The 144,179-nt window shown below is 43.3% G+C and overlaps 3 protein-coding genes across 4 annotated transcripts in view; all 3 read right to left on the bottom strand.

Annotated features, from left to right (window-relative positions):
- Nucleotides 1–10,107: 10,107 nt before the first annotated feature.
- LOC121579769 (coxsackievirus and adenovirus receptor homolog) lies at nucleotides 10,108–84,923 on the bottom strand. Its single transcript, XM_041894649.2, has 7 exons — nucleotides 84,770–84,923; nucleotides 30,287–30,456; nucleotides 20,913–21,117; nucleotides 15,251–15,406; nucleotides 14,969–15,091; nucleotides 14,661–14,799; nucleotides 10,108–12,983 (listed from the first exon to the last, which is right to left on the bottom strand). Exons 1-7 carry the CDS (start codon nucleotides 84,819–84,821, stop codon nucleotides 12,698–12,700), a joined length of 1,131 nt encoding a protein of 376 aa, XP_041750583.2. The 5' UTR covers nucleotides 84,822–84,923; the 3' UTR covers nucleotides 10,108–12,697.
- A 5,349-nt stretch (nucleotides 84,924–90,272) lies between these two features.
- Nucleotides 90,273–92,445, bottom strand: LOC121580293 (protein BTG3). 2 transcript variants are annotated; one of them, XM_041895351.1, is made up of 5 exons: nucleotides 92,368–92,445; nucleotides 91,491–91,680; nucleotides 91,181–91,318; nucleotides 90,778–90,967; nucleotides 90,273–90,668 (listed from the first exon to the last, which is right to left on the bottom strand). In XM_041895351.1, the coding sequence occupies exons 2-5, from the start codon at nucleotides 91,664–91,666 to the stop codon at nucleotides 90,450–90,452; spliced, it is 723 nt and encodes a 240-aa protein (XP_041751285.1). In that variant the 5' UTR covers nucleotides 91,667–91,680; nucleotides 92,368–92,445; the 3' UTR covers nucleotides 90,273–90,449. The 2 variants fall into 2 exon arrangements, with proteins under 2 accessions (XP_041751285.1, XP_041751286.1); XM_041895352.2 differs by lacking the exon at nucleotides 92,368–92,445 and having other exon boundaries at nucleotides 91,491–92,333.
- An 11,593-nt stretch (nucleotides 92,446–104,038) lies between these two features.
- LOC121579770 (protein EURL homolog) overlaps nucleotides 104,039–144,179 on the bottom strand; it is a 59,075-nt gene continuing 18,934 nt past the window's right edge. Inside the window, exons 3-5 of the mRNA XM_041894651.2 lie at nucleotides 116,677–117,204; nucleotides 111,796–111,858; nucleotides 104,039–105,481 (exon numbers count right to left, since the gene is read on the bottom strand). Of these exons, the coding sequence (XP_041750585.1) occupies nucleotides 105,306–105,481; nucleotides 111,796–111,858; nucleotides 116,677–117,204 (767 nt within the window). The 3' untranslated portion in view covers nucleotides 104,039–105,305. The remainder of the gene's footprint in view (nucleotides 105,482–111,795; nucleotides 111,859–116,676; nucleotides 117,205–144,179) is intronic.

The raw sequence follows: 144,179 nt of genomic DNA on the forward strand, positions 1-144,179 counted from the left end.
CGAGTCGTCATCGTCGAAACCTGACAGACTACCAGAGAGAGAACCCTATCTTAATGTCCAAATCCCGATTCAACCCTAACCATAGCCAAAACCCCCATCCTAACCCTAACCCTAGCTTCATGTCCACACCCCAATTCTAATCCTAGCCAAAATAATAACCCTAAACCTAGACTGATAGTATGTACAACAGTAGAGCTAGCCAGTCATTTGTGGGCAGGCCATGTGATACGCTTCCCTATAGTTGGAGGGAATAAAGAACTCCTAGGGAAGCTTATCACAGGGATATTATGTGGCAAGGGAGGATCCCAGAAAAAACAATAGCAACCTCAGAAGAGCCTAAAAACTTAAACATGTTTAAAATGTACTACCCCTCCTCTACCCATCAGATGCATAATCTAGTGCAGATTTATTTTGTCCCTTTCCTAGGCTTGTGTTGCCTCCTCCACCACAATCCTATACAATGCACTGGCTGCCCATAACAGCAAAAATACATCTATAGAAAAGGCGATTAAGTGGGAATACACAGAATCCTTCCAGCTCTTCTAAAAATACTTCCCTTCTTATAAATGGGAAAATATCCCTGGCAGTCTCCATGGTAATGTTTGTTCACCCCTCAGAGAAGCGAGCTATAAACAGAACGCTGTCATTCATCTGAGCTCTGTTACTGCTGGAGTTCCAGCTATTAAAATGAGTGATGCTAGGAATCACAGCAGAAAAAATATTTAATTTCGTACAGAGTTCTTAAATCATTAGCGAGAGGAGAGGGATGGGGTAATGTGTGCAAGGAAAATTGTACGCATTTCTACTTTAATATGCAGAGATTGTAAGACAATATTTAATCAAACATGCATTGCAGTGTTCACACAATAGCATATAGCATACTTTTTTCCTATAGGAACTGTAGTCAACCTACCTCATTGCTATAGGTAATATAGTCAAATATAATCACAGAATTGTTACTTTTATAACAAACTCACCTCACACTAGAACTAAATGCCTCCAGTTTTCAGAACTTAGACATGGACACATGGGCATCTGTCTGTGAACAGTAGTTGAGCAAACAAACACTGCATAAACATTGCTGAGGGAGGTTCAATTGGAATCTGGCCCAAAGTTTAAAACAATAGAAATTCCTTTATATTATTGCCTGGGAAAAGATTAAAGAGAAGGTACCAGGGGGAGATGCTGCTCCTGTAATGTTATGGCCACTTTGTCCACACATACCCAAAAAGGTATGAACACATAGTAGTGGAAGTGATTTGTTGTTTCAACCTAAATTATCCTGAGATACCTAACACATCCAGCTGATGGTCAAATGTGCACAGATCTGTTCAGCCAGTAATTCCATGCAGCCTCCCGGCTGCGTTTACGCAGTCTCTTTTGACCAGTCACATCAGATCTTTTGACATTAGATCTTTTCAGAAATTGAATTGGTCTGCCTGTCTAAACGCAGGTCCTTTGGGCAAGATCATTCCTGATTCTATGCAGGCCTACAAGGTCATCAGAAAGACTGCTACATTGTTATGTTCTACTAAAAGTCATTTTGGAAATAACACACCACACAGGAGAGGAATGGCTCAACACGAATCTTCCAGCAGCAGCATTGTTTCACTGTAAAGCAAAGGCTTTTTTATGGTTTGAGTAATTTCAATGCCAGTAGACCTACAACAAGAACATAAACTACTGTGGCAGACTTGCCAACACAAGTTTTTTTTCAGGTCTTGAAATTACATTCCTGCTTGATGAATTAACTTAGCAGCAGTAGTTGGTCCTTATACAACTAGCCAATACTAAGCAGATACACATTCCATCCTTGAAGAGATGAGGGGCTTTAATTATATCAATTATTGATCGTTGCCAGGCACATTTATTTGCACGACACCTCTCATCAGCCGTGCCGAGCAAACAATTATTTATTTATGAGGTTGGAGAAAGCGGTCGTGTAAAAACAGGTAGAGGAGAGGGAAAATGTGTGTAGCTTTCACAATAAGTTATATTTTCTTACCTGTTATGAGTTCCTCAAGAGGTTCATGAATAGCAGCTAGAAGAGTGGGATCGCTTTCTCTACAAAGTGGAACACACATTTTTGCATATTGTGACAGCTTGCATGTCAACTGTGTGTGTGACTGTAATTCCGAAGTAGGAATTAGCATTTTGGTCTCCGAGACAATTATTTTTCATCCGTGAAAACAATTAGGAAGATACTTATTTTTCTATCTACGGTTTCTAGCATGTACAGGGGTGATTCCAGACCAGAAAATAACATTTTCACACAAAACACAGAGGCAGGTACATCATTAGGGTACTGGTTATTTGGTGCAGATGCTAGATTCCGCTCCTCAAAACAATTAGATGAAATCGGAACTAGAGGAGCTGATTTCTCTCATTTTCAAGAGTGTCTGGGTAGCCTAATTGGTAGCCTATATGATCTTAATTTGATCACTCTGTTGTTGCTGAGAATGTTTCTGCGCCGCAGGAAATGCAGATGAGCTTTGTGATTTACATAAATTCACTGAAAACCCACACTAACACACAGTTATATTACTAACAGTATTGCACTTTTCATGTAGCCTAATTTTGGCCATCTTATAGCCTAACCACCGATCAAGCAACATTATGGACTACACGTTCAAATCCTGTTGCTGCAGGATTATTTTGCGGCGACAATACTCAAATTAAAATCCTACATCTGTATTTCTTATTTTTGTCACAACTGTCAGCTTTCCTAAACCTTTATCCTTGGAATAGGGTTGTGACGTGGGTATGTGTACATGGGTTGGTGTCTAACACCACTTGGGCTCAATTACCTATGTGTGCCTGGCAAATAAATAAGCCACAGATTCCTAACAGGTTTCCATCCATGGTCCTGTCTAGGATTATTTGTATACAGTGCAGATTCCTTTAGCATGACTCTTCCTTTGACCCCTCCACCCCATCCAATTCTCTGTCTGTCAGATCTAATGGTCTAGTGCCACAGTCTCTTCTCTCTGATCACATCTGCTCTCTGACCCCTCTCTGTCCCCTGGAGCCACTGGTTCATCCATTAAAACTATTTATACAATCTTTCTCCTGAGGGCAGCAAAATCACCCTGCGATCCTCCAACCCCCATCACCCTTCACATTGCAGCCCGATTGAACCAACTTAGAGCAGACATGATGGGTAGGCCTGTGGGTACCAGGGAGGTCTCAATCTGTGGTGCTGGACAGCAGTACGTGTGCGGCATGGAGAGGGAAGGAAAGACAGGGTACTCTAATTGCCTGGTTTGAAATAGCCTGGGGTGGGCTGCTGTCATCTCCTGGGGGCGGTGGAGGGAGAGGGATGGCCCTATACCAATCAATCACCACCCTGACCTACGACCCATACTGTGGCGACTCAGGGTGATGATACTGCACAGTGTATGGACACACATGGACAAGCCCGCATGCACACACACGCACAGATTTATCACTGACATCACCATGGTAATAACGGATATTAACCCAATCTCGATGAGGAAAAAGGAAACGCATCACATTCCGTCGCCAAGGCTGGTTTTTTAGTCCCATCGCCGTCATACCCTCCTGATTACATGTCATTGGAGGTTGATCACTTGTAATGGTGTCCAGCAGAGGTGCAGATGAATAGCACAAATCACTGTGTAAAAGACTGCAATAGTAAGTGCAATAGTAAGTGCAAACCTGGTTTCAAAGAGGATTTGATTTCTTTCAAATACTTTATCTGAGCTTGATTGACCTTGCCTGGGCACAATGGAACCTATGAAATAGACCCAAAAAGAACAAACCCACCCAGCCTGGCCAGACAGGTTCAGTCAATTAAAATCTCAAAGAAATGGAAAAATACAAATACTATTTGAACCCAGCAGGTCTGGTCTGGTGTCTGGGTCTGTGATCTGCAGGGTGAGTAGCCAGCCAGGGCTAATTTGAGTTTCCAGTTTGTGAGAGGCTGAGCTGCTGTGGAATGTAGATGTACAGATAGCAGCCTTGTCTCACTGACAGGAGATCAGAGAGTGTGTGATCTCTCCCTGCCTTCCTGCTGTGATCCACGCAGAGAGGATATTAAACCAGCTCCCCCCCCTCACTTCTCAGCCTGTCAGCCGCTGACCTCTCCTCGCTGCATTCTTAAGCACTCTTTTCTTCACCACCATATGGAACAGAACTGAAGAGCAGCTCTCTGAATATAATTCACCTCACGCAGTGCATTATGCATTCCTGTGGTATGTAACAAAGTGCTGCTGGCTGGCTGGCTCACGTGATGATGACCTTGGGGGTGACTCTTACTCATCCATTGACATAGTCCTCCATACACTAACTACAGGAAACAACTGTAAAAGCAGCCTGGGTGCCATTTTTAAAAGTCACATATTTGTCACTAAAATGTCTTATCACTACGGGTGATGTCAGAGGTGACAGCATATGAGCTTCAGGGTCAGCTAATAACACATGACCCTTGACCTAGCTAAGCTAGATAATAATAGTAGACAAATGGTAGTAGGGCGGGGGTGCTCCCGCTCTGGGAATACGAGATGAAATAGGAATGACTGGGAAGAAGGATGATATGCCTAATGAGTGTTCAGCAGCTGGGAAAATCACCTCCACCTCAGAATCCTTTGTCAGTCTGGCATTCTAAATGCAATATGTTGGGAGTGGGTGGTGTTGTACAATCCCCCATTCTACCACAGTGACTGTCTGGGCAAAATAAATGAGGTTTTCTACAGACATGACAAAATGTAGAATAGTTTCTCCCACTCCAACACTACTGTTGCTAAAAACAGCCCTGCTTTGCTGTGACAGCAGCAGCAGGCGAGGCAGCGACACGTTGGAAGAGAGTAAGTTTGATTAGACCAATGCTTTTAGACGGTCCTTTTGTTAGAAGGGAGCAAATTACGCTTACAAGATAAATCATCCAGCTACGCAGCCGGCTTAGACTGTGTACAACCAGATAACGTTGCCAAGGAAACCCTCCTGGAGAACCAATAAGCACTCTCCCTCTCTTCCCCCTCTCAGCCCACCCCCGATCTGTGCAAACAATTAATACCTTGAGCAGGCAAATGGAAGGGAGCTGGAGAGGTAGGCTGCACGATTCCCCAGGTGCTTAACAAATGCCAGTCTTTTCCCTCTGTGTGAGGTAGAATTAGTCACATATTAAGAATGGAACCAGAAAATACATTTCAATAAAATATATTAAAGACAGAATAGGACTAGGGAATTTATAATGAATTGTACATTAATTCAATGAGAATAGAATGGCACAGTCTACATAACCTAATAAATCCAATCCATATATGCAATATAGGAGAAAGCCACTAAAAGTGTCATTATCATGCCAGTAGACACATCCATAGGGGCTATTATGATGATGATGACTGTGATAATTGAAGGGCAGCTAAACCCAGTGCATAGCCCCATTGTGTGTGTGTGTGTGTGTGTGTGTATGTGTGTGTGTGTGTGTGTGTGTGTGTGTGTGTGCGTGCGTGCCTGTGATTAGCAAGCCAACGGCTCCAGTCATTAGGGTCCATGATTGATTTCAACACTGACCGCAGATCAGATCAATGCTCTGGGGTCCTATCCATTATCAGACACCCAATTATAGCTATGGACATCCTGCTTCACAGCTAAGTTCTCTACTGTAGTTGGTTTATTGGCCACCAGTCAAACACTCTGCCTGCCTGCCCAGACAGACACAACAGGCACTCAGAGGTATTGGCAAATCATCAGCTATTGATCTAGACATCCTTAGATCAAGATCATGAGCAAGAGGGCAAAAAAAAGTATGTACACACCAACACAGTGGCCTTGTGGTTAGTGTCAGCCCTGAGATTGGAAGGTTTGTAGTTCGATCCCTGGTCGAATCATACCAAAGAAAAAAAATTGGAAGCGTTACAGATTCTGCGGTAGAAATGTCAAGGTAATTTCCGATTGAGCCGACATATGCAGCATTTCCCGTGAATGCAGTCTCCTCTAAAGCGGGATCATTGCCTTTAAATTCCCCCAAAACTTTCCCTGGCTGCCACTACACTTGCTCAACTAAAAATGTTATGTGTCATTGATTACTTGTTTATTTTTTTAGTAAAATTTAAAGTGAGTGGGTTGGGAGCAACTGTCCTACATAAAGGCAGGGTAAAGTGACTAGGCATCAGGATAGATAATAATAAGAGTAAAAATAAAGAACAGAGTAGCAGCAGCAAATGATGAGTGTGAAAGTGTATGTAGTGTATGTGAATGTGTGTGGGTTTTGTGTGAGAGTGTCAGTGGTCAGTGTAGTGTGTGTGAGTGAGTGTGTTATAGTGTGTATATATATTATTGTGAGTGTGCAATGAGTCAGTGTAATATAGGGTCAATGCAGATAGTCCGGGTAACCATTTAATTAACTATTTAGCAGTCTTATGGTTTGGGGGTACAAGTTGTTTCAGAGCCTGTTGATCCAAGCGCTGATACTCCGGTACCGTTTGCTGGACGGTAGCAGAGTGAACAGTCTATGGCTAGGGTGGCTGAAGTGTTTGGTCATTTTTGGGGCCTTCCTCTGATATAGAGGTCTTGGATGGCAGGGAGCTCAGCCCCAGTGATGTACTAGGCTGTCCGCACCACCCTCTGTAGTGCTTTGCGGTCGAGGGCAGTGCATTTACCATACCAAGTGGTGAGGTAGCCAGTTAAGATGGTCTCAAAGGTGCGCCTGTAGAACATTTTGAAGATCAGAGGGCCCATGCCAAATCTTTTCAGCCTCCTGAGGGGGAAGAGGTGCTGCTGTGCCCTCTTCACGACTGTGTGGGTGTGTGTGGACCATGTTAAGTCCTTAGTGATGTGGACGTCAAGGAACTTGACCCGCTCCACTACAGTCCCGTCGATGTGAATGGGGGCGTGCTCTCCCCTTTCTCCTGTAGGCCACTCCAGGACCTTGAAATGCTTCTTACGAAGCCACTCCTTCGTTGCCCGGGCGGTGTGTTTGGGATCATTATCATGCTGAAAGACCCAGCCACGTTTCATCTTCAATGCCCTTGCTGATGGAAGGAGGTTTTCACTCAAAATCTCACGATACATGGCCCCATTCATTCTTTCCTTTACACGGATCAGTCGTCCTGGTCCCTTTGCAGAAAAAACAGCCCCAAAGCATGATGTTTCCACCCCCCATGCTTCACAGTAGGTATGGTGTTCTTTGGATGCAACTCAGCATTCTTTGTCCTCCAAACACGACGAGTTGAGTTTTTACCAAAAAGTTCTATTTTGGTTTCATCTGACCATATGACATTCTCCCAATCCTCTTCTGGATCATCCAAATGCACTCTAGCAAACTTCAGACGGGCCTGGACATGTACTGGCTTAAGCAGGGGGACACGTCTGGCACTGCAGGATTTGAGTCCCTGGCGGCGTAGTGTGTTACTGATGGTAGGCTTTGTTACTTTGGTCCCAGCTCTCTGCAGGTCATTCACTAGGTCCCCCGTGTGGTTCTGGGATTTTTGCTCACCGTTCTTGTGATCATTTTGACCCCACAGGGTGAGATCTTGCGTGGAGCCCCAGATCGAGGGAGATTATCAGTGGTCTTGTATGTCTTCCATTTCCTAATAATTGCTCCCACAGTTGATTTCTTCAAACCAAGCTGCTTACCTATTGCAGATTCAGTCTTCCCAGCCTGGTGTAGGTCTACAATTTTGTTTCTGGTGTCCTTTGACAGCTCTTTGGTCTTGGCCATAGTGGAGTTTGGAGTGTGACTGTTTGAGGTTGTGGACAGGTGTCTTTTATACTGATAACAAGTTCAAACAGGTGCCATTAATACAGGTAACGAGTGGAGGACAGAGGAGCCTCTTAAAGAAGAAGTTACAGGTCTGTGAGAGCCAGAAATCTTGCTTGTTTGTAGGTGACCAAATACTTATTTCCACCATAACTTGCAAATAAATTCATAAAAAATCCTACAATGTGATTTTCTGGAAAAAAAATTCCAGAAAATAGTTGACATGTACCTATGATGAAAATTACAGGCCTCTCTCATCTTTTTAAGTGGGAGAACTTGCACAATTGGTGGCTGACTAAATACTTTTTTTCCCCACTGTAGCATCACATGATGAAAAATGCATCATACAGGGATGATTTATGTATTTTGAAAGTTACGCAAACTTGTTGCTGGTGTTGGACTTCAATGGGGCAACTTGCCCCCCGGCAATCCAATGGTACCTAAATTAGCATTTTCCAAATCATGTCCAAACCATCTACAAGTAACTTGTTGAGTTACACAATCATTTTGTAGATCCTTTAGGATGATCTGGACATGATTTGGTGCAAAAGGAAAAGAGGGACCTTATATCCAAACCTCATCATAGTGAGGATAATATTAGTGAGAGGTGCAATGCCATTTCATTAACCCATAAGAGTCTAAGCCCTGTCTAAGCGGGGGGGTTCTACTAAGCTAGATGGAATTGTTTTAAGAAGGTCATACCAAGGATCATTTTGCTATTTGATTTTGAATTTTAAGACCCCTTGAAGTATCAAAACAACAAGATTTATGCGGGGGCACGGATGTTGACTCAAGGGGATTAAATATTAAAAAATTATGTATGCACTCACTAACTGTAAATCGCTCTGGATAAGAGCGTCTGCTAAATGACTAAAATGTAAATGTAAATGTAGCCTCTTATTTTCCTTCATAGTTTGCCTAAGCTTGACCATGATCCACATACCACATTTTTACCAAACGTAGCTTTTTTTGTGTCAGCAATTGGACATGGTTCTTAGTAACCTTAGTTACTCCACTGTATCCAGCTCACTTGAGCTGTTTTAGGAGCTCATTTGTACCCCACTGCTTATTAGCTGTGACTCGTCATGCAGTTAATTAGCAACCACATTAACTAAGGCAGGAAATTGTCTACAATTGAAACCGGCTAAGGGTAAAGGCTGCATATGTTGGCTCAATCGAAAATTACCTCTAAATTTCAAGCGCGCTATAGTGCTGAACTTCAAAGATACGGATTGATTCCAGCCCTAGGTACATGCTGACTTCTAGTTCTCCCCCAGTCATTTCACAGAGGCAGTGATGACGTGTTGTGAGAGGGGAAAGTGCTACGCTACAGCAGAGGGTAGGGATAAAGGACAAGTGTCAGTGGGTGAAACACACGAGCAAAGACATTACTCCCCCGTTCCTTCAAGTCAAACCAGGGCAGTGGCCTGGAGTACAGTTTTCTGATTCACACTACAGGGCTGACCCCAACCATACTGTGCTGGCTCGGTTATTTTCTTTTCACATTGTCCTTTCCAGCATCTCTGGTGGATGTGTAATCATGCCAGCCCAGTACAGCTCGGCTTGGCCCTATAGCTTGAATCATGCTAGTATACGTAATGCTCTAGTGCTGCCTGTTTCAACGGAGCTGTGGATTTTCGCTGGGCGGGTTCGGATTATCGTGCCTTTGTGCTTCATTGATTAATTATAATCATTAAGTGGTTAGAAAGTCACCTCACCTGGCGTTAGGGGTGAAAATCACTGCCTGATTAAAATGAATCACAGTGGAAGCCTGCAGGAGGGTCAGCCAGCCCCCAGAGGATAGACAGGCTGGCTGCTAATACTTCCAGAGAGAAAAACACTGATTTAAGAAAAAGTCAACAGCCTCTGCTATGGGAAAGAAAGGCAAAATAATGTTACTATTTCTTTCATTTTGTGTCCTTTTATTATAAAAAAATACAGCACAAAAAATACACACACAAAAAGAATTTGTTTTAACTGGTTTGATCACACAATGTGCAAACAAACCCCCAAAGAAAATTCTTCATACAATATTAGTACACTTGTTTTAAAAGCTACAGTTAATACCATGTTAGTAGTACTTATTAGGTTTCTGAGTTGAGGGACTGTACAACATGACTAACTCCCTAACAGCTCTGTACAGTTTGTCAGCAGTTGGGGGTCTACTAAAATACTATATTGGGGACCCATCCAGACAGTAAAGACACACACACAAGCACACACTCAGTTCCCTGGGCTTAGAGAGAGATGACAGGTTTTCCACATTACATTTTTACATTTGACATTTTAGTCATTTAGCAGACGCTCTTATCCAGAGCGACTTACAGGAGCAATTAGGGTTAAGTGCCTTGCTCAAGGGCACATCGACAGATTTTTCACCTAGTCGGCTCGGGGATTAAAACCAGCGACCTTTCGGTTACTGGCACAACGCTCTTTACCACTAAGCTACCTGCCGCCTTGGGGTAGTGTACGGGGTGGGTTTCACGTCCTGTCTCGGTGTAGCAGGAGGATGTGGCTGCTGTCCCCATGTGTGAGGTTACACCTGCCACAACAAGGAGGGGCGTGGGGCTACAACTCCAAGAGCTCTTCACCTGTCACCCCCACTTCATCCACCTCAAATCTACTACATTCTATTCATACACACAGAGTCGGGGTGTGTTTCATTAACCATACTAGTATACTATTTACAATGCATGCTATTGCTTCATCATAATTTATAAGCTAATGTGGATATTGAAACATAGCTACAGTAGAATGCCAGTGGTGCCGACCTGATTAACATCAGTGGGCTTTCACCCTCTACTGTTATAAGACCCAGCGATCATGTTTTAGATACACATTAACCAAGCAAAGCACTGCAGAGCATCATCATACATACAGAGAGCATTAGAGTAAGTGTGGTGGGATTAGTTCTAGAGATAGTGTCACTTTTACAGTATATTTACACATACAACCAAAGACTTCATAAAAATAAAGAAAAAAACTCAAATAATGCATTAAAACTGAAAAAATAAGCAACAACTGTATGAATCAATGTTTGGGATATATATATATTTTTCATTGCTAATGTTTAAACACAGAGCTAATGTAATTGAAAAAAAATTTAATTTGGATGGGGGAGTAAAGCAACCAACCTCCACTCAGTTGATGTGGATTTACACAGGAACCAGAACCATGAAAAGTGGACTGGTTGTCATGCCCGATGTGGGCCTAGTACTACAGACATACTACATCTGTACTGTAGACAACTATTGTGCCATGTATCATACAACGACAGCTGGCTACAAAATGTATGGCACATAGCAACGATAGAAGACTAGAGCACAGCCTGGGAGTCTGGGTACCCACACACACACACACACACACACACACACACACACACACACACACACACACACACACACACACACACACACCCACCCACCCACCCACCCACACACCTAGTGGCCTGTAGCTGTAACAGTATGTGTGTGATACAAGTCAGGAGGGACAAGGCACAAGAACAGTGATGTCAATCCCAGAAACACCCCATCTGGGCTGAGCAGAAGCACTGACTGGGGGGCTGTGAGTATGTGTGAGAGTGAGAGAGCATGGGTGCGTCAGACACCCTGGAAAACAGAGTTACTGTACTGTTGGTGCAGCCTAAACCTAACACCTGTGACTCAGTATTCTAATATCTTCTTCTTCCCCTTAACACTCACTTCCTTCCATATATCATGTAAACTACTAAACTGTACATACTTCATTTATCCTTCATGAATGGTGGTGCATGAATGAACCACTAAACATATTTTACTTCATAATGACCATTGAGAGTTGTTTCATCGAGATATCGAATCCTGAGTGTGCAGTTACAAATATAACATTTTCAGGGGTTAACTGTGGGGAAACCTTTGGATTTGATAGTTAAACACCAGAGATGGTTAATAATAGCATACAGTGTTGGGGGGAGGGAAGGGGTGTACTGGCGGGGTCAGAGGGTTTGGGGGGCTGGTGGCAGTCAAACACAATCAAATATGATTGCTCAGTGAACCTCACCCTTTACCCCCTTATTATCCAAAACACTGCCTGTTCTAGGAACTGGAGGGGTGGACTGGAAACCAGACAAAGAAACAATCATCCACTAATCACAAGATGTGGTGGTTTGAACTCCCCCTTCCGTGTCGTTAGCCAACCCTGTCCATCCGTCCCCTCCAGCCCAAGCTGGACATTTCAAACGGTCAACTGTCGAAATAACAACCAGCTGACCTAATTTCTCTTAGGGCTGGCAAACATGACCATTACATCAGCCACAGTCCAACCAGTGGAATGAACATAATTAAAAAGGTAACTACTTGACAACAAATTATTTTGAAAAGCAGAACTCTAAAATCCCTTCGGCAACCCCTATTCTTGAGACAGCTTTAAAAAGTGGTGTGTGTTACAGAAGTGAATTGATCAAACATGTGTCTGATCATTATGTGGGTATTTCATCCAAAGACAGTAGAGTAGAAGTGTACATTTCCCACCCCCAGAAACATACACAGAACGCTGTAATACTGTACATGGTACACACACACCATAGGCCAATCAGAGACCTTGGTCTGCTCTGAACACACCTCTCTATGGACAGGGCCGGCTAGATAAAAAGCATAATGCATTCAACTATGTACAAAGCAACCTGTGTGAATTGACCATTCAAATGTACCAAACCTAGAATTCATATTTTTCATATGTCTGTCAGAAAGTTCAGGAAGTAAAACTCTGTTTTTTGTCTTCAGTAAATAGTTCATAGCGGGTCTGATATGACATGGTACAATACGGCTTCTCTTTTCTCCTCAGTACAACACCACACCCAGACCTCCATAGAGCAGAGAAGAGTGGGGGTCCCAGTTGGTGGTGAGTGGTGGAGGGTAGAATCAGGCAGCACAGCCACCCCACCTCTCTGGCTAGTGTCCCCCAGTCTTTCCCTCCATCTTTCTCTGTTTCTTTCCACTACACGATGGAGCCGTCCCTGTTCTGGGCGGGGATCATGACGGCGATGGCGCCCATGCGGCTGAGGTTGGGGCCGGCCATCTTGCTGGCGACGGGCGGGGGCAGGGGTGCGTGGCTGGGGGGCCTCTCGTACTCCTCCACGGAGGGGATCTTGTCGTACTGGGGCTTGAGGGCATACTCGTGCAGGTTGGAGGGGGACATGGAGCCCAGGGAGGAGCGCTGGCTGCCCACGCTGGTGAAGGAGCGGGCTGTCGACACGCGGCTCTTCGGAGGGGGGACGTCCTCTCTGAAGGGGGGGGGAGAGAAAGTGAGATAGACATGTAAACATACAAGCTATTCCACTCCCTTTCACATTCACTTGGGATTGGATTTTCACTCAGGGGTCCAGACAGAGAGAAAGAAAGTGAAAGATAAACAATAAAGATAACAGAGAGACACACAGAAACAGACAGAGGGGAGTGGGACAGATAGAGAGGGTGAATAAGACAGAAACAGACAGAGGGGAGTGGGACAGATAGAGAGGGTGAATAAGACAGAAACAGACAGAGGGGAGTGGGACAGATAGAGAGGGTGAATAAGACAGAAACAGACAGAGGGGAGTGGGACAGATAGAGAGGGTGGATAAGACAGAAACAGACAGATGGGTGTGGGACAGATAGAGAGGGTGAATAAGACAAACAGACAGAGGGGAGTGGGACAGATAGAGAGGGTGGATAAGACAGAAACAGACAGATGGGAGTGGGACAGATAGAGAGGGTGAATAAGACAAACAGACAGAGGGGAGTGGGACAGATAGAGAGGGTGAATAAGACAAACAGACAGAGGGGAGTGGGACAGATAGAGAGGGTGAATAAGACAGAAACAGACAGATGGGAGTGGGACAGATAGAGAGGGTGAATAAGACAGAAACAGACAGAGGGGAGTGGGACAGATAGAGAGGGTGGATAAGACAGAAACAGACAGAGGGGAGTGGGACAGAGACAGAAAGAGAGAGTGAATAAGACAAACAGACAGAGTTGATGAAGGGAGTGAAAGAGACAGCGATGATAGCTAGTGGGGATGGAATGTAGTTCTAACTGTGCCAGCTCTGGTCAGCTACAGTAAGAATGAGGATTCTCAGCGGTAGTAACGGAGCAACCTTCATTCCCACCAACCCCCTTCAGCTCCCAGACCAACACAATTAAAAACTAATAACAGGCAATAATCCATTAAAGAGCTCATTCAAACTGAGCCTGAGGGGCCTGTAGCTTTGAATATGTTAGTAAATATGTGTGCATGCATGGTATGTGTGTGTGCGCACAAGTGTTTGTCTGTGTGTGCAAGCTTGCATTCCTGTCTGTATGCGTGCCTCTGTGTGTGTGTGTGTGTGTGTGTGTGTGTGTGTGTGTGTGTGTGTGTGTCAGGGCTGGGCACCCAGACACAGTGCTCATTGGGCTAATATTTGTTGTGCTCTACTGTGCTGCCAGGCAGACAGCCAGACAGTGTCCAGGCTGAGGCTAGCAGACCCAGAGACAGAGAGAAAGAGGGCGGGAGGGAGGCCCTGTGCTGTGTGGATGGAATGCCGTATCCAGGGGGGCTGGGGCTGGGCAGACACTGGATCCACAGAACAAACAAAGCTCCCAAACTGATTACCAAAGCTAGAAAAAAATTATGAAAACGCTGATGGGGCGACAACCTTTTTTCCTTGTCCTTTGCTGCGTGTGTGTGAGAGAGATAGAGACTGGGCTGGGAGTAGCTGGGGCCAGAGAACGTTGGATGGTCACTATGACACATACCTACTAGCAGTTAGTTTTCGTTGCTTTATCTCAGGCTGTAGCAGCCAAATAACCCACATACAGATAGTTAGATAATGCATACTACACTGCTATATCAGTTTGATGCAGTATGTACCAGTGCCTGTACAATGAAAGTGTGTTTGGGGGACCCTACACAGTATTGATAGTGTAATAATGCAGTGCCCTACCTGATCTCGTAGGAGATCTCCTTCTCGTACTTCTTCCTGTTGCGGGCGCGGCAGCAGCAGAAGAGGATGATGGCGATGATGATGAGGGCCAGCAGAACAGCGATGATGGCTCCAGCTATGATACCAGCAGTGTTGGGGGCTAGACCACAGACAGAGAAAATCATGAAAACACTCATACTACACAATCCCACCATCTTGATTCTATACAGCCAATACAGGCCTCAGCACAAATGCCCACCTCATTAAAATAATCATCATCTTCAATTAAGACCACATAAAGGTGAATCAGGGTGTGGTGAAGGACTCACGGGGAGTGATGCCAAGCTGTAGAATACACTCCTCCATGCCCACTCGGTTCTTAGCTGTGCAGCGGTAGGTTCCCGAGGAGCTGGTGGACGCGTTCCTTACGTTCATGGTGCCTCCCACAGGGTCTACAGACAGAGATTACAGCGGCACATTCAGGAGACCCTTCTGTCCATTTGGCAGTGAATAACCATTCTGTTTGAAAGCATCTGCTCCATCTGGGGATGGTGAAACCTGGCTTGTGTAACCACATTGCGTTTTGTGAAAATCTTCGGTGTGTGTATTACCTAGCACGGCGGAGGCAGGCAGCAGTTTGTTGTCGCTGGTCTTCTCCCAGGTGTACTGCAGGGGGTTGGTACCTTCACTGGACATACACCTCAGGACCACGTCCTTACCCTCCTGGGTGGGGCCCTCGGCATAGCATCTGGGCTTGGACGGCCTCACTAACAGGAGAGGGAGAATAAGCTATTAGAGATGGCAGACATGGCGGAAAAGAGAAATTAGCTTGAAGCTACACAAACCCTTCCTGATTTTCTACTGCACACCCCCCTGGGCAGGTTGCCACGCTTTGTGTGTGTGTGTGTGTGTCTCATAGCAGCAGTAATCAGCGTAATGAGAGCAGTAATCACGGTCATTGATACAGCTGCTGTCATTACAGGTGCTGTCACTCAAGATAATTAAGATCAGAGCGTGACACACACGGTGGGGTTAGGGCCTCTGTGAAAGCCAAGCGTACAGTCTCCTCCGTCTGTTGACAGGAGACGAGATGAGAATTCAAAAGCAAAGAAAGCTCCAAATTAAAAGCAGGCCAGATCCAGTGCAAGGCAAAGATGAACAGACCAACTGAACTTGCTGTCTGTCTGCTGGAGCGGTGGGAGTGGAGGAGGGGTGAGGTAGGGGGTACTATGCTAGGGGTGTGAGGTGGAGGGGCATTTAGAAAGCTTGATTGGCTGTGTGTGTGTGTATTCATGTGTGTATGTGCGACTGTCTCTTTCTCTCTCTCTGTGTGTCTCTCAGATAGAGCGTTGTGCTGGAGCACTGACATCATGGTTTGGTAACAACAAAGCCCAGGGAGAGGGAGGACAGAACCATGTGGATTAACACCAGACAGCCCTGTCCTGTAGGATCCTACAGCACAGAGCAGCACCCTGCCCATCTAATCTAATAGGCAGGGGTCAGGGCAGACAGAACGAGAGTGGGGAGGAGTGAGAGAACAGAGCTGATGGACGGTTGGAGGGATGACAGGGGCCAAGGCTGCTCGCTCTCCTGACTCGGCGGTCGGCTGTCCACATGCACTGTGTGTGTGCGTCTTACAATGTAATACAGCAATGACATTTTGAATTCACATTAAAGCTCAAAGTCAGCTTGACATATCATGGCCTCAACATGTAGATTTTCCTGTTGAAAATGGGTAGAAGCTTCATCAGAGCCGATTTATATGTGTGATATGAGCGAGAGATGAGGTCAAAGGAAGAAGAAAGGTCTTAGAGATACTGTAGAGACTAGAGGGAGACAGTGATTGGTTGAGGTGGACTATATGGATGTGGTGTAATATGAAGGGCTAAAGATAAGGTGATTTATTGCTGTACTGGGCTACATTGAGGTACAGATAGGGTACAGTAGAGTATATATGGATAAAGTGAGCGTGATACATTGTGGTAGACCACAGAGACGTGGTTACAAAAACCATGAGGGATCAGTTTGGACTGAGGCCAGGGAGACTGAGAAAGATTGGCTGTTAAAGGCTGTAGTGAGGTCTAGGCAGTGCTAATTGGTTGTTTGGGATTCAGATCAGGGAACTTGAGAGAAAGTGATTGGCTGTTAAAGAATGTAGTGACCTATGGGTAGAGAGACAGTGATAGGTTGGTTGGGACTGAGGCCAAGGTGACAGAGTGAAAGTGATTGGCTGTTGAAGGTTGATGTGAGGTCTAGGCAGAGATGGTGAATGGTTTTGAGGGTTGCCGATGTGCCTGTCCAGTGTGCTGTACTGACTGCAGGTGTGCTCTCTCCTCCTGTTAACTTCACTGTCCATCTTTATACTGGGAGAGACAACACACACACAGCTCACAACGTTACCTGCACTCAGGGAAGATGCCTCTGTGTGTGTGTTAGTGCTGAGCGATTAACCTACATTTCTGTTACGTTGGTTTTATTATTTGAATTCCATTTAGTTCGTTTTTTTTCTGTGAGCTCAATGCGCAGTTTCTCTAGAGAGAAATCAGATCAAGCCTGTGCGATGTAGTAGGGAGTTAGTTTCCAACAGGCCAATATTCTACATAGTTTAGCGCAGAAAACGTGGTAATTAACTAATGACCATAATCCATTGCGCGCCTATTTGTCTGGTCGGGGTGGGGAAGACACTGAGAGGGAGAAATTAGAGAAGAACGCGTGAGGTCTCTCTATATGAAAATACATGATCTAAATTGATAGCTGGTATTCAGCAGTCATAAAAGTATGCCTTATTTACTTTGAAGAACTACTAAAATAGTGATTTTGTCAAGACAGCATAGGCAGCAGATCTATAGAGATGAGATGAAGACTTGGAATGAAATAATAAAGTTTAAGGTCTGCATCAGTGGTCTAAGGCACTGCATCTCAGTGCTTGAGGCGTCACTACAGACCCCCTGGTTCGATTCCAGGCTGTATCACAACCGGCCGTGATTGGGAGTCCCATAGGGCAGTGCACAATTGGCCCAGCGCCGTCCGGGTTTGGCCGGTGTAGGCCGTCATTGTAAATAAGAATTAGTTCTTAACTGACTTGCCTAGTTAAATAAAGGTAAAAATAAATAAAATAATAAAACAAATGTAATATTTGATTAAAGTAATGTGAATAAATGATGGTTGATAATTGATAAGCAGTGATGGGCCATCATGGGACTTTTATTGATTTATTCTGTGTTACAGCATTCAACCCACATAATGCATAGGCATTTCATGTAAAATAAATAAATAATACAAACCGAAAACCATAATGTTTTTATAATTGAACCGAAACGTCCTCAAAAAGTACTAATCGCTCAGCACTAGTGTGACTGTGTGCATCTGAGAGTGCGTGACTGTGTGCATCTGAGAGTGCGTGACTGTGTGCATCTGAGAGTGCGTGACTGTGTGCATCTGAGAGTGCGTGACTGTGTGCATCTGAGAGTGCGTGACTGTGTGCATCTGAGAGTGCGTGACTGTGTGCCATCTGAGAGTGTGTGACTGTGTGCATCTGAGAGTGCGTGACTGTGTGCCATCTGAGAGTGCGTGACTGTGTGCATCTGAGAGTGCGTGACTGTGTGCATCTGAGAGTGCGTGACTGTGTGCATCTGAGAGTGCGTGACTGTGTGCATCTGAGAGTGCGTGACTGTGTGCATCTGAGAGTGCGTGACTGTGTGCATCTGAGTGACCATGTCTGTATGTGTATGTCTGCCAATGTTCTCGGGAGTATTTACATTGTGACCGGAAGGGAATTCATTTGGACAAATTTCATATTCACAAATGTATATTTACAAACAAACTCTACCAACAAAAAAGCTGATACAATTATCAAATGTGTGTATATCCCTTAAGATCCTAGTGTAATGTGTTATTGTACCCCCTTGCTCAACTGTCCTTTGTACATTTACATTTTAGTCATTTAGCAGACGCTCTTATCCAGAGCGACTTACAGTTAGTGAGTGCATACATTTTTCATACTGCCCCCCCGTGGGAATCGAACCCACAACCCTGGTGTTGCAAGCGCCATGCTCTACCAACTGAGCCCTATATACTCTTTATGAATACTTGTGTTCCCCATTTAACTTTGTATTGATTTATTATTGTTAATAAAAAAAGAGCGACCTGAAGGTATAATGGGGAGCAGGCAAGAGGTCTTCATGTCTCCTTGTCACACTGCTGCCCTCTAGAACAGGAATAGCTCTGCCCCAGGGGTCAATGGCTTTAGGCCTGTCAGACCCTCTACCGGGCAGCAGCACTAAGCAAGTATAGACAGACACTACATCACCAGCTCTGTAGCCAACTCAGGAGAAATGCCTCTGCATGGTATTTGCTCTAGTCAGCTCAAGCCAATCTCTCCTCGGTTGGCTCAGGTAATCATTGGACATTACTGAATCAATTTAGCTTCCTTCCTGTAGACCTGAGAGAGCGGCTTCGAGCCAGGCTTACTGGTGTAAACGAATGACTAGAAACCAGTTTGTTTTGGAGCCAACTTGTTTTGAAGCCAGTTAAATATAACACCAACAAATTGTGTCACAACACCAGTTTCTCAATAGAGAGATGTTGTTAACCAGGAAAACAATTGTGTCCTAATCATACTTTATCCAGGCACAGGCAGTGTTTATGATAAAATGTGCAGGGCCTTAGCAATAGTTCCTATGTTGTTTGACCACATCAGTACTGCTGATGTGTCAACTTTACTCTGCTTTTCATACATTATGTAAATATGCTGAATGGTTGAGTGACTGGGGGAGTTTCAGAGTAAAGTTGACACATCGAACAGCCATACACTTGACTGGCTACCCAGACTCCTTGCTTCGGCCAAACACTACGCCACACCCACGGACGTTAGTTTCTTCTCCGCAATGAGTCTGGATCTGATTACCTCATTGATACAGTTCTAGAATGCAAACAAATTCTAACGGTTCTGATTGGTCCCAGATACCGATGGGATGGGCCAATTCGTCATTTGCTTTGATACTCTGATTGGTTAGAGATGATCCAATCGCTGATGACTTTGTTTTGTACATGCCCCTCGTTGTGACGTCACCACAAACAACGTCAGTCTCAGACTGAAGTACACTATATATACACAAAGGTATGTGGACACCCCTTGACATTAGTGGATTCGGCTATTTCAGCCACACCCATTGCTGACAGGTGTATAAAATCGAACACACAGCCATGCAATCTCCATTGACAAACATTGGCAGTGGAATGGCCCATACTGAAGAGCTCAGTGACTTTCAATGTGGCACCGTCATTGGATGCCACCTTTCACATTTCTGCCCTGCTAGAGCTTCCCTGGTCAACTTTAAGTGCTGTTATTGTGAAGTGGAAACGTCTAGAAGCAACAACGGCTCAGCTGCGAAGTGACAAATCACGCTTCACCATCTGGCAGTCCGACGGACAAATCTGGGTTTGGCAGATGCCAGGAGAACGCTACCTGCCCGAATGCATAGTGCCAACTGTAAAGATTGGTGGAGGAGGAATAATGGTCTGGGGCTGTTTTTCATGGTTCGGGCTAGGCCCCTTACTTCCAGTGAAGGGAAATCTTAACGCTACAACATACAATGACATTCTACAAGATTCTGTGCTTCCAACTTTGTGGCAACAGTTTGGGAAAGGCCCTATCCTGTTTCAGCATGACAATGCCCCCGTGCACAAAGCGAGGTCCATACAGAAATGATTTGTCGAGATCGGTGTAGAAGAACTTGACTGGCCTGCACAGAGCCCTGACCTCAACCCATCGAACACCTTTGGGATGAATTGGAACGCCGACTGCGAGCCAGGCCTAATCGCCCAACATCAGTGCCCGACCTCACTAATGCTCGTGGCTGAATGGAAGCAAGTCCCCGCAGTAATGTTCCAACATCTAGTGGAAAGCCTTCCCAGAAGAGTGTAGGCTGTTATAGCAGCAAAGGGGGGACCAACTCCATATTAATGCCCATGATTTTGGAATGAGATGTTCGACTAGCAGGTGTCCACATACTTTTGGTAATGTAGTGTATGTATGTATGGTTTCCATACGTTTGATACCGTTCCATTAATCAAATTCCAGCCATTACAATGAACCCGTCCTCCTATAGCTCCTCCCACCAGCCTCCACTGCACCACACCATTCTAGAGGAGGGCATTACATGAACAATTATCTAGTTAGCCACATGTACCCTTTAAAGGGCATTGTGTTTGGAGTTTTTACTCAGAAGATAGATAGGCTGTTTAAGATGTCACCAGTGGTGTCTCACTCACCCATGACGGTCAGCAGCATCTTCCTGCTGCGGATGCCCGGGGCCTTCTTCACCTTGCACTGGTAGGTCCCAGTGTCACTAGACTTTAGACCCGTTAGGTTGATGGAGGCGTCGCCATTCTTAGGGTCGGCTGAGTTGAAGTGGGCCCGCCCCTTCACTGCAGGGTAGTAGTCCTCATAGGCCCTGTCCCCAGAGTACAGGATCACCTGAAGGTGGAGGGAGGGAGGGAGGGGGAGAGGGAGGGAGGGAGGGGGAGAGGGAGGGAGGGAGGGGAGAGGGAGGGAGGGAGGGAGAGAGAGAGGGAGGGAGGGAGGGAGGGAGGGAGGGAGGGAGGGAGGGAGGGAGGGAGGGAGGGAGGGAGGGAGGGAGGGAGGGAGGGAGGGAGGGAGGGGAGGGAGGGGGAGAGAGCGAGAGAGAAAGAAATCAAGGGAGAGAAAGATAATTAGTGAGACAGCTACATGTACAAGAGTTACAACTTTTCAGAATATCAAGCCTGGAGAAATAATCCAAGCTGTTATTGAGAGTGCAAACGGAGACCCTGTCTTTGTTCACTAAAACAACCGAGACTGAGGGAGAGTGAGTCAGTTTGTCATATTGTTATCTCCCTAACGACCTTCAGTGCCTGGCTCTGGCTTGTTTTTGCCCTTTCCTTTCCATGCTGCTGCTGAGCTGAGGTATGGCATGGAACAAACAGCCCTACTGTGGAGTCAAATCAACACCTGCTGTGTCAACACAGACCGAGAGAGAGCTATGCCCTGGGCTCAGCAACAGCCCCCAGCACTACCTTCCTCCACCTCCCCTGTATCTTCCCCTTCCCTCAAACACAGAGCACATAGGAGAAGCCAGGAGATGGAGTCAAGGTGGAGCCAACGGACAACTAGCCACACAGGAGAAGCACAGAGGCAGAGAAAACAAGGAGAAAAGGGAGGGCCAAACTAAAAATGAAAGTATTCCAATTGTAATTCGCTCACACTGCAGGCAGACAACAGGCACACAGGTAGGCATATCATTCTCCATGGAGATTGTCCGAGACAGGAGCTCATGGTGTGTGCATGATCCCATCATACACACGTACTGACAACCCAGCCTGGAGAGGAGAGGAAAACAAAGAGAGAGAGAGACAAGAAGAACAGAGAACCAGAGGGACAGTGGGCTGGGAGGGAGCGAGAGAGGGAGGGAGGGGAGGGAGGGAGGGAGCGAGAGAAGAGAAGAACAGAGAACCAGAGGGACAGTGGGCTGGGAGGGAGCGAGGGAGGGAGGGAGGAGGGAGGGAGGGAGGGAGGGAGGGAGGGAGAGAAGAGAAGAACAGAGAACCAGAGGGACAGTGGGCTGGGAGGGAGCGAGAGAAGAGAAGAACAGAGAACCAGAGGGACAGTGGGCTGGGAGGGGAGGGAGGGAGGGAGGGAGGGAGGGGAGGGAGGGAGGGAGGGAGCGAGAGAAGAGAAGAACAGAGAACCAGAGGGACAGTGGGCTGGGAGGGAGGGAGGGAGGGAGGGAGGGAGCGAGAGAAGAGAAGAACAGAGAACCAGAGGGACAGTGGGCTGGGAGGGAGGGAGGGAGGGAGGGAGCGAGAGAAGAGAAGAACAGAGAACCAGAGGGACAGTGGGCTGGGAGGGGAGGGAGGGAGGGAGGGAGGGAGGGAGGGAGCGAGAGAAGAACAGAGAACCAGAGGGACAGTGGGCTGGGAGGGAGGAGGAGGGAGGGAGGGAGGGAGGAGGGAGGGAGGGAGGGAGGGAGGGAGGGAGGGAGGGAGGGAGGGAGCGAGAGAAGAGAAGAACAGAGAACCAGAGGGAGGGAGGGAGGGAGGGAGGGAGGGAGGGAGGGAGGGAGCGAGAGAAGAGAAGAACAGAGAACCAGAGGGACAGTGGGCTGGGAGGGAGGAGGGAGGGAGGGAGGGAGGGAGGAGGGAGGGAGGGAGGGAGGGAGGGAGGGAGGGAGGGAGGGAGGGAGGGAGGGAGGGAGGGAGAGAAGAACAGAGAACCAGAGGGACAGTGGGCTGGGAGGGAGGGAGGGAGGGAGGGAGGGAGGGAGGGAGGGAGGGAGGAGGGAGGGAGGGAGGGAGCGAGCGAGAGAAGAGAAGAACAGAGAACCAGAGGGGACAGTGGGCTGGGAGGGAGGGAGGGAGGGAGGGAGGGAGGGAGGGAGCGAGAGAAGAGAAGAACAGAGAACCAGAGGGACGGTGGACTGCGAGTTGTCTAGCAGCTCGGCTGGGGATTCTTGTTGTTGAGCCCATGGCTGCCAAGCCAAGGGTGTGTAGCTAGGATACATCTTGTACATACTGTATTAGCCACGTAACCCGTAATGCATTTCAACTGGATCCCAGGAGACACACAAGCCCTCAAACTAACACTGGGATTAGAGCATTGGCAGTAAAAACAACCAGATGAAAGAAGGTGGAGGAAATTAAATTGCAGAGGCACTGAGGTAGAGACAGGCAACAAGCACTCACTCTCACACTGACACACACACACACACACTGACACACACACACACACACACACAGCATGTAGGGCTGGGCAATATATAGAATTTATTAGATTAATTACAATTTATGTTTTAGTACAATGTTCCAAATGACTATCGCAAGAAAATGCGTTTTTGTTTTGTTTTTATCATTCTGTCTTTTTGGTCTCTTCTCCTTCTCTCCTTCTGTGCTGTGTGCTCCTTCCCACTCACACAGACACCAAGCCCCTCACCTTCCCACTCACACAGACACCAAGCCCCTCACCCTACCACTCACAGACACCAAGCCCCTCACCCTACCACTCACACAGACACCAAGCCCCTCACCCTACCACTCACACAGACACCAAGCCCCTCACCCTACCACTCACACAGACACCAAGCCCCTCACCCTATCACTCACAACAACAAAGACGAAAGATCACTTCTTCCTCTTTGACAAGCAGTTTAAACTCTCCATTTGCATTTGAGGTTTGGTCCAATAGAAATCGGTCATATGGACACCGAAACGCTTAGAGACATAGACGAGAACTTTACATTTCTAACGATACCGTTTTTATGTCTCATCTCCCAACAGAGCAGACCCGACTAAAACGAGAGTAGGGTAATTTGGAGGAAAACGTCTATTTACGGACAGATAAAAGATTTAGATATGTGCATACTGGCTATCCTTAGGTAAACTCATTTTAAAAGAGAAATAAGAGGGCAGAATATTTTGTTGTTGTTATTCAATAAGAACAGAAACTTAAGTACTGGGGTGTTTTGCCCCACTATCGGCAAAACACCCTCCTCTATGGGGCAAAATGCCCCCTGAAGATTAGTGTGTTAAAACCCATTTTATGCGTGCTATTTTGGCATTTTATTGTAACTGACTTTTAAAAGCTAAACTCTAGGTATCTTATTTTAATAAATGAAATATCGGAATAAAATGACATTGCACATCTCACTATTAGTGCTGAGCGATTTACAGAAATGTGTTATTTTCTGACGTAGGTTCAATTATTTTTAATTCCATTTTGGGGTTTTCTGTGAGCTCGATGTGCAGTTTCTGTCAAGATCAGATGAAGCCTGAACATTGCGATGTAGTAGGGAGTTGTAGTTTCCTACAGGCCAATATTCTACATAGTTTAGTGCAGAAAACGTGGTAATTAACAACAATGACCATAATCCTTTGTTCGCCCACTTAAACTTGTCCGTTCTGTGCGGAGCAGACAAGGAGACTGAGAGAAGAGAAGCTGCAATCGAGGATGATAGAAAGCAGTTGCTTCGCGAGCCTGAAAATACATGATCTAAGTGATTGACAGTTGGTATTCAGCAGTCATAAAAGTATGCCTTATTTACTTTGAAGAACTACTAAAATAGTGATTTTGTCAGACAGCATAGGCAGCAGATCTATAGAAATGAGATGACTTGGAATGAAATAATAAAGTCATCAAATAAAATAATTGTATTAAGTAAAGTGAATAAATGATGGTTAATAAGTGATAAGCAGTAATGGGCAGTCACTACCATCATGGGACTTGATTAATTGTGTTACAGCATTCAACCCACATAATACATAGTTCATTTAGCGTCTAAAAAAATAATTGAAACAGAAATCTGTGATTTAAAAAAATATAATCGAACTGAAACGACAGAGAGAAAAAAACACTAATCGCTCAGCACTACTCACTATTAATATCCTCACTATAAAAGCAGGTTTTTATTTTCGTCCTTCATGTCCAAATCATCCTAAAGCATCTGAAAATGTATTGTATAACTCAAAGATGTTACTTAAAGATGATTTGGACATGATTTGGAAAATGCTAATATAGGTACCATTGACTTGCATTGATTGCCCTGGGGGCATTTTGCCCCAATCATACTCACTTAAAAATTGTACTACTTTTTTTTTTAAATGCTCTTACCATTTATCTTTAGGGTCCCCTACTGGTATACATAAAACTGTTTATAGATTTAACTTCATTAGATTTTCTAAAATGACAAAATATTAGATCAATGTACCTCAAAATCATTTTGTTGGAGTGACTTAAAAGGTTGCGAAGAGACAGATTACGGTACATTTTTTGTTGAGCAAGACTACTGGCATCCAGGGAAAGTGTTGAAAATAAATTGTGACAAACAGGTTTCTGTGAGAATTAAAGGAGGGGGGCCTACCGCTAGCAGCATTTTAGCCATAAACTTATGTGCTAGCGGTCCAGTCTCTGTTTTATAAATGTGCAATGAGCATAAAAATACGCATTTATAATTTTACATGCCCTAAATTCATTAGATTATTCCTGACTGTTTGAAATGCAGTTTATTGACCTAAGCGTATTTACAGAAAACGTTAAAAATCAAGATATCGTGAATCGCCCATAAGTTTGAAAAATAATTGAGATATGATTTTTAGACCATATCGGCCAGTCCTAACTGCATGTAAGAATGTGGCTCAATAAAACAAATCCTATAAAAACTCCAAGAGGGCCTACATGCTGGAAATCAAAGGGCAGACAAGTGAAGCTGAAAACAAGTTCTGATTCAGAACAGGTAGACCAGTATTACAGCATCCATCTGGTGAGGTCAGACTGAAAGTCTCTGTGGACAACTTTCTTTTGCACTTGTAATGGACCTCTATGATAATTCTAATAGTATATTTTATTAGTTAGGGCGGCACCTTTCTGGACACTTAAAAAAAAGAAAAGAAAAGTGCAGAAGTGAAAATACCTCTATTATACTGGCAACAGCTGTAGCAGCAGCAGGAGTAAGACAAATGTTAGGTTATTTACATGGGGGCATTTAAAGATGACGTCATCATCATGTGTGAGGGGAGGGGCTAATTTGAGGCATAACAGGGAGTGGCGTCACCTGTGAACATTCAATGTCCCTGTTGGTCTTGCTCCGGCAACAGTGTTGTTGTGTCTTTGGTAAAGCCAGGCTTTTCTCCTGAATCAGCCATGCCTCTGTAGTCAGTTTCAGAAAAGTACCTTGACTCCAAATGTATTCTCAAGGTTAAACCTGAACCACTACACTTCTGTGTTGGATTTTCATTAGTAAACAAAGCTCTAGTGCTTTCTTCAAGGACACAAACGTTTTTATCAGCCCACCGGGAATTTGAAGCAGCTAGATACCGTTCCATTCAAGACTATAGCACTACAGGCAACTACCATTCATGCATTTTTATCATGATTGTAGTCACCCTGCTTCCAGCCTATCTATAGTGTATCCCTGTGATGCGAGCCAAATGCTAAGGAACTATTACAGTAGGCACGTAAGAAGTGCATTAGCTATGCTTCCCTGGCTCCCTAAAGCCTGATCTGTAGGGCTATGCCAAACGAACAGACCACATTTACCAAATCTCTAAATAGAGTATCTGATGTAAGCAGTGCATCGTTTTTTGCTACTTTATTAATACAAAAATGTCAGTTTGACTGTGCAGTAAAGATACTAATAGTAGTCTCTGGATAAGAGCGTCTGCTAAATGACGTAAATGTAAATGTAAATGTAGTCTGTCATAGGGGGCAGTCTGTTGAGGAAACATCCAATGAGGACTCACGTTATTAGAGGTATGTCTGTCTTGATACTGTCAGTCGTCCTTATAGTATCACTATGGTAACAGAGAGTATAACCATCTCTATGTGAAGGGTCTCAGATGGTCGGGTCGTCCTGCTCCTGGTCATCCTAAGCCCTCTCACCTGGGACTCCATATCAGTTATGAACCTCTAGAGCTCTCTGGGGAACAGTTCAGTACCCCCCTCCTCCTTCCCTCTTCTCCAGTCTTCCTTTTCACACTCCTCTCCCATATCACCATCTCATCCACTCCCTCTCCTCCTTCCCCTTCTCTCCCTTCGTCAGCTATCCCATCCTCTTCTCCCTCCTCCCTCTCCTCCCCTCCTAGAAGAGTAGATCAGTACTACACGTCCAGTAGTCCAGCCTGCCAGTACAGCGTAGCCCCAGCCCTGGTCTGCCAGCACTAATCCTACTGGGCACTGTCACATACACTAAGCCAGCCCTGCAGCCAGTGGACTTATTAACAGGCCACTAATTGCTGATAATACACATCATCACCCCATCAGGGCACAAGGAGGCTGTGTGTGTGAGTGTGTGTGTGTATATGCACCGCGTGCCCCTGATTGGTCAATTAATATCTACCCGCTCAGAGGAAGATAGAAACTTGGTCGTTGTGAATTAAGGAATGGTCTGGTGAGATTATTGTGGCCCATGTTAACGAGTGGTGGGAGACCACAACATTACATTTACATTTTTTTACATTTACGTCATTTAGCAGACGCTCTTATCCAGAGCGACTTACAGTTAGTGCATACATTATTCTTTTTTTATACTGGCCCCCCGTGGGAATCGAACCCACAACCCTGGCGTTGCAAACGCCATGCTCTACCAACTGAGCTACCTCCCTGCCGGCCATTCCCTCCCCTACCCTGGACGACGCTGGGCCAATTGTGCGCCGCCCCATTGGTCTCCCGGTTGCGGCCGGCTACAGCAGAGCCTGGATGTCTACAGCTGTTTGGGGGTTGTGTGGGATGTCTGGGGGTTGTGTGGGATGTCTACAGCTGGGGGTTGTCTTGGGGGTTGTGTGGGATGTCTACAGCTGATGTCTACAGCTGAATGTAGCCTAGCTAGAGAGGAGGGAGACCACAACATGATGTCTACAGCTGAATGTAGCCTAGCTAGAGAGGAGGGAGACCACAACATGATGTCTACAGCTGAATGTAGCCTAGCTAGAGAGGAGGGAGACCACAACATGATGTCTACAGCTGAATGTAGCCTAGCTAGAGAGGAGGAGACCACAACATGATGTCTACAGCTGAATGTAGCCTAGCTAGAGAGGAGGGAGACCACAACATGATGTCTACAGCTGAATGTAGCCTAGCTAGAGAGGAGGGAGACCACAACATGATGTCTACAGCTGAATGTAGCCTAGCTAGAGAGGAGGGAGACCACAACATGATGTCTACAGCTGAATGTAGCCTAGCTAGAGAGGAGGGAGACCACAACATGATGTCTACAGCTGAATGTAGCCTAGCTAGAGAGGAGGGAGACCACAACATGATGTCTACAGCTGAATGTAGCCTAGCTAGAGAGGAGGGAGACCACAACATGATGTCTACAGCTGAATGTAGCCTAGCTAGAGAGGAGGGAGACCACAACATGATGTCTACAGCTGAATGTAGCCTAGCTAGAGAGGAGGGAGACCACAACATGATGTCTACAGCTGAATGTAGCCTAGCTAGAGAGGAGGGAGACCACAACATGATGTCTACAGCTGAATATAGCCTAGCTAGAGAGGAGGGAGACCACAACATGATGTCTACAGCTGAATGTAGCCTAGCTAGAGAGGAGGAGGGAGACCACAACATGATGTCTACAGCTGAATGTAGCCTAGCTAGAGAGGAGGGAGACCACAACATGATGTCTACAGCTGAATGTAGCCTAGCTAGAGAGGAGGGAGACCACAACATGATGTCTACAGCTGAATGTAGCCTAGCTAGAGAGGAGGGAGACCACAACATGATGTCTACAGCTGAATGTAGCCTAGCTAGAGAGGAGGGAGACCACAACATGATGTCTACAGCTGAATGTAGCCTAGCTAGAGAGGAGGGAGACCACAACATGATGTCTACAGCTGAATGTAGCCTAGCTAGAGAGGAGGAGGGAGACCACAATGAGAAAACCACCCACACAGGATTCTAAAGTTACATGTATATCCTCATGGGCACGCCAAACATGGCAGTACAATGATTGCTCTAAAATAATAACCGTTTCTATTTTTCATATACATCCGCCACTTCCACCCCCACCAATTAATAATTGGTGGTTCCCATTCGAAATAAAATGAAGTAGGTCAAAAACAAAATAGGGCTCTCCTGAGGCACTGCTCACCAGTTTAGAATAGACAATAGAGGGAGAGGCGAGAGCAGGGCAGGGGCTGGATGGAATGAAGTGGGAGGCAGGGATGGAGGGAGAGAGGAATGGGGAGAGGGACAGCTAAGGAAGGGCTCCTACTGACCCACTTCTAGCCCTGGCCAAAAACTCAGGCCCTGGGGGACAAAGAGAGAGAGAGGGATGCAGAGGCATCACTAGCAGAGGAGGGAATGGAGAGGCACAGGAGAGACTGTATCCATCTCTAGGCTTGAGTGAGGCTGTCTATCCATCTCTAGACTTCTAGCTACATGCCCTCTGGTAGTGCATGGGCTATGTGGATCTATTTATCCTCAGCAGCGTTGTGCACCCCATACCTCCAGGCTATAGAGGGCTGACATGGCCTGTACACAGGGATCTGCTGGGTTCCCACAGCATTGCTGGAAGGTGGCATTCCACTCAATAGAGGTACCATGCAGAGAGCAGGTGGTTGAGGTCACGAGAGCCAACTAACTCACCCACACACTCCTTCTCACACACTAATGTGTGTGGACAGTGCACGCTTGCACGCACAATGAAAGAGCAACTGAAAGAGCTCGATGCCACACACAATCAAACCCATGTGGGATATGTTATAGAGCTTTAAAAACATGTAACAAGTAAAACATTAACTGCTATTTTTATAGTCATGTTTGGGGGTTGTGTGGGAGAGAACTGCTTAACAAAAGGGGAAAAAACCTGATTTCTCGTTTTACTTCTCAAATGGCAGGTACTGTATCAAAGCAGACACAGAGCCATAGCACCATGCTTAAAGGTCTATCTTTGGCTCTGGTTAACCAGAGTTCAGGTTGCTGCTTGTGACGTAACACTAAGACTGGCATAACATTTCTGTTGTACCATTGGATAACATTGACTAGTTCTGACAGAACATTCTGACTTCTGACATACCAGAGCAGGAATAACCCAAAACACTTTTTCATGGATGAAAAAAACCCATACAACACACACACACAAAAACCACTTGGAGGGACCACATTAAAAACACACACACACCACTTTATCCTCTTTCTGGTTGTCGGAGGCCAGCAGGCTCCATTCAATGTCCAGGGGGCCAGAGTCCTCGGGGGCCAGAGAGAACTGGCAGTCCAGCTTGACGCTCTCACTGCTGGCCTTCTCTATGGACGTGGGCCCCTGGGATGTGATCTCCAGGCCATTGGCTACACCTGGACACAGAGGGAGGTGAAGTCCATTAGTCAAATAGTGCACACTGATTGCATAGCATTCCCTTCATGAGCACCTAGGGGCTACTCATAGAATTAGAATGGCTAATTCTATGATGTTACTTCTAAAAATTTATCAGGATTTCATCTGACAGTGCCTCTGTGTTCACACTGGTATGTTAGCAGTTGGATATTTCAGTTAAGGTTTTAAACAGTGTTTTGGTTAAATTGGAATATGGAGGCAGCATTTCAATCTTCAAAATAGAGCCTTTATAAAATTACACGTTTTTAGGAGGTCAAGTGCTACACATCTGTGTAAAATGTGAACCACACAGGGTAGAACAGGACTTTAATAAAGCAGAAAGAATAGGTTGACACGTTAAAAAAAACAGACACTGTAGATCTGCTCATCATCCAACTGGAGCATCATATTCTCAAGGAGTTATTCTTAGAATGAATAAACATAATTTCCTTGTGACATCAACAGCGCTAAAGATTCTCTCCATTCAATTCAATAAGAGCTTTAAGCCTCCGTATGGAACCACAGTCCACAGAGAATGGAGTTGTCACATGCTGCCGCCACATAGAAAAATCCTTTTGACAGTCAGTCGCCTTCCCGTCAAAGAAAAAAGCAGCTTTTTTTCAAACTAGGCTGCCAGGCTATATCCCCTCGATGTAGCATTGTGTGCCGAAGCAAGTGTTCAAAAGCCTCTCAGACTACTAGTTGTGTTTAATGCAATACCACTGAAATGATCTATACAGTTTACTACAGCCTGGTGTGTACCAACACATGAAAATCCATGAAAGCACATGAAAGCCAAGATGAAACGATCTGCATTATTTGGAACGAAATAAAAAAGCATACATACGGTGGGCACACACACACACACACACACACACACGAGAGACCAGAGCCTGGGTTGAAACTGCATTCTGTAATCTAAAGTAAGCAGGGGTTGGAGCAGGTTTTGGATGCAGGCCATGGGCAGTTCTGAGACTGGCATTTCTGCCATCTTCAAATATGAACATTCTATCCTTAATTAGCTTGCGGAGAACAGAGGAGTTGATCCTGATTCGATAAGCCTCACAGCTATCCTCCAATCACAACAATTATCCAAATATTGGAACTATTACTTTTTTCTCTCCACAGAACCCGTTGGTATTCGGTTGCTAAGCAACAGTTTGTTTTTCCAGAGGAAACCATTCTGTCAAAAGTTGCTGGCTCACGTCTAAATTCTCAAACTAAATACATCACGAAACCGCTTTGCTTTGATTTTAAGCCTCAAAATGTTAAGCTAAATGTTTATTTTTGACTTTGTTATAATTCTAATTACATGTAAAGTGTTGGTCCCATGTTTCATGAGATTAAATAAAATATCCCAGAAATGTTCCATACACACAAAAAGCTTATTGCTCTCAAAGTTTGTGCACAAATTAGTTTAGATCCCTGTTAATGAGCATTTATCCTTTGCCAAGATAATCCATCCACCTGACAGGTGTGGCATATCAAGAAGCTGATTAAATAGCACGATCATTACACTGGTGCACCTTGCTGGGGACAATAAAAGGCAACTCTTAAATGTGCAGTTTTGTCACACAACACAATGCCACAGATGTCTCAAGTTTTTAGGGAGTGTGCAATTGGCTTGCTGACTGCAGGAATGTCCACCAGAGCTGTTGCCAGATAATTTAATGTTAATTTCTCTACCATAAGCCGCCTCTTCAATGTCGTTCTAGAGACCTTGGCACTACGTCGAACTGGCCTCACAACCACAGACCACGTGAAACCACACCAGCCCAGGACCTCCACATCCTTCTTCACCTGCGGGTTCGTCTGAGACCAGCCACCCGGACAGCTGATGAAACTGTGGGTTTGCACAAGCGAATAATTTTTCACAAACTGTCAGAAACCGTCTCAGGGAAGCTCATCTGCGTGCTCGTCGTCCTCACCAGGGTCTTGACCTGACTGCAGTTTGGCGGCGTAACCGACTTCAGTGGGCAAATGCTCACCTTGGATGGCCACTGGCACGCTGGAGAAGTGTGCTCTTCATGGATGAATCCCGGTTTCAACTGTATTGGGCAGAAGGCAGACAGCGTGTATGGCGTCGTGTGGGCGAGCGGTTTGCTGATGTCAACGTTGTGAACAGAGTGCCCCATGGTGGCGATGGGGTTATGGTATGGGCAGGCATACGCTATGGACAACAAACAAAATTGCATTTTATCGACGGCAATTTCAATGCACAGAAATACTGTGACTAGATCCTGAGGCCCATTGTCATGTCATTCATCCACTGCCATCCCCTCATATTTTAGCATGATAATGCACGGCCCCATGTCGCATGGATCTGTACACAATTCCTGGAAGCTGAAAATGTCCCAGTTCTTCCATAGTCTGCATACTCACCAGACATGTCACCCATTGAGCATGTTTGGGATGTTCTGGATCAACGTGTACAATAGCGTGCTTCAGTTCCCGCCAACTTCGCACAGCCATTGAAGAGGAGTGGGCCAACATTCCACAGGCCACAATCAACAGCCTCATCAACTCTACACGCTGCATGTGGCAAACCAGATACGGACTGGTTTTCTGAACGCATGTTGCGTTTATATCTTTGTTCATGTAATTTCCATGGTGATCAGAAGACACTCATATACACACTCATACATACTGTACAGTCGTGGGCAAAAGTTTTGAGAATGACAAGTATTGGTCTTCACAAAGTTCGCTACTTCAGTGTTATGAGAAATTTTTGTCAGATGTTACTATGGTATACTGAAGTATAATTACAAGCATTCCATAAGTGTCAAAGGCTTTTATTGACAATTACATTAAGTTAATGCAAAGAGTCAATATTTGCAGTGTTGACCTTTCTTTTTCAAGACCTCTGCAATCCGCCCTGGCATGCTGTCAATTAACTTCTGGGCCACATCCTGACTGATGGCAGCCCATTCTTGCATAATCAATGCTTGGAGTTTGTCAGAATTTGTGGGTTTTTGTATGTCCACCCGCCTCTTGAAGATCGACCACAAGTTCTCAATGGGATTAAGGTCTGAGGAGTTTCCAGGCCTTGGACCCAAAATATCGACGTTTTGTTCCCCGAGCCATTTAGTTATCACTTTTGCCTTATGGCAAGGTGCTCCATCATGCTGGAAAAGGCATTGTTCGTCACCAAACTGTTCTTGGATGGTTGGGAGAACTTGGAGGATGTGTTGGTACCATTCTTTATTCATGGCTGTGTTCTTAGGCAAAATTGTGAGTGAGCCCACTCCCTTGGCTGAGAAGCAACCTCACACATGAATGGTCTCAGGATGCTTTACTGTTGGCATGACACAGGACTGATGGTAGCGCTCACCTTGTCTTCTACGGACAAGGTGTTTTTCAGATGCCCCAAACAATCGCAAAGGGGATTCAGAGAAAATGACTTTACCCCAGTCCTCAGCAGTCCAATCCCTGTACCTTTTGCAGAATATCAGTCTGTCCCTGAGGTTTTTCCTGGAGAGAAGTGGCTTCTTTGCTGCCCTTCTTGACACCAGGCCATCCTCCAAAATTATTCGCCTCACTGTGCGTGCAGATGCACTCACACCTGCCTGCTGCCATTCCTGAGCAAGCTCTGCACTGGTGGTGCCCCGATCCCACAGCTGAATCAACTTTAGGAGACGGTCCTGGCACTTGCTGGACTTTCTTGTGCGGCCTGACGCCTTCTTCACAACAATTGAACCTCTCTCCTTGAAGTTCTTGATGATCCGATAAATGGTTGATTTAGGTGCAATCTTACTAGCAGCAATATCCTTGCCCGTGAAGCCCTTTTTGTGCAAAGCAATGATGACGGCACGTGTTTCCTTGCAGGTAACCATGGTTAACAGAGGAAGAACAATGATTTCAAGCACCACCCTCCTTTTAAAGCTTCCAGTCTGTTATTCTAACTCAATCAGCACGACAGAATGATCTCCAGCCTTGTCCTTGTCAACACACTCACCTGTGTTAACGAGAGAATCACTGACATGATGTCAGCTGGTCCTTTTGTGGCAGGGCTGAAATGCAGTGGAAATGTTTTTGGGGGATTAAGTTCATTTTCATGGCAAAGAGGGACTTTGCAATTAATTGCAATTCATCTGATCACGCTTCATGACATTCTGGAGTATATGAAAATTGCCATCATCAAAACTGAGGCAGCAGACTTTGTGAAAATTAGTATTTGTGTCATTCTCAAAACTTTTGACCACAACTTTATATTCCTCCTTACACAATGGTTCACAATCAATAGGTAGGTCGAATAAGAATGAAAAGCACAAAAATGTAAATAGGAGTAGAATTCCCTTAAAAACACTTGGAACATGCTATAGAGGAGATGGACCCACTGGTTGTCCTCTAGGTTACAGAGAGATGGTAGTCCCATCCACTAACCTACCAGGTGTGAAACAGGAAAGGGAGTATGCTACTTTGGTATAGAGCAGACCTAACTCACTCTATTAAATTAATCAAAACAGGAACATTTCACATTTGGCTAGAAATTCAAAAGGAAATTCTCTCAACAGAGAAAAATGTCCTCATCTGTGCTACCTGTATCCCTCCACTAGAATCCCCATACTTGAATGAAGACAGCTTCTCCATCCTAGAGGGGGAGATCAATCATTTCCAGACCCAGGGACATGTACTAATCGGTGGTGACCTAAATGCCAGAACTGGACAAGAACCTGACACCCTCAGCACACAGGGGGACAAACACCTACCTGGAGGTAACAGCATTCCCTCCCCCTATGCCCCCCTAGACACAACTACGACAACATAACCAACTAAAACGGGTCACAACTCCTGTAGCTCAGTCGCACGCTGGGTATGTACATCGTCAATGGTAGTCTTCGAGTGGACTCCTACGGTAGGTACACCTATCGCTCATCTCTTGGCAGTAGTACTGTAGACTACTTTTTCACCAACCTCAACCCAGAGTCTCTCAGAGTGTTCACAGCCAGCCCACTGACACTCCTATCAGATCACAGCAAAATCAACATCTACTTGAACGGAACAATAACCAACCATGAGGCATCGAAGCCGAACAAACTGCATTCTATTAAGAAATGCTATAGATGGAAGCAGGGTAATGTAGAAACCTACCAAAAAACTATTGGCCAACAACAAATCCAATCTCTCCTAGACAACTTACTGGACAAAATGTTTTCCTGCCATAGTGAAGGTGTAAACTTTGCAGTAGGAAGCTGGAACAATATATTTGACCTATCATCTAAGATATCAAATTTAAATTCCGGCAGAAAACCTAAGACAACCAATTACAACGAGAAATGGTTTGATGAAGAATGGAAAAAACCTCAGAATGAAATTGAGAAACCTATCCAACCAAAAACACAGAACCAGAAAAGCTTAGCTTCACTATGGTGGAACACTAAAACAATACAGAAATACACTAACAAAAAAGAAAACAGCTCATTGTGATTGAAGAATCCATAGAATCAAATCACTTCTAGGAAAATTGGAACACACTAAACAATGAAGAGCTATCTATCCACAATGGAGATGCATGGATAAACCACTTCTCCAACCTTTTCGGCCATATAACAAAGAACCAAGAGCAAAAACATATACATGATAATTTACAAAATGTAAGATTAGCTATTAAAGACTACCAGAACCCACTGGACTCTCCAATTACATTGCATGAGCTACAGGACAAAACACAAACCCTCCAACCCAAAACGGCCTAAGGTGTTGATGGTATACTAAACGAAATGATGAAATATACAGACAACAAATTCAAATGGGCTATTCTTAAACTCTTCAACATTATTCTCAGCTCTGGCATCTTCCCTAATATTTGGCACCAAGGTCTGACCACCCAAATCCACAAAAATGGAGACAAATTTGACCCCAATAATTACCGTGGAATCTGAGTCAGCAGCAATCTCGGAAAAATCCTTGGCAGTATCATCAACAGCAGACTCCAATACTTCCACAGTGAAAACAATGTCCTGAGCAAATGTCAAATTGGCTTCTTACCAAAATACCGTACGACAGACCACGTATACACCCTGCACACCCTTTTTTGACAAACAAACAAAACCAAAAGCAAAGTCTTCTCATGCTTTGTTGATTTCAAAAAAGCTTTTGACTGAATTTGGCATAAGGGTCTGCTATACAAATTGATGGAAAGCGGTGTTGGGGGGGGGAAAGCATATGACATTATAAAATCAATGTTCGCAAACAACAAGTGTGCAGTTAAAATTGGCAATAAACACATAGATTCCTTTCCTCAGAGCCGTGGGGTGAGACAGGGATGTAGCTTGAGCCCCACCCTCTTCAACATATATAGAGTAACAATGAATTGGCGAGGGCACTAGAACAGTCTGCCTCACCCTACTGGACTCAGAAATCAAATATCTACTGTTTGCAAATGATCTGGTACTTCTGTCCCCAACCAGGGAGGGCAACTAGGAGAGCACCTAGATCTTCCCCACAGATTCTGTCAGACTTGGGGCCCTGACAGCAAATCTCAGTAAGACAAAAATAATGGTGTTCCAAAAAAGGTCCAGTAGCCAACACACCAAATACAAATTCTATCTAGACAGTGTTGCCCTAGAGCACACAAAGAATTATACCTACCTCGGCCTAAACATCAACACCACAGGTAACTTCCACAAGGCTGTGAACGATCTAAGAGACAAGGCAAGAAGAGCCATCTATGCCATCAAAAGGAACATAAAACAACATCCCAATTAGCGTCTGGCTAAAAATACTTCAAACAGTTATCGAACCCATTGCCCTTTGATTGTGAGGTCTGGGGTCCACTCACCAACCAAGAATTCCCAAAATGGGACAAACACCCAATTGTACAACGCAAAACCCCAAACAATGCATGCAGAGCAGAATTAGGACTATACCTGCTAGTTATCAAAATCCATAAAAGAGCTGTTAAATTCTACAACCACCTAAAAGGAAGCGTTGCCCACACATTCAAACACAAAGCCCTCCCCTACAGAGAGATTAACCTAAAGAGTCCCCTCAGCCATTTAGACCCAACCAAATTATGAGAAAGCAAAAAGATAACTATTTGACACACTGGAAAGAATCAACCAAAAAACAGAGCAAATTGGAAAGCTATCTGGCCCTAAACAGAGAGTACACATTGGCAGAATACCTGACCACTGACTGACCCAAAATTAAGAAAATCCTTGACTATGTACAGACTCAGTGAGCATTGCCTTGCTATTGAGAGAGGCCACCACAGGCAGACCTGGCTCTCAAGAGAAGCCAGGCTATGTGCCTACTGCCCACAAAATGAGGTGGAAACTGAGCTACACTTCCTAACCTTCTGCCAAATGTATGACCGCATTTGAGACATATTTCCCACAGATCACACAGACCTACAAAGAATTTGAAAACAAATCTAACATTGATAAACTCCCATATCTGTTAGGCGAAATACCGCAGTGTGCAATCACAGCAGCAAGATTTGTGGCCCATTGCCATGAGAAAAGGGCAACCAGTGGAGCACAAACCTTGTAAATACAACCCATATTTATCTGTTTATTTTCCCTTTCATACTTACAACACAAATATAATTGTAATACTTTTGTGAGTGTAATGTTTACTGATTATTTCCCTTGTTTATTTCCCTTTTGTTTATTTAGTATTCCATTTGCTTTGGCAATGTAAACATATGTTTCCCATGCCAATAAAGCCCATTGAATTAAATTTAGAGAGAGCGAGAAGGCCCTTACAGCGTTTCATATGGTCACAAAACACTAAGCTCTAACAGCTATGAACCCCACATTGCTGCGGCAGCTGATTCTGTTGTCCATTGGATCTGACAGACGTCCTTGTTCACAGCGACTCAGTCACAGCCCTGAGCAGCAGACAACACCAGTGAAATCAGAGTAATAGAAACAAAGTGAGATGAACGTCTATTAAAGTCAACACTGACGTCTACGTGACAGAGAACTATGTATCAATTCATCAGGCGCTGGTAAATAGCAGAGAAACAGCCGACATGCAAAAATAGAAAATTACATTTTTGAAACACATTCCATCCAGCTGGAACTGTTTATCAGGGAATTGTTTCCCTTGACGTTTTATCAGGGGGCAAGATGTTGTTTTCTATCTAATTGATGGGACCTCGATGAACTTGTGCTACTTTTGACTTTATTACAGTTGATACTCAATGACGTCTCTCCCTCTCTCCACAACTACACACACACACTAAGGGAAAAGTGCTATTTCATGCGATCATCTAGTCACATTTAAGCTTTCTGCAGCGCATGTTATGAGGGTTCAGATGAGAACAGGCTGACAGGCAGGCAGGCAGCTCTGAAAAGAGGAGATAGCAGTGTTCTGTGTGATTTAAGGTTAATTCAACATTACGTCAACAAAGTGGAATTTATGACCACTACCTCCTTAAACTCAACTACCTCTCCCCTTCTCTCCTCCCCTCGCTCTTGGGTAGGCTAATACTCCCAGTGCTCGGAAAATTGCCTATAAAGTACCCTCAAAACTAAAGAACAAAAAAATAAAGTAGTCAACTGTCCATTAAAAAAATGCCCCTCTCCCTCATAAGCTGATTTTTGATTAGCCAGTAATAGCCACATAAAAATGCAAGTGACGCTAATGGTGTCTGAGCCATTACTCTGTATTCTCCACTGTTCAAGTCCCTAGTGAAGAGACATTCAGGACATCCGCCATACTTTAACACTACATATAAAAACACCCAGATGTCTGTGGCTTTTATACACCATGCATATTACTGTAATGGAGATATGAGCCCACTAAAAAAATCATTTCAATCATTTTAATAAACTGGCATGGTGTAGCATGAAAATGAGTTCTGACCAAATATGATCTGCTAGATAAGCCGATGGTAAATCAATTGCTGGGAAGTAAATAATGATGAAACACAAAATGAGAAACAATATATATTTAAGGACAATGAAAGTGGTGGCGGATAGATTATGCTAGATCCTTTCATGCGACAACTAGAGCCATAACAATGAAGGACAACAATTCTGATTAAGTAGGTGGAACCCAGTGCTGCCAGAGAGCTGTTCTATGACATGTGGATGTTCCAACAGCTGGAACATAATTAGCTCTGCATGTGTAATCACTTGGTTATATTATGGGATGTCCTTCAGTCTTTATCCAGTCATGTCAGCCTGTTTCAGGGAAATGGCCCCTCAAACAGCAAATAGAGGGTGATAACAGAACCTATTATTACGGTCTCGGGAAAAGGACCACTATGAAGATTAATCTGCTGGTCAATGTGGGTAAATGCGCACGCACGGACACTTTTTTGACCATATTAGTGGGCAACTGCCTGTCTGCCTTCTGTTGCGGTGTGTTGAGTGTGTGTGTGGCAGGTAGCCTAGTGGTTAAGAACGTTGGCCATTAAAGGTCGCTGGTTTGAATGCCCGAACCGACTAGGTGAAAAATCTGTCTGTGTCCTTGAGCAAGGCACTTAACCCTAATTGCTCCTGTAAGTCTCTCTGGATAAGAGCATCTCTTAAAATGTGTAATGTACATGTGTGTGTGCTGAGTGTGTGTAGAGGTACAATGAGTACCTAATTAAAAAAGTAATGACTATTCATGCCTGCTTCCCTCCATGTGACTGAATGACTGGCTCCTCTTACCCACAAATTGTGCATGTCTGACACGGTACATCCAAGCATGGTTACCTGGCGACCAGCACTGGATGACAGGAATGTGTGTGTAAGAGCCCCCCCAACTCCACCCTGTTCCCCATATCCCCCCAGCAGCCCTCCCACCTACACCCGATTGTGGTGTGGGGGTCCCCAGGGGCCCAGATTCTTCCCAGTTGTGCTGATTGTAGACCCCCTTTGTCAGAGCACAATGAGGAGAGAATCCCGTCTCCTGGCAACAGATCCTACTGAGAATGCTGCTGCTGCTACAGCACTTGAGAGACCGAGAGGAGAGGGGGAAGGAGAGGAGAGAGAAATGCTGAGCAGGGGAAGGAAGGAAGAATGGGGATTTGTGAAAGAGGGAAATTACATGTTTATACAGTGGGGAGAACAAGTATTTCATACACTGCCGATTTTGCAGGTTTTCCTACTTACAAAGCATGTAGAGGTCTGTAATTTTTATCATAGGTACACTTCAACTGTGAGAGACGGAATCTAAAACAAAAATCCAGAAAATCACATTGTATGATTTAAGTATTTGATTGTATGATTGTATGATAAGTATTTGATCACCTACCAACCAGTAAGAATTCCGGCTCTCACAGACCTGTTAGTTTTTCTTTAAGAAGCCCTCCTGTTCTCCACTCATTACCTGTATTAACTGCACCTGTTTGAACTCGTTACCTGTATAAAAGACACCTGTCCACACACTCAATCAAACAGACTCCAACCTCTCCACAATGGCCAAGACCAGAGAGCTGTGTAAGGACATCAGGGATAAAATTGTAGACCTGCACAAGGCTGGGATGGGCTACAGGACAATAGGCAAGCAGCTTGGTGAGAAGGCAACAACTGTTGGCGCAATTATTAGAAAATGGAAGAAGTTCAAGATGACGGTCAATCACCCTCAGTCTGGGGCTCCATGCAAGATCTCACCTCGTGGGGCATCAATGATCCATGAGGAAGGTGAGGGATCAGCCCAGAACTACACGGCAGGACCTGGTCAATGACCTGAAGAGAGCTGGGACCACAGTCTCAAAGAAAACCATTAGTAACACACTACGCCGTCATGGATTAAAATCCTGCAGCGCACGCAAGGTCCCCCTGCTCAAGCCAGCGCATGTCCAGGCCCGTCTGAAGTTTGCCAATGACCATCTGGAAGATCCAGAGGAGGAATGGGAGAAGGTCATGTGGTCTGATGAGACAAAAATAGAGCTATTTGGTCTAAACTCCACTTGCCGTGTTTGGAGGAAGAAGAAGGATGAGTACAACCCCAAGAACACCATCCCAACCATGAAGCATGTAGGTGGAAACATCATTCTTTGGGGATGCTTTTCTGCAAAGGGGACAGGACGACTGCACCGTATTGAGGGGAGGATGGATGGGGCCATGTATCGCGAGATCTTGGCCAACAACCTCCTTCCCTCAGTAAGAGCATTGAAGATGGGTCGTGTCTGGGTCTTCCAGCATGACAACGACCCGAAACACACAGCCAGGGCAACTATGGAGTGGCTCCGTAAGAAGCATCTCAAGGTCCTGGAGTGGCCTAGCCAGTCTCCAGACCTGAACCCAATAGAAAATCTTTGGAGAATGCTGAAAGTCCCTATTGCCCAGCGACAGCCCCGAAACCTGAAGGATCTGGAGAAGGTCTGTATGGAGGAGTGGGCCAAAATCCCTACTGCAGTGTGTGCAAACCTGGTCAAGACCTACAGGAAACGTATGATCTCTGTAATTGCAAACAAAGGTTTCTGTACCAAATATTAAGTTCTGCTTTTCTGATGTATCAAATACTTATGTCATGCAATAAAATGCAAATTAATTACTTAAAAATCATACAATGTGATTTTCTGGATTTTTGTTTTAGATTCCGTCTCTCACAGTTGAAGTGTACCTATGATAAAAATTACAGACCTCTACATGCTTTGTAAGTAGGAAAACCTGCAAAATCAGCAGTGTATCAACTACTTGTTCTCCCCACTGTGTGTATGTGTATATATATATATATACATACAGTGAGGGAAAAAAGTATTTGATCCCCTGCTGATTTTGTACGTTTGCCCACTGACAAAGAAATTATCAGTCTATAATTTTAATGGTAGGTTTATTTGAACAGTGAGACAGAATAACAACAAAAAAATCCAGAAAAACACATGTCAAAAATGTTATAAATTGATTTGCATTTTAATGAGGGAAATAAGTATTTGACCCCCTCTCAATTAGAAAGATTTCTGGCTCCCAGGTGCCTTTTATACAGGTAACGAGCTGAGATTAGGAGCACACTCTTAAAGGGAGTGCTCCTAATCTCAGCTTGTTACCTGTATAAAAAGACACCTGTCCACAGAAGCAATCAATCAATCAGATTACAAACTCTCCACCATGGCCAAGACCAAAGAGCTCTCCAAGGATGTCAGGGACAAGATTGTAGACCTACACAAGGCTGGAATGGGCTACAAGACCATCGCCAAGCAGCTTGGTGAGAAGGTGACAACAATGGAAGAAACACAAAATAACTGTCAATCTCCCTCGGCCTGGGGCTCCATGCAAGATCTCGCCTCGTGGAGTAGCAATGATCATGAGAACGGTAAGGAATCAGCCCAGAACTACACGGGAGGATCTTGTCAATGATCTCAAGGCAGCTGGGTCCATAGTCACCAAGAAAACAATTGGTAACACACTACGCCGTGAAGGACTGAAATCCTGCAGCGCCCGCAAGGTCCCCCTGCTCAAGAAAGCACATATACATGCCCATCTGAAGTTTGCCAATGAACATCTGAATTATTCAGAGGAGAACTGGGTGAAAGAGTTGTGGTCAGATGAGACCAAAATGGAGCTCTTTGGTATCAACTCAACTCGCCATGTTTGGAGGAGGAATGCTGCCTATGACCAAGAACACCATCCCCACCGTCAAACATGGAGGTGGAAACATTATGCTTTGGGGGTGTTTTTCTGCTAAGGGGACAGGACAACTTCACCGCATCAAAGGGACGATGGACGGGGCCATGTACCGTCAAATCTTGGGTGAGAACCTCCTTCCCTCAGCCAGGGCATTGAAAATGGGTCGTGGATGGGTATTCCAGCATGACAATGACCCAAAACACACGGTCAAGGCAACAAAGGAGTGGCTCAAGAAGAAGCACATTAAGGTCCTGGAGTGGCCTAGCCAGTCTCCAGACCTTAATCCCATAGAAAATCTGTGGAGGGAGCTGAAGGTTCGAGTTGCCAAATGTCAGCCTCGAAACCTTAATGACTTGGAGAAGATCTGCAAAGAGGAGTGGAACAAAATCCCTCCTGAGATGTGTGCAAACCTGGTGGCCAACTACAAGAAACGTCTGACCTCTGTGATTGCCAACAAGGGTTTTGCCACAAAGTACTAAGTCATGTTTTGCAGAGGGGTCAAATACTTATTTCCCTCATTAAAATGCAAATCAATTTATAACATTTTTGACATGCGTTTGTCTGGATTTTTTTGTTGTTATTCTGTCTCTCACTGTTCAAATAAACCTACCATTAAAATTATAGACTGATCATATCTTTGTCAGTGGGCAAACGTACAAAATCAGCAGGGGATCAAATACTTTTTTCCCCTCACTGTGTGTGTATATATATATATATATATATATATATGCTATTAAAAATATCTATTCAGATATCTTGCATATCTTAATTTCTATCATTATCAATTAATATGCGTAATAATGTTGGCAGTTCATGGGAAGGGTTGTTACCTATAACCCGGATTGCCATTGTATTACATTACATTTTTGTCAAGCAATTATTATTTTAGCAAACAATTATTGTGGTTCATCCTATATTCTCCCTAACATCCTTACACACTCAACCCCTTTCCTCCACAATCAACCATAAGATGCTCAACGCTTGTTACATCCCAGAGCCCAACTCAAGAAAGGACCTGATTTACGAATGCATATACAGTTACAGCTGTTTGAGAAAGCATGCAAGATTGAGCAAAAATTTTGATTTGATTAACCTATGTCAAGTCCTAGGTGATGGAGATCAGATCCACCCTCTTCCCCTGAAACACAAACACTCTGGTCCCCCGTTGTAACCATTTTTCCCAAGCATCTCCGTGCAGTCAGACCTTTGATTATTTTGTGCCACCAGGGCCACAATAATATGCCCCCTCTCGGTTTGTCCGAGTGTGACCCACTCCCCATGGGTTACTGCAGCCAGCGTTGCCAGCACTGCCACTACCTGGGTGGGGGTACCACACCGGAATCCTCAACGGCTAGGTACAAGGTCGTCAAGGTTCTCATTAGCAGCTTTGAGAATTTCCTTGTATACTATGCTCTCCCATCAGGGGGCTCTGGCTTTGTAGGACCAACCCTGCCAGGCAGGCTCAGAGTCTTGAGGGGGCGGTGCTGCTTTAGTAGGTCTCTGTTTTGGTTGCATATAGGCAACTTACAGCAGGGTCATAAAACTGATAGGGACTTCTCTTTGGTGTATGGGTCGTTCAGGTGGGTGTCTAGGATATAGGGTTGGGGACTGTTCCATCATGATAGGACAATACAAATTTGTATTGTATACTTTATTTTTAAATGTATTTCCCTCATCTGCACAAAATTGAAAGCTCTCTCTCACAACCCCTGCTCACAGACACACTTTGGTTCTGGGATATGCTACCATTTCCTTTCTCACTTAACGCCACACTTTTCCAAACACAAGACTCACACCACACCTTCCATCACAATACATCCACACATACTGTGACTTCTATTTGCTATGTTTTTATCTCCACTATGTTGATTAAGTAATTGTGTTCTAATTAGTTAGTTATATTTGAAGATGTATAATTTCACTTGTTATCCTTTCTTGTAATGCCGTCTTATCCCTTTCTAAAATACTAGAAATACTAGAAATGTGTTTTATTATTACAATCCCTACCATGGCTAGTATTTGAGTGTTCCATTATTCGACTCCTTTATTAGAACTTTCAGAATAGCCATGGAGTAGTCTTTATGTCGCGGAACATTTGGTTGTCAATATACAGTTCAACGACTACGAGAGCAAACCGCTTCCCTTTTAATCTATTTTTCTTGAAGATTGGGTACAGAACTTTGCGCCGTTCTGCAATCTCCCTCGGGAACTATTCATTCATGCCTATTTTCGTGCCAGCAAGTCTTTTACCTAGGCTTTTAACCATTACTTTATCCTTAAAGAAAGCAAATTTGGCAACGATTGGACGCTCATATGTCTGTCCTCTTTGTCCGAAACGGTGTACACGTTCAAGTTGGATTTTATCGACAGCATCAAGTGGGATTTGAAGCGCTGTAAGAAAGAAGTCCTTCACAATTTTTTCGGTAACCTCTCCTTCTTTTTACATGTTGCTCAGAGGTTTAATATTTTTGTGGTAAAGTAAGGACCAGTCATCACCTGGAATCCAGTCAAGGCAGTGAGATGCCTATTAAGACTGAGCCATCATTCTAAACAAGGGCCTGGAAGATAGAGCGCGATGAAAGAGACTACAAATTTAAGTACCGGTGACAACGATTAAACCATGTTTTCAGTTGTCCTTAAAACTACAACCATGCTGAACGTTATCATCAGTTGAAAGGTTATGCTTTGAGGGTTAAAAATAATGTATACTTTCCCGCACATTCCAGATAACATTTTCTGTGTCTACGCACTCTGTTAAGCTACAATATTGAGACAACAAATGGCAGTGTGTCTGTGTGATATGTCTGGAGCAGCATAATGTCCTCACCAGGGCCTAAAATTAACTTTTTGGCCACTGTGGCAGGTAGATTTTAAAATATACCAGCCACTCAGATTACTAGCCAATATATGTCGCGCGTCACTACTTCACAGGAGAGACATTTGAACGTAAATATTTTATTTATCAAAATGCGTATTTTTGGCTGAAATGCCTTCTGGAACATGTGAACTTTCATGTGCCTTAATAACAAACTTGTATGCCATCTGTAAATACGATAAAAATTGTTAAATTACGAGCCTAGTTGGTTTAGCCACGGAAAAAGACAGGAACCTTCCCGCTAGTCACGATAGGCTGAGATAATAGGGCGGCGCACAATTGGCCCAGCGTCGTCCGGGTTTGGCCGGTGTAGGCCGTCATTGTAAATAAGAATTTGTTCTTAACAGACTTGCCTAGTTAAATAAAGGTAAAATAAATTAAATTAAAATAATAATGGATGATAATGGATGGGCTGGACATGCTGAGAGATGAGTTCGGATTGGTCTGCCATATAGCACGCTTCTGTCTATAACATGAGCTGCTCAGTATGTGTAGGAAAATAGAACACGCAGAAGGTTGTTGTACAAAACACCCGTCTCCGGATTACATCTTCAAACTAAGGGCAACCATGGCATCCGTGACAGAGAGGGAGAAGGTTCTCTGAGGAATAAAGCACTTATTGGCTTCTCCTTATTTCTGACTGGTTGAATAATCAATAATCATCAGCGGATTTGGGCAATGCCAGCATTGCACATGAAGGGGGAGAGGGGTTGGGGGTGGCACAGTCACACAGATCTTTAAGGGTGAAGTGCACTTAAAAAACAAATGTCTGTTAAAAATCCATAGTTCAATGCTGAGACTGGAGCAGTCCATTAATACGGGAAAGAGTCTAGCTAGCCACATTTTCAGATATTATACGTTTCTAAGTTTGTCAGAAAGTCGTTTTCATTGCAAGTTAAAGCGTTGGTTAGCTAGCTAGCTAACGTTAGCTGGCTAGCTAACATTACATGTATGATCTGTGTAGCAATATTATTCATATCTCAGAGACATTTGCATTGCTAGTTATAGCCTAATGTTAGCTAGCTAGCTAACATTGAACCTAGTTGGTTAGCTTTAGCTACCTGCATATTCATGCAGGGTAGTACTGTTATGAGTTGGGTTTATTGTTTAGCTAGCATGTCTCAACAAAAGACTCCACTATATAAGTAACCATTTCACTGTATCGTTTACACCTTCTGTATCCTCTGCATGTGACAAATAAACTTTGATTTTATTTGATATAGTGTGTGTTTACCAGAGACGGACAACATGACCTGCACCAAAGTCAAATTAGGATATAACATTAGGCCAACGAGACAGTGTCCAAGTTCTAAAATTCTACAGTAGAATGCCCTGCTTTTATTTCGTCACACTCACAACCGTAAGCTATTTTCTGTAATTAGCTTGCCATTAACGTGTAAATAATGATCTTGTAGTGATTTTATTTTCCTATAATAGTGAATACAAATTAGTTAAGACATTGTCAGCTATATGATATGGTCATTATTTGAACTGGCAAGCTAGCTAACGAGCTAGAAACTAACCAAAACAAATTATGCCCTTTTGGACCACCTGGCTGCTGATATCATGTAGCCTGCTGTTTTTGTGCTTATACTTCTTCATAACGACAACTTTGATGTCAGACGACAATAGAATATTCATGATGTCACAGCGACAACTGTCTACAGATATGTCGAGAGACGTAGTATAAACCAGCCTTTAGTCTTGAAATCTTTGGTTGTTTAGTACACTACCGTACTCACTTTGTTTAGCACATGACCTCACATGTGAATCCTTAAAGAGATGGGTGGGGCTAAGGCTTAAGAGGGTGTGAACGATTCTGAATGAGTGCAGACAAAGAAGAGCTCTCCAGTAGGTGTACCAAAACATTCAAGGGCCAAGTTTATCAACTTTCGAAGCAGAATTACTTTTCCATTGTTCCTCAACTGTAGTGTATGATCTACCATTTTCTTGCTCTGAGTCTCTACTTTTATCCAATGTAAAAAACACCATTTCAAATGTTGCTACATGAGACCGAATCGAGACGGTCACTCACAAATATCACGGATGAGACAACAATGTTCACCTGCCCCTTTAAGAGCTGAGGTTACCGTGGTGACGCGACTCGTGTCATGTTTGTGCCTGTGAGATTGAGTCTGACCAGCAGAAGTGTTGTCTTCTCTTCCCTAGCAGGTGAAACTCAAACATTGAAAAACCACCTTGATTGTGAACCAAACAATGTACAGTGCCTTCGGAAAGTATTCATAAACCTTGACTTTTTCCGCATTTTGTAACGTTACAGCCTTATTCTAAAATTGATTAGATAAAAACACTCAGCAATCTAGACACAATACCCCATAATGACAAACCGAAAACAGGTTTTTAGAAATGTTTGCAAATTTATAATAAATAAAAAAACAGAAATACCTTATTTACGTAAGTATTCAGACCCTTTGCTATGAGACTCGCAATTGACTCGCAGGTGCATCCTGTTTCCATTGATCATCCTTGAGATGTTTCTACAACTTGGAGTCCACCTGTGGTCAATTCAATTGATTGGACATGATTTGGAAAGGCACACACCTGTCTGTATAAGGTTCCACAGTTGACAGTGCATGTCAGAGCAACAACCAAGCCATGAGGTCGAAGGAATTGTCTGTAGAGCTCCGAGACAGGATTGTGTCGAGGCACAGATCTGGGGAATGGTACCAAAACATTTCTGCAGCATTGAAGGTCCCCAAGAACACAGTGGCCTCCATCATTCTTAAATGGAAGAAGTTTGGAACCACCAAGACTCTTCCTAGAGCTGGCCGCCCAGCCAAACTGAGCAATCGGGGGAGAAGGGCCTTGGTCAGGGAGGTGACCAAGAACCCAATGGTCACTCTGACAGAGCTAGAGTTCCTCTGTGGAGATGGGAGAACCTTCTAGAAGGACAACCATCTCTGCAGCACTCCACCAATCAGGCCTTTATGGTAGAGTGGCCAGACGGAAGCCACTCCTCAGTAAAAGGCACATGACAGCCTGCTTGGAGTTTGCCAAAAGGCACCTAAAGACTCTGACCATGAGAAACAAGATTATCTGGTCTGATGAAACCAAGATTGAACTCTCTGGCCTGAATGCCAAGCATCATGTCTGGAGGAAACCTGGCACCATCCCTATGGTGAAGCATGGTGGTGGCAGCATCATGCTGTGGGGATGTTTTCAGTGGCAGGGACTGGGAGACTAGTCAGGATCGAGGCAAATATGAACGGAGCAAAGTACAGAGAGCTCCTTGATGAAAACCTGCTCAAGAGCGCTCAGGACCTCAGACTGGGGCGAAGGTTCACCTTCCAACAGGACAATGACCCTAAGCACACAGCCAAGACAACGCAGGAGTGGCTTCGGGACAAGTCTCTGAATGTCCTTGAGTGGCCCAGCCAGAGCCCGGACTTGAACCTGATCGAACATCTCTGGAGAGACCTGAAAATAGCTGTGCAGCAACGCTCCCCATCCAACCTGATAGAGCTTGAGAGGATCTGCAGAGAAGAATGGGAGAAACTCCCCAAATACAGGTGTGCCAAGCTTGTAGCGTCATACCCAAGAAGACTATGCTGTAATTGCAGCCAAAGGTGCTTCAACAATGTACTGAGTAAAGGGTCTGAATACATGTAAATGTAATAGTTGTTTTATTTGTAATAAATTAACAAACATTTCTAAAAACCTGTTTTTGATTTTGTCATTATGGGGTATTGTGTGTAGAGTGATGAGGGGAAAAAAACAAATGAATGAATTTTCAAATAAAGGCTGTAACGTAACAAAATGTGGAAAAAGTCAAGGGGTCTGAATACTTTCCGAAGGCACTGTAAATAGCCAAGAAACATTTCAGCAGACTTTAGTTTCAAGTAAATTAGACCAACTTTTATGCCTGTGTGCAGTGCTTCTAAAAATGAATATTTCACTCAGCTCTTCACGTGCGCACAGCCCCCAGCCAGGCAGTGATGCAGCACGAGGTGGGATAGGCTATATAGGACTCGTAGTTCTTTGACTTTGTGCGATTAATTTACCAGCTATGAAACAAAAACGGCAGAAATACTTTGAAAAACAGCTACCACAGCATTTATTTTACTATAAAATGTTATCATACTTAACTATTTTTATTCACAAATGCTCGCACTGTGGAGCCCTGACCACCTGCCAACGTGGCTAGTGAAATAGGCATCCTACACGTCAGTGCTAAAATCTACCCCCATTTGGTAGGTGTTCATTTTAGGCCCTGGTCCTCACAGCAGAACAGATTCTACCAGTAGTGTAATGTTCTCTTATCCTCCTTATCGACTTACAATATTTCATAATGCCATTGGCTGGCATCCTGAGAGGTCTTCGAGCAGAAAGTGAGTTTAAGCGGTGCAGCACTGGGAGTAGCAGCAACAACACTAGACCCAACAGACACTAATAAACCCTTATGCCCAATGACAGTCTGACAGTGTCTCTGTCTGCAATCCCCTGACTCTGTTCTGGCTCTTCTAGCCAAGCTAAAGCACCTCTCCGATCAACCGTTGGCTGCATGGTTGGCTGGGGCCACCACAGACTATAAGCCTCTTTCTCAACCCGCCCTTTGACCCCAAAGAGCCTCACAGTGTGTGTGTTTTTCCCCTCACTGTATATCCCTAAAAGAACTCCCTCTTTTCCTTTTTCTTTTTTTATGGCCGTTTTGAAAATTGTTCTGTAAAAGAAGGAAGACCAAAACTGTTGTTGAGAGACAGAAGCGCCATGCCGTCCTCCGAAACAACAGGCTAAATGAAATTCACAGGTGGTATCTTGCGCTCACAGTGTGAGGCGCAGGCTGTTGTCTTCCTACTGGATCCACAAGCCTGTTCTCCTTCAAACACACACTTCTTGTCAATCAGAAGAATTGTAGCTATCCATTTATACAGGAAGTATTTTCTCTCAAACAAAGTAATACGGCTTTATCTTGGAATTTGACCTAAACTGACAATTTTACTGAGATACACAGGCTACCTCAACAAACACAGACACATCTCAGACAGAATAACAACAACAAAAATCCAGAAAAATGCATGTCAAAAATAGGTTTCTAGGACCAGGCTATTTCAGGCTCCAGGGCTAACAGCGAAGTGTAAACAAGAAGTAGAGAATTAGCGCATGTCAGGCAGGGTGAGCGTGAGAGATGTGTCTGTGTTTGTTGAGGTAGCCTGTGTATCTCAGTAAAATTGTCAGTTTAGGTCAAATTCAAAGTTAAAGCCGTATTACTTTGTTTGAAAGAAAATACTTCCTGTATAAACGGATAGCTACAATTCCTCTGATTGACAAGAAGTGTGTGTTTCAAGGAGAACAGGCTTGTGGATCCAGTAGGAAGACAACAGCCTGCGCCTCACACTGTGACCGCAAGATACCACCTGTGAATTTCAATTAGCCTGTTGTTTCGGAGGACGGCATGGCGCTTCTGTCTCTCAACAACAGTTTTGGTCTTCCTTCTTTTACAGAACAATTTTCAAAACAGCCATTAAAAAAGAAAAAGGAAATGAGGGAGTTATTTTAGGGATATACAGTGAGGGAAAAAAGTATTTGATCCCCTGCTGATTTTGTGCGTTTGCCCACTGACAAAGACATGATCAGTCTATAATTTTAATGGTAGGTTTATTTGAACAGTGAGACAGAATAACAACAAAAAAATCCAGACAAACGCATGTAAAAAAATTTATAAATTGATTTGCATTTTAATGAGGGAAGTAAGTATTTGACCCCTCTGCAAAACATGACTTAGTACTTGGTGGCAAAACCCTTGTCGACAATCACAGAGGTCAGACGTTTCTTGTAGTTGGCCACTAGGTTTGCACACATCTCAGGAGGGATTTTGTTCCACTCCTCTTTGCAGATCTTCTCCAAGTCATTAAGGTTTCGAGGCTGACATTTGGCAACTCGAACCTTCAGCTCCCTTCACAGATTTTCTATGGGATTAAGGTCTGGAGACTGGCTAGGCCACTCCAGGACCTTAATGTGCTTCTTCTTGAGCCACTCCTTTGTTGCCTTGGCCGTGTGTTTTGGGTCATTGTCATGCTGGAATACCCATCCACAACCCATTTTTAATGCCCTGGCTGAGGGAAGGAGGTTCTCACCCAAGATTTGACGGTACATGGCCCCGTCCATCGTCCCTTTGATGCAGTGAAGTTGTCCTGTCCCCTTAGCAGAAAAACACCCCCAAAGCAAAATTTTCCACCTCCATGTTTGACGGTGGGGATGGTGTTCTTGGGGTCATAGGCAGCATTCCTCCTCCTCCAAACACGGCGAGTTGAGTTGATACCAAAGAGCTCGATTTTGGTCTCATCTGACCACAACACTTTCACCCAGTTCTCCTCTGAATCATTCAGATGTTCTTTGGCAAACTTCAGACGGCCCTGTATATGTGCTTTCTTGAGCAGGGGGACCTTGCGGGCGCTGCAGGATTTCAGTCCTTCACGGCGTAGTGTGTTACCAATTGTTTTCTTGGATGACTATGGTCCCAGCTGCCTTGAGATCATTGACAAGATCCTCCCGTGTAGTACTGGGCTGATTCCTCACCGTTCTCATGATCATTGCAACTCCACGAGGTGAGATTTTGCATGGAGCCCCAGGCCGAGGGAGATTGACAGTTCTTTTGTGTTTCTTCCATTTGCGAATAATCGCACCAACTGTTGTCACCTTCTCACCAAGCTGCTTGGCGATGGTCTTGTAGCCCATTCCAGCCTTGTGTAGGTCTACAATCTTGTCCCTGACATCCTTGGAGAGCTCTTTGGTCTTGGCCATGGTGGAGAGTTTGGAATCTGATTGATTGATTGCTTCTGTGGACAGGTGTCTTTTATACAGGTAACAAACTGAGATTAGGAGCACTCCCCTAATCTCAGCTCGTTATCTGTATAAAAGACACCTGGGAGCCAGAAATCTTTCTGATTGAGAGGGGGTCAAATACTTATTTCCCTCATTCAAATGCAAATCACTTTATAACATTTTTGACATGCGTTTTCTGGATTTTTTTGTTGTTATTCTGTCTCTCACTGTTCAAATAAACCTACCATTAAAATTATAGACTGATAATTTATTTTTCAGTGGGCAAACGTACAAAATCAGCAGGGGATCAAATACTTTTTTCCCCCTCACTGTATAGGAGCTAACCTTCTTGGCTGTGTAGAACAGGGCTTTAGAAGAGCAAGTGCGGCGGACGGGAAATATTTTTCTTGGGTGGTCTGTGAGTCTGCTGTGTCGCTGCTCTGCGCTGGTGGGATTAAGCTCTCGTGGATCATCATTAGAAAATGGCAGTCTGGGGCCCCTGTAGCGAGCAACTGAGAACACTCTTACCTTTCATTAATGCTCTGCCGCCTGGCCTGTGCATTACGGAGATGACTTCATGGCAATAGAACGGTTTCAAAAGGAGAAATGTTAATGTGAACGCTGCTCCAGTGGAGAGCAGGGGGTTGGCTAGCTTGCTGGTTGTTGAACCATAGACAATGCGCTATAATGCAGCCCGAAAGCTCAGCTAGTCAGCTACCCACATGGCACTGTCATCAATTCCCTGAGCTAAATGACCTGAAGGCTGTTTGGACATAATAGAACAGTAACAGACAAGCGTGTGACAAATGACAGGCGGTTTACTTCTCCACTACAGGACAGTAAACAGAGCACTGAGGAATGCATGCCTGTGGGAGTGTATGCACTTAGTGCCACTGGTTTGAATGAGCATCCATTTGGAAACATCCAGACGTTTTTTCCAGGGTTACATTTACATTACATTTTAGTCATTTAGCAGACGCTCTTATCCAGAGCGATTTACAGTTACGTTATAGGGTTTACAATGAGCCTGGAATTATTACTATCAACAGCTTGTCTCCGCTGCTCTGAAGAATGTGTGTGTGTTAATAGTAGCTAGGGAAGTAGTAAGCAGTACCACTTCAGCTCTCGGCTTCAGCTTTGTTAAAGGGCACAGCTGTACGTAGCCTAGCTACATCACCTCAGAATATATTTGCTGCTTCTGTTGTTATGGGGGAATATGCAAATCAGACATGGATGACGCCACACGCTGAGTAAATAAGCAATGAAAAATACAAGATGTCTCACTAAGACACACACACACTCCATTGGACATATTCACACTGCCTCCTTTCCTTAAATGGTCCCTTAATCAAAGGATACATTTCTTGATCTCCTTATTCCTTTGGCTCTCAGGCCACAGGCTTGGGAGGAATTGCTGCTTATTTATAGGCTGGTCTGCATTATCATCTTACAAGGTGTCAGAGCTGTGGACTTTCAACAGCTGCTGCTTGTCTAACCCTCCGTCTCTGGTCTGGAGACAGACCACTACTACCACCAACCCCTCTCTCCATCCACTCCCCTTCCCTGCATCCCCCTCTCCTCTTGCCATCCCTTGAAGATGGGAGTTCATTTATCTAAGCACCCTGGACAGTCAGATAACAGTGCCCAGTCTTAAATCTCTAATCCCCACTCCCCTGTGCTCTCAGTGGGGACACACACACACGCTTAGGGACAGTGTGTGCTGGCTGACGACAAGACGGGGAGGCAGAGGCAGTCTCTGGAGCCCTGATATGCTGATAACACCTCCATGGGGAACACAAACAACAGACAACAGCCAGTGGGGACCAGGAGGAAATTAAAAAGAAAAGAAAGCGGGTTGAATGCTGAATGCATTCAGAGGTGTCTCTGGAGACTCCAGTACATGTTGCCTTGTTTAGAAAATACAAGTCTTTGTAGATGTACAGTGCATTTGGAAAGTATTCAGACCCCTTGACTTTTTCAATTTTGTTATGTTACAGCCTTATTCTAAAATTGATTAAAATAAAAATATTTTCATCAATCTACACACAACACCCCATAATGACAAAGCGAAAATAAAAAACAGAAATACCTTATTTACATAAGTATTCAGACTAGGGATGCACCGATATTACATTTTTGGCCGATACCGATATCTGATATTTTGCTTGCCAAAAAAACAGATACAGATAACCGATATTTAAAAATTTTGCAGCCTTTTAAGCATTCTAGTGCCGTTAAATAGTTGAAACAAAGTGTCATATGTTCATTTAGGAACAGATTGTTTAATAACTTGTAAAAGAGAAAAATGACAAATCCATGAATGTAGTATTTTATTGCACAACAGATATTCATGACAAATATTTTAGCTGCCACGTATTACCAAGATGGTTGTTGGTGGCTCTTCTTACTATCCAACCTTGACTGTATGGAGAAACTTAAAAATGCTTTGAAAGAAATATTGATTTAAACTAAAAACCATGAATAAACAACAGAAAAGCCTTTGGGCTTAGTAAAAAAAATCTCTGGGTTACAATATGACTGCCCATTTCCAATTTTAACATTTGGGGGAGGATTTTCTTCACAAAGAGGACCTGCTCGGCTTTGTCACAAGAGTCTGTTTCTTTTTTCGTCTACAATGTGTGAAGCTGCACTGAAAAGGCGCTCACTGTCCACACTAGTACAGGGAGCACCAAGATACTTGTGCGCAGCTTTAGCTAGGATGGGGTAACGGTGCTTGTTACTTCTCCAGTATCCAAGTGCATCTTCATTCCTGGGAATAGTAGGTTCCAACAGGTATGATAGTATCTGCAAATAATGGGAAGGGGGGGTTAGTACATTTAATACAACATATTGCATTGTTCTTGCATTCCAAAGGATCATTGAGGCATAGATCAACTTTGGCAAATGTTGGCCAATGTAGTAACAGAAAATGAAAATACAACGCGACTCTCTCTCACAGAGACACACACCAAAAAGTTATTTTGTTGGCTTTTACGTATGTCCCCATTACCAGTAAAACATAATCAAAACCTATTTCTTTCACTTACTTGCTGTGCTGTTTCGTTGTTTATTTCTTCAGTTGTTCCATTCTTAACCAGGATGTCATCATACATGTCAAGCAGTGAAGTTTCAGCTCTGTCTGTCCGTGGCCTCTTCTGTCGTGGTTCCTCTTCCTCAGTGCACACTGTCACTGTGTCCGTTTCCATCTTGTCCAGCTGTGTCTAACATTTCACGTAAACCCTGTTTCTTGTCTGCATTGAAGTAGCGGTCCTTGTACCTAGCATCGAGCTTGGTGGTGACACAGTAAAGAGGCTCAGAAAGAATGCCACCAAATTGCTTGTTTCTAGTAGAGTACTTTTGCAAGTTAACCACACGGTCTGTGTCGGCAGTTTTGTTGAGCAGGCGTTTCAATGCCATGACCGAGGGTATCACGTCTGCTATTTCTCGAGTCAGTTGTTCGAAAGAAGCTAGGAGTGTGTTCATGTTTTCAATGAGAGTCCACTGGTTTGTACTGATTGTTGCAGGTAACTCATAGTCAGCAGCGGTATGAGAACCAGCACATTCTTGAGCATGCAATACGGCTTTCCTCAGTACGAAATCCTCGTCGACCCACTGTGCTCTCAGACTCAGCATGCTCATGGGGCTGACATCACTGCTCCAAATGTCAGTCGTGAAGCTAATAGCAGTGACACCCATAGCAAGTAGCTCATGGATGTGGGTTTCAACAATACTGTGCAACTCCGGTAGGGCAACATCTGAAAAACAGTGCCTACTTGGTAGTGTGTACCGGGGCTCGAGGTGCTCGACCAGTCGACGAAAGCCAACATCCACGACAGAGAACGGTTGATTGTCAAGGGCAATGAATTCCATTATCTTGGCATTAATGGATTTTGCCTTTGAGTTGTCTCGCTGAAATGTTCTTACTCTTTCAAATGACTGATCGACTTTAACTTGTTTAGTTGTTGGAAGATGTGCTCTTAGTTTTTTTCTGCTTTTGTTCTAAGTAGTCGCTCCATGTCTGGGGGTGATGCACTTTCAAATGAGTAATTAGGTTTGTGGTATTGAAAGATTTAACTTTCTCCCCTCATCTGGAAATAATACCAGCACAAACGTTGCATATGGCCTTTCTGTTATCTTCCTTTGAAACTTCAAAATAGATCCACACAGCAGACATTGTGGGCTAGGTTAGGAATGCTGTGTTGCACGTGTAGCACTGTATTTTTCGTGGCGTCATTACGTCATCTACCTACGTTATACAGGTATGCACGTCAGCTTTGACATCGGTTTGCACATCGGCATTAAACTATACATAGAGCCAATGCTGGCATTTGTAGCAAATATCGGCCGATTCCGATAAGCTTACCGATATATCGTGCATCCCTAATTCAGACCCTTTGCTATGAGACTCGAAATTGAGCTTGAAGGACCAAGAACACAGTGGCCTCCATCATTCTTAAATGGAAGAAGTTTAGAACCACCAAGACTCTTCCTAGAGCTGGCCGCCCGGTCAAACTGAGCAATCGGGGGAGAAGGGCCTTGGTCAGGGAGGTGACCAAGAACCTGATGGTTACTCAAAGAGCTCCAGAGTTCCTCTGTGGAGATGGAAGAACCTTCTAGAAGGACAACCATTTTTGCAGCACTCCACCAATCAGGCCTTTATGGTAGAGTGGCCAGACGGAAGCCACTCCTCAGTAAAAGGCACGACAACCCGCTTGGAGTTTGCCAAAAAGGCACCTAAAGGACTCGCAGACCATGAGAAACAAGATTCTCTGGTCTGATGAAACCAAGATTGAACTCTTTGGCCTGAATGCCAAGCGTCACGTCTGGAAGAAACCTGGCACCAACCCTACGGTGAAGCATGGTGGTGGCAGCATCATGCTGTGGGGATGTTTTTCAGCGGCAGGGACTGGGAGACTAGTCAGGATCGAGGGAAAGATGAACGGAGCAAAGTACAGAGAGATCCTTGATGAAAACCTGCTCCAGGATCTGCAGAAAAGAATGGGAGAACCTCCCAAAATACAGGTGTGCCAAGCTTGTAGCGTCATACCGAAGAAGACTCAAGGCTGTAATCGCTGCTAAATGTGCTTCAACAAAGTACTGAGTTAAGGGTCTGAATACTTACAGTACCAGTCATAATTATGGACACACCTACTCATTCAAGGGTTTTTCTTAATTTTTACTATTTTCTACATTGTAGAATAATAGTGAAGACATCAAAACTATGGAAAAACACATGGAATCATGTAGTAACCAAAAAATGTTAAATGAAAATATATTTTATATTTGAGATTCTTCAAATAGCCACACTTTGCCTTGATGACAGCTTTGCACACTCTTGGCATTCTCTCAACCAGCTTCACCTGGAATGATTTTCCAACTGTCTTGAAGGAGTTCCCACATATGCTGAGCACTTGTTGGTTGCTTTTCCTTCACTCTGCGGTCCGACTCATCCCAAACCATCTCAATTGGGTTGAGGTCAGGGGATTGTGGAGGCCAGGTCATCTGATGCAGCACTCCATCAGTCTCCTTCTTGGTCAAATAGCCCTTACATAGCCTGGAGGTGTATTGGGTCATTGTCCTGTTTAAAAACAAATGATAGTCCCACAAAGCCCAAACCAGATGGGATGGCGTATCGCTGCAGAATGCTGTGGTAGCCATGCTGGTTAAGTGTGCCTTGAATTCTAAATAAATCACAGACAGTGTCACTAGCAAAGCACCCCCACACCATAATAACTCCTCCTCCATGATTTACGGTGGGAAATACACATGCAGAGATCATCCGTTCACCCACACCGCTTCTCACAAAGCCACGGCGGTTGGAACCAAAACTCTCCAATTTGGACTCCAGAACAAAGGACAAATTTTCACCAGTCTAAAGTCCATTGCTCGTGTTTCTTGGCCCAAGCAAGTCTCTATTTCTTATTGGTGTCCTTTAGTAGTGGTTTCTTTGCAGCAATTCGACCATGAAGGCCTGATTCACACAGTCTCCTCCGAACAGTTGATGTTGTGATGTGTCTGTTACTTGAACTCTGTGAAGCATTTATTTGGGCTGCAATTTCTGAGGCTGGTAACCCTAATGAACTTATCCTCTGCAGCAGAGGTAACTCTGGGTCTTCCATTCCTGTGGCGGTCCTCATGAGAGCCAGTTTCATCATAGCGGTTGATGGTGTTTGCGACTGCACTTGAAGAAACTTTCAAAGTTCTTGAGATTTTCCGGATTGACTGACCTTCATGTCTTAAAGTAATGACGGACTGTCGTTTCTCTTAACTTATTTGAGCTGTTTTTGCCATAATATGGACTTGGTATTTTATCAAATAGGGCTATTTTCTTGTCACAACAGAACTGATTGGCAAAAAATGCATTAAGAAGGAAATAAGAAGGCACACCTGTTAATTGAAATGCATTCCTCATGAAGCTGGTTGAGAGAATGCCAAGAGTGTCCAAAGCTGTCATCAAGTGTGGCTATTTGAAGAATCTCAAATATAAAATATATTTTGATTTGTTAACACTTTTTTGGTAACTACACGATTCCATATGTGTTATTTCATAGTTTTGATCTCTTCACTATTATTCTACAATGTAAAAAATAGTAAAAATTAAGAAAAACCATTGATTGAGTAGGTGTGTCCAAACTTTGGACTGGTAGTGTATGTAAATGTGAGATTTCAGTTTTTTATTTTTAATACATTTGCAAACATTTCTAAAAACCTGGGGTATTGTGTGTGGATTGATAAGGGAAATAATTTAATTCATTTTAGAATAAGGCTAACATAACAAAATGAGGAAAAAGTCAAGGGGTCTGAATACTTTCTGAATGCACTGTAGTTGGAGGCAGAGGGAAGCAAACAAAACAGATACGAGGCATTCAGTGTTTTATCCAGTCAGGGGAGCTATCTGCTGAAGTAATTACTAAATTGTGTCATCCTCACTCCTCAGTGGGAAAAACAGTTCCCTGTGAGCGATTACTAAACACTCAACGTCGAATGAGGATGATTTGAAAAGTGTTTAAAAATAGAACACGCACATCTGCACACACATCACAGTTAACGTACCAAAGCGTTAGCGGGATCAAACCAAACCAATTAAAATGACTAGGAAGGAGTGTGTGTGTGTGTGTATATATATATATATATGTGTATGTGTGTGTGTGTGTGTGTGTGTGTGTGTGTGTGTGTGTGTGTATATATATATGTGTGTGTGTGTGTGTGTGTGTGTGGGAGAGATGAGAGTCAAATTGATGTAGATCAAACCACAAACACCACATGGTAGGATACCAGTATTTTCAAGCTGGTGGATACTGGATAGCATGGCACAATTACTTAAATTAAAGTCAAAGGAGTGGTGTGGAGTTAAACCTTAACTCATCTAGTGGACGACTGCGTGGTAGCGCATGACTCCAACACCATCATCAAGGTTGTTGACGACAACGGTGGTAGGACTGATCACCGATGACGAGGCAACCTATAGTCCTGGCAGTGTGGTGCCAGGACAACAACCTCTACCTCAACGTCAGCAAGACAAAGGAGCTGATCATGGACTGCCTACATCGATGGGGCTATAGTGGAGCGGGTCGAGAGCTTCAAGTTCCTCAGTGTCCACATCACTAAGGAATTAACATGTTCCACACACCCACACAGTTGTGAAGAGGGCACAACAGCGCCTCTTCCCCCTCAGGCTGAAAATATTTGACATGGGCCATCAGATCCTCAAAGAGCTCTATAGCTGCACCATTGAGAGCATCCAGTAAGGTAGCTGCAAGGCATCCGACCGCAAGGGGCTAGAGGGTGGTGAGTACAGCCCAGCACAACACTGGTTCCGAGCTCACCTGCCATCCAGGACCTCTATACCAGGCGGTGTCAGAGGAAGCCTCACATTTTTTTGAAAGACTCCACGCACCCAAGCCATAGATTGTTCTCTATGATACCGCATGGCAAGCGTTACCGATGCACCAAGTCTGGAACCAACAGGACCCTGCTTCTAACTCCAAGCCATAGCTAAATCAAATGGCTACCCAGACTACCTGCATTGACCCTTTTTTGCACTAACTCTTGCACTGACTATGAACACACACACTGGACTCTACCCACACACTACATACGGCCACACACACACATAACACATGTATACTGATGCCACACACACACTTTCATCACATACGCTGCTGCTACTGTCTATCCTGTTGCCTAGTCACTTTAGCCCTACCTATATGTACATAGCTACCTCAATTACCTCGTACCCCATCACATCAACTCGGTACTGATACTCACTGTATTTAGCCATATTATTTTTACTCCTTATTGTTATTCACTGTGTATTCATTCCTTGTATCACTATTTGTATTTTGTATCATTATCTTTGCATTGTTGGAAAAGGATCCGTAAGTACGCATTTGACAATTTACACCTGGTGTTTACAAAGCATGTGACAAATAAAAATGTATTTGATTTTGAATGGTGCAAGTTACAATTTAACTCAAAACATTTGTTAGCAGGCTGCAGTACATTTTGTAGTGGACAACGTCACTGACAGGGACACATCAGAGTGGTAAAATGGCAGTTGGTCAGATGTCTTGGAGCTTTGATATCTCACATTCCCGTTAGAAATAGCTGAGTGAATACGTCACAAGACGAGGGAGTGTAACAACGTGAGACCAACAATGTGTCCTGTGGCGGCTGGGCCATTATGAGAGCAGTGCGATGGAGTCACACACACACGACCCTGGATGACAGGACCGTTTTATGAGGCTGTAAATCTTCAATCCTGTAGTCTCTGCTGATGCTGCTGGTGTATAAGGTCACTAGATGCTGACCACTAGCCTGTGGCTTAACATCTGTACCAGTCTCTACAGTACAAGCAATCTTCCCAAACAAGCAAAGACTGAGCTAAAGCGGCTTATTCAAAATATTTTTTAAACATCTTAATATACATTTGGTAAAGGATCCCATTTTTAAATTGCAGATAAAAAAATAAGAAAAAGAAAGGAGAGTGAAAGAGACATAGTGAGCAAGAGAAATAGAATCCATGGCACCTTCAGACTCATGCTCCGACAATTCAAACTAGAGCAGAAATGAGAGCCACATGGGCTTTTGGACTGTACCCGATATCTCCTTTCAGACACAGGAAGAGTAATAGACAGGGGGTAAAATATATCCCTCCTCACCCTAGATTACGTCCCATCCCCCAAAACATAATAGGACCTGATAGGACCCAGGCCTGCCCCTCTCTGCGCCCAAGCCCAATCCCCATAGCCTTTTCTTCCGGGCCTTAAGGGACAATGCCCCTTTGATCGGGGGGCAGTATCACTGATCAAACACAAAGAGCCATACTGCTGAGTGCAGCCGCTTCATTCAGACAGACAGAGAGAGCCAATGGAGTCACACACCATCACACTACATCAGGGAGGGAAACACAGGCTGTTTGGGAGATAAAAAATAACAGGCACAGTTGACGAAAAGACTACACATATGCACATAAATAACAGGCACACAACACAGTAGGACAGGGGTCAGCAACAGGCAGCCCATGGGCAAGAATCGGCCCGAAGATTATTTTCTTGTGGCCCCCGAAGTTTACTAAAATACACTACATGACCAAAAGTATGGACCCCTGCTTGTCGAACATCTCATTCCAAAATCATGGGCATTAATATGGAGTTGGTCCCCCCTTTGCTGCTATAACAGCCTCCACTCTTCTGGGAAGGCTTTACACTAGATGTTGGAACATTGCTGCGGGGACTTGCTTCCATTCAGCCACAAGATCATTAGTGAGGTCGGGCACTGATGTTGGGCGATTAGGCCTGGCTCGCAGTCGGCGTTCCAATTCATCCCAAAGGTGTTCCATGGAGTTGAGGTCAGGGCTCTGTGCAGGCCAGTCAAGTTCTTCCGCACCGATCTCGACAAACTATTTCTGTATGGATCTCGCTTTGTGCACGGGGGCATTGTCATGCTGAAACAGTAAAGGGCCTTCCCCAAACTGTTGCCACAAAGTTGGGAGCACAGAATCGTCTAGAATGTCATTGTATACTGTAGCGTTAAGATTTCCCTTCACTGGAACTAAGGGGCCTAGCCCGAACCATGAAAAACAGCCCCAGACCATTATTCCTTCTCCACCAAACTTTACAGCTGGCACTATGCATTCCGGCAGGTAGCGTTCTCCTGGCATCCGCCAAACCCAGATTTGTCCGTCGGACTGCCAGATGGTGAAGCGTGATTCATCACTCCAGAGAATGTGTTTCCACTGCTCCAGAGTCCAATGGTAGCGAGCTTTACACCACTCCAGCCGACGCTTGGCATTGTGTATGGTGATCTTAGGCCTGCTCGGCCATGGAAACCAATTTCATGAAGCTCCCAATGAACAGTTCTTGTGCTGACGTTGCTTCCAGAGGCAGTTTGGAACTCAATAGTGAGCGTTGCAACCGAGGACATGGGATTTTTACGCGCTCTGTTGTCCCGTTCTGTGAGCTTGTGTGGCCTACCACTTCACGGCTGAGCCATTGTTGCGCCTAAACAATTCCACTTCACAATAACAGCATTTACAGTTGACCGGGCAGCTTTAGCAGGGCATACATTTGACAACCTAAAGGTGGCATCCTATGACCGTGCCAAGTCACTGAGCTCTTCAGTACGGGCCATTCTACTGCCAATGTTTGTCTATGGAGATTGCACAGCGGTGTGCTCGATTTTATACACCTGTCAGCAACAGGTGTGGCTGAAGGGGTGAACATATACTTTTGGCAATGTAGTGTGCGTATATATCATAAAAAAAAATACAATCTCTTTTTGGGATTACTTGCGGTCAATTTGTAGTGTACAAATTATTACAATTATATTCCGGCCCTCGGATCATCAGCTCTGACAAAAATCGGCCCACGGCTCAATCTAGTTGCCTACCCCTACAGTAGGAGAATTGGTGCCCCCGCTACAGATGCACGTTTTAATAGCTCAATAATAGCTTAATTTAGAGGAATAGGGAAAGTGGATCTTTCTTTGAAAGTTGTGTGTTGTCTGTGGGTTAATTTGAAAAAGGAATGCAGTGAAAAACTCTTCTCACGACAGTCCATAATGATGTCGGAGGACGAGGGAGGCGGCACACCAGAAGTAGCCAGCTTAGACTGGCGAAGCGTGAATATCATACCAGAACATTCTCCCTTGAAACGCAGGGCTCAATTAAGGATTAAGACTCCTCGCTAGCACTCCTAACAAGCCAGGTTCTCAAACTCATTAGTAACGCGAGTTTATGAAAAGTGGACAGACCGACGGGCTGGCTAGCCTGAAAAAGGGACTCTGCTCAGCCTTTGACATCGCCGCAGCTCAGACACAGGTCAGCCATGTCTCAAATGAGCCAAACTCATTTACTATCTGCTCTGATAGACAAAGCAGCAAAAAGGCAATTGTTCAGTTTTTGAGATCAGTTTCTTCCTTGTACACCAGGCACAAATACCTGACATGATAAACACTGCCGGTAAGGCCCGGTTTCTGTCTAGATGACCCATACTTACAGACAGGGCTTTCAGGTTACATGCCCACTAAGACCCTACAGTTTGACTTAAGCCCAGAGTTAGGAGGAAGTCAACACACACAGAGGGATAAAGACTGTGGTGGCTGGTTGCCAAACACTCAAAGGAAGTGTGGGAGGCCTAGGCTATGTGCAGACAGTACAGAGATAGCTTCTGCAAAGACTCGATGTATTAAGCACAAATGGTTCCCTCTGAGTACTAGGGAACTGGGATACTCACTAAAGTAAGGGAAGAGGCGAGGAATCAACTAGAGACTACAGCAGAATCTGCCTCTTCTATCTTGACTTATCTTTTAAGAAAATGTATCTATGGAACTGTCAGTTTTCCAGGACAAATCTAAATTGTTTAAATTTGTTCTAGGATTTAGGGCAACAGAAATCACATTTGTTCCATGTTCATACACACACGCGCATATTTCATGCAGATTAAGCTATTCATTTTTTTGAGAGTCTAAGACTTTGGGGGAGGGGGGGTTCTAAGCTGACATATGGAATTTTTTTAAGATGGTCATACTATGGATCATTTAGTTATTTGATTTTGAATTTTAGGACCCCTTTAGTTATAAAAACAATATATTTACAACATTTGGGGATAAAATATAGATTTTGGCCTTTACTACTAAAGCCCATAGAAACGCATTCAATAACATTCATAAATGGCAAAAAGGACACAAAATATTATTCATAAGAAACAAGGTTTTGAAGTCTCTGGCCTAAATATAGGCGATATAAAAAAAAGAAACTCATGAAATAAATAAATAAAACACTTTTCGGGGTACGTTTTTTAAAAATCGTTACCGGTTACTTTCAGACGAGTCCCGTGACACTTGTGTGGGTCCTAGAGCAAAACAGAGAATCTCCCCTTTCATGCAGATTAAGTTATTAACATGTATTCTATGCATATTTTACACAGTAACCTATTATTACACTGCACAGGAGCGTGCATTACTGTCAGCTAGTTTGACTAGGAGCAGTCAATGATGAGTCCGTCTTGCTCATGCTTCCTCCTCCCAGGTTCTGGTCTAAATATAGGTTCACACCCCAGGTTGTTGCATGGTGGTCCTCTGGACATATTCAGACAAAATACACACATCATCATGAATGTGTGTCCATGTGATGTAGGCTAGGTAGGTAGTCCATGACTGGTATGGGCAACACATGGGCCTACACAATCTCAACAGCTAGAGCTTTAGTTAAGCAATCTTACACAATGGGCCTACACAAATATATCTAAAATGATTGTGTTTCCAATGATGGGGCCTTGGGGACTTTGGCAAAGGGTGTATTGATAAAGTACCTTATAACCACAAAATATCAATATCAGTTCAACATGGCCCTGGGTCCCTTTCAAAGCCCACTCATCCCGTTTCTCTCCCAGTCTCTCTCCACCAGGGAGAATGCATGCTTTGTGGACCATCACAGACCCCTCTTCCTGTCCTCTGTGAGGAGACAATGTACAGCAGGACATCAAAATAAGGATTCTGTCAAAAGATAACAGGCCTGCTTTATGCCCTCCTGATAGTCATCTTTTGACACCAGCAGCATCACTTTTCTCTCTCTTCTGAGGCGGGGAAGCCCGAGCCCCCTGTTGAGTACTATAGTATCACTACTCGGAGGACTCAAAGGCAGCAGCCAGCCAGGTGGACTAAACTAAACACACCGGAGTGTTCAGGCCTGTTAGGTAGAGCTGCAGAGTCTGTCAGTTACTATTACAGCTAAGCTGAGACCACTGGGTATATTCATCCCTCCTCCAGTTCTCATTGTCAGCCTGAACATGATGAGAAAGCCCGAATGGACCACCCCCAACCCCTCTACTCCTTGTCTGGCCTATTCAATAAGTGAGTGACAAGGAGTGATAGGGAACAGAGAAAGAAAATACATCTCAACAGATAGAGCTTTAGTTAAGCAATCTCGCACAAAGAGACGATATTGCAAAAGATTTCGACCCGCTCTCCCCTCCCTCCACAATTCTGCCATGACATCTTTAGTCTTGGAGGAGGTATTTATTCTTGATGTTGCGTTCTATTACAGCGTGTGTGAGATGAGGCTTGTCAGACTGATATAAAGAGGAGCCGGGAGAGAGTCTGAACGGCAGAGATAAATGCTGTAAACCCCTTAAAGCCGAAGATCCCAGAGCCTGAAGGGAGCACAGGAGTCCAGGATATGACCGGTGAATGGTAACGTGGTCTTGATCCCAGTCTTGACAACCCTTATAGAGTCAGCAAGTCCAATCTCAGTGGCTCAAAGCGCCTGTGGAAACCCTGTTAAAGGCTGGCCACACCCTTTAGCCGCAGAGGCAACATATTCCATGACAAATACACTAAAAGTAATATACTGTGAATTTACGTACAGTAGACATTTTAAATGGACTCCAGAGCATGACATTTGCTTTGAATTGCCTCTGAAATGAGGAGCTGTTGCAATGCTATTTTGTGATTTATCATAGCAAAGCAGAACCGACAGTAGAGGATGGAAGAGGGAGGAAAAGGTGAAGCACCCAAGCCCAAAGAATTATGATACATTTGAAAGTGCAACACTGTCTGGGCATGAGTCTCTGCACAAGATACTTGGGACAATCTGTGTCCACTTTACATCTCACTCTTAACCTCCTGAATTGTTATGGCATCTTCAGCTTCAACAGCTGACAATCATTTGGAAATAAAGGTTACAGTGACAAAGTGAAGGCTACAATATTCTCTAGGAGGTGAACAGGTGTCAAATATGACACAGCATCCAGCAGTTCTGGATTCAATTACTCTAGTCCAGAACATTGCCTTACACCTGGTCAAACAGTGACTACATACCTATGGATACGGACAGGCTAAGCCAAGCCTGACAAAGCTGCAGTATCCAAGACAGACAAGAAAAACAAGCTTGACCTTTCACAGCCTCACAGTGAAATATTACTCACCAAAAATACCACCGCCATGACCTGAATTACTACTAGCCAAATGTTGTCAAAGACCCAGGGAACACGCAGGGCCATTTGTATTCAACACAATCCAACAATGTTAGCCTACCACTTATCAATCATGGCTCAGACAGACATAGCTACCCACTTCATTTGGTTGCAGCACACTGCAAAAGGCAAAATAAAACACAAGGTCAACCTTGAAGTTTTATGCCTCAATCTGAAACATTTTTTTTTCTTGATAGAAAAAAATCTAGCAGCCAGGTGTGCGTGCTTTGCTTTAACATTACGTGCACACAGCACAACACTTCAAGTCCCAGACAATCTGGTAACTCCAAGTCTAATGACATCTAAAAGGGCTAAGCCGTGAGTGGTCCAACAGACAGACAATCCTACACTAATTATAGAGCACCCTGGGTCAGTCTGACACGCACATAATCCCAGGGAAAGTGATGTAAACTTATAAGATCCTCTGTCTGCTTTCTAAGACAGAACTAAGTCAGTTGTCAGGTAGGAAAGGAGCATAAACATACTAGGCTATTATACAACTGTATGAGATGAGAGCATGTAGCTACAGAATGTAGCAAATATAAAGTTGTTTTATCGATGTTATGTTAAAACATTGTTTTACAAACGTAACACATGACCCTGGACAATCTAGAGAAATGTAACATACGTGTAAGATGTGTAATGTACTTGTAGCACGTGATCAGCTATCGTAGTGTTGACCTTGGCCATTTTCCCACAGCTCCCAGCAATCAAAAAAATATGGGCAAAACATTCTAAAATAATGTATCTCTACGCATTTAAGAAGTGATACACTGAGTTTACTAAAGGGAATATCTGTCAGGTACTCCTTGTTCATTGTTGGGTATGTTACCGTAATAAACAGTGTTGCATGTTGTGATAGCAACACCCTGAATTCCAAGAACTATAAAATGGTTTTCATTTTGTTTTGATGGAAGTGAACATTTGGTCTCCAGCATTTTGGAATAATTACTAACTTCTGTTCTGACGTCAACTACTAAGGATAATTCCTCAGGCTAATTCACACATTTTGCGTTTGGACTTCCAAGGGAGCCTTTTTTCTACCTGATAAATGTCATAACGTCAGACTCAGATGTTTCCATCCAGAATACAGTTGTGGTCAAAAGTTGAGAATGACACAAGTATTGGTCTTCACAAAGTTTGCTGCTTCAGTGTTTTTAGATATTTTTATCAGATGTTACTATGGTATACTGAAGTATAATTACAAGCATTCTATAAGTGTCAACGGCTTTTATTGACAATTACATTAAGTTTATGCAACAAGTCAATATTTGCGGTGTTGACCCTTCTTTTTCAAGACCTCTACAATCCGCCCTGGCATGCTGTCAATTAACTTCTGGGCCACATCCTGACTGATGGCAGCCCATTCTTGCATAATCAATGCTTGGAGTTTGTGGGTTTTTGTTTGTCCACCCGCCTCTTGAGGATTGAAAAAAAAAAAAAGTTCTCAATATGATTAAGGTCTGGGGAGTTTCCTGGCCATGGACCCACATTTTTGATGTTTTGTTCCCCGGGCCACTTAGTTATTTTACATTTACATTTTAGTCATTTAGCAGACGCTCTTATCCAGAGCGACTTACAGTTAGTGAATACATTATTTTTTTTATACTTGCCCCCCGCGGGAATCAAACCCACAACCCTGGCATTGCAAACGCCATGCTCTATCAACTGAGTTACATCCCTGCCGGCCATTCCCTCCCCTTTACTGGACGACGCTGGGCCAATTGTGCGCCGCCCATGAGTCTCCCGGTCGCGGCCGGCTGCGACAGAGCCTGGATTAGAACCAGGATCTCTAGTGGCACAGTAAGCACTGCGATGCAGTGCCTTAGACCACTGCGCCACTCAGGAGTAGTTATCACTTTTGCCTTATGGCAAGGTGCTCCATCATGCTGGAAAAGGCATTGTTCGTCACCAAACTGTTCTTGGATGGTTGGGAGAAGTTGCTCTCGGAGGATGTGTTGGTACCATTCTTTATTCATGGCTGTGTTCTTAGGCAAAATTGTGAGTGAGCCCACTCCCTTGGCTGAGAAGCAACCCCACACATGAATGGTCTCAGGATGCTTTACTGTTGGCATGACACAGGACCGATGGTAGCGCTCACCTTGTCTTCTCCGGAAAAGCTTTTTTCCGGATGCCCCAAACAATCGGAAAGGGGATTCAGAGAAAATGACTTTACCCCAGTCCTCAGCAGTCCAATCCCTGTACCTTTTGCAGAATATCAGTCTGTCCCTGATGTTTTTCCTGGAGAGAAGTGGCTTCCTCGCTGCCCTTCTTGACACCAGGCCATCCTCCAAAAGTCTTTGCCTCACTGTGCGTGCAGATGCACTCACCTGCCTGCTGCCATTCCTGAGCAAGCTCTGCACTGGTGGTGCCCCGATCCCACAGCTGAATCAACTTTAGGAGACGGTCCTGGCGCTTGCTGGACTTTCTTGGGCGCCCTGACGCCTTCTTCACAACAATTGAACCTCTCTCCTTTAAGTTCTTGATGATCCGATAAATGGTTGATTTAGGTGCAATCTTACTAGCAGCAATATCCTTGCCTGTGAAGCCCTTTTTGTGCAAAGCAATGATGACGGCACGTGTTTCCTTGCAGGTAACCATGGTTAACAGAGGAAGAACAATGATTTCAAGCACCACCCTCCTTTTAAAGCTTCCAGTCTGTTATTCTAACTCAATCAGCACGACAGTGATCTCCAGCCTTGTCCTCGTCAACACTCACCTGTGTTAACGAGAGAATCACTGACATGATGTCAGCTGGTCCTTTTGTGGCAGGGCTGATGAAGTGGAAATGTTTTTGGGGGATTAAGTTCATTTTCATGGCAAAGAGGGACTTTGCAATTAATCTGATCACTCTTCATAACATTCTGGAGTATATGCAAATTGCCATCATAAAAACTGAGGCAGCAGACTTTGTGAAAATTAATATTTGGTGTCATTCTCAAAACTTTTGACCACGACTGTAGAGCTTGTTTTGACAGAGCACAATTCCATCTAATTGTTGTGCTGTTTTGTAAGAACTGCTCCTGTAGCCAACTTCAGCAATTCCTTCTAATAGCTCCAGCAGCCCATAAAAAACATATTCCTGTTGTTTTTAACTGTAGTGTCTGTCTGAGGGTTTACAGTAGACATGGAGCTGATGTTGCGCCAACACCTCACAAAAGAGAAGCGGGTGCCATTTGTGCCAGTGTGACGCTTCGCTCTGCAATGATCAGACACAGAAAGAACCACAGCCAGCTCTGTGTGCCCATGAATTACAGTGCATTCGGAAAGTATTCAGACCCCTTCACTTTTTCCATATTTTGTTACAGCCTTATTCTAAAATGGATTAAATTGTTTTTTTCCCCCCTCAATCTACAAACAATAACCCATAATGACAAAATAATAATGGCAAAAACAGGTTATAATTTTGGAAATATCACATTTACAATTCAGACCCTTTGCTCAGTACTTTGTTGAAGCACCTTTGGCAGCAATTACAGCCTTGAGTCTTCTTGGGTATGACGCTACAACCTTGTAACACCAGTATTTGGGGAGTTTCTCCAATTCTTCTCTGCAGATCCGCTCAAGCTCTGTCAGGTTGGATGGGGAGCGTCGCTGCAAAGCTATTTTCAGGTCTTTCCAGAGATGTTCGTTCGGCTTCAAGTCCGGAATCTGGCTGGGCCACTCAAGGACATTCAGAGACTTGTCCCGAAGCCACTCCTGCGTTGTCTTGGCTGTGTGCTTAGGGTCGTTGTCCTGTTGGAAGGTAAACCTTCGCCCCAGTCTGAGGTCCTGAGCAGGTTTTCATCAAGGATCTCTCTGTACTTTTTGCTCCATTCATCTTTCCCTCGACCCTGACTAGTCTCCCAGTCCCTGAAGCTGAAAAACAACCCCACAGCATGATGCTGCCACCACCATGCTTCATCGTAGGGACGGTGCCAGGTTTCCTCCAGACGTGACGCTTGGCATTCAGGCCAAAGAGTTCAATCTTGGTTTCATCAGACCAGAGAATCTTGCTTCTCATGGTCTGCGGTGCCTTTTGGCAAACTCCAAGTGGGCTGTCATGTGCCTTTTACTGAGGAGTGGCTTCCGTCTGGCCACTCTACCATAAAGGCCTGATTAGTGGAGTGCTGCAGAGATGGTTGTCCTTCTGAAAGGTTCTCCCATCTCCACAGAGGAACTCTGGAGCTCTGTTTGCATGACCATTGGGTTCTTGGTCACCTCCCTGACCAAGGCCCTTCCCCCCCCCGATTGCTCAGTTTGGCGGGGCAGCCAGCTCTAGGAAGAGTCTTGGTGGTTCCAAACTTCTTCCATTTATGATGGAGGCCACTATGTTCTTGGGGACCTTCAATGCTGCACACGTTTTTTGGTACCCTTCCCCAGATCTGTGCCTCGACACAATCCTGTCTCGGCGCTCTACGGACAATTCCTTCGACCTCATGGCTTGGTTTTTGCGCTGACATGCACTGTCAACTGTGGGACCTTATATAGACAGGTATGTTCCTTTCCAAATCATGTCTAATCAAATTAACCACAGGGGGACTCCAATCATGTTGTAGAAACATCAAGGATGATCAATGGAAACAGAATGCACCTGAGCTCAATTTCGAGTCTCATAGCAAAGGGTCTGAATACTTATGTAAATAAGGTATCTGTTTTATTTTAAATACATTTACACGATAAAAAAAAAAACAGTTTTCGCTTTGTCATTATGGGGTATTGTGTGTAGATTGATTTTAGAATAAGGCTGTAAAGTAACAAAATGTGGAAAAGGTCAAGCGGTCTGAATACTTTCAGAATGCACTGGCTGCATAAAGACACTTAACAGCTGCTTCCTAAAGGAGCCTATTTCATACAGTACATACCAGCCAGGGCAGCAGACCACCCAGTCACCCCTGTGTGCCTTCATATTACATTGTGTCTAAGTTGGTAAGAGTGTGGCGCTACCAACGCCAAGGTCGTAGGTCTAATTCCCATAGCGGTCACATACACATATACTAAAGACGTATGCACTCACTGTACAGGTAGTTGCTTCGGATAAAAGTGTCTGCGAAGTGGAATATATTATCATTATATTATAAAACAGGAGCACATGCATGTGATTAAGGTCATACAGTACTAATATATACCATACACCTGTTTCTCCTCCTGACCACAATAACCCAACCTGTCAGACAGGAGGAGAGTGACTGACCTGAATGAGCTTCTGATTTCCACACGTGGTGGCTGGTGGCTGTGAGACGCACTACAGTAATTAAATGAGTGTCTGATGTGGCCTACTGAATGGACCTTGCTGTGGTTCAGGCACTAAGCCTTCACAATCAGATGTCTTGGTCAGCATCCCCTTACATATCCACCCATGGTCATAAAACGTGTGAGTGTGACAGCAGGAGAGGGCCCTGCTCTTCAAGGTTAAGGACAGAGTGAGAGGGCAGGTGGTGGTGGCAGATTGCGACTGTTTTTAAACACCTTGATGTGCTGGATGTTGGCATAGTCAGGGAAATAGTAATGAAAAGCATTTAAAATGCACTGAAGATTAAACACTTATCCCAGGGTTTTGTCCTTCCACGCTCGCTCTGCTCCTCTGCCGCTCCAAAGCAAAACTCCCTTGAATTTAAGAAATCAGAAATTGAAATGTAATGCTCGTTGACAACGGCACATGAAAGCTCTGCCCGATTTATTTATATACTCCCAAGGCACAACAGATTAGGTCTTAACAAAAGGTTATACTGTAACATTTAATGATAGTGTTACCCAGCTTTGTGCATTTACAGCTAAAGAGCGAACTCAATCAATCATACTCGTATGATCATATAAATGACAAAGAAACTACAAAAATAAGTGTGTGCATATTAATAGTCATCTTGGGAAAACAAATCAATTTTCCATGCACACAGGGGTCATTTCCATATGTACAGTGGGGGAAAAAAGTATTTAGTCAGCCACCAATTGTGCAAGTTCTCCCACTTAAAAAGATGAGAGAGGCCTATCATTTTCATCATCATAGGTACACGTCAACTATGACAGACAAAATGAGGAAAAAAAATCCAGAAAATCACATTGTAGGATTTTTAATGAATTTATTTCCAAATTATGCTGGAAAATAAGTATTTGGTCAATAACAAAAGTTTCTCAATACTTTTTTATATACCCTTTGTTGGCAATGACACAGGTCAAACGTTTTCTGTAAGTCTTCACAAGGTTTTCACACACTGTTGCTGGTATTTTGGCCCATTCCTCCATGCAGATCTCCTCTAGAGCAGTGATGTTTTGGGGCTGTCGCTGGGCAACACAGACTTTCAACTCCCTCCAAAGATTTTCTATGGGGTTGAGATCTGGAGACTGGCTAGGCCACTCCAGGACCTTGAAATGCTTCTTACGAAGCCACTCCTCCGTTGCCCGGACGGTGTGTTTGGGATCATTGTCATGCTGAAAGACCCAGCCACATTTCATCTTCAATGCCCTTGCTGATGGAAGGAGGTTTTCACTCAAAATCTCACGATACATGGCCCCATTCATTCTTTCCTTTACACGGATCAGTCGTCCTGGTCCCTTTGCAGAAAAGCAGCCCCAAAGCATGATGTTTCCACCCCCATGCTTCACAGTAGGTATGGTGTTCTTTGGATGCAACTCAGCATTCTTTGTCCTCCAAACACGACGAGTTTAGTTTTTACCAAAAAGTTCTATTTTGGTTTCATCTGACCATATGACATTCTCCCAATCCTCTTCTGGATCATCCAAATGCACTCTAGCAAACTTCAGACGGGCCTGGACATGTACTGGCTTAAGCAGGGGGGACACGCCTGGCACTGCAGGATTTGTGTCCCTGGCGGCGTAGTGTGTTACTGATGGTAGGCTTTGTTACTTTGGTCCCAGCTCTCTGCAGGTCATTCACTAGGTCCCCCCGTGTGGTTCTGGGATTTTTGCTCACCGTTCTTGTGATCATTTTGACCCCACGGGGTGAGATCTTGCGTGGAGCCCCAGATCGAGGGAGATTATCAGTGGTCTTGTATGTCTTCCATTTCCTAATAATTGCTCCCACAGTTGATTTCTTCAAACCAAGCTGCTTACCTATTGCAGATTCAGTCTTCCCAGCCTGGTGCAGGTCTACAATGTTGTTTCTGGTGTCCTTTGACAGCTCTTTGGCCTTGGCCATAGTGGAGTTTGGAGTGTGACTGTTTGAGGTTGTGGACAGGTGTCTTTTATACTGATAACAAGTTCAAACAGGTGCCATTAATACAGGTAATGAGTGGAGGACAGAGGAGCCTCTTAAAGAAGAAGTTACAGGTCTGTGAGAGCCAGAAATCTTGCTTGTTTGTAGGTGACCAAATACTTATTTTCCACCATAATCTGCAAATAAATTCATAAAAAATCCTACAATGTGATTTTCTGGATTTCTTTTTCTCAATTTGTCTGTCATAGTTGACGTGTACCTATGATGAAAATTACAGGCCTCATCTTTTTAAGTGGGAGAACTTGCACAATTGGTGGCTGACTAAATACTTTTTTTCCCCACTGTATACACCATGTGGCGCTGGACATTTGACTGGCATCATTTTAAATTTACCGGACATTTCAGAAATTTACCGAACCCATATGCATTGGGTGCGTAACCTGATTAGGGCGTCCACTCACCTTGCTCAAAATGACAGAAATCACATTTTGATTCTGGTAATTCATATTAACAGAATATGCAAGTCGAGGATGCAACGTTGTGCGGTCCTTCTTACCTAATTCTGATGCACACTTTGAAGATGTTAGAATAACTGTCCACATTTACTTTTCCTCAGCCAACAAGACGAGTAACAAACAGCAAAATCACTAGCCTATGTCAATCTACGATCACCACAGCAGAAAACTTTACCTATTCTATTGGTAAGCTTGTCGAGAAAGAAATAGCCTATTCCAAACAGACTCTGGGACAGTTGTGGAATGATCGATCCCAATACATACAACCAGTAGGCCTAGGCTACAATGAGTCTGATGAAACAGATCAGAACGTTTAGCTTAAAATGTTGATAAACTATTATTTCTTCACATTATAAGCGCAGCAACGAACACAAGGCAGTAGGCTACGCGCGAACATTCGTTCCATAATGCAATTAGCGGGAAAACAACGCTGTCAAAAGCGTGAGTGGTTTCATGTGACAGACATTAAAATATTTTAACATTTAGAAAGAGGGGAGATCTAATATGCAGCATGGGTTATTAATATGACTAGGATTGTGCCTTTGGCTACTGGACAATGAAAGAAAGTTATCAAATAATATTGTCTCATTTTGACTAGGCTACTTTGAAGCAAGGTAAGACATGCCTCATAATATGTAGTACATCATTCAGCTTTCAAACAGTTAAGTATATGTTTTCAAAATGCATACTGCCTCCATCTCATTGCAAAGTGGTGTGTGACGAACTGATGAAGCCTGCCTTCCGTTGCATATGCATTTGCTGTTTGAGATGCTGTAGCAGCAGCTCTCACGTTGTCTGACAGATTGTCGGCTTATCTATATGCTGTACGCATGTGATAAGATACATAATGAATATACTGTACACACAAGCCAATTTAATTCCACCAAATTATGCAAATTAACCTATAGACCGATAAGCATGACCAGTCAAATGGATTTCCATCGACTGGTATTTCCATCAATGAAGAGGCTAAAAAGCATTATTTCGCAATGGGATTTTTCTTCTTCTCCTGGATAAATGGCCGGGGCACTTTTTTTTATTTATCGGCTTTTCTATTTATTTATTTTTAAATCGGCCAAAAGCCGGCTATTACCAGCTAACAGAAACCCTGGTATACACGCAATTATAATTTGCCTTGATTTAACTCTAGACAAGGAATGACTTGAATACCAACGCCAGAGGCTAGGAGCAGAGGGGAGCTTTAAATCAAGGAAGTTCAGGCTACAGTCTGTGCATGTTTGCCTTTTTCCCCCGTGCGTACTGGCAGCCGACAATGCGTAATGTTTCTCAATGAGATAAAGGTGCTAAAAATGGCTTCTCCAACAGCTGCTTCAACTCCCCCCCTCCCCTCCTAAATCCAGCCCCACTTTCTGCCTGTACTTCTTATTTTCTGAGCCATAATATTTTTCAAGATTAACTCTAATGTTCTTAGTGAGAGGGGGTGGGGGCGTAATGCTGGAAGAGACAGAGTGTTATCATATTCTAATAGCCTATGCGCTGGAAAAGAAAATGTGTGGATATGTTAACAATACACATTATAATTGATCACACTGACATCTCTATTGAAATATTGTGGCCATTGCAATTGCCTCAAGGCAGACAGACTCTGCTCCAATGACTGCATGGCAGGGAATCTTGCTTTGAGTATGCCAGGGAATAGATGGAGGTAGTGTTTTCTGTAGGACCTATTTTATTCCACCTTTATTTTTCCAGGTTAGCCTCATTGAGATTTACACCAAAAAAAATGTGCAAGAGAGACCTGGTCAGGATCTAGCTGGCAGGTAGGACGAAGCTGACTGCATACAAACACCTGCAGATGCAGAACCCTGGGGCCAGGTCTGTCACATTGTGTACCATCACACTGTGGTGGCCCAACATGCACAGCGAAGGAAGAGGCATGTATTAGCTTAGAATTCTAGAATAATATTCATGAATGACCTTCATAAGCCGAATAACCGGAGTTAAACAAAAGAGAAAGATGGTTTACATAATAAGCGGAACATAATCTCAAACCGGTTCGGATCAGGGAAATAAAACATCTAAGCCTTTGAGCCGAATGTATGTTTAGAAATTAACCTTGTCCAAAGCAGTGAGTCCTGATACTTTTCCTCATCTGAAGACATTTAATCCGGACTGATAAACGTCAAAATCTTCTGAGGAGCAACATTCCCTGAGAGAGGATCAAACAAACTCGAAGAGCCTTAAAATGACAAACAGCTGGAGGCCTTATTTATCTGTTTGCTTGTAAAAGCACTTGTCCCTTAGGCAGAAATAAAGTACATTGCGCGTTGTACTGATGTTTGACATATTTTCTCAGACTGAACACCAATAATTTATAAATGTTTATGTTCATCTCACTCCACAAGCCATTAATAGAATGTATTTGAAAGCTGCAATATGTAACTTTTTGGGCAACCTGACCAAATTCACATAGAAATGTAAGTTACAGATCTGTCATTCTCATTGAAAGCAAGTCTAAGAAGTGGTGGATATGTTCTATGTGCTCTATTTCTATGCTTCCCATTCTTAAGTTTCGTTTTTGAGTCTTTTACTTTCGGTTTTGTACACCAGCTTCAAACAGCTGAAAATAAAATATTTTTGGTTATGGAAAATATATTTCACAGCGGTTTAAATGGTACAATGATTCTCTACACTATAGTTGCTTGTTTTGTCACATAAATTGAAATTAGGCGAACTATTAGAATTTTAGCAAACAGGAAATGCTTTAAGTTTCAGATCCATTGCTTAGGCCTACTTTGTTATCAAGGAATAACAAAACAAGAGGCAGACTTAAGGTTTTTAGAGACCTGCACACCAGGGGTGGCGTTAACGCAGAATTCTGTTTTCACGCAGAAAAAAAAGAAAGCGCATAAGAAATATCTTGCTGCTTATTGTCATTTCTGCTCGGCATCAGACCAATTCACTGACTGATGTGTAGCTACTTTTCTCCTGTGATTTTTTCGGTGTAGCCTACTTTTCTCTGGTAAAATGCAAGAATAACTTCAAGCAAAACATTAGGAAATGTAGCTGGCTACATTCTTTCTATGACAAACATTAGAAATATGATGGCCATGAATCGATTTTGCAAAAAAGACCTTGCTTTTTCATTGTAAGCTCATTTACTTATCTGGCTGCTAGCCAAATAGTGTTGCACTTCTGTCGTCATCTGATGAAAATGAAGCCCTTTTCGGCCGAATGTTTTTGCACTAATGCATTTTCTGTGAAGGAAAACTATAGTTGCGGACCTCTGATCACTAGACTTTCAATATAAAACGCAGGTGAAACGGTTTAAAATGCAAATGTTGGATGGCCCGCGGTTTGAAAACTCTAATGCAACCCCTGGCACACTTGACCTTAGGATTCTGCCATTGACTGTAAATCCATGCTCCCTCTGAAGAAAAAAATCCTTCTTTAATAAGAGATAAGTGGATAACAAAAGATGGCCCAAATTTGGCAAAGAAATCCCTCACTCCATCATCATACATGATAAAGCTCCTTGGGTCCTTTAGCCTAGTCGTTCATCTACAGGAGCAGGAGAGTTTCTATGTGTGATCAAATAGTTGAATTTGAAAAATGCAATTTCCGTCACAGTTAGCCATTTATCCATCAGGGACCATTATTCCTTATTAGGGGATGAAGGGCGTTGCGGGGCTGTGCGTATCTGCACATTGAGTGGCCCAGTGATGATGTGGTGGGGTGTTTCTCATCTTAACAGACCGACGGCCTGGTGATGACTGATGGGAGTGGAGAGTGGGGAGAATTAGCAGCACTGTGACCTTGTTTTTATTGATGGGTTAAACACACAGAGAGAGAAGGAAAATTCAATTCACTAGCGTACATCCACCAACATTTCATGGCACATCTGCATTGTAATCATTAAGCACGCAAACAAACGTTTTGCAACGGAAAACTAAAATGAACGTTTTGTATTGGACAAGCCCAGGTAGTCCCTCCCTGTTTCAGTCAGTTTTCTTCTGTTTGGTTCCTAATGAATACGACCCCGAATACCCCGTACCAATCCCACCTTATATCTTTACCACTCACATCTCAGTGACACTTCACTTTATGCCCTCATTAAAACATTGATGGGCTAGCCCAGGGGTTCCCAAACGTTTTCCATTAGGGGCCCCTTCCAGCATTGGGGAACATCCCACGCCCGCGCCCAAGTGAAGGGTTACCAATAGCTCCTCTCCATGTAGGCTAGTGCTCTGGCAGCCGACCAAGCGACAGGTGGAATTATTGCTCCCAGTACCTGTGAATAAGAAATGAACTCTGAATACAGTGGCCTCACCTCCAGCCTGTAAACGGGGCTTGAAAACAAGAGCTACTATTAATCATGATCACTGGCCGTAATGGAATGCAATCAGCACGCCTTAAATGGTCCACTCGCTCTCCAAATCGAAAATGAAAGGATTACATTTTTAAAAAGGGAGGGGGTTAGCGAGTGTGTTCGGGTTAGGGATCAGCGTCGCTTTGCACTCCCGGGCAGACGAGGGAACAAGAGTCTTCACTCGACGCGGGGCCTGTACGACTCCGGCATGTTAAAATATTTAAGGTCCGCCTGGGTCTCTGAATATTCATGGGCCGTCGTCCTCATCATGAGATTGTGGAGGACACAGCAGCGGCGTCCCCGGAGTGTAATCCAATTCTACATGTTCTTGCTTTATATTCCAAGGACGAAACGGGGCTTCGGGCAGAGTGAGGAAGTGAGTGAGTGGGGCCGGGCGGGTAGATGTTGGGTTGGAGGTGAAGCTGGCTGCTGCTGGAGCGAGAGGAGGGATGCGACTGCTGCAGCCATGTCACGAGAACTGCATTATGACCTCAAGCCAACGCTGCCCGTCTACATTGGGTCCATGCATGACAATAGCTCAGGTTGAACAGTTCATGATGCCTTCTCTTATCGCTCTTGCTTTGTGTCAGTTTATAGATAAAAAGGGCCAGACTTTCCAAACCGTGAAATGTAGAAATAAACTGATATGTTCTAGTGCAATTTGGATTTTCACCTGAGCAAATAAATCTCAATTTATTTCAGACAGTGGAACTGAAAACTACTTTGAGATACTACAATATGATATTCTTGTTTGAGTCGAAAGGGTACGTTTAAGATAGGACAAAAGAACGTCACTCTGGCCGTGATCAGCAAACAATAGCCTAAGACCAATTATAAACCGGGTGGTTCGAGCCCTGAATGCTGATTGGTTGAAAGCCGTGGGTATGACAAAACAATTATTTTTACTGTTCTAATTACATTGGTAACCAGTTAATAATTGCAATAAGCCACTTTTGGGGTTTGTGGTATATGGCCAATATACCACTGCTAAGGGCTGTATCCAGGCACTCCATATTGGCTATATACGACACGTCCTTGGGCCTTACTGCTTAATTATACAAAGGGTGGTTTGGAATTCCCATTGTTAGAGTCTATCCCGCCCATGATATACTAGACAACATACCTATGGCCACGTTCATAAAAAGAGCCATTGTTTACGTCATTACCTAGCAACGCACTACTACTACTACTTTTACAGATCAACTGTCTCATCTGCCCAGCCATGAAATGTATAAACATGATCTCCACTGTAAAAAGCATCTAGACATTATCTCCGACATTTGCAACATTGAAATTCGATCTCCACTGTGTCCCATAATAATGTCAGAGTCGGGAAGAGACAGACGGGAGGCTTTTCTCAGTCAGTCGAAATCACGAAACAGCATCATTTTTATAGATATATACGAAGAAATGTCAATAGAAAAACAGGTCAAATTAAATGCAGCTAGTTTGCAGTCTTTCTAGCTTCAGTCTGAAGTGATTGTGTTAGCTGAGTAGTTGGCTAACTAGGAGGGGGGGCTCAATAGCAAACATTTTTGTTTGCCATAGCAACCTGCAAAGTTGTAGAACTATCAACCAGTGCTTGGGTAGTTCTGCTTTACATGGCAGTCAATACAAATAGAACTAACGACCAGAGAACGCCTAAAATTGCACTTGACAACCGGTGTTAGTGAATATAGCATCACATTTTGTTGAAAAATTGATTGTTTGGGAAAGAATCTTGCTTTGTAATGCTGGTAAACTCACGGTATAAAAGCAATAATACACTTGAGTCCATGTGTTATGACATTTGTATCATACCATGTTACGGTCATGATAAAGATTACATAACACGTGGCCTCTAATGTATTATTGCTTAAGTGAACATCAAAACAAATTATTTGTGAAATAATTGAGTTTTGATGAGACTAACTCAAAGGAGTTCTTTCAGACCCACCAATACAAGGAAGAAAGGCTTCATTTGAATGAGACCCAAACCCAATCACACTCCCAGTATCTACTTGTTTGTTTTCAAAAGGTATCCTAGCAATGAGCTCCCAGCTGGGAGTGTGGAGTGCAGCATGCTTATCAGGTAACAACATCCAAGGTCTGCTGCACTCAGTCTCTCTGCGTTTACCTTACCCTAGGTCCCCGGCTTCACTCAGCACTGACCAGTCCACTGCCAGGGATGGAGGGGGGGCAGAGTAGGCCAGGGGTGAAGAGGGACGAAGATGCCAGCTCTACAGGAGACCTCATCAGGTTTCAGTGAAAATAACCTGCCAGGCCCCACAACTCTTACAAACACAATCAAAGTGCTGACTGGCTGGAGGATGTCTACTGGCATCTGCTTAATGCAGCCAGGACTGTCAGGGACTATGAAGAAGATATTGAGAATGTGCCTCTGACAGATCAAATGCAGAAAGGGCCTTGGACACAGCCTTGACACAAGCCTCTGAAAAAGGAGAATCACCTTTGACGTTGAGCCTATTTGTTTCAGTAAGCAAAGCTAGCCTATATGAAGTGTTAAGAAAACTGTTACATCTCAGAAATCTAACTATAACCCTGTTGACACCCTTTACTTTATATAGTATATTTTCTTGTAAATGAATTGTGAAGCACTTGTGTAGGCCTAGGCCTTATAAAGTAATAAAAGCTTCATTAAGTCTAACTTATAGGCTAGACTAGGCCTACTTCATTTGAAGAAATGCCCGTAGTTGCATTGAATCCCAATTGTGAAGAGGATGCCTATTCATCATTGTGCCATGTCAGATGAATGCCACGCTAAGCCTGGCAAGAATGCCATGCTTGTCTACTCTGCTGAAGTGAGCTCAAATGATGAGCTCATGAAGTCATTATAAATGGTAATGAGCCTCTACTAATGTACAACAATGTATAGCATGAGCAGAAAATGCATTGTTGGGAAAGTATAACACCCCTAACCAGACCTTTAACACAGCAGAAAGAAATGTGCCTGCCTGTGTAAACAAAGCACTTCATTATTGCAGGGGTTTTATCTGTAACCAGTGGAGCGGAATGTCATTGCTCTGACCATGGCTCTATCCGCAGTGGCAGCTTCCCTTCAAAAGCTCAGGGAACCTTAGAGCTATGGAACACAGCCTGATACTGTCGTGAACCCCTGCGAGTGTGAAACAATGACAAAAGTTTGTATTTTATTTTAATTGGCTACATATATCCTACCATTTATATTTTATAGTTATACCTTTGCCTATTCGATCTGGTCTCTAACAGTCCTACGGAATTGCACCAAATTCTTGTCTCAAAAACATCTAATTTGTGCTTCAGAACCAAAAGGTTGCACGTCTTGACTGTTGACCAATGACCAGTCATCAGCATTGACGCGCAAAAGCAGGTGCACATATCCAGATTAGTGACCAGAACGACATGGTTCCAGTAATGCCTGGCGAAAACCAAACTGCATTCCACAGTAAGAACATCATACCAAAGGTCAAGCATGGTGGTGGTGTGATGGTTTGGGGATGCTTTGCTGCCTCAGGACCAGGACGACTTGCCTTAATATCAGAGAATTCTACAGGAGAATGTCAGACCATCCATCTGTGAGCTGAAGCTGAAGTGCAGCTGGGTCATGCAGCAAGACAATGACCGAAAACACACAATCAAGTCTACATGAAAATTGCTAAAAAGCAACAAATTGGAAGTTTTGGAATGGCCTAGTCAAAGTCCAGACCTAATCCCAATTGAGATGTTGTGGCAGGACTTGAAACGAGCAATTCATGCTTGAAAACCCACACGTCACTGAGTTTTATTTTTATTTCACCTTTATTTAACCAGGTAAGCCAGTTGAGAACAAGTTCTCATTTACAACTGCGACCTGGCCAAGATAAAGCAAAGCAGTGCGATAAAAACAACAGAGTTACATATGGGGTAAAAAAACAAAGTTAAAGCTGTTCTGCATGGAAGAGTGGGCCAAAATTCCTCCACAGCGACATGAGAGACTGATCAACAACTACAGGAAGCATTTGGTTGGAGTCATTGCAGCTAAAGGTGGCACAACCAGTTATTGAGTGTAAGGGGACAATTACTTTTTCACACAGGGGAATTGGGTGTTGCATAACTTTGTTTATGAAATAAATGAAATAAATATGTAATTCTTGTGTTATTTGTTCACTTATGTTCCCTTTATCTAATATTAGGTTTTGGTTGAAGATCTGATAACATTCAGTATCACAAATATGCAAAAGTAGAGAAAATTAGAAAGGGGGCAAATACTTTTTCATAGCACTGTATGTCTAAAGATAGCTGTAACATCGTAATGCCTTCAATACTTATGGGATGGATATGTAACATACTGGTGAAATAATTACGATATTTGTGAGGAAGAAAAAGGCTACAGACAGATTCCATCCGATCCTGCAACCGCTGCATTCAGGCAGGCCATATGATCCTGCTTTCTCTGGACTCCAGAGAAGTGACATGATATCCCTAGTTGATATTGACTGCTAAAGTAAATGCCTTTCAGCTCAAAATGCTGGTGTAAAAAGCAGTTTATTTCTGTATCTTGCGTTTAGAAAATGCATCACCATTTATGGCTTTAATGACAGGCTACATTTGTTCAGTGATTGTGTGTGTGTCAGAAGCTTTGAACCACTCCTTTTTGGGGGTTGTGGGTCAAAACGTTTGAGAACCATTGACCTACAGTACCATGGTTTCACTTCTGTGGTGAGAGAGGGAGGGATGGGCTGGTTTCAGTCAAAATTCTAGGACAGAAACAAGGACACAAATAATAAGAGTGCTAAAGTCCCCTCCAGCAGTGACCTCCCCACCAGCAATAATACAATCTGTATAAAGGGCATCCCCATCTGCATTGCCTGACCTGCTAATAATGAGGGTAATTTCCATCCAAACTAGATGTCATGAGAGCCAATACCCATTTCAACAGTTCCCAGACAGTTCCCACAGACAGTTGAAGCTGCATGATACCACAGCGTCTACCATGCCTCAATGTCTCTAGCCTCAATTTTTGTTCACTACTATTGGTTAATAAGAGCAGGACATTTGGACATGGTGTGCTGCTTGGAAGATTACTTTGGGGGGGGGGGGGTCAGTCAAGAGAAAATGGACCTCAACAAATCACTCATGTTTACTGGTGAAGGATTGTGAATTGAAACTAAATAGCATTTCAATTAGGCTCTGTTCTCCATCTATGAAGCTAAAGGAAACATTAAAATGGGCCTAATGGTTGAAATTACACACTCACATAAAGTAACATTAACATATTTCAGGGACAAATCTGGTCGATACTCAGCTAACGTGATTAATTTCTGGCTGGGCTTAGAAAGCACATCCATGGCACTTTATGCATTTCGGACTCCTGTCTAGCGCGGGAGGGGGATACAGTTTATATGGTATTGGCAGATGACTGACAGAAACCGCAGCACTTTTAAACACTTTACAGGTTCTAAGGCAGATCAGTCTATTAGTATAATCTAAAGTACAGTTAATTCACATGTAATTCAATTCGTTATTTTAGTCGCAAACATATAAAAGTGAACTTTTTCGCATGTTACTCCACAGCACAGCGAGTGAGACGACGTGAATGAACAACTAACTTAACGTTACTTACTCGCCACTCCATTTTCGATCGCGCATTTGAAAATCGCGGATAAAAAAGTAGCCGGTGGAAGCAAAACTTACCTGCAATGAGAATAATCAATACAGAGCCGAGGTGGGATACCGTGAAATCCATTCCTTTCTGTCTATTCCAAGACTTTTCCTTTAAAACTCGGGTGAAAAAAGAATTTCTGCGGCGCTCCTTACAGACAGACCACTCTCCCCATGCATCAAAACTCTCCGCTCCCTCTTTGCCTCAGCAGGTGCATAGGAGAGCGGGAGTCTAGACACGTGATTTCCGGAGGGTACCAAAGCCGACTTTTCCAAGATACTTTCACGCCCCCTGCCGTATTAGGCTATTATGCCATGTTCACGTGCTGTCGGAAGCTCCTAGTTCCCAGTGGGAAATCTCACTGAATTACTGGACGGACTATCGGAGAAAATGTTGTTAGCCGAGTTGCGACGTTTCACCACTGACATTTTACCTTTTCAACCAAAAAATGAGAACAAATCAGTTTTTGACAATTGCAACCTAATCAATATGGATAATGTAGCTAGTCTGACCATATTGTGAATGTTTAACAAGCTAGCTAACTTTATTATTAGCAGCAATGTTAGCAAGCTTATCAAGCTAGCTAAAATCTTATTGGTTGAATAATAATTTGACTTCATAAAAGAAAATGAATAAAATCATGTTGGACTTACACTTCCCAGTTTCCTACAATATTTGACAAGAGCACGTGAAGCCAGTACTACAACACAATGAACACAGATTTCCAATAGTTATATATATTGTCATTTTACTGTTCAACAATTTGAAATACTGTAAACAAGACAAGCTATAAAATAGTTTGGAAAAGCTTTAAAATGTAGGCCTATGATGACATTGCAAACATGTTTTTGAGCAGCATCAGAAAGACTGAATTCAACAGGTGTCATCCAAATAAGTACAGTTGAAGTCGGAAGTTTACATACACTTAGGTTGGAGTCAATAAAAGTCGTTTTCCAACCACTCCACACATTTCTTGTTAAACTATAGTTTTGGCAAGTCAGTTAGGACATCTACTTTGTGCATGACACAAGTAATTTTTCCAACAATTGTTTACAGACAGATTATTTCACTTATAATTCACTGTATCACAATTCCAGTGGGTCAGAAGTTTACATACACTAAATTGACTGTGCCTTTAAACAGCTTGGAAAATTCCAGAAAATGATGTAATGGCTTTAGAAGCTTCTGATAGGCTAATTGACATAATTTGAGTCAATTGGCGGTGTACCTGTGGATGTATTTCAAGGCCTACCTTCAAACTCAGTGCCTCTTTGCTTGACATCATGGGAAAATCAAAATAAATCAGCGAAGACCTCAGAAAAAAAATAGTAGACCTCCACAAGTCTGGTTCATCCTTGGGAGCAATTTCCAAACGCCTGAAGGTACCACGTTCATCTGTACAAACAATAGTACGCAAGTATAAACACCATGGGACCACGCAGCCGTCATACCGCTCAGTGTTCTGTCTCCTAGAGATTAACGTACTTTGGTGCGAAAAGTGCAAATCAATATCAGAACAACAGCAAAGGACCTTGTGAAGATGCTGGAGGAAACAGGTACAAAAGTATCTATATCCACAGTAAAACGAGTCCTATATCGACATAATCTGAAAGGCCACTCAGCAAGGAAGAAGCCACTGCTCCAAAACCGCCATAAAAAAGCCAGACTACGGTTTGCAACTGCACATGGGGACAAATCTTACTTTTTGGAGAAATGTCCTCTGGTCTGATGAAACAAAGATAGAACTATTTGGCCATAATGACCATCGTTATGTTTGGAGGAAAAAGGGGCTACCTTGCAAGCCGAAGAACACCATCCCAACCGTGAAGCACGGGGGTGGCAGCATCATGCTGTGGGGGTGCTTTGCTGCAGGAGGTACTGGTGCACTTCATAAAACAGATGGCATCATGAGGAAGGAAAATTATGTGGATATATTGATGTTACGCACTCCTCTCGGAAGAGGGAACGCAACACCCTGCTACAACTTAACTCTCCGTGCTGTGAAAGAGGTATGGGACTGTAGGTGTGAGTAAGGATGACAAAAGGCAGAGAATACCGTTAACAGGGAATTTATTCCTTCGCACGGTAAGTTTGGGGAAAAGGGGCTGGACGGAACCAAAGCAAAGAAAGTAAATATCAAAGCCCCCTCTCCTACCTTACCTGCCTACCCACTACTTACTTAACTAGCACCTCCTGGTGCACTAACCAAAATACAAGGGATGGTCCGCCCAGGTCTTTCCTAGTGTGCATAGACAGTATACTTCTACGGGTAATGTATGCCCGCGGGCCTCTTGCCTAAGCACTCCCTAGGTGCCTTCCCCTTCCCCCCCTTGGGAACAAATGAAACAAAATTGCACAAACATATTCACAACAAAACCTGAGAAAAAAAACTAACTCAGGACATTAAAGAAACTCTCTGAGCCACAAATTAACACAAAAAATTACAATTGGTTCTCACAGCAACAACTACATACCAAAATCTTAGCATACAACCAACATGCTGTAACTCTCAGCCATTCTGGTTTCCCCCCCCCGAGCAACTGGGGCTTATATAGCTTCAGGAGGAGTTGGTAATTGGAGACAGCTGCGTCCTGACGAGGGCGCGGGGTCAGCTCTCCAATCATCAATGTTCATCCAATCAATCAGCTGCTTGTTGGGGAATTTCAGGAACCCATTTCCTGAAATACCTACAGTGGGGGAAAAAAGTATTTAGTCAGCCACCAATTGTGCAAGTTCTCCCACTTAAAAAGATGAGAGAGGCCTGTAATTTTCATCATAGGTACATGTCAACTATGACAGACAAATTGAGAATTTTTTTTCCAGAAAATCACATTGTAGGATTTTTAATGAATTTATTTGCAAATTATGATGGAAAAAAAGTATTTGGTCACCTACAAACAAGCAAGATTTCTGGCTCTCACAGACCTGTAACTTCTTCTTTAAGAGGCTCCTCTGTCCTCCACTCGTTACCTGTATTAATGGCACCTGTTTGAACTTGTTATCAGTATAAAAGACACCTGGCCACAACCTCAAACAGTCACACTCCAAACTCCACTATGGCCAAGACCAAAGAGCTGTCAAAGGACACCAGAAACAAAATTGTAGACCTGCACCAGGCTGGGAAGACTGAATCTGCAATAGGTAAGCAGCTTGGTTTGAAGAAATCAACAGTGGGAGCAATTATTAGGAAATGGAAGACATACAAGACCACTGATAATCTCCCTCGATCTGGGGCTCCACGCAAGATCTCACCCCGTGGGGTCAAAATGATCACAAGAACGGTGAGCAAAAATCCCAGAACCACACGGGGGGACCTAGTGAATGACCTGCAGAGAGCTGGGACCAAAGTAACAAAGCCTACCATCAGTAACACACTACGCCGCCAGGGACTCAAATCCTGCAGTGCCAGACGTGTCCCCCTGCTTAAGCCAGTACATGTCCAGGCCCGTCTGAAGTTTGCTAGAGTGCATTTGGATGATCCAGAAGAGGATTGGGAGAATGTCATATGGTCAGATGAAACCAAAATATAACTTTTTTGGTAAAAACTCAACTCGTCGTGTTTGGAGGACAAAGAATGCTGAGTTGCATCCAAAGAACACCATACCTACTGTGAAGCATGGGGGTGGAAACATCATGCTTTGGGGCTGTTTTTCTGGAAAGGGACCAGGACGACTGATCCGTGTAAAGGAAAGAATGAATGGGGCCATGTATCGTGAGATTTTGAGTGAAAACCTCCTTCCATCAGCAAGGGCATTGAAGATGAAACGTGGCTGGGTCTTTCAGCATGACAATGATCCCAAACACACCGCCCGGGCAACGAAGGAGTGGCTTCGTAAGAAGCATTTCAAGGTCCTGGAGTGGCCTAGCCAGTCTCCAGATCTCAACCCCATAGAAAATCTTTGGAGGGGAGTTGAAAGTCTGTGTTGCCCAGCGACAGCCCCAAAACATCACTGCTCTAGAGGAGATCTGCATGGAGGAATGGGCCAAAATACCAGCAACAGTGTGTGAAAACCTTGTGAAGACTTACAGAAAACATTTGACCTGTGTCATTGCCAACAAAGGGTATATAACAAAGTATTGAGAAACTTTTGTTATTGACCAAATAATTATTTTCCACCATAATTTGCAAATAAATTCATTAAAAATCCTACAATGTGATTTTCTGGAATTTTTTTTCTCTCATTTTGTCTGTCATAGTTGACGTGTACCTATGATGAAAATTACAGGCCTCTCTCATCTTTTTAAGTGGGAGAACTTGCACAATTGGTGGCTGACTAAATACTTTTTCCCCCCACTGTACATGAAAATACACAAACCACAACATAGAATGTGGGGAACGTAACAATTGAAGCAACATCTCAAGACATCAGTCAGGAAGTTAAAGCTTGGTCGCAAATGGGTCTTCCAAATGGACAATGACCCCAAGCATACTTCCAAAGTTGTGGCAAAATGGCATAAGGACAACAAAGTCAAGGTATTGGAGTGGCCATCACAAAGCCCTGACCTCAATCTTATAGAAAATGTGTGGGCAGAACTGAAGTGTGTGTGAGCAAGGAGGCCTACAAACCTGACTCAGTTACACCAGCTCTGTCAGGAGGAATGGGCCAAAATTCACTAAACTTATTGTGGGAAGCTTGTGGAAGGCTATCCGAAACATTTGACCCAAGTTAAACAATTTAAAGGCAACGCTACCAAATATTAATTGAGTGTATGTAAACTTCTGACCCACTGGGAATGTGATGAAAGAAATAAAAGCTGAAATAAATAATTATTTATATTATTCTGACATTTCACATTCTTAAAATAAAGTGGTGATCTAACTGACCTAAGACAGGGAATTTTTACTAGGATTAAATGTCAGGAATTGTGAAAAACTGAGTTTAAATGTATTTGGCTAAGATGTATGTAAACTGTGTGTACTGTAGGCCTATGGGTTGTTCAAATATAAAGATGTTTGATATTTACCAGATATGGCCTCTGATGGTGTGAAGGCAATAAGTATTCAAATTACACAATAGTAAAATCAATCAAAACAGCATGTGGTAGGATTAGAAAATGTGTTTAATGTCTCATAATTTAAGTGGTAAGCACAATTCATAATACTAGTACACTGTGAATAAAAAAAAAACAATCTCATTGGAACATAACTGATGTACAGTACAGTAGGAGTTAACATACAATTCTCCCATCAAAAATAAATACAGTACATATATCTTCATAGCTATAAAATACACATCAAATTCCAATATTCCTTATCCATTACAACTAATTATTTTACTCACGATTACAAATTATCTAAAGTGCAAAGAGTTAATGTTCTTATCATAAAAAATACAAATTCCAGAGTGACTATTTCACTACAAAAATACTTATAAAAAAATGTGGTCAGACATCTTGGTGGATTTTGTTTGCCCCTCAATCCTCTTCCCTCCAACATTGTACATTTTAGTCATTTAGCAGACACTTATCCAGAGCGACTTACAGGAGCAATTAGGGTTAAGTGCCTTGCTCAAGGGCACATCGACATTTTTCACCTAGTCGGCTCGGGGATTCAAACCTGCAACCTTTTGGTTACTGGCCCAACACTCTTAACCGCTAGGCTACCTGCCCCCCATGAACTATTGCTTGCTATAATGGTTACCCTCAACAGCTCAGGGAACCTGGGCACCTGGAACAGGCTAATACTAATATCAACACTTGCTACAGTGGTCCCTAACAGTAAGCCAGGCCTGGAGTGCCACCCCAGTATCCGTGCCCCCCTCTCTGGCCAGGCAGAGCCCAGCCGTTGTGTCTGAAGGGCTGAATGGGTCTGCCTTGGGGTCTGAAGCCATTGTGAGGAGGACGTGGAGGGCCGTTATATCCTTTACCGGGTCCCATCTTCTTCTGCTTGGGCACTGTAGGATGCCACAAAGGAGCAGCTGGGTAGATCACCTTTGAACAATAAAACGTGTCAATTTCAATTATATTTCCCACATTGCCAGAGCTGACCAAGGAGGTTTTCAGACAAGACTGTATTGAAACACTACATTACTGGTTATACCTGGTATGTGTGGTGATTTTGGGGGCAGGCAGGGGGAGGACGGGTTTCCCTGAGGCCACTATCCTCATCTGAGGATGAACCGGAGTGGTAGTCAGACGTCACCCTCTCCACAGCGCTGGTCACCTTCTTTGTCACATCCTCATCACCAAAGAAACTGGCCACCGTGAAAGCATGGTTCTTCTCTCCATACCTGCACGAGAGTGAAATGAAGAAGCCAACAAGACTTGTGATGCTCTGTCATCAACTGAGTTACTTGACTGGTAAACAATGGAACAACCGAGGCTGCATACCGATTGTCTACCCATCTCCCAAAGTGTGCACTTGCACACTCCCCTGTCATGGATTTAACACCTTCCAGCCAATACTTACACCAATCCAATGCTTTTAAATAAGACATACTGACCTGCAGCACACCTCCCCTGGGTCCACCCACAGAGTGAGTTCTCTGGGCAGGCCAAGGTCCTTGTACTGAACCCCACTCTCCTGGCAGGCCCGCAGCAACTCTGGATCCTCCCTCTGCAACCTGTTCAGCCGAATACACCTGCGAAGTAGAGTATACAATACTTTGAAAACTCCAATCATACAAATCACTGCATATCCAAAACACATCTTATTCATGATGCCCTAGACTGGAGGTTCATAAAACTACTGGTATGGACATCAAGATAGTGAGAGCAAGGCGACAGACGGGGTCTGATCTGTAGTTAAGTTACCTGAAGGCCTGTCCTTTGCTGGGGTTTTCAGGGTACCAATGTCCCCTGAACTTCTCGTGCAGGGTAATAGTCAACCGCTCCACAAACAAGTCCACTTTCTGGGTCTCCAACTTTTCCACCTTTTTGATCAGTCTTTTCAGGAAAAACACCACTGCTGCAATCTCCTTTTTCATCATGTTTCACTGATATGCTGTAATGATGGTCCAAATTCCGGAAATATAAGAGCGTGTCTTTCGTAAGATTAGTAGCTAACTACCACAAACAGTAAACTTTAGCCTATACACATAAATTAGCCTAGCTATAATAGGAAGCAACATGTTTCCCCCATGAGCCGTTTCATCCATCAATGAATCTCAATGTCCTTCATGTTAAATCCTTGAAGTATGTAGCAAGCAAAGACTACCTAGCAACACAAAACAAACTGACAAGTACTCGTTGCATGTAAACATTCAGGTAATTTAGCGGGTTAACCATTGTTAAATCCAAAGGGCATTACAGTCTGGCGGGTAATCTTCCAGAAAGGCGCGCTGTGACGCATAAATCCCGTTTAGCCATGTGACTGCCCGTGAGAGTCATAGTTGACTAGCTCACAACAAAACCCAGACAAAAACTTGATAAATACTGTAGTTGTACAAACATTATGTATATATTAATTGCAGACGTTAGATGGTGACAACTTTTCAAGTGAAGCTAGCTAAGAGAAAAGTTCACAAACAGCATTATCGACAACTTGCTTTGTGATAGCAAACTACTATACTGTAGCTAGCTAACGTTATATTATAACTAGCTAGAAAAAATGCTAAGTAAGCAAACTTTGTAAACTACAAGCAAAAGTTCTCTGATTATCCAAAATTACAATTAAAAGGCAATCATATACCGTAATTGCTGCTCATCAACATGTGGACAACTGTTGCCAGTTCGGCTCATGAATGTCTGATCCTCACTAGTATTCTGCCAGCAGCACAAACGACGACGTCACTTCCGTATTGTAATGAGGAAACCTTCAAAATAAAAGGCAATAAGTAATTTATGAAAACAAATAAAAAATGTTTTTAAAAACATTTTTTAAGACCAATAATGAAGAAATACAATGTTGACACTGATATGTTGAGAATATTGGGCTGTAGAGAAACCTTTTCTACCCGTCTCAGCTAAAGTGGGGTGGAAAATACTCAGTAGGGCCTTCAGAAAGTATTCACAACCCTTGACATTTTCCACATTTTGTTGTGTTACAGCCTGAATTTAAAATGGAATACATTGAGATTTTTTTTGTCACTGGCCTACACACAATAACCCATAATGTCAAAGTGGAATTATGTTTTTACAAATTTTTACACATTTATTAAAATTAAAAGCTGAAATGTCTTGAGTCAATAAGTATTCAACCCCTTTGTTATGGCAAGCCTAAATAAGTTCAGAAGTAGAAATAACCTTAACAAGTCACATAATAAGTGGAATGGACTCACTCTGTGTGCAATAATAGTGTTTAACATGATTTTGAATGACTACCTCATCTCTGTAACCCACACATACAATTACAGTGCATTCGGAAAGTATTCAGACCCCTTCACTTTTTCCACATTTTGTTACGTTACAGCCTTATTCTAAAATTGATTTTTTTTTTATCCTCATCAATCTACACACAATACCCCATAATGACAAAGCGAAAACACGTTTCTAGAAATGTTAGCAAATGTTTTTAAAATAAAAAACAGAAATACCTTATTTACATAAGTATTCAGACCCTTTGCTATGAGACTCGAAATTGAGCTCAGGTGCATCCTGTTTCCATTGATCATCCTTGAGATGTTTCTACAACTTGATTGGAGTCCACCTGTGGTAAATTAAATTGATTGGATATGATTTGGAAAGGCACACACCTGTTTAAATAAGGTCCCACAGTTGACAGTGCATGTCAGAGAAAAAACCAAGCCATGAGGTCGAAGGAATTGTCCGTAGAGCTCCGAGACAGGATTGTTTTGAGGCACAGATCTGGGGAAGGGTACCAAAAAATGTCTGCTGCATTAAAGGTTCCCAAGAACACAGTGGCCTCCGTCATTCTTAAATGGAAGAAGTTTGGAACCACCAAGATTCTTCCTAGAGCTGGCCGCCCGGCCAAACTGAGCAATCGGGGGAGAAGGGCCTTGGTCAGGGAGGTGACCAAGAACCTGATGGTCACTCTGACAGCACTCCAGAGTTCCTCTGTGGAGATGGTAGTACCTTCCAGAAAGACATCCATCTCTGCAGCACTCCACCAATCAGGCCTTTATGGTAGTGTCCAGACGGAAGCCACTCCTCAGTAAAAGGCACATGACAGCCCGCTTGGAGTTTGCCAAAAGGCACCTAAAGGACTCTCAGACCATGAGAAACAAGATTCTCTGGTCTGATGAAACCAAGATTTAACTCTTTGGCCTGAATGCCAAGCGTCACGTCTGGAGGAAACCAGGCACCGCTCATCACCTGACCAATACCATCCCTACGGTGAAAGATGGTGGTGGCAGCATCATGCTGTGGGGATGTTTTCAGCGGCAGGGACTGGGAGACTAGTCAGGATCGAGGGAAAGATGAACGGAGCAAAATACAGAGAGATCCTTGATGAAAACCTGCTCTGGAGCACTCAGGACCTCAGACTGGGGCGAATGTTCACCTTCCAACAGGACAACGACCCTAAGCACACAGCCAAGACAACACAAGAATGTCTTCAGGACAAGTCTCTGAATGTCCTTGAGTGGCCCAGCCAGAGCCCGGACTTAAACCCAATCGAACATCTCTGGAGAGACCTGAAAATAGCTGTGCAGCAACGGTCCCCATCCAACCTGACAGAGCTTGAAAGGATCTGCAAAGAAGAATGGGAGAAACTCCCCAAATAAAAAATTGTAGACCTCCACAAGTCTGGTTCATCCTTGGGAGCAATTTCCAAATGCCTGAAGGTACCACGTTCATCTGTACAAACAATAGTACGTAAGTATAAACACCATGGGACCACGCAGCCGTCATACCGCTCAGGAAGGAGTCGCGTTCTGTCTCCTAGAGATGAACGTACTTTGGTGCGAAAAGTGCAAATCAATCCCAGAACAACAGCAAAGGACCTTGTGAAGATGCTGGAGGAAACAAGTACAAAAGTATCTATATCCACAGTAAAACGAGTCCTAAATCGACATAACCTGAAAGGCCGCTCAGCAAGGAAGAAGCCACTGCTCCAGAACCGCCATAAAAAAGCCAGACTACGGTTTGCAACTGCACATGGGGACAAAGATCGTACTTTTTGGAGAAATGTCCTCTGGTCTGATGAAATAAAAATAGAACTGTTTGGCCATAATGACCATTGTTATGTTTGGAGGAAAAGGGGGCATGCTTGGAAGTTGAAGTACACCATCTCAACCGTGAAGCACGGGGGTGGCAGCATCATGCTGTGGGCGTGCTTTGCTGCAGGAGGGTCTGCTGCACTTCACAAAATAGATGGCATCATGAGGAAGGAAAATTATGTGGATATATTGAAGCAACAGCTCAAGACATCAGTCAGGAAGTTAAAGCTTGGTCGCAAATGGGTCTTCCAAATGGACAATGACCCCAAGCATACTTCCAAAGTTGTGGCAAAATGGCTGAAGGACAACAAAGTCAAGGTATTGGAGTGGCCATCACAAAGCCCTGACCTCAATCCTATAGAAAATGTGTGGGCAGAACTGAAAAAGCGTGTGCGAGCAAGGAGGCCTACAAACCTGACTCAGTTACACCAGCTCTGTGAGGAGGAATGGGCCAAAATTCACCCAACTTATTGTGGGAAGCTTGTGGAAGGCTACCCGAAATGTTTGACCCAAGTTAAACAATATAAAGGCAATGCTACCAAATACTAATTGAGTGTATGTAAACTTCTGACCCACTGGGAATGTGATGAAAGAAATAAAAGCTGAAATAAATCATTCTCTCTACTATTATTCTGACATTTCACATTCTTAAAATAAAGTGGTGATCCTAACTGACCTAAGACAGGGAATTTTTACTAGGATTAAATGTCAGGAATTGTGAAAAACTGAGTTTAAATGTATTTGGCTAAGGTGTATGTAAACTTCCGACTTCAACTGTAAGTATAATGCACAGCTTTACTGTCAGTGTTAGCAGGTCGGGTAACACATTAGAGTGGCAGAATACGTATCATGCAAATCATTTGTTGTTGTGAAAGCCAAGTATGTTTATAATGACACGTGACGCTGCTGAAAATGTTTATTGAAACGACAAAAAAGTGTCAGTAGTTTGCTTAGGATGACGCCAAAGTTAGGCTAATTACATGGGAGTAACCTATGTCTGTACCCTACTCCGGGGCATGGTCACGTTAAGCCACGCCTCGCCGTGTGTATCTATTGGAAACGACAGGCTCTGGTCTATCTTGGGTTAGTTATAAAACTCTTTGCTGATATCAAGAACTGGCAGCAAAAAGTTTGATTAAACAACAGAGATTGAAACAAATAAATCAGATGACATATTTAAGGAGAGCAAATCGATATACAATCCCGAAATCAGCTGTAACTGTCAGTAATAAAACAAACCCTGAATACAGTAAATGAATGGTGAATTCACTTCCGGTAGACTCCTCCTCCTCATCACTCTTCGTAAATTCACTCTGGAGTGCAAGAGTGTGCTCAGGGCCATCGTGGTGGGAAAGTGTTTTTCTGTCTATAATTGGTGGGCGCCGGCGAAGGGAAATGGTGGCGAGTAGTGTGGACGAAATGGAAGAAATGGAGAGAAGGTTGGTGAAGCAACAGCTGTGCTGGAGTGCGATCAATATGGCTGACCGTTCTGATCAGGGGGCAACTTTGGTTTTAGAAGTGGGGGGGACATAACCTGGGCATCTAAAGCTAATTTTCTGCATTTCTACTAGGTCTGTCCCCGACCCAAAAAAATCTTGGTCAACCAAGTACTCCAATCGATTGGTCGAATTTTAAAACGTGTATTTTTCCATGTATTTCTATGTGTTTAATAAAATAAATTATTGTACCAAACTTGTCTGATGCTTTAAGCAGGCGGTTTGATAAAAATAATGAAGACACACAAATGACTCAAGCGGGAGCCAGAGATCAAGATAGCCTAACCAGAAGATAAAAACCTGTTCCCTACCCTCCTTCTCCCGTTGCTGCAGGCCTTCACAGAATTACGCTCCTGAAGTTGCCGGTAATAGGCTACACCAGTACTCGGCAACCTTCTCCATTTGGAGCGACAATTTATCTTACCATTTCTACCAATCTGCGTGCTAGTTATGATTTTCATATGCACATTTTTGTGGAACAGTTTCATTTAATTTATAAGTCTTTGTATTTCAAAATCATTGTCTGTGGTTAATCTACATTCTATCTAAATCTAAATTAAAATTATAAAAATCTAAAAGTAACTTTTATTTCCATTGCCAACTTTGTAAAAATAGCTTACATAAAGCTAACACATTAAAAACATTGCAGCCTGCAGGTAGAAAATATCCTGATAAAAATAAATATCCTATGAATCACATTGGCTAGGCATGGCCTATCTGCAACAAACTTGAAACATTGTATCAAATATCAACTGGGTCGCCCTCAGAGTTTCCCGCGCCAGTGAACTCGGAACAGACACAGCTGTAGGCTATTTGTGCAAGGAATAAGAAGTAATCAGGTATTTTATGACGTTTCCACTGGATCAGAGCTTTACATTTTTCAATTTCATGCCGAGTAGTTATCGAAAGAGAGAGCTGGAAATATTGTTCAAATGCTATTGTCATTCTCAATTGATTCTAAAACAAGACTTCGTTTACTTGCTGTTTGGTGTGAAGAAAAATGTAAAGAGTTCTTCGAAGAACTTATAGGGGTTACCCCACAGTTTCAATTTGAAGAACCCCTAAAGGATCCTCCAGGAACCTTTTATTTTTAGAGTGTATCCGACTAACTAATGTCGTAGAGAAAGAGATAGATTAAGTTAAATCAGCCCGGTTAATTGGAAATGGTAGATTGCTAATATTTTGTGTTAGCCAGGAAAAGCTTAATGGGAAGAAGATTACAAGCCATGTACCTGGTGCTTATGCTAGGTTGAGGGGAGTCATCACTGGTGCTGAGGTTTGAGAACGTTTTGCCGGGAAAAGTACAGATAGGATTCCTTAGTTTCAATGTTAGAGAATTTGTCCCATATGCACTGCTGTGTTTTAAATGCCAAAGAATGGCAGTGTAAAGGAAAGGAAAGAAAAGATGTGCCAAGTGTGGAGGGGATAATAATTACGGTGAATGTGGAAGCAATGTGAAGGTTAAGTGCTGTGATTGTGGGGGAGAACACAGTGCAATATTTGGTGGATGCCAGGTGCAGAGAGAGGCTAGAGAGGCTCAGAGATATAGGATCAGTCATGATGTATCATATACAAGACAGATTGGTAGAACTACAGTGCGGACTGATGGAGCTTACATGGATGTTCCTGTTGTAAGTGGACCTACTGTCGGGGCTGGTGCTTCTGATGGTCCTGGCATGGTTTTAAGGACTGTTCAGAAATCCTGCGCTCATGAATGTGCGGTATCAAATGATGCTTTTATTGGTAAGGTTATCAGTATGACTCGGGTTGTGGAAAGCAAAAATTCCAGGTTGAAGGTTATTGTGGAGACGGCAAAATAGATATTGGGGGTAACAGATGTTACTGTTGGAATGGTTGTTGACATGCTGAACAATCCTAAGGTTAGAGTGTTTCAGCATGATATAGTTGAAGTTTAATGGGGTAGGGGGTTGGGGAGGTGTGGTAGAAGTTAGTAGGGATTTCTTTGGTTTAAAATGTTATTTTCATGGTAGTACAGAATTGGGCACATCCTGATTGATCGTACATTCCAGCACAGTAGGTGGCGGTATGCACTTTAAACGTTTGTTTGCGGACTGCCATGATATTATAGAAGAAGAAGAAGAAGAAGAAGAAGAAGAAGAAGAAGAAGAGAGGAGGAGGAGGAGGAGGAGGAGGAGTAGGAGTAGGAGTAGGAGTAGGAGTAGGAGTAGGAGTAGGAGTAGGAGTAGTGCGCTCTGGGCGTTCGTAAATTCAGACCGTTGTCAGATTGTCAAAGCGGTTCGCCTTCCGGCGCACAATGGACGCTCTGGCTGAGGAATAGGGTTGATCCGAGCGGTCTGACCTCACAACGGCAGTCAAGCACCCAAGCTAATTGGCTAAAGTTGGCTAGCTATAGCTACTTCCAGACACAAATGAGGGAAAACCTCACTCTGACAGTGGCGATCCGTCATTCAGGGCAGGTGATACGTGTCACATATCAGTTTGCAAACAATGTAGAAAAATGAAGCAGCAAACAAACATGGTCTCTTTTTTGCTCATTGAGCACGGTTCATAGCCAGGTGTAGTAGTGGGAAGGTATTGGGACTGCTGTTGGGACAGCTTTATGTAGGCCCTAACAGTTTGTGGTCACCGTTATAGTGCAATTCATGTATTGTTTAGTGTTGTGTTGTGTTGTGTAGTGGCTTTGCTGGCATGCACCCCCCCCCAAAAAAAATAATTGTTTGTCCCACCAAGATTTACATGCTAAAATCGCCACTGCACTCTGACCATTTTACTCGCCCTAGCAGAGCTGGTTAGGCTGTTTTCATGTTGTCTAGAGCGTTGGTGACTGTATTGTCAACTTTTACTACATTCCTAAAGAAAATAATGTACTTTTTACTCCATACATTTTCCCTGACACCCAAAAGTTTTCATTACATTTTGACAGGAAAATGGTCCAATTCACGTACTTATCAAGAGAACATCCCTGGTCATCCGTACTGCCTCTCATCTGGCGGACTCACTAAACACAAATCCTTTATTTGTAAATGATGTCTAAGTGTTGGAGTGTGCCCCTGGCTATATGTAAAAAACAACAACATGTAAAGGTCTGGTTTGCTTTATATAGTCCTGTGTAGCTCAGTTGGTAGAGCATGGCACTTGCAACGCCAGGGTTGTGGGTTTGATTCCCACGGGGGACCAGTATGAAAAATGTATGCACTCACTAACTGTAAGTCGCTCTGGATAAGAGAGTCTGCTAAATGACTTTGAAATGATTCATACTTTTACTTTTGATACTTAAGAATATTTAAAACCAAATACTTTTAGACTTTTACTCAAGTAGTATTTTACTGGTGACTTTTACTTGAGTCATTTTCTGTTAAGGTATCTTTACTTTTACTCAAGTATGAAAATTGAGTACGTTTTCCACCACTGTAGTTAGTTTTAAACGTTTACATGCTTTGCAAGAAGAACGATTTCCCTAATAATCTTGTTTACATGGACACATCTGAAATTAGGCTACTGATGGGACTTTTAATAAATGCAAAAATTCGCCAATCAAAATAAACGTTCTACCACAGTGACCATGTTATTTTTTAGTTCGGACATATAAAGTTTGCATGTGAATACTCTAAGATGCATACTTTCAGTTTTCCGAACTCATTTCACTCATAGTGAATTCACTCTGGCTATCTACTCCGATTTCAGAGCACGCTCCTCTGAGTGTGCTAAATCGCAGAAAAACTGACGAATTTACGAACGCAACCATAATAAGAGAGAGGCTCGCTCAGCTAGTGCTGGCACATGCGCTGATGAAATACACCGCAGGAATGCCGATTAAGCTGTTTACATGTCCTAATAATTCGAAACATTGCTCAGAAAACCAGGTGTTTTAATCGGTTTATGCTTACTTTGATTTGGACCTTACGCCGATTAAGATAAGCAGAGTAAGGTGTTTACATGACTATTTCCAAACTCGGCCTACTGCCATAATCAGTTTAATATCGCGTTATTAGTGTGCATGTAAACGTATTGTTCTATTTGTGACGGAGGTGCATAAAGATGGTGGAATGACGTTTGTAGAAGACTGTACTGTACTCTAGTTTGAATTACAAATGATCAAGGGTGTGAAGGGCTCTGATTACAGACCATTAGTAAATAACTCGATTTCATAGCCTGGTCGCATACATTGTACTGTAGTCAACATCTATCGTTGTCATACCATGCTTACATCTACTCAGACAATATGACGGCAAACAGAAAATGTTTTAAAAAATGATTTCATTTTATTGAAATATTTGAGAGAAAAAAAGATTAACCTTTACATTACACAGGCAGTAAGCTTAAACACACATTTCTACAAATAAAAAAATCCACACAGCACAAATGTAGCCTAAATGTATCAGACCACCAAGTAAAATCATTTGTCAAGTCAAACTTAGCAGAAAGGGGAAAGAAATGTACACATATCCAGATACACACACAGTTAATGACATTCACACCAGACACACAGATCTTTCTAACCAGGGAAGCATCCATTCAGACATGTTCTCACTTTACCAAACCTACAAACAACTCAGCGGGCAAATCTGAAATGTCACCCTATTCCCTAGTATAAGTGCACTATAATGAAAAAGGGTTCCATTGCAAACACACACGAGTCAAATCTCAAAAACCAAGAGTGAGGGGAAAATTAGAATGTGTATAATAAAATTCGTACAACATATCAGTTGTACGAATTAGGGCATTTTCCAGTTGTACGAATTAGGGCGACACTAAACTCATGCTCAGAAGAATACACATTTATTAATCTAAACAAAACCAGGATACGAGTTAAAAGCAGAGCTAAAACCTTTCTTGTAAACCCCCAAAGGGGTCAAACCTGATCTCTTATAAAGAGAGAGAGACTGACATTGGGAGATTCAAATACATCAACCTGAATATATTTGTTTCTTTCTTCCCAAAATATACACATTCATGTTGGGCCAATGATAGAAGCTCCACATCAGTGATCAGAACCTCTACAGCTGTTTCAAACCACCAGAGGATGCCCAAGTTTCACATGCAGGTCTATGTATTGACCAGAGACATGCTAAAATCCATGTTCTTACTACATCTATGTCCCACATTTTCATGAAGGCTAGTTCATTTGTTTGTCTCCTTATCTTCAAAATCACTGATCTGACCAGGCTGGATAGGTAAAACAAATCATTATTTGGGCTTTCTTTCCACCATATTGCTTTATTTTCACCATATTACTGGTCATTCAGATCAGTGCCTTTAAAACTATTGGACCCATCGTATTAAGATAAAATGGGATTTGGCAGTTTAATTAGAGTTCAAATATACACAGCATAGGCCTGCCACCAGAAAATAATTAGCTAAAATAAAATAAGTAAAAACCAAAGCACATCTGAAACACGCAACCACAAAATAATAAAACAATATACGAATAATTGCTTGAATAAACTCAGTCACACAACATAACATCAATTTGACAGACAGTGAAACCAGGGGAGAATACATTTACATAATTTAGCAGTCACTCTTTATCCAGAGCAACTAGGGTTAAGTGCCTTGCTCAAGGGCACATTGACAGATTTTTCACCTAGTCGGCTCGGGGATTCTAACCAGTGACCTTTCGGTTACTGGCCCAACGCTCTTAACCGCTAGGCTACCTGCCGAATTGTGTTGAGCAGTTCATAACACAGGACATTACAGCTAAACCAATTTTATAGAATCACAAGTTAATCATTGAGCCACATTTCAAGTGAATTTGGTTTTAGTGTATTCTATTGCGTTTCACTATCAATTCTAGTTGGTCTAGTGAGGCCTATATTTGTAGGCCACAAGTGAAATAATAAATACTGATATTTGCTGCCTTGAAGCAAATAAAGGCTTTGGTTTGGCAATTGGACAATATAATGCTTACAGTTAGGCCTTCTCTGCCATCAGCACGCATTTCATGTCGCTCCCTTGTTCAACTACATGACTTGTGCTCAACAGCCTTACCGCAGGCTGCCACAAAATACCTTACCAGTTGAAATCAAGAGGACTTAAAGTTAAGAGTAGCAGGAAACAGCATTTGCAGCATGCCACTAACAAAAAACAAAACAAATACAAACAAGACATCAAAATCAAATCAAAAACTGGAGAAAAATAAAAGCAACAAACTGTAACCTTTGGACTTAAAATCCCACCTCTTAGATGTAACAGCATTTATTCAAACCTCAAGAGTATGTTTCACTGCACTGAATACAAAATAAAATAACTCACCCCTCATTTAGTAACAGTTACCACAGCAACAACAGAATCAGTCAACCAAATATTTGCTGAGGAGCGAGGAAATGGTGTGATTAAAATAACAAAAGAAAACAAAATGTAAAAGTATGAGGAAATTCAAAAAATTAAAACTGTCATTGTAAAAAGAAAACTGTAGCTAGATACAGGTAACTGCCAAAATAAAGGAAACACCAACATAAAATGTCTTAATAGGGCGTTAGGTCAACACAAGTAGCAGGAACAGCTTCAATGTTATTTTATTTAACCTTTATTTAACTAGGTAAGTCAGTTAAGAACAAATTCTTATTTACAATGACGGCCTACACCGGCCAAACCCGGACGATGCTGGGCTAATTGTGCACTGCCCTATGGGACACCCAATCACGGCCGGTTGTGATACAGCCTGGAATCGAACCAGGGGGTCTGTAGTGACGCCTCAAGCACTGAGATGCAGTGCCTTAGATCGCTGCGCCACTCAGGAGCCCAATGTGCCTTGGCATAGATTCAGCAAGTGTCTGGAACTCTATTGGAGGGATGCAACGCCATTCTTCCATGAGAAATGGTAGTGGAAAACGCTGTTTCAAGTGCCGCTCCAGAATCTCCCATAAGTGTTCAATTGGGTTGAGATCAGAGGGGTATACTACAAAGCAGGATCAATGAGTTAGCCAGCTAACTTTGATAAATAACCAGAAATAACGATAGATTTTCTGGTTCATTAAGATGTGTGTTTTTGGTTGCCCATTTCAAGCTTATCTTTCTAAAAATATATAGTTATTTCAGAACATTTAGGGAAGTTAGCTGGCTAACTCCTTGAATCTGTTTTGTAGTATACCCCTCTGCTGACTGACACACACACCCACCCACACACACTAAACCCCCTATGCACCTTTGAGACCCCTCTTCTAGCCATGGTAGCCAAAGTAATGGGCAACTGGGCATGTTTATACAGTGGGGAGAACAAGTATTTGATACACTGCTGATTTTGCAGGTTTTCCTACTTACAAAGCATGTAGAGGTCTGTAATTTTTATCATAGGTACACTTCAACTGTGAGAGATGGAATCTAAAACAAAAATCCAGAAAATCACATTGTATGATTTTTTTAGTAATTAATTTGCATAATACAAATTACAGGCCTCTCTCATCTTTTTAAGTGGGAGAACTTGCACAATTGGTGGCTGACTAAGTACTTTTTTTCCCCACTGTACATGACGGGTTGGGATGTTATTTGCTTAATTAACTCAAGAACCACACATGTGTGGAAGCACCTGCTTTCAGGGCTCTAAATTCAAATGTTTTATTGGTAACTTAAAGTTAGGAGCACCACATAAAATTTAGGAGCACCAGAAAATACAATTTTTTTAATTGATTGAGATTGGGCCTATATGGCTGCGTTTTCACAGGCAGCCCAATTCTGACATTTTTTTTTCACTTATTGGTCTTTTGATCAATCACATCAGATCTTTTCACATAATATATTTTTCAGAGCTGATCTGACTGGTGAAAAGACCAATTAGTGAAAAGAATATCAGAATTGGGCTGCCTGTGTAAATGCAGCCTATGAATTCTAGCTACTTTTGAAGCACCTTGTGCCCTAGAAACTAATATGTAACACTGTAAATACATTTGTTTATTATAAAAGCCAAAATGTTGATACGAATACCTGTCATTGAAATTAAAGTAATTTGTGGAATATTAGGTTTCTACATATTGTGTATAGGCAGCATTTTCCTATTGAGATGCATTACATAGAAAATTGTACACTGTCTCTTTAAAAACGTCAGGTTTGTGATGACATGCAAGAGATCTGTCATTTGTTCATTGCTATGATCATTGATCTCCTGAAGAAGCTACCCCTTTTCCTTTCTTTCTGTTCCCCCAAATGTTTGGATATGCTGGTAACCAGGTTGTTAGCTAGCTAGCCAATGAGGTAACATGACTGAACAAAGTGTAAACAAATGGTTAACAACGTCGACGCGTGAGTAGTTTTAGAATCTAAAATGCGGTCCCGGCGAACCGCTATAGGAAGATAAAAATGTTGCGCCGGTAAAATGGTTCAGATCTTTTGACCTGGTTGAGCTAGAAGCAAGCCGTTTTCGCTGTAGTAATAGTGCAACCATGATGCTAACGAATCTGCACACGCTTGTTTCTCTAGGGCACTCGGAAACAACGGTACAGCAAAGCCTTGTCATTACAACAATTATTATCTGGGAGATGTTTTTAATAGTCGCACAGTGCTCCCAAAATAAAACTCCTGGTCGCACAGCAAAATATTTCATTGCATATGCGACCAAATTGGTCGCATTTTAGAGCCCTGCCTGCTTTCAATATACTTTATTTCAAGCGTTTCCTTGACTTTGGCAATTACCAGTATGCAAACAAGATCTCGCTCATGTCACTCTGTATCAAATACATCTGAATAGGTATTCTTTAAAAAATACTTTGTCTGCATAGGCAACAGGTCCACCGACAGCGAGGCTCAACAACCCACAGTTCCCAGTGGAAGTCAGTGGATCCCAAGATCCTTTAATTTTATTGCCTTTCTCTAAGCCCCTTCTTCAAGTGCTGCAGTCAGAAAGCCTTGGAGCGCCAGATGAGAGGAGGCCATGTCCATTCCTCACTCCTCTGGGACAAACCAAACCACGCAACAAGTCTTTCACAATACAAAAGGCACGGGCCACAGTGGCCATCCTGTCTGTCTGTAGCCCTGGGAGTGAGACAGCCAGCCCCCTGAGAGAGGCAGTCACCAGCCAGGTAGGTACCCCCAGACTCCCCTCACTCCACGGGGGTGTTGCTGCTGGCCTTGACCCCGGACCCGGCCCGGCTGATCTGCAGCCAGGGCAGCTTGTCACAGTTCTTGAAGAGCTGCTCAATGGCGATATGGCGAACATGCAGTTCCGACGCCAGTGAGTCTTTCTCCTGTAAAGCCACCGTGAGCTCCTCAAACACCTCTGTAGGGGGAGAGGGAACAGAGCAAAGATTAGTACAGCGCAGGGATGTCTCTCTTACGGATGTTACAGTGACCGTATTATCGCCACACTAACGATCACAAGCGATGACCACAGTCAAATTCCACGTGACTGTTTAGTCACGGTAACTAGACTTCTCCAAGCTCTGATGCTGCTGATGGTCATTTGTAGCCTACCAAACTTAGCCTACCAAACTTGCTAACTGCCTGGTACTCAGCACTCTATTGTCCCTCTAATCACTCTAACATCAATGCAAATGTAATCGGAAATCAAATCAAACATTTCATGAGAGCCCATGAGCTTACGTTGTGCAACATTTCTATAGGCTATGCAATTGCGTGAGAAAACAGAGTTTTGATGGGCTCTATTAAAAGGAGGAGGATCCCATCAGCTTTCTATAGGCTAGGCCTACTATATTTATTTCCCAACTTTCCTAATATTAAGCACATTGCTTCGCTTTACATCAAAAGTATAGCCTACCTGGCAGGCATGAAAATTAACCACGGGAAAAGTGTCCTCCATTCACTAAATAGCCTTGGTTTCTAAAATGACTGCCTCGCCTGGTTCACCAACTACTTCTCAGATAGAGTTCAATGTGTCAAATCGGAGGGCCTGTTGTCTGGACCTATGGCAGTCTCTATGGGGGTACCACAGGGTTCAATTCTTGGGTCGACTCTTTTCTCCGTGTATATCAATGATGTCGCTCTTGCTGCTGGTGACTCTCAGATCCACATCTACGCAGACGACACCATTTTGTATACATCTGGCCCTTCATTGGACACTGTGTTAACAAACTTCCAAACGAGCTTCAATGCCATACAACACTCCTTCAGTAGCCTCCAACTGCTCTTAAACACTAGTAAAACTAAATGCATGCTCTTCAATCGAACGCTGCTGGCTCCCGCCCACCCGACTAGAATCACTACTCTCGACGGGTCTGACCTAGAGTATGTGGACAACTACAAATACCTAGGTGTCTGGTTAGACTGTAAACTCTCCTTCCAGAATCACATTAAGCATCTCCAATCCAAAGTTAAATCTAGAATCGGTTTCCTATTTCGCAACAAAGCCTCCTTCACTCATGCTGCCAAACATGCCCTCGTAAAACTGACTATCCTACCGATCCTTGACTTCGGCGATGTCATTTACAAAATAGCCTCCAACACTCTACTCAGCAAATTGGATGTAGTCTATCACAGTGCCATCCGTTTTGTCACCAAAGCCCCATATACTACCCACCACTGTGACCTGTACGCTCTTGTTGGCTGGTCCTCATTACATATTAGTCGCCAAACCCACTGGCTCCAGGCCATCTATAAATCACTGCTAGGCAAATCCCGCCTTATCTTAGCTCATTGGTCACCATAGCAACACCCATCCGTAGTATGCGCTCCAGCAGGTATATCTCACTGGTCATCCCCAAAGCCAACACCTCCTTTGGCCGCCATTCCTTCCAGTTCTCTGCTGCCAATGACTGGAACGAATTGCAAAAATCTCTGAAGCTGTAGACTCTCATCTCCCTCACTAACTTTAAGCATCAGTTATCAGAGCACCTTACCGATCACTGCACCTGTACACAGCCCATCTGAAATTAGCCCACCCAACTACCTCATCCCCATATTGTTATTTATTTTGCTAATTTGCACCCCAGTATCTCTATTTGCACATCATCTCTTGCACATCTATCATTCCAGTGTTAATACTAATTGTAATTATTTTGCACTATGGCCTATTTATTGCCTTACCTCCATAACTTGCTACATTTGCACACACTGTATATACACTGCTCAAAAAAATTAAGGGAACACTTAAACAACACAATGTAACTCCAAGTCAATCACACTTCTGTGAAATCAAGCTGTCCACTTAGGAAGCAACACTGATTGACAATACATTTCACATGCTGTTGTGCAAATGGAATAGACAACAGGTGGAAATTATAGGCAATTAGCAAGACACCCCCAATAAAGGACTGGTTTTGCAGGTGGTGACCACAGACCACTTCTCAGTTCCTATGCTTCCTGACTGATGTTTTGGTCACTTTTGAATGCTGGCGGTGCTTTCACTCTAGTGGTAGCATGAGACGGAGTCTACAACCCACACAAGTGGCTCAGGTAGTGCAGCTCATCCAGGATGGCACATCAATGCGAGCTGTGGCAAGGTTTGCTGTGTCTGTCAGCGTAGTGTCCAGAGCATGGAGGCGCTACCAGGAGAGAGGCCAGTACATCAGGAGACGTGGAGGAGGCCGTAGGAGGGCAACAACCCAGCAGCAGGACTGCTACCTCCGCCTTTGTGCAAGGAGGAGCAGGAGGAGCACTGCCAGAGCCCTGCAAAATGACCTCCAGCAGGCCACAAATGTGCATGTGTCAGCTCAAACGGTCAGAAACAGACTCCATGAGGGTGGTATGAGGGCCCGACGTCCACAGGTGGGGGTTGTGCTTACAGCGCAACACCGTACAGGACGTTTGGCATTTGCCAGAGAACACCAAGATTGGCAAATTCGCCACTGGCGCCCTGTGCTCTTCACAGATGAAAGCAGGTTCACACTGAGCACATGTGACAGACGTGACAGAGTCTGGAGACGCCGTGGAGAACGTTCTGCTGCCTGCAACATCCTCCAGCATGACCGGTTTGGCGGTGGGTTAGTCATGGTGTGGGGTGGCATTTCTTTGGGGGGCCGCACAGCCCTCCATGTGCTCGCCAGAGGTAGCCTGACTGCCATTAGGTACCGAGATGAGATCCTCAGACCCCTTGTGAGACCATATGCTGGTGCGGTTGGCCCTGGGTTCCTCCTAATGCAAGACAATGCTAGACCTCATGTGGCTGGAGTGTGTCAGCAGTTCCTGCAAGAAGAAGGCATTGATGCTATGGACTGGCCCGCCCGTTCCCCAGACCTGAATCCAATTGAGCACATCTGGGACATCATGTCTCGCTCCATCCACCAACCACAGACTGTCCAGGAGTTGGCGGATGCTTTAGTCCAGGTCTGGGAGGAGATCCCTCAGAAGACCATCCGCCACCTCATCAGGAGCATGCCCAGGCGTTGTAGGGAGGTCATACAGGCACGTGGAGGCCACACACACTACTGAGCCTCATTTTGACTTGTTTTAAGGACATTACATCAAAGTTGGATCAGCCTGTAGTGTGGTTTTCCACTTTAATTTTGAGGGTGACTCCAAATCCAGACCTCCATGGGTTGATACATTTGATTTCCATTGATAATTTTTGTGTGATTTTGTTGTCAGCACATTCAACTATGTAAAGAAAAAAGTAGTTAATAAGATTATTTCATTCATTCAGATCTAGGATGTGTTATTTTAGTGTTCCCTTTATTTTTTTGAGCAGTGTATATTTTCTGTTGTATTTTTGACTTTATGTTTTGTTTTACCCCATATGTAACTCTGTGTTGTTGTTTTTATTGCACTGCTTTGCTTTATCTTGGCCAGGTCGCAGTTGTAAATGAGAACTTGTTCTCAACTGACTTACCTGGTTAAATAAAGGTAAAAAAAAATACAAATAATAAGTGCATAGATTTACATTTTAGTCATTTAGCAGACGCTCTTATCCAGAGCGACTTACAGTTAGTGAGTGCATACATTATTATTATTATTTTTATTAATTTTTTATTTTTCATACTGGCCCCCCGTGGTTTTTTCCGCAGCCCCTGTTTCGAGACAGGTTCATGATAATTGTCCATTTTAAATCAAAGCTAATTTCACAGAAATATTATTTAGTATTTGTAAAGACAAGATTAAATTAAGAATAGTCTGATGGGTGACAATATTAGCCTATCACTTGTGAATGATGCCCAGCGTGTGCAGTAAGGCAAGAAACAGCGCATGCCTTTTTTTTTCTTCAAATCAGTCGCACACCTCATGTAGCCTAGTCCATAGGCCTATATGTTTTGACAAGGTTTGTATCACAACTAAAGTGGTCAAATAACTTCTTAAAATTAAGCACATTAATCCGTTTTACAACAGGTGGGTGTAGAGTCTTACCGGCATACATAGACGGCGCGTGAGTTTCAAGTTTGTGGAAGATAATTTTCACCATAAAAATGCACCTTTCTAATAAAGCATTACATGCATAATCGCATTTGTGGTCACTTTTGTGGTGTTTTCCCGCCGTGTGCGCATGGCTGTGCTTATGTGAAGAAAAAGTCTAACAGTTTATCAAAATTTTAAGCTAAACGTTCTGATCGGTTGCATCAGCCTCATTGCTTTTAAAAAATTTTTTTGATGCGAGTGGTTGTATTAATTTGGGATCTATCGCATCCCACAACTGTCCCAGACTATGTTTGGAATAATTATTTCTCGCACAGAAAGACAAGTTGACCAATAGAATAGGTCAACTTTTGTACTATGGGGGATAGTAGATTGACATAGGCTAGAGCTTTTGCTGTTCATTAGGCCTACTCATCTTGTTGGCTGACAAAAAGTAAATGTGGACTGTTCTTCTAACGTCTTCAATATGCGCCTCGGAATTCGATAAGAAGTGCGCAGTTGCGTCCCCGATGTGTCTTTCTTCACTTGTAGCCTACTTCGGAGCTGAGATGCCTGTGAGAAGGACCTGATCACGTGACGGGCATTGACTAATAAGAATTTAGATATCTGAGAGAGCCATGTGAGTGACAGGTACTTCGGAGCGCCGCGATTAGCAGCCGGGAGAAGGGAATTATAATTAATATATTCAGCCCAGGGGCACAACGGCTGCAAAAGGCATGGAGGATGCCGCCGGGAAATTCGAGGCATTATCAAGTGCTTGTCAAATTGTGAATGAGAGACTGATGAAGTGTGTGCAGCCTGCGCAAGAAACAAAGCAGAGCTTATGCCTTTCATTAAACTTTTTTCAAATAATCTTTAGTGTCGCATCATGCAGCCTTAGAATGTTTTAATAATCCAAAACATCTCCCGAGTGGTGCTTGAGGAGTCACTACAGCCCTGGGTTCAATCCCAGGCTGTCACACAGCCAGCCGTGACCGGGAGACCCATGAGGTGGCGCACAATTGGCCCAGCGTTGTCCGGGTTAGGGAAGGGTTTGGCTGGCCGGGATTTCCTTGTCCCATCGCGCTCTAGCGACTCCTTGTGGCGGGCCGGGCGCCTGCAAGCTGACCTCGGGCGCCAGTTGTACTGTGTTTCCTCCAGACACATGCGGCTGGCTTCCGGGTTAAGCGAGCAGTGTGTCAAGAAGCAGTGCGGCTTGGAAGGGTCGTGTTTCGGAGGATGCATGGCTCTCGACCTTCGCCTCTCCCGAGTCCGTACGGGAGTTGCAGCGATGGGACAAGACTTTAACTACTAATTGGATATCACGAAATTGGGGAGAAAAAGGGGTAACATTTTTTATAATAATAATCAAAACATATAGCCCAACGTTTGTATCACAACTAAAGTTGCATAAATAACTCAAAATTAAGCATATAGGAGGACGTGTTTCTTTGTTAACAGCTCAACACAGAGTAGCCGCATGTGCGCACTCCCTCAAATCGTTTGGAGAAAATATTATTTATATTTTATTCAGCTATGTTCAATTGTATTCTTCATACTATAAAATAATGCCACGGAATTCTAAGCACATCTTGTCTGCTAAATGAACTAGTGTAGCCCACAGCCATTTGGCATAGCCAGATCTGGGCCTAACATAAGAACAACTCAGAGGATGCTATTCTGTTCTTCTGAAATAGACTACATTTTCTTCATATCATGTTTCTTTAGACCGGTCTAAAATAAATCATAGATTTATTGTGATGGTGTAGGCTATACCAAATTGATTTATTTTACTTTTTAAAATGTAAATATTCCAAAGGTCTGCATCAGTGGAAGCCAGGAGATGCTAAACATGTTTATGTTAATTAACGGTCAATTGCCGTGAGACCGGCAGTTATTTGCTTGACAATCACCAGCCACAGCCCTACTCTCTCTCACAAAAACACACAGAGCAAAAGAGTAGAGAGATCAGTGCAGGCCAGGGACCACATACATGGAAATCAAATCAAACGGATTAAGCAGAGGGGGCAGACAGCAATGACAACGCTGTACCACCAAGACATAACACCACCACCTCACAATCACAAAGACACACCGTCACATCAAAGACACACAAGCATAGAAGAGACGCAAGAAAACACTACTGTGGCACATTCAGTTCCATCCATTTATGGACATTTACAAGCATTTAAAACAAGACTTAAAACCCATGCATGTTCTAAAGCACTCCTCTATAGACGATTAATGCAAAGGAATAATTTAGACATTGGTTCACAGTTAACTTCAATAGATGGCTATGAAAGTGTCTCTTACTTTGAATCTGTAGCAGCAGCTGCCCGTTCAGCTGGTGGAGCTCGTCAACACTCATTTTAATCACTGGAAGATAAAACACACAGATTGGGTCTCAAAACAAGAGCAACACAGCACAGCATGTTTGATAAAATAAATGAACCAACTAAAGCAACTTCAGGCACTGGGGGGGGATTCCGACCCGAGTTAAGAGCACATAAATGGAACGTAAATACGTGTATTCTGAACTATTAGTTTGGGGTGGATATCAAAGAAATGAAGGCGTGGCGGAGGTGTGGTTACAGATGCACTGTATTCTGACCTTGACTTAATTCCCTCATAATTCCAGCACCTTTACGTGCGATAAAATTATGACTAAGGTCGGGCAACCTGTCGGTTCCAAGTGGAACAACATCTACTATTTTTTCTGATAGAAATAACACCATTCTCCAAGCACTGCGCTATTGATAAGAGCTAGGTGAATCTGTAAGCCGTTTGGATAAGCAGATTGTAAATATAAATGACAATTGTTGATCTATTTTACCTTATGATTGCTAGAGACACATTTTAAACCAATAATATGGCAGAAAACTGAAGCATATCAACACATCACCTTTTCAACAGTGAAGTTTATGAAATGCTGGTATTATAACATAAAGGGAAGGAATTTGGAGACCCAAGCTATAGAGCCCCACAGGAAAATGGTTCTAATTGTTTTTCTACCATACATTTTTCCCATAAGGGATTTTAGAAACACTTCAAATAAGGGCTGTGTTTCGTGTAGGCTTACCCTGGCGTCACGTTTTGATAACCATGTAAATCTCTCTCGGACAAGGTGACTATCAATATAAATAATTTACAAAGGAATAGAATTCTATGAACGGCCTGAAAGCGCCAGTGTCCTTGAGAGATATTCATCCTCTCTCCAAGAGGGCGTGCAGCAGACACAAACAAACTTGCTGTGACAGGGTATGGAGAACCCAAGGACACTTAATGAGGTAGGACTAAGAAAACTTCTCTGGACAAAGAGTGTGGTGGTGTGTGGAAAGGAGGGAGAGTGGTGGTTGAGGAGGAATGTGTGAGGATGCTCTAAAATCTGGGCCTTCGCCTGCGTCTTTACATTGTCTTGTGCACCATTCATGAGTAGGGGAGATGGAAGAGATAGCAGACTCCATATAACAGAGATCACAGAGAACAGATAAGAGAGAATGATTGGATGTTATATTTCAAGAACCCTCCCCCACATGACTGTAGAAGGGGTGCTGTGTGTTATGTGAGTCACTGTTTTCCACCTGGGTAGTTGTTGTCTATTCTAGTTTCAAGTTATTAAGTGTGGCCGACAGTCTGCGATTTAGATTTATTGAAATTGGATTACACTGGTAAAGTCAAACGTCACAACACCTTCTAAACCCCTCTGGTGACAAACACTTTTTTCCTCCATTTATCTCAATTTGTTCTGTCCACATGGCTGCGCTTTGCTGACACTGAAAATATCTTGAAGATTGCCCATTCTTTTGTTTTTGTAAGGACCCAAAAAACGGAGGCAGTGGGAGAACCTATTCAAGTAAGTAAATAAGTTTTGAAAATGTTATACTATGCATTATTAGCTAGCAGGGCAGGCTGGCTACAATAGGCCACTTTGTAGGCTAATGCAACTGAACTGCTAGCTAACTTTACACTGTTTAGCTAAGTGAAAGAAATGTCATCAGCTAGCTAGCTTCATATTAGCTAGCTGTCTTGATGTAATCATTGTACATTAAAAACACAGTCTCCAAATGCATTTGTAGATAACAGCTATAGAAGTAGTGTTGTCACGACACCAGAATTTTGACTTCGATACCGATACCAGGTTTAGTATCACAATACTCAATACCGTCACGATACTCCATACCAAAACGATACCACGGCAAAAAAAGAAGGCACAGAATGGCAATTGATCCAGACAGATAAACTCAGCTACTGCTCTGTTAAATTGTTTGGAATCTTTTGAGTTCAATATCATTACATTAAAACATTTACATTAATATTTTTCAGAAACAGTCATGCATGCATCAATGAATCAATTAGACAAATATACAATCAATTTCACTTTGTTTTTACCAAATGTAACTACATAATGGTAATCATTTATTTGAATGGTAAATCTCTATTGATAAACTGGGTAAATCAAGATGTAGCCTAGGCCTATCCACAATACAGGGGAATGCATATTCAATAGGCGTGTGCATATATTGAGTTATTGAGCTTGTTTTGGCTGATTTCATGGGGCTACAGATGACAAACAATCTTTGCCCCTTCCATTTGGGACTTCATTTTATTGTACTGACCTACAAAAGCTGGAAGCTACCGGTCTCTTCTTCCATTGTAAAGTCTTCTAGCCAATATAGACATTGTTTTGCGAACAGTAATTAACAGTTCCAACATTTCTACATGCCGTGTCGCATTATTAAAGATGTGTTAACTTCTGTGCAGCATGAGGGGAGCTAACATGATGCAGCCCATATTCCCAGTGCAGGCTAGCAATGAGTAAGTGGAGCAGGCACAGTTTGCGCTATAATAAAGGGGTTGGCTGCTCTGATAGACAGGCTTGATCTGTGAGGCACATTTGACAGAAGGACCTGAAGTAACAAAAAATATTTTGGTATACCGTGCAACACTACATGGAAGTGGGTGAAATTGCAGCTCCAGCTGTCATCAGCTGTCAGTAAAGGGAGAGTGTAGGCTACTGGATAGGGCAGGTCATTTTGTGGGAGGACATTATGAAAATATTCTCCAGTTCCAGTCCCTATAGCGGAAAACTGAGGACAGAGAGATAATAGCAACATCATATTCAGTGCTGTCTAATTGAAATATAATGAAGCCTATTTCTTTGTGATGTTTTCTGTCCTCAGATATGGAAAGCTGTAAAAGCCTGTTTGCAGATGAAGAGAGAGGTCCCAATGAATGTCCCAAGAGACTAAGGGTATATCCTATATACCATGGGTTTTATGTGTAGGCGTACCTATGTTAGCAAATGTTGTATACAAAAATATAGTTAAACATCACACACAATGTATAAACCTATTGCAATTGGAGCAGGACAACCCTGCTGGAGGTCTGCTGGGTGTGGTAGGGTTCTGTTTCAGCCCAGCAATAACACACCGGATTCAATTTATCAAATCTAATGAGTTCATAATCAAGTGTGCTATTGCTGGGCTGGAATTGAAGTCTGCTCACCCAGTAGATCAGGGATCAGTGGAGAAAGGTTGGCCATCGTTGGTATGGAGTTTTTTTGGTTCACCTAAAATTATGCTTTAGTAATAATAGCTTACATGTTACTACTCAATTATCTATTGTTGTTTAGACAAAGATGTCTAATCTTTACATACAAGTTCGCTTATTTGTACATTTTGAAGTGATGAAGTGTTGATTCTTTGAAGTGAAGTGTTTAAACTTGTTTTAATTGTTAAACTATTATTCAAAATGAACTAGTGTCAATGTTCATTAATCCCATATCACAATCCTGCAATAAAGAGGGGAAGGGTTCTGTCTCTAATGTGTCTGTGTTTCTGTGTTGTCTTCTCAAATAAACATTTCCTTTTTGTCTAGTTGTAAAATCTCCAAACTGTTTTATCTGATTGTCACTCTCTCTCAGTATATCAGCTCTGTGAATCCATTCTGCAGCTTATCATATGGCATGCATCGCCAAGCAGCCATAAGCCTACAGTATGATAACATTACTGGCATCTGTCATCTGAAGCAGAGAATAGCTAAACTCACACGTTGTTTACAGGTTAAACTATATGTTCTCAATTTAAAATAATACCGTACCAATAGACAATGTATAGGAGGCCAACCATATACCAGATTCTGTACATGCCTTTTAAGTGCTGACATTTAACATTTAGTGCAAATACAACCCTTGTAATTTAGGTACAGTATGAAAATAAGGAGATGACAATTAGGCTACAGGAGATGAGCATTACAGGTAACATTTTATGAGGTTCATTTAATTTAATTCATTTGAGCAATGTTGCTAGAAAAATGATTGCAGTTCCCATAGAGAGACAGGTTGCTCCACGTATCACTGACCCTGGATAAGCTAGCAACTGGGCTAACACAGCTAACCTTTTAGGTCAATAATATGCTGTTTCTATTAAAATGTTCTTGGCTATATAGTAAGCTAGCTAGTTAGATATACCTAGGTAGCTTACAAGTTTAGCTGACTTTTCTCAAAACGAACCTCATTGTGGCTAGCTACTTGTCCCTCATGCTAGCCTTTACAACCAAATAACACTTCAGAAATGTCAAAATTAAAAAGATTGATATGGCCAGCATTGTAGACCATTTCTCCCCTCTTGCTGCAGCTTTAGCTAATCTCGAAATAACAGTGAAATGCTGTGAAAACCAGCGTGCTGCAAAAAAATGTTTTGTCACCGGTGCTTCTTTTGTTAAAACATTTTTGTCCTCACGCACTGTTGCTCCTACGGCACTAATCTGGTGAGCACCTTTGGAGCACCGCCTAAACAAGACATTTGATTGGTTTGACGTGTTGCGAGGCGTCACCCCTCTTTAGCGGATTTCTTCCATGGAACTTCCCCTGCCTTCCCATTTTAGGGAAGCCTAGTTCGCGAGGAGCCTATAGAGGCTCAGAAACCTTCTAAATAACACTCTGGCTATAGTCTGACTTCTCTGCCCTTCTCCTAAAATGGTGCACTCTTTCCCCGAGGCTCCATCTAGCCCATGCTTATGCTACACCAATACAATGCTTTTAATCCATGGGGGGGGGTGGAGTGAACGAGAGCACACTTCTGGAGAAGAGAGAGGTAGACAGAATCTGACCACAGCCAGTGTGGTGTGTTAGGAATGGAGGTAGGCTAGTTACTGTTTGTGGTGTAAAGTAAGTTAGGCTGACTGAAAACTCACACTCGTCTCTGCTGTGACCATTGTTTGAGTGCAGTGTCTGGTGGTCTCCTCCAGAAGACTGGCTGTGGTGATGAAGGCCCCTCCTCACCGTGGCCCCCCACAGGGCCCCGAGGCCATGCTCGTCCTCCAGTAGCCCCAGCTCCTCGGCCGAGTGGCACTCCAGCATGCCCATGGCGTAGTCCGGCAGCCCTCCTGCCCCCGTCTCCTGGTTCCAGCGTGGGGTGTAGCGAGGCACCTGGGCGTCCGACTGGGGTAGTAGTTTACGGTCTCCATTCTGGCTGTAGCAAAGGAGCTGGTGCTTGCCACCCCGGCGGCCAGGACCTCCCTCTGAGCTGACAGAGTCTTTGTTCTGGGTGTACTGCACGATGCGGCTGATCTTCTGGGTCAGGGCCAGCTTCATGCCCTCGTAGGCACTGCGGGAGACCTTGGAGCGGGACAGCTTCTGGTTGGCGATGAGGTGGTACTTCTCAAAACACTCCCGGTGGCCCCGTAGGGATTTGGTGTGCAGGAGGGTGGCATGAGACACACCTGGAGGGAGGGAGAGAGAGCAATCAGTTGAGAAGACAATTAGTTACATGTTCTGTTTAGTAATTTCAAAGCATTGCTAGGGAACAGAGGACTAAGAACTGAAATGATAAGATTTCCTGCTCTAGATGCTTTTCTCAAAGGACATATAACTATAACGGTATTATAATTTTTTATTTAACCTTTATTTAACCAGGTAAGCCAGTTGAGAACAAGTTCTCATTTACAACTGCGACCTGGCCAAGATAAAGCAAAGCAGTGCGATAAAAACAACAACACAGAGTTACATATGGGGTAAACAAAACATAAAGTCAAAAATACAACAGAAAATATATATACAGTGTGTGCGAATGTAGTAAGTATTACAGTACTGACCTATTGCACTTTACATAAACAAATACTTTTTAGAATGAACCTATTGAAAGCAGCCTAAAAGGCAGATTGAAGTATTTTAATGTCCAGGGGAAAGCTGCTTATAGTGGGCTAAGCTTCTGAACCAGGGAGAGATTTACCCATCTTAAATGGACAGATACCTGCTAGGCTGAATATAGTCTCACCTCAATCTTCTCAGTATCTAAAATGGCTTTTCAATGAAGCTAGGCCAACACCGCATTTTAGGTTCACAGAATTTGTAAAAGAAGAACACAGAGTATCAAGTAGGCTACCATCTTTGCAAAGATAAAAGCTTTGACCTTCCTTTTTAAGGACATTACTTAAATCCTTCTGAAGAATCTCATTGAGTAACTATTTAAGAGAAGTTGCTCTGCTGTGGTGTGTGCGCTCCAGAGAGTGAGGGTAGTTGAGTCATAATAACAGAGCCCGCAGCTTCCTCATCAGAGGGAGGGGATCACCTGGGATTACCGCAAAACTTCCTCAACTCAGACTGCAAGAGGCCATTCACGCTCTAACCCATTTAACACACAGACGAAATGCAGGGGAATTTACCACAGATACCACACCCAAAGTCAAAATAACCTTAAAGTAAACTGGGGGCACTGGTGGGACTGGCAATCGTGTTAACACTGAATGGAGTGTGATGGAGTGTGTGAGAGTGACCGAGAACAAGCTAGTGGGTGTGTTTGTACAGGCTTTGTCTTCAGTCTTTTTCCTCCTGGCCTACATTTCAATCACGCAGACAGACATGCTGGAACATGAAACTAGGGGATTAGTCAACGTCAAGACCCAGTGAGAGGCAGTAAAACGGATGCTCGTTAGGTAGGTTCACCGCAAACACTCCTCTAGGAAAGAGAGGAGGTAAGAATGCATACGGCCACCAAATGACTAGCCTATTGTACTAGGCCTATAAACTAACTCTAAATATGAAAAGTGAAAAGTGAGAATTCAGTCCATATCAGTCATCAGAAAGCCTCAGCTTTAAGATAAAGGATTTTTTAAAAGTGAGAGCTCAAACTAATCATGATCAGGCCATTTCCTTCTGTTTTACGTTCATGTCAGGGCCAACAACAGGAAGACACACTAAACTGAAGCCATGTCACAGACAAAGAAGTGAAGGCCAAGACCTTCAGCCAGCCCAGCTCGCACGCACGCACGCACACACGCACAGAAAAGGATCAAGTTGTTCAACGCTGTAGGCTTTAAGACACGATAGCTGACTTGCTTGTGTTAACCAACCCCTGTCACACAAGCACACTGTGTTTATACTAAGAACAATTTGGCCTATACAATCATTATGTGTGTGGCTGTGTGTAAGAGAGAGTGTGTGTGTGTGTGTACCCTGGGCACTGAGAGATAGCTCTGTGGTGGATTAGTCTTATAATGAGGAAGCCGTGAGGCTAGAAAATACTTGAGGCTTGGAAAGCTGGCCTGGGACAGTGTTTGTGTCTGTGTCTCTGGCTACTGAACATTCCCTAAAAACCCAACCTGCTCAGCAGTTAGGGTTAGGGTTAGTGGCTCCATAAGCCGCCCAGCCAACAGCAATGCCTTAAGCCCGATCAGATAATCAGGCTTCGACTACAGACGGGTCTGTCCCATCACAAAAAGAAACCCAGGCCCAACGGTCAAATCACAGGCCCACAACCAGAGCAGTGTACCAGCCCAGAGCTAAGCAGCTATGGATATTGGCTAGCAATACTCTTTCTGTCACACAAACACCATTCAAAGGTGAGTAAACGTCTCAGGCAGTGGCAGTCAACTCTTCAAAGACATAAGCAGCAGCATAACACTGGAGCTGATGAGCAACAGGCTTGTGTGAACACAGAACACTGGCCTGTGAATCATCTTTTTGTTAGCTTTAGCACATCTCCGATTCAAGCCGTTTACCTGGCCTTCAGAGAAACAAAGCCACAGAGCAGCCTCATCATCCAAGCGCTGTGCTAACCATTCACCATGCCCTCAGAGTCAGACTCCTGTTTGAATGGTGTCTGTCGGAGTAAAAGCAAAGGAAGCATAGATAGCCAAGGAACGATCAGTGAGTAACTCCTGTTTGGATTGAACGCTGTCTAAGTAAAAGCTAAGGGAGCATAGATAGGGCAGGCAAACATTCCATGAGGAATGATCTGTCATCATGCTATGGTGAATAACTAACTCCAACCCGAAACGCTACAGCTAATCACAGGGGCTAAGGAAGCAGAGGGAGACGTGATCCATCCAGAACGCAGAATTCTGTGTTTTTCCACACAGGAAGAAAATGTGTTACATTCTGAAAACGCAGGTGTACTGACCATGACATTCAATTTCAAATTCCAAATGTTTATAAATAGACTCGCTGCGATTATCTGAAATGTCTCATTCATCCTCCAAACCACACGCTTTCTGTCTGCGGCAGTGCGGGAAGGGTGTGTGTGGTGGGAGTAGCTGTCAGTGGCATTTTCGTTGCTAGGTACTGGATGTTTAAGCCGCTGGAATTTTTTATTTAAAAAAAGCTTGAATAATTGGAATGGCTAGCCAACATAAACAATGACGAGTCAATTAACACAAAAAACACTACTAAAGGTTATTTAACCCTTCCGCAAATCGAAATGAAAGTGAGACAGAGACTGCAACAGAGAATGTGACCGAGACAGAGAAAGTGACAGACTGCAGCAACAGGAACAGCTAGGGTAGAGGAGAATGCTGCAGCTAATGATAATGGCCCACATAAATGGCTTTAAGTGAAGAAAAAAGTAGTAGATGGTGTGTCAGGGAAACATACTGTATGTTTATGTGAGAAGTGTGGGAAAAATTATTCCTTCACCAGAGGCTGCGCAACACATCAGAAAAGTGCATTAAAAATGCCACGCAGAGCGACCACAGGGATGCAGTATTGCTTCAGCCCTTACAACATTTTTTAAAGTAACATTGGAAGAAACAGAAAAGTAAACAGACAACTCCAAAACTGTGCAACTGCGGACTGTATACTGTATGGCAAAAGAGGACACAGCAGACAGCACGTTTCCAGTGTTGATAGAGCTACAAAAATAAAACGGCTGCCCTGCCATTCAGTCGGGTACCACCTACACACATCACTCCAGCGTTGTGCAAATGCAGAATGCCATAGGTCAAACACTAACTGAGAAGGACATACAGGAAATAGAACGTAGTCCGTATGTTGGAATAATCATAGACAAATCTGTGACAGTTGTAGTCGAGAAGGAACTTGTGATGTTCTTGAGGTATGTGCATGAGGGCCAGGCGAAGATGTGTTCTTAGCAAATGTAATGATACCGCAATGAGATGCCAAAACAATCACAAATGCCGTTCTAGCAACATTCCAATCAAAGGGTATTGATTTTAAGAAGGTGGTGGGGACTGGGCAGCGACGGGTGAGTGTCATGACTGTGGGAGAGAAACCTGTACCTGCTCCAAGTGCACTGTGGTAAGCATCGTGTTGCACTTGTGGCCTCCGACGTATCAAAAGGCACAGAAAATTGCCTGACAGCTTTGTAGCAATAACCCATTTCTTGATGGATTTGCTTCTAATCACGGACATACTGAACCTGGTTTTCCAGAAAGAATATGTGTGTCTCTTGCACACATCAAGGCGATCGTTGCGGCAACCAGGGCCGCCCTAAAATATCTCTCAGACAACAAGGGTGTGTATGAGCAACAGCTCATAGATGAGACCGCTGCCAACCCCGGTTACTACAAAGGCCACAAACTCCTCTTCAGCGGGGATGGCAAGGTGAACACGCACAGGCGAGTGCGCAAAGACTTCATCTCGCACCTGATCCAGGGCCTAAACAACAGATTCGCAGAACATGATCTGAGACATCTCTCTTGCATGGACAACTTCTAACCCTGCCAATCTACCCGACAATGACAGAGACCTTACCCAGCACGGAGCTCCCGAACTCGACTCGTCTATGCAATATCTACAAATATATTCTACCGATGTCCTGTGGCATGAATTCACCCAGGTCAAATATGTGTTTATACTAAAATGTATTTGATTAAAAGGCAATTCATATTTAATTAATATTGTGATGAACACAGTTTTGTGCATTCTCTATGTTCTCTTTCCCATGCGCCTCACTCTCACACACAGCCATCCCCTCCCATTGGAGCAGTTTCCACAATTCCTGTTGTAATTGTTACGTCAACATTTACAAAATGCAGCGATGGTCTCTTGCAATAGCAACTTTTTCTTCACCAGGTAAAACATCTATTAAAACACCAGGGCTACAAAACCATGGCAGAAGCATGCAGGGCTCTCATTCAAGAGTATGCCAACGTGTTCCCAGTGCACGCTCAGCTGGTCCTTCCCTTGTCCAGTGTTGCTGCTGAAAGGGGATTCAGTTGCCAGAATCAAATTCACACGAAGAAACGGTCTCGCACAGGCAGTGATCACCTAGAGGCATTAATTACCATTTCGATGGGGGCACCAGAGTCCTGAAAATTGTATTCTGCTGGGGCACGCACCATTTTTTACCAGGATGACAAAAGGATAAAATATAACTTAAAAATAGAAAGCAACTGAGGGAGGGAGATGTGCGCACATTTGCGCAAAATGTACACTGAATAAAAATATAAATGCAACATGTAAAGTGTTGGTCCCATGTTTCATGAGCTGAAATAAAAGATCACAGAAATGCACAAAAAAACGTATTTCTCTCAAGTGCCGTGCACAAATGTGTTTACATCCCTGTTAGTGTGCAGTTTTCCTTTGCCAAGATAATCCCTCCACCTGACAGGTGTGGCATATCAAGAAACTAATTAAAGAGCATGATCATTACACAGGTGCACCTTGTGCTGTGGACAATAAAAGGCCACTCTAAAATGTGCAGTTTTGTCACACAACACAGATGTCTCAAGTTGAGGGAACGTACAACTGGCATGCTGACTGCAGGAATGTCCACCAGAGCGGTTTGCAGAGAATGAAATGTTCATTTATCTACCATAACCTGCCTCCAACGTCGTTTTAGAGAATTTGGCATGGAGTGCTGAGGAGTATTAATGTCTGTAATAAAGCCCTTTTGTGGGGAAAAACTCATTCTGATTGGCTGGGCCTAGCTGCCAAATGGGTGGGCCTATGCCCTCCCAGACCCACCTATGGCTGCACCCTGTCCAGTCATGTGAAATCCATAGATTAGGGCCTAATTAATTAATTTTAATTGACCGATTTCCTTATATGAACTGTAACTTTTGCTCAGTATAATTAGCAATACATACAGTATCTGACAACATTTTTATTTAATTTTATTTCACCTTTATTTAACCAGGTAAGCCTGTTGAGAACAAGTTCTCATTTACAACTGCGACCTGGCCAAGATAAAGCAAAGCAGTGCAATAAAAACAACAACAACAACACAGAGTTACATATGGAATAAACAAAAACGTACAGTCAATAACACAATAGAAAATCTATATACAGTGTGTGCAAATGTAGTAAGTTATGGAGGTAAGGCAATAAATAGGTCATAGTGCAAAATAATTACAATTTAGTATTAACACTGGAGTGATAGAGATACTGGGGTGCAAATGAGCAAAATAAATAACAATGTAAATAACAATATGGGGATGAGGTAGTTGGGTGGGCTAATTACAAATGGGCTGTGTACAGGTACATTGAGTTTAACTGTAGCCAACTTGAAAATTAACACATTACATTTTCATTTTAGTCATTTAGCAGATGCTCTTATCCAGAGCGACTTACGGTTACTGAGTGCATACATTTTCATACATTCTCTTCTATCGTAGAGAAACAGTGCCTCTTGTGCACGACTTTCAGTAAAGTACTCTTCTTTTTTATAAAAAGGTTTGTTGGCTCATAAAGAATCACAATTATGTAAAGTTGTATAAAAGAAAAACATATCTCCTTCTTCCTCATATACACTAACCTGATCCATAGGAATCCTGGAGTGCAGTTACATTTGCATTGTACAATCAAGACCATCAAAACCATGTTGAAATGTTACTTCCATGGTCTGAAACTTAAAACCTTCACCGGTTTTAATTATTGTCATTCAAAGGGAGGCTCGTTTCAAATATCAGTTGAACTTGAACACTTTTAAGCAAAATAAACATTTATGAAATATCTGATAAAAAAATTGTGACCAATTAGATCAAGACGGAAATGTACATGTTGGAGTACATACCCTGTCAAGGGGGGTAATAATCACTTCGAGGAAAAATAATATTTCAAGGTGTTGTAATAAAGAAATACAGTGGGGGAAAAAAGTATTTAGTCAGCCACCAATTGTGCAAGTTCTCCCACTTAAAAAGATGAGAGAGGCCTGTAATTTTCATCATAGGTACACGTCAACTATGACAGACAAAATGAGAAGAAAAAAAATCCAGAAAATCACATTGTAGGATTTTTTTATGAATTTATTTGCAAATTATGGTGGAAAATAAGTATTTGGTCAATAACAAAAGTTTCTCAATACTTTGTTATATACCCTTTGTTGGCAATGACACAGGTCAAACGTTTTCTGTAAGTCTTCACAAGGTTTTCACACACTGTTGCTGGTATTTTGGCCCATTCCTCCATGCAGATCTCCTCTAGAGCAGTGATGTTTTGGGGCTGTCGCTGGGCAACACAGACTTTCAACTCCCTCCAAAGATTTTCTATGGGGTTCAGATCTGGAGACTGGCTAGGCCACTCCAGGACCTTGAAATGCTTCTTACGAAGCCACTCCTTCGTTGCCCGGGCGGTGTGTTTGGGATCATTGTCATGCTGAAAGACCCAGCCACGTTTCATCTTCAATGCCCTTGCTGATGGAAGGAGGTTTTCACTCAAAATCTCACGATACATGGCCCCATTCATTCTTTCCTTTACACCAGTGGTCACCAAACTACGGCCCGCGGGCCGGATACGGCCCGTCAGCACATTTGGCCCGGCCCTCTGAACAATACCAGAGACGCTATCTGATTTTTTTCCTATTTGGCCTCCAGAAAAAAAAATCCTAGGCCCGGCCCTGTCAAAGAGAGAACGGAATAATGGCGAAAAAGGTTAGGTAAGAGAAAAATTGATTCAGAATGCAGGGTATTTAACCTGCAGTGGACAAACAATTATTTTTTGTTCAATGCAAAGAAAAGGCTGTTTGTCTCATCTGTCAAGAGACGGTGGCGGTATTCAAAGAATACAATCTTCGCCGACACTATGAATCCCGTCACAAAGACAAGTACGTCACAAAGACAAGTCCACTGCCTAATTCACCAGCAAGCACTGTGCTGCAAAGTGTTGACGTGGGATTCTGTAATGAAGGTTGTGGTGTTGTGCATAAACTTCATCAGAGCAAAGGGACTTAAACACAGGCAGTTCCAAGAATTCCTGTCTGAACTGGAGTCTACGCACGGAGATGTGCTGTACTACACAGAGGTCCGATGGCTGAGCCGGGGCAGAGTTTTGAGGCGTTTTTACGAGCTGCTACCCGAAATTAACGCATTTCTTCATTTAAAAGACAAAACGGTCCCAGAGCTGATCGACCCAGAATGGAAATGGCACCTCGCATTTTTAACAGACGTGACAGAAATACTTAACAGCCTTAACTTGCAGCTACAAGGCGAGGGAAACTCATTTGCGACATGTATTCACACATAAAAGCATTTGAGGTGAAATTAGCGCTGCTTTTGGAACAAGTGAAAAAGCGCAACTTCGTCCATCTTCCTGCTACCCAAAACCTGTCGACAGAGAACCCAGCGGTCCCGTTCCCAGCTGAAAAGTGCGTGGAAGCACTGGAAATGCTGAAGGCGGAGTTCGGTGTGCGATTCAGTGAACTACATGTTCATGCAAAAGAAATCCGTCTTTTTCAGAACCCCTTTGTTGCCGACATTGATGAAGCCCAGCCTTCATATCAGTTTGAGTTGGCTGAGTTACAGAACTGTGATGTTCTGAAAGACGCATTCAAGCCCAACAGTCTCATTGACTTCTATGCCGCCCTCCCAAACGACACATATCCAAACATCAAAAAAACACGCAATGAAAATGTCCACAGTTTTTGGCAGCACGTATATCTGCGGAAAACCTTTTCTCGCATGAAACTGCTGAAAACTCAGATGAGATCAAGATTGACAGATGAACATTTGCATCAGTGCTTGAGACTGGCTGTAACTAGAATGGAACCTGATATTCAACTTCTCACCAGCCAGATGCAGGCCCACAGTTCACACTGATGAACATACATAGGTAAGCTCACTTTTCTGACTTGAATGAGTCATTCTGAGCATAAACAAATATAATCATAATAAAATCTACTGGGATAAAATCCATCTTTACAACCATACTGGTAGTGAAATGTATTGTGCTGTGTAGGTGCTGTATCACTTAGTTCAGTTTCTCAACCTGCTTCCTTTGTGGTTTTCACAGGGAAGTTGATGAGAGAGAGCTGCAAACAGCGGTGTCTACAAGCCTACTGGAACCTACAAAAGGATTATAAGGAAGGAACACAAGAACTTTAAGAGACTGCTCATATGTGTCAGAGAGATTCTGCTCTGACAACTGAGCTGAACTTTTATCTGTTAAGATTGTGCATGGCACAACAGAAAGTTAATGTTCCATGGCTTTTTTTTCTATGAAGAACCCAGAGAGAGTTATTTAGTTATTATTTATTTCATAAATAGTGTTATTTATTTCCTGTTTTTTCTGTGAAGAACTCAGAGAGGGTTATTTAGTTATTATTTATTTCATTAATAGTATTATTATTTGTTTCCTGACTTTTTTTCTGTAAAGAACCTGGAAAGGGTTATTTGGTTATGTGTGGCTTTCTGGAAAACAATAAATTTTTTAAGCTCCCCTACGATCGTCACACTTTTTCTGTTACAAACTGACACCGGCCCCCCATCAGAGAAGGGAAAAGTTATGTGGCCCTCACAGGAAAAAGTTTGGGGACCCCTGCTTTACACGGATCAGTCGTCCTGGTCCCTTTGCAGAAAAACAGCCCCAAAGCATGATGTTTCCACCCCCATGCTTCACAGTAGGTATGGTGTTCTTTGGATGCAACTCAGCATTCTTTGTCCTCCAAACACGACAAGTTGAGTTTTTACCAAAAAGTTCTATTTTGGTTTCATCTGACCATATGACATTCTCCCAATCCTCTTCTGGATCATCCAAATGCACTCTAGCAAACTTCAGACGGGCCTGGACATGTACTGGCTTAAGCAGGGGGGACACGTCTGACACTGCAGGATTTGAGTCCCTGGCGGCGTAGTGTGTTACTGATGGTAGGCTTTGTTACTTTGGTCCCAGCTCTCTGCAGGTCATTCACTAGGTCCCCCCGTGTGGTTCTGGGATTTTTGCTCACCGTTCTTGTGATCATTTTGACCCCACGGGGTGAGATCTTGCGTGGAGCCCCAGATCGAGGGAGATTATCAGTGGTCTTGTATGTCTTCCATTTCCTAATAATTGCTCCCACAGTTGATTTCTTCAAACCAAGCTGCTTACCTATTGCAGATTCAGTCTTCCCAGCCTGGTGCAGGTCTACAATTTTGTTTCTGGTGTCCTTTGACAGCTCTTTGGTCTTGGCCATAGTGGAGTTTGGAGTGTGACTGTTTGAGGTTGTGGACAGGTGTCTTTTATACTGATAACAAGTTCAAACAGGTGCCATTAATACAGGTAACGAGTGGAGGACAGAGGAGCCTCTTAAAGAAGAAGTTACAGGTCTGTGAGAGCCATGTACGTATGGTGAAAATTACAGGCCTCTCTCATCTTTTTAAGTGGGAGAACTTGCACAATTGGTGGCTGACTAAATACTTTTTTCCCCCACTGTAAACAGAACACCCAAATCCTTTTTCTCTCCTCAAAAAACAATCAATCAAATGGATGCGTCTGTCTCTCTGGCAATACCTGATGCTTTTGTGACAGCTAACATTCCAAAGCTAAACCCGATGGAGCACAGCTACTCTTGAGGGTGAAATAAATTAATAATAAATAGAATAATTATTAAATAGGTGTAGGTGCGCATTTACTGCTCCGATGCCTGTGGGGCGCTTCGTGGCTCTGCTGTTTCCTGGCGGACCATGACCTGACCTGAGGCACTGCTGGGCTTGAGCCGCTGACCAGTCTTGCCACAGAACGTGCCCTGGAACTCCTGTTTGATGCAGTCATTACATTACAAGGTAATTATTTACAAATGATTTACAAGTATGGCGACCTGCTATCTTACTGTTGTGAATGTGAAGAAATTAAAGCAATGTGCATTGCTGTCAGTTTTAGAGCTTGCCCTCACGTCAGGTTACCATAACAACGATAGCAACAACAGGGTCAAAGTTGAATGTCTCTTGCACAGTTGTGGCCTGCTATATTGTGGATAAAGAGTTACCTGTCTAACAGAACACAGAGGGTGTTCTTTAATGGAAGCCTCTCAAACATAATCCAGGTAGAATCAGGAATTCCCCAGGGCAGCTGTCTAGGCCCCTTACTTTCTTCAATCTTTACTAACGACATGCCACTGGCTTTGAGTAAAGCCAGTGTGTCTATGTATGGGGATGACTCAACACTATACACATCAACTACTACAGTGACTGAAATTACTGCAACATTTAACAAAGAGCTGCAGCAAGTTTCAGAATGGGTGGCAAGGAATAAGTTAGTCCTAAATATTTAAAAAACTACAAGTATTGTATTTGGGACAAATCATTCACTAAACCTCAACTAAATCTTGTAAAAATAATGTGGAAATTGAGCAAGTTGAGGTGAATAAGCTGCTTGGAGTAACCCTGGATTGTAAACGGGCATGGTCAAAACATATTGATAGAACAGTAGCTAAGATGGGGAGAAGTCTGTCAATAATAAAGCGCTGCTCTACCTTCTTAACAGCACTATCAACAAGGCAGGTCCTACAGGCTCTAGTTTTGTCGCACCTAGACTAACTGTTCAGTCATGTGGTCAGGTGCCACAAAGAGGGACTTAGGACATTTGCAATTGGCTCAGAACAGGTCAGCACGGCTGGCCCTTGGATATACACAGAGAGCAAACATTAATAAAATGCATGTCAACCTCTCCTGGCTCGAAGTGGAGGAGAGATTGACTTCATCACTACTTCTATTTGTGAGAGGTATTGCCATGTTGAAAGCACCAAGCTGTCTGTTTAAATGGCTAGCACACAGCTCAGACACCCATGCATACCCCACAAGACCAGAGGTCGCTTCACAGTCCCTAAGTCCAGAACAGTCTATGGGAGGCGCACAGTACTACATAGAGCCATGACTACATGGAACTCTATTCCACGTCAGGTAACTGATGCAAGCAGTAGAATCAGATAAAAAAAAAACAGATACAAATACACCTTATGGAACAGCGGGGACAGTGAAGCAACAAACATAGGCACAGACACATGCACACACACACGATAACATACGCACTATACACACACGTACACATGGATTTTGTGTTGTAGATATGTGGTAGTGGAGTAGGGGCCTGAGGGCCCCAGGAAGAGTAGCTGCTGCCTTGGCATCAGCTAATGGGGATCCATAATAAAATACAAATATAAAAGGCAAATGCCGATAAGAATGTGGTAAAAAATTTGGCTGTTTGAAAGGGGACAATATAAACATTTCCCAATTCCTTTTTCAGGCAACATACCGCAAATCCTATGTGAATTAGGTGTTAGTAATACAGTCCCTTGGTATGCCCACGATGACTAGCTATAGGTAACTGCTTTCTGCATATTCTTACACTCAAATCTGTTTGTGTCTGTGTGTAGGCCTACATTAGGCAAGGACATTCGATCCTTGACACAGTTTCGGAGTCGTCTGGGTAGGAGGTTGATAGTGAGAAATGGGGCAGGGGTCATGGTGATATCATGTCCAAATAGAGCTTGGCACGGCTGAAAGTGGAGTACCTGTCAACAGCTGTAGAGCTAAACCTGGAGAACATACAGTACACCAGACACACTGGTCACACTTTAGTCCTGCTGCTGCACTACTGAGTGGTGGAGGGGGAAGATGAGGGACTTTTAACCAGTAGCGGTGAACAGAAACTAATCCAAGGGGTTAATACAGTGAGTTAAGCAGTTATTACCTTTTTAAATTATGTTACATTGCCTTCATATACACTGAGTATACAAAACATTAAGAACACCTGCTCTTTCCATGACAGACTGACCAGGTGAATCCAGGTGAAAGCTATGATCCCTTATTGATGTCACTTGTTAACTCCACAGGTTAAATAAGTATTTTTAAGCCTTGAGATAATTGAGACATGGTTTGTGTATGTGTGCCATTCAGAGGGTGAATGGGCAAGACAAAATATTGAAGTGCCTTTGAACAGGGTAGTAGCTGCCAGGTGCACCGGTTTAAGTGTGTCAAGAACTGTAACGCTGCTGGGTTTTTCACACTCATCAGTTTCCCGTGTGTATCAAGAATGGTCCACCACCCAACTTGACACAACTGTGTGAAGTATTGGAGTCAACATGGGCCAGCATCCCTGTGGAATGCTTTCGACATCTTGTAGAGTCCATGCCCTGATGAACTGAGGCTGTTATGAGGGCAAAAGGGGATGGAACTCAATATTAGTAAGGTGTTCCTGACGTTTGGTATACTCAGTGTATATGGGTGGTTATGTATTTAGGCAGGTCAATCTAGATAGAGCTTAAAAGCATATGGTGCAAATTATTAATGAATTAGCCTAAATATTATACTCTATTCCCAAAACATAGGCCTATTACCTCAATTCATAAAGGCCTTTTGTCCAAAACTGGAATTAGCACTGAAAGCCGTAGATTACTCTTGAACACTCCAAAATAAATACCCCAAATGCCAAAACTGAAAGCCATTCGTGCTCAGTGGGGGGTGGAATAGTGGCTCTGGGATCAGCTATGGCAAAGCAAACACGTTTCTCTATCTCCAACACCCCTGTTCAGATCGGCTACATGGAGCTGCCAGGCTGCCACAGCCCCGAACCCTTAACATAATCAGAGCTGTTTGCACCTGGAGGTGAGGAGTTCAGCCACAATGAGCAGGCCATTTAGACCAGAGGGCAGCACAATGACTACTAACAGCAGCACAGTGGCAGCATCAGCTTCATCATTCCACTGCATTGTGTCCGACTCAGAGCTGCTGAGCCCCTCTCTTCGTTCTCTGGAATTTTCCCCTGCTCTTTTTCATTCTCATGATCCCAGCTGTGTGTGTGTGTAACGTCACTAGCCTCAGCAAAAATTCCATCTCTGTTATGTAACGGGATGAAGTGGAAGCAGGAATGCTACGGTTTACCTTGGACTGAAACCTCCTGCTGCTCAGCTGAACCGCGGTCTGCTTTCTAGAGTCTGTGAGAGAAGAGACTGAGGTCACATCACATCTGTGTGATAGCCAGGAGAGGCAGACAGGAGGACAGGACAGGACACATAACAGCCCTCAGGTTAGAGTGGGGGGGCTCTGAGGTGGTTCCTCTGTCTCAACAGCCTGAGGCCTGTCAGCGCCGGGAAAAAACAAACTCTGGTTTGAAACTGATGTATTCTGACTCAGAGCATCAGGTTAAATCTTCAAAGAATATCGGATGCGTTTAGCCGTCTTCTGAAACAGCTCCAAGGGTCGCATTAGAGTTGAGAAATCTGCATTTTCTAAACGTTTTAAACCATTTCACCTGCATTTTATATTGATAGTGAACCTTTTTTTTTTTTTTTTTTGCTTTAGAGTGATCAGGGGCGTGCAACTATAGTTTTCCTACACAGAAAATACATTAGTGCAACATTTGGCAGAAAATAGCTTCATTTTCATCATCAGATGACATTTCCTAATGTTTTGCTTGAAGTTATTCTTGCATTTTACCAGAGAAAAGTAGGCTACACTGAGAAAAGTACAGGAGAAAAGTAGCTACACATCAGTCAGAGCCAGGGCTCGAAATTAAGGGCGTCCCGTCGTCAAAACAGATTTTGGGACAGTTGAGGGACGATAAGCCAGAAAAATATAAAATGCATAAAACAGTGGTTCCATACTAAAATGTTTAAACACAAAGATGAGGCTGATGAAACAGATCACAACATTTAGCTTAAACGTTGATAAACTATGAATAACTCACATTACAAGCGCAGCAATGTGTTCACTCGTCTCGGCCATATGCGTGAATATTCCAAAATGCTATTACAGGAGAACACCACTCTCAAAACGCGCACCTGATGCAAGCAGTTTTTATGCGACAGATGGATATACAGCTTAATGGTAGAAACTTACAAAGAGTGAATATCTGAAGATGCAACAATAGGATTGTGCCTTACTGCCTTTGGACAGTAGAAGAAGAAATGCTGGTTTCAATGGCATATCAAGAAATCTTAAAGAATTCGCATTTTTTCCTTTGGTTGGCTTTTTTTGTATTTTGGCTGTAGGCTATTTAAAGCAAGGTAAGATAAGCTATGTAAAACGTCCAGGTTTCAAACAATGATATGGCTGGCTAGGCATCGCATATGTAATTATTTAGGTTATGGAAATGTATAATATTCAAATATCATTCCCATGTTGGGCAAATAGGCCTATTAGAATGCACATTTTACCCTCTCCCAGCCTGTCTGCGAGCTGAGGTTGCGTGTGCCTGGAGTTGCTGTGGCATTTGCATTGTCTGTAGGCTATGGCTTGCTACTATGGTATTCAAGAGAATATGGTTGTCTCTACCTGGCCTGAACCGAATGCACACTGTAAAACGTGTAAAGTATTTCTGCCTCCCGCTGCAACACTGCCTGGCTGGGGGCTGTGCGTGCGCACGTGAAGAGCTGAGTGACAGATTCATTTTTAAAAGAGCCGCGCACACTCATAAAAGTTTGTTTAATTTACTTGAAACAAAAGTCTACTGAAGTGAGACTTTGTCCTTGTCACTTTGTTCTTGGCTATTTACATTGTTTTGTTCACAAGCTAGGTTGTTTAATGTTTAAGTTTCAACCGCTAGGGAAGAGAAGTAACGCGGATACTAGTCAGACTCAATCTCACACAGGCACAAACATGAGGTTACCACGCTAACCTCCCACCCTTATAGGAGCAGTTGAACATCTGTGATATTTTGGTTAAAAGACTCAGGTCACAAAAAATGAAATTAAACAATATACCACATTCCTTCTTCCTTGTAATACACTTACTGTTTTAGAAACATTACAAAGCATGCTCATCCGTTTTTTTGTGTTTTGTTGGTGTAATTTTAACGATTATTTTTGTCTGTTACAAAATCTGAGTGGCTGGTACATTTTTAAATCTACTGGCCACATTGGCTAGTGGACCAAAAATAGAATTTGAGGCCCTGGCCGTTATGCAAGTGGCGGTGCTCCAAAAGGTCAAGGCGACCATTCTTCAGTGGCTGAAGAGGGAGGGTGAAGCAGAGAAAGTGAAGGCTGGGGAACACACAATCTTTATTGTATATTGTTGTGGTATGTTGTTTAATTGGGCAGCTGGTGGTGGAATGTAATGTCTCTAACTTAAGTTTATTCAGTAACCAGTTCACAATAACATTGTTCTCTCTTATATATTGTATACATGTGGTTAACATGTTCAATAAATACATTATTAATAATGTAATGGATGTTTGTCTGTTTTCATTTTGGGACGTTCAAGTTCAGTTTGGCATAGTTGAAATTGCACTTCGGGATGGTACCGGGACAGTGACGAAAAAAGTTAGTCGTGAGCCCTGGTCAGAGGGCTGTCTGCTGATAGAATGCCCGTTTGTGAATTCTCATCTGAGTGGAGAAGTGCAACTGAAGCACAAAAGGGATGAGCACTCACTGCTCTGGTGAATAACACTCAAGAGGTGCGAAGGCACAATTCAAAAACCAAATGTCCCCTAAACTCAAATATAAAAAGGCAAAACATCAGTTTGGCTTGGACAGAGACCACAAAACATTGGCTAGGCTATAGCCAACCATAATTACTTTAAAACAGCCCTCTCTCTCTCACAGAGGAACGTCAAACTTTGAAGCCTGTTTGGCCTTGAGGAGTGTGTTGTGGTGTGGGGGTGTGAGGGAAGGACTGCAATAACAGTCAAGTTCCATTGTTTGCACTGTGTTGATACTCTGGGCCCTGCAGCAACCAACATCACCAAACACAACTGGTGCAGGAGGGAAAAACACCCAGCTAGTGATGCAGTAGCAGTGTAAAAATAGCCACTACCATTACTGCTGTAGCTTCTGACAGTTAGAAGCACATGGACACACACAAACACACTATACATCGGGTTAGGGCCGGGTAGGCACGTTTTTTTCATCAATAGCTAGGGTACGGGCCGGGCATTATTTTCAAGAATGACTACATTGATCAAAAACATTTTGAAGATGAGCCACTTGCTTCTGCTCTTCTGTGTCTCTGTACTGTCATATCTTACTAAGATCATAACATGGTGACCAGAACATTGTTGGAGTTGACAGCAGAGATTACTTCACAGAAAATAACAATGTTCCGTGAGTTTTGATGGAGTTTAGAGTCACGAACATTAGCTAGCTAAAACAGCTCTCTCATATCTCATCATGTTCAGCCCAAAGCGGAGCCTTTGCTAATAGGGCTGGGAATTGCCAGGGACCTCACAATATTATATCATCACGATACTTAGGTGCCGATACGATATGTATTGCGATTCTCATAATTCTACATGTATTGCGATTTGATACTGCGGTTTTATTGCAATTTGATGTACCAAACATATGGCTCACTATATGTCTGCTGCAGAGAGACAAAAGAGAGCATGAGAAGATTTGTTTTGATCAGTCATGGATATAAGTGCTGAAAACATATTAACTCACTATTTAAAAAGAAGATGGAGAACAAGCTATAGGATGAAAAATACCTGTTTTGGCGCAGGTACAGCCGGCTAGCGCTAGCCAACACTACCTAGGCAACCCCCCGCATCTAAAGGATACGGAGGAAGTTATTTCTAATTTCAGGTTCGGACAGGGCCGTAAATTTGGCAGAAGCAATCTGGGCTGGGTAGGGTAGGGCCTGAACGTCAGGAGCATGGGTAGGGCTCTAACACATACATACACGTTCCTACTGTAAGTCCTAAAGAAGACTAGCCTGACTACTCACACTCAATTCTTCAGCTGCTCTGTTGTTCACTACATACATTAGTCTGAGACTGCCATCATTGAAGTCGTTTGTGGTGACGAGGGGCATGAGGGGCGTTGTACAAAACAAAGTCATCAGCGATTGGATCGTATCTAACAAATCAGAGTATCAAAGCCAATGAATTTTCGAACTGCTGCTTTACCCATGTGTGTTCTGGCTCTGGCCCAACCCATCGGTTTTTGGACCAATCAGACGGCCCCGAATGTGTTCACATTCGGTGAAAGATCGTCGGGGAGGTACTCAGATCCAGACTCATTGCGGAGATTAAACTAACGTCCGTGGGCGTGGCGTAGCGTTTGGCCGGAGCAAGGAGTCTGGGTAGCCAGGCAAAAAGAGGACCTCCAAGACTAAACATAAGCAAGCACACTCAGACATGATAGAAGTAAGCAATAATACGAGGCAATTTTTAATCATGGCTGTGACGTGGTCATAGCCTCGAGGCGTAGACCACCACAGCCATGATAAAAATGTCATAACACATGGACTCAAGTGTATTATTGCTTTTATACAACGGGTTACCAGCATTAAAAAGCAAGATTATTTCCCAAACCATCAATTTTTCAACTAAAAGTGATGCTACATTCACTAACACTGGTTGTCAAGTGCAATTTTAGTCATTCACTGGTTGTTAGTCCTATTCGTATTGACTGCCATGTAGAGCAAAACTATCCAAGCGCTGGTTGATAGTTGCAAGTTGCTATGGTAAACAAAAATGATATGCGATCACTGGACCCTGAGCTGTGGACTGGAGAAGACTTTCTGCTAGCTAGTGTGTGTGTGTGTGTGTGTGTGTGTGTGTGTGGACTAGAGCTTGTTGGTGCTGTATGTCAGTGCAGTGTGTTGTCTGACCATAGCTGTATGTAAGGAGTGTGCGTGTCAGCAGCTGATGTGTAAACTGACAAGCCTGAACATCCACACTTCATGTTAACCTCCGGGCTACGTTAGGGAGAAGCTCTGGGTGTGGAGTTGAATGTGGTTAGAGACACAGAAACAGCCCTATATGCATGCCCTCCACAGCAACAGTGCACTGCTGTGCTATAGGCCTACACTCTGAACTAGGGGCAAACTCTGTGTCTGTTTGAGAATGAAGGCCTGGATAACATCTCAGTCTTGAAATATTGAGTGTAGCCTAGTAGACGAAAATGTTTGTTGTGTGGCTCCTGTTAAATATTCAGAGAGCAGTGTGTCGCGTTGATGAATATTCAGCAGTGCTAATTCACCCATGAGGAACAGTCATAAAGAGAGAGGCAGAGAGAGAGAGAGGCAGAGAGAGAGAGAGGCAGAGAGAGAGAGAGGCAGAGAGAGAGAGAGGCAGAGAGAGAGAGAGGCAGAGAGAGAGAGAGGCAGAGAGAGAGAGAGGCAGAGAGAGAGAGGCAGAGAGAGAGAGAGCGCGAGCGAGCGAGAGAGAGAGGCAGAGAGAGCGAGAGAGCGAGAGAGAGAGAGAGAGAGAGAGAGAGAGAGAGAGAGAGAGAGAGAGAGAGAGAGAGAGAGAGAGAGAGAGAGAGAGAGAGACTGTACTTCTGCATGGTCTACTCTACTCAGAGCAGTGTGGTCAGAGAGCAGTTCTTTGTTCCCTCCCGGTCTGCCTTAATGAAGTCAGGCAGAATCAGATAAGCCGTGGGCATTAGCCTAGATGTGCATTAGCCTAGATGATCAGTGGTCATGTAGCGTAGCCTGGCCAGGGAGGGATTTGACTGTAAGCAGGGCCTGGAGACACTAGCAGATACTTGGCTCCCTCCCATATATCACTATTACTAATAAATGTCACACACACACACTCTCATGTGCTAACCCTGGCCACACACACACACACACACACACACACACACAGGGGTTGACATTTAGCGCTCAAAGGCACTTGCCCATATGGCAAGAACAGTTAATGTTTTACAAGCCTTAAGGTCAAAGTTACTTGGCCCAAAAATGTAAAATGGTCCGTTACATGCACAAATGGTTAAAATTTCCAAGTAGCCTACCTTTCATTTGAACTTTGTTTGAATGCGTCAGCATACTTATGACAATATTCTAACCCCCTTTCTTTACACTACTTACATGCTCATTCTGTAACATAGAACAGTTTAATGATGATATGACACAGTGCACTAACAGCCCAACTGTTTTAGTCCCCATCAATAGGGAGGGGTATTGAAATTCAGCTCCTTAATGGCACTGACCAAATCTTCTACCAGACCGAAAGTTTAAACGTGTGTGTTGTAAATGTCTATGCCACGTTTCGGTTCCCAACGGGTCATTGCTGTACAACTTTTGGGTTGTCAAAAAGTTATTAGATAAAGAATCACATGAGTTTAATGACTGAAGGATTCACAGCGAGTATAAATTACTAAAGGACACTGCAGTAGGACACACACACAAGTACAAATAACAGTCGAAACCCACTTTTATGAAATTATAGCCTGATGCGCAAGCATCGGTGTAGGCCTATTCAACGTCAATTGAGATGCCTACGTGTGGTCCCGTAGCAGCCTCCGTTTATAGCATGCAGCGGAGGGAAACGCCACAGACACATGCCACAGTCCTAGGCTATTAAAATGTTGCAGTCTGGCTTTGGTTTTTAAAGCGTGACAAATAACAACAACAACAAAAAAACATTCATAAGAGGAAACAAGTGGGCCTATTACGGCATCATTTGAGCAGTAAGGACTGTAGGCTGGCTATTCAACTGCAATATATTTAGAGCGCACCATACAGCAACACTGTATTCAACTGCACCAGTGATCCATGCGGCACGAAAAACATGTTTTAAGTTTAAAATGTTACAACAACCTATGTTTTTGTTATTTTTAGTTTTTAAAAACATTTTTGATTAGGGTAGCAGAATATTATGCACATCTGCAAGCATATCAGCAAAGGCTGGACAAATATGATCTCTTTTTGTTTTATTTATGTTAAAATGATATTTAGGCTTTATAATAATTTATTAAACTTTTCATTACAATGTGAAAGTGCTTTAAGCAGTAAAAACAAATAGTTCAATAGATGGACGATCATGACAATGGCCAGTTCGGGTCGCACGTTTCTTAAAAAAATCTAACATAGTCTAGCCCTATAGGCTGTTTGGCCCGTGAAATCGTTGTGTTTTTTTTATTTTATTTTTTTAAATGGCCCGTGTGGTGATTGAGTTTGACACTCCGGGCCTAACCGGAATATAGACGGGACGCAATTATTCCAAAACTACAGCTCAAATATTTTCCCGACTTCAATCAACCAGTCTATTTCGAATGTGTTAAAACTGTCGTCATTTGCCAAGAAATGTAGCTTGTGTATCCCATCAGATACATTTTGAGGCATTTATTTCTGTAGGCCAACGGGAGCTGTGCGCAGCACGTCTGTGTAGGGTGCGATCGAAACGCAATTGACTAAGTGAGACACGGAGGGGAAAGGGAATTTAGGGAGAAAAGCTGATGCTAGGCTGGTTTCTTTTTTGTTGTGCACCACTAATACACATGTACAAATGAACACTCATCAACGCAAAATAACGTTGTCTTTGGGACAATCATACAGTGCCTTTGGAAAGTATTCAGACCCCTTGACCTTTTCCACATTTTGTTACGTTACAGCCTTATTCTAAAATTGATTAAATTGTTTTTTCCCCTCAACCTACACACAATACCCATAATGACAAAGCAAAAACAGGTTTAGACAAAAACGGAAATATCACATTTATGTACAGTGAGGGAAAAAAGTATTTGATCCCCTGCTGATTTTGTACGTTTGCCCACTGACAAAGACATGATCAGTCTATAATTTTAATGGTAGGTTTATTTGAACAGTGAGAGACAGAATAACAACAACAAAAATCCAGAAAAACGCATGTCAAAAATGTTATAAATTGATTTGCATTTTAATGAGGGAAATAAGTATTTAACCCCTCTGCAAAACATGACTTAGTCCTTGGTGGCAAAACCCTTGTTGGCATCACAGAGGTCAGACGTTTCTTGTAGTTGGCCACCAGGTTTGCAGACATCTCAGGAGGGATTTTGTCCCACTCCTCTTTGCAGACCTTCTCCAAGTCATTAAGGTTTCGAGGCTGACGTTTGGCAACTCAAACCTTCAGCTCCCTCCACAGATTTTCTATGGGATTAAGGTCTGGAGACTGGCTAGGCCTTTGTTGCCTTGGCCGTGTGTTTTGGGTCATTGTCATGCTGGAATACCCATCCACGACCCATTTTCAATGCCCTGGCTGAGGGAAGGAGGTTCTCACCCAAGATTTGATGGTACATGGCTCCGTCCATCATCCCTTTGATGATGCGGTGAAGTTGTCCTGTCCCCTTAGCAGAAAAACACCCCCAAAGCATAATGTTTCCACTTCCATGTTTGACGGTGGGGATGGTGTTCTTGGGGTCATAGGCAGCATTCCTCCTCCTCCAAACACGGCGAGTTGAGTTGATGCCAAACAGCTCCATTTTGGTCTCATCTGACCACAACACTTTCAACCAGTTCTCCTCTGAATCATTCAGATGTTCAGTGGCAAACTTCAGACGGGCATGTATATTAGCTTTCTTGAGCAGGGGGACCTTGCGGGCACTGCAGGATTTCAGTCCTTCACGGCGTAGTGTGTTACCAATTGTTTTCTTGAGATCATTGACAAGATCCTCCCGTGTAGTTCTGGGCTGATTCCTCACCGTTCTCATGATCATTGCAATTCCACGAGGTGAGATCTTGCATGGAGCCCCAGGCCGAGGGAGATTGACAGGTCTTTTGTGTTTCTTCCATTTGCGAAAAATCACACCAACTGTTGTCACCTTCTCACCAAGCTGCTTGGCGATGGTCTTGTAGCCCATTCCAGCCTTGTGTAGGTCTACAATCTTGTCCCTGAGATCCTTGGAGAGCTCTTTGGTCTTGGCCATGGTGGAGAGTTGGAATCTGATTGATTGATTGCTTCTGTGGACAGGTGTCTTTTATACAGGTAACAAGCTGAGATTAGGAGCACTCCCTTTAAGAGTGTGCTCCTAATCTCAGCTCGTTACCTGTATAAAAGACTCCTGGGAGCCAGAAATCTTTCTGATTGAGAGGGGGTCAAATGCTTATTTCCCTCAATAAAATGCAAATAAATTTATAAAATTTTTGAGATATGTTTTTCTGGATTTTTTTTATGTTATTCTGTCTCTCACTGTTCAAATAAACCTACCATTAAAATTATAGACTGATCATTTCTTTGTCAGTGGGCAAACGTACAAAATCAGCAGGGGATCAAATACTTTTTTCCCCTCACTGTAAGTATTCAGACCCTTTACTCAGTACTTTGTTGAAGCACCTTCTTGGATATGACGCTATAAGCTTGGCACACCTGTATTTGGGGAGTTTCTCCCATTCTTCTCTGCAGATCCTCTCAAGCTCTGTCAGGTTGGATGGGGAGCGTTGCTGCACAGCTATTTTCAGGTCTCTCCAGAGATGTTCGATCGTGTTCAAGTTCGGGCTCTGGCTGGGCCACTCAAGGACATTCAGAGACTTGTCCCGAAGCCACTCCTGCGTTGTCTTGACTGTGCGCTTAGGGTCGTTGTCCTGTAGGAAGGTGAACCTTCGCCCCAGTCTGAGGTCCTGAGCGCTCTGGAGCAGGTTTTCATCAAGGATCTCTCTGTACCTTGCTCCTTTCATCTTTCCCTCAATCCTGACTAGTCTCCCAGTTCCTGCCGCTGAAAAACATCCCCACACCATGATGCTGCCACCACCATGCTTCACTGTAGGGATGGTGCCAGGTTTCCTCCAGACGTGACGCTTGGCATTCAGGCCAAAGAGTTCAATCTTGGTTTCTTCAGACCAGATAATCTTGTTTCTCATGGTCTGAGAGTCTTTAGGTGCCTTTTGGCAAACTCCAAGCGGGTTGTGCCTTTTACTGAGGAGTGGCTTCCGTCTGGTCACTCTACCATAAAGGCCTGATTGGTGGAGTGCTGCAGAGAAGGTTGTCCTTCTGGAAGGTTTTCCAATCTCCACAGAGGAACTCTAGAGCTCTGTTAGAGTGACCATCGGGTTCTTGGTCACCTCCCCGCCCCTTCTCCCCCGATTGCGCAGTTTGGCCGGGCGGCCAGCTCTAGGAAGAGTCTTGGTGGTTCCAAACTTCTTCCATTTAAGAATGATGGAAGCCACTGTGTTCTTGGGGACCTTCAATGCTGCAGACATTTTTTGGTGCCATTCCCCAGATCGGTGCCTCGATACAATCCTGTCTCTTAGCTCTACGGACAATTCCTTTGACCTCATGGCTTGGGTTTTGTTCTGACATGCAGTGTCAACTGTGGGACCTTATATAGACAGGTGTGTCTTTCCAAATCATGTCCAATCAATTGAATTCACCACAGGTGGACTCCATTCAAGTTGTAGAAACATCAAGGATGATCAATGGAAACAGGATGTACTTGAGCTCAATTTCTAATAGTATTTCTGTTTTTTTTTTAATTAATACATTAGTTTTTTCGCTTTGTCATTATGGGGTATTGTGTGTAGATTGCTGTAGAATGTTTTTTTATAAGGCTGTAACGTAACAAAATGTGGAAAAGGTCAAGGGATCTGAATACTTTCCGAAGGCACTGTAAAATGTCACCTGCCCATACAGGCAGCCACAAAGCACATTCCACCTGCCCGACTGTTCAGCTTACTTCATGGCCAGTGGCCACACAGGCTGTATCACAATTACATTTTAGTCATTTAGCAGACACTCTTATCCAGAGCGACTTACAGTTAGTGAGTGCATACATTTTCATACTGGCCCCCGGTGGGAAACGAACCCACAACCCTGGCGTTGCAAGCGCCAGGGTTGTGCAATCTCTGCAACAACAGCCTATATAGGCTAGGCTTATCTAGACACATAAAAGACACAGTGGAGCAACAATGACAATGGTAACAGACTGGGGCATCTGCACATTCCACTCACAATCATGCTCTTTCTGGGAAACTCACAATAAATCCCTGCTGCAGTACAATTATCAACTCAGCCTGGAACAAACAGGATATATTCCCTTTCCTCAGTCAGGATATATTCCCTTAGTTCCGGGATTCGATAACTGCTCAATGCATGCACAGCACATAAATCCTTGATGCATATTTTTTATATTATTTTATTTCACCTTTATTTAACCAGGTAAGCCAGTTGAGAACAAGTTCTCATTTACAACTGCGACCTGGCCAAGATAAAGCAAAGCAGTGCGATAAAAACAACACAGCGTTACATATGGGGTAAAACAAAACATAAAGTCAAAAATACAACATTAATACAATATTAATTTCCCTTCCTGTCAGAATGACATAATACCATACTCTAAAAATTATTCAGTGATGTAGTCTGCTCTGCTATCAGCTGCTGCTGCGTCAATAGGACGACTCTCTCCTTTCATGTGGAGATAAATGCACGGCTCTCCCTCACAAAAGAGGGGCCCTTGTACAGTGGCTCTGTCTGTCCATGAGATGAGAAACACTGAGAGCCACACAGCACATCAAGTCCCCTGGGAGGTAGCATTCTCTCTCATTAAAATAGGCAGATCATTAACTAAAAGTGGAAAAAAGCCCTTCAAACACAATGCTGCACCTCGTATTAGTGGCACAGCATGAGGAGGAGGCTGAGCAGCTGTTGTCTGTCTGATGTGTTCTAACGAAAGGGTTGGGGGTGAATTAATGAATGGATGGATGCTCAGCTCGCCCCTTATGGGCCCTTCAGACCCATTCTGTCCACTGCATGGGGAAATCACATACAGTCCGTGATGAAGACAAGGACAGAGCTTGAATAGCCACCAAAACACATCCTCTCAAAGGATGCATGTCATCAAGCTGTCCATCTGGATAACATCAAGCTTCCATTAGGGCCTTCACCTAGAGACAGGGAACAGATTCACTGGGACAGGTGGTGGGAGAGAGGTGACTCAAGCCATTAAACCCCCACCTGAACCTGCCGGGCCCACAGCTTACACACACAGTTTACAAACCACACTGTGGTCAACTTGCCGTGCATACTTTTCCCCTATAATCCAAAGCTGTTGGAAAATTATACTGGCAAGGCCTTACGCCCAGGGTTGAAAATTAACACCCTCCACCTGCCAAATGCGGGTAGATTTTGTCACTGGTGGGTAAGAATGTCTATTTAAATCACAGACAAGCGAGTGCCTACATTACCACGGTAACAGCCTGTCCCTTAAAGGGGCAGCCGAAAATGTTTGTCACACCTAATGATTGTGCTTGATTGAGTATGGATCACTCCTAAAAAAAAAATACTTTAACATTTTGTCCTAGAATTGTGTGCTTCTACATTTCTACTTTGGGGCACATCATGTACTCCTTGTAAAACATGTCAGCGTAGAGCAGGGCCACTGTGCCAGGTACATAAAAAAGAAACTACCAGCCACTCCGAATCTTTACCTGCCAAAACATTTTTGGGGCTATAATTACACCCCAAAAAACAGATGAGCATGCTTAGTAATGTTTCTAAAACAAGAAATGTATTACTAGTAATAAGTAATGTGGTACATTGCTCAATTTACTTTAACATTCTGTGATCTGAGTCTTTTAACCAAAATATCAGACATTTTTTTTGCTGCCCCTTTAAGGTTACCTTGGTAACAGGGCCACTCCAGTCATGAGTCATCACATGTGCCTGTGAGAATCTCACTAGTAGAGGCCGACAATGTCTCTTTTTGCTAGCAGTGGAAGCAAACTCAAACATTGAAAAGCAACCTAGCTTGTGAACAAAACAATGTATACCCACAACGATCCTGCAGATGAATAAGCCAGATGTGGAGGTCCTGGGCTGGCGTGGTTACACGTGGTCTGCGGTTGTGACGGCGGTTGGATGTACTGCCAAATTCTCTAAAATGACGTTGGAGGCAGCTTCTGGTAGAGAAATGAACATTCAATTCTCTGGCAACAGCTCTGGTGGACATTCCTGCACAAGTATGCCAATTGCACGCTCCCTCCAAACTTGAGACATCTGTGGCATTGTGTTGTGTGACAGAACTGCACATTTTAGAGTGGCCTTTTATTGTCCCCAGCACAAGGTGCACCTGTGTAATGATCAAGCCGTTTAATCAGCTTCTTGATATGCCACACCCGTCAGGTGGATGGATTATCTTGGCAAAGAAGAAATGCTCACTAACAGGGATGTAAACAAATGTGCACAACATTTGAGACAAATAAGCTTTTTGTGCATATGGAACATTATATTTTTTCAGCTCATGAAACATGGGACCAACACTTTACATGTTGCGTTTATATTTTTGTTCAGTATAAATAGCCAAGAAACACAAGGACAAAGTCTCACTTTAGTAGACTTGAGTAAATTAGACCAAGGTTTATGCCTGTGCCCATTGCATCTAAATACAAATCTTTCAGCACTTCACTCACAGTGCTCACAGCCCCCCAGACAGGCAGTGTTGCTGCGCAAGGTGGGATACGTTAACATTATGATTCAGATATTCTTTGTGTATTACCAGATATGAAACAAAATGGCAGAAATACTTTGAAAACAGCTACTGCAGCACGTATTTTGCTATAAATCACAACTTGCACTTGCGCCCATACTTGACAGTTTTTATGAAATGCTCGCACTGTAGAGCCATGAGTGTGACCAC

Source organism: Coregonus clupeaformis, chromosome 13, assembly GCF_020615455.1.
Source record: "Coregonus clupeaformis isolate EN_2021a chromosome 13, ASM2061545v1, whole genome shotgun sequence".
NCBI classification, from domain to species: Eukaryota; Metazoa; Chordata; class Actinopteri; order Salmoniformes; family Salmonidae; genus Coregonus; species Coregonus clupeaformis.

Excerpts from the sequence above, each read along its gene's own strand:
- LOC121580293 (XM_041895351.1), bottom strand. The coding sequence starts at position 91,666 with ATGATGAAAAAGGAGATTGCAGCAGTGGTGTTTTTCCTGAAAAGACTG. Across the intron at positions 91,319-91,490 it reads AGCAAAGGACAGGCCTTCAG|GTGTATTCGGCTGAACAGGT; the intron begins GTAACTTAACTA and ends TCTACTTCGCAG. Across the intron at positions 90,968-91,180 it reads CCAGGGGAGGTGTGCTGCAG|GTATGGAGAGAAGAACCATG; the intron begins GTCAGTATGTCT and ends ACTCTCGTGCAG.
- LOC121579769 (XM_041894649.2), bottom strand. The coding sequence starts at position 84,821 with ATGGATTTCACGGTATCCCACCTCGGCTCTGTATTGATTATTCTCATT. Across the intron at positions 15,407-20,912 it reads GATGCTGCTGACCGTCATGG|TGAGGCCGTCCAAGCCCAGA; the intron begins GTGAGTGAGACA and ends CTCTCCTGTTAG. Across the intron at positions 12,984-14,660 it reads GAGATCTCCTACGAGATCAG|AGAGGACGTCCCCCCTCCGA; the intron begins GTAGGGCACTGC and ends CCCCCCCTTCAG.